The sequence below is a fragment of the Leopardus geoffroyi genome, chromosome B4, assembly GCF_018350155.1.
Source record: "Leopardus geoffroyi isolate Oge1 chromosome B4, O.geoffroyi_Oge1_pat1.0, whole genome shotgun sequence".
Taxonomy (NCBI): domain Eukaryota; kingdom Metazoa; phylum Chordata; class Mammalia; order Carnivora; family Felidae; genus Leopardus; species Leopardus geoffroyi.
In genome coordinates, this window is record NC_059341.1 from 20,803,851 (window position 1) to 20,948,029 (window position 144,179).

General features: G+C 42.8%; 2 protein-coding genes, 1 long non-coding RNA gene and 1 other non-coding gene across 8 annotated transcripts; 2 read left to right on the forward strand and 2 right to left on the reverse strand.

Annotated features, from left to right (window-relative positions):
• The first annotated feature begins 2,681 nt into the window (after nt 1–2,681).
• SPAG6 (sperm associated antigen 6) lies at nt 2,682–68,098 on the forward strand. Of its 5 annotated transcripts, none has more exons than XM_045463259.1 (11): nt 2,683–2,834; nt 2,920–3,015; nt 22,603–22,769; nt 26,361–26,544; nt 44,454–44,659; nt 45,615–45,788; nt 47,123–47,275; nt 50,665–50,856; nt 59,766–59,882; nt 62,348–62,493; nt 67,118–68,098. In XM_045463259.1, exons 1-11 carry the CDS (start codon nt 2,810–2,812, stop codon nt 67,185–67,187), a joined length of 1,530 nt encoding a protein of 509 aa, XP_045319215.1. In that variant the 5' UTR covers nt 2,683–2,809; the 3' UTR covers nt 67,188–68,098. The 5 variants fall into 5 exon arrangements, with proteins under 5 accessions (XP_045319219.1, XP_045319215.1, XP_045319217.1 ...); XM_045463261.1 differs by lacking the exon at nt 2,683–2,834 and adding an exon at nt 18,791–18,824; XM_045463262.1 differs by lacking the exons at nt 2,683–2,834; nt 2,920–3,015 and adding exons at nt 7,382–7,399; nt 18,791–18,824.
• Nucleotides 17,965–18,769, reverse strand: LOC123590282. Its single transcript, XR_006708700.1, has 2 exons — nt 18,657–18,769; nt 17,965–18,472 (listed from the first exon to the last, which is right to left on the reverse strand). It is a non-coding gene; the product is annotated as an uncharacterized LOC123590282 (long non-coding RNA).
• A 21,135-nt stretch (nt 68,099–89,233) lies between the features above and the next one.
• On the forward strand, nt 89,234–91,739 carry LOC123591754 (translation initiation factor IF-2-like). Its single transcript, XM_045466441.1, has 2 exons — nt 89,234–90,566; nt 90,846–91,739. The coding sequence occupies exon 1, from the start codon at nt 89,234–89,236 to the stop codon at nt 90,167–90,169; it is 936 nt and encodes a 311-aa protein (XP_045322397.1). The 3' UTR covers nt 90,170–90,566; nt 90,846–91,739.
• Nucleotides 91,740–117,569: 25,830 nt separating this feature from the next.
• Nucleotides 117,570–117,673, reverse strand: LOC123592261. The gene has a single exon (XR_006709660.1). It is a non-coding gene; the product is annotated as a U6 spliceosomal RNA (small nuclear RNA).
• Between the last annotated feature and the right edge of the window lie 26,506 nt (nt 117,674–144,179).

Genomic DNA, 144,179 nt, shown 5'->3' on the forward strand with positions numbered 1-144,179 from the left:
TAGCAATTGTCTGGCACACATTGATACTTAGTATGTTTGGCTTGATAGAGGAACACACACACTTGATTCACCTCCACAATTTTTTAAATGTGGATGTTAATATCTAATTAGCACATATAAAGCCTTAACTTTTAAAATTCGGCTAGGAGCTGAAGAAAAAAAATATATGTATGCTAAAATTAGCAAAATTTCTTTTAGGCATGGGTGGAATATATTCCCATGATAATGGGATTTTTCTGAATTCCCTAAGCAGATTTTTAGAGAAAAAGAACAGGTATTTAAACTGGCTTTATAATGTTGTCTTTTTAAGTCTAATTTTCATAAGTAAAAAAATTAAATGCAAAAGTGAATTTAAAGTTACACATGACTAGCTTTTTACAAAAGGAGCCACAGGCTTCCAAAAAAATCTTTCATAGAAACACTTTTGCAATTTCTTCAGAGAACATGTTTCATCCTCAATCAAATGTATAGTTTAATAGATCAAGTACAGTGTATATCTGTATTTAAGGTCAGATGGTACTTTAAGAACAGTCATCTTAAATAGCACTTTTTTAGAACCTGAACTATCCTTTTGAACAGTTTTCTTTCTCATTACTTAACTGTTACAGGTGTGTGTGTGATCATGGAGCATTCAATTAGCTTTGAAAAACAGAAGGTGTTTTATTTTGAAGTCAGTAAATTGAAAAGTGGGTCAGAAAATATAGATTGGCTTTCTTGTCAGTAAAAGTAACCTGCTGCCATATTTTATATTTGAATTGCTGATACTTCATTTATATGTATATTATAATCATTCTGTTACATTTCTCCATTTAATTTTAAAGACTGTTTTTCAAAAAAATCTAGAATAAAGAGCAAAGATCCACTTCTTTAATGTGTCCAATTTCAGATATAAACTAGGAATCCTATACTATGTTTTATTAGAAACAATACAATTTAACCCAGAGACACTGTTAATGACAGATATTCAGAACCTATAGTTAAAAATAACTTATGTACCATTTGAACTGAAGCTTTTAAACTTTGTAGCATTCCATAAGTAGACTTGTATACGTAGTATGAGACTTAGACATTTTTTTTCACTATCAAGTTCCTATCTCAACACTTTTAAAGTAGAAATCATACTAAAACAATTACTAAAAATGGCAGCTATGGTAGCTTAGGAGTTTGAATTATTTAAGGACTGAAACCAAATATGGAACCTTTTAGTTTTACGGGGATTTTTTTTTTCATAATGCAACAAGGAACTGAAAACAAAATTACAGTGAAGGTTTTATTTGCCATTTTAATTATTTGCTCAATCTGTTTTCCCCTATGTCTCTAAATGGGAACATGCAAAAACTTTAATTTTAAAGGACCTCTTTCCTTGGAGAAGTGTGGAGATCATTGTGAAACTGATGACTTTGGAGTTAGGTGAAGGGATTGTGAGTATCACTGACTTCTGAGCTTGCGGAGCAAAAGACCTCCACCTGCTCGGGGCAGAGCAGAGACCTGAGTGAACACACTTTTCTCTCTTATTCCTGGTCCTTTCCCTAACTACCTGCGGCTCCACTAAATATCAGGACTGCGTCAGAAAACCCAAGTCAGGGTGAGATCTTAAAGATTATAGAGGACGCACCCCAAATATGAGAACAGCTAAGTCTGCCTACTCCCTTCTATGGATATCAGGAAGTTTCCTGCCTTGTCACTACTCAGCAGCAGCTGTGGCTATCTATTCCATTGCCACCTGGAGAAATTGTAGTTTCTGATGGAGAAACATTTAAAATTGACACCTGTCATTGAAACATTTCCTATACAGTTTTCAGGCAAGCTAGAAACCAGTGACAAGACTAAGTGCTTAATTTTTGTTAAAAGAAACTGGGTAAAAAAAAAAAAATAAAGTTCTACAAGCTAGGGAAGTCTGGTTAAGATAATTAGAATCAAGACTTTCCAGGTGAAGATTCTCTCTCTCTTTCTTTTGGAGATGTCATTTAGGCAACAAAATGAAGGCTAAATTTAAAAGACAAAGACAAACGTTTAAAAGTCACAAAAGTGAGGAAACCGCAAAGTTAGTAGTAACTAGGAGAAAGTCACGGAGGACAGGACATTTATTCTACTGTTCTCCCGTCTACTTTTCTCATTGAATCTCTAGGAGTTGCTCATCACATACTTTTAAAGCAGTATAATTAAAGTTACGAACACGGTTGGTCTCGACCCTCCGGGAATCCTGAAGCCAGAAATGCCAGGTGACATGAAAGCTGGATTAAAGGGGAAAACCATCTGGCTTTAAGGTTGCACTGACAATGTCTGCATCAGATGACACAAGGTCACACGTGAGACGTCTCTTGACCGTCTAAGCCAAGACGACTCCCCTGGCGCAGCTTTCTGGCCTCTCGGGGTTCTCTTGGGGGCTCCCCTCCACCCCCAACCCGGACCCAGTCGGCGCGCCGCGGTCTGGAAGCTTCGCGGCTGGGGGTTCGGTGAGCACGGACGCCCGCACTCCTGGCGGACGCCCGTGGCCCGCAGCACAGCGACATCCACGGTGCACGACTGCCACGGCGACTGGGCGACTGCGGCTCGGCCCCCCGGGGCCCCTGCAGGCGCAGTTCCCCCGGGGCTGGTCGCCGGCGCCCGGGACCGCGGCTGTGACGTCACGCCCGGGCCGGCCGTTGCCGCGAGACGGTCGCGTTCCGGTTCCGGTCGGTTGCCCGGGAGACGCGGGTACACAGAGAGACCCGGCTCCCGTCGGAGGCCGAGGCGTCGCGGCGGTCGCCCCCTCGGCGTCCTCGCAGGCCGGGCGCGGACCGGCCGCGTCGCCGCCGGGCTTGTCGCCATGAGTCAGAGGCAGGTGTTGCAAGGTAGGGCCCGGGGCGCCCCGACGGGGCTGGCGGCGGGGACGGCGGGGACGGCGGCTGCACCGTGTCTCTCCCCCCACCCCCGCAGTGTTCGAGCAGTACCAGAAAGCCCGGACCCAGTTCGTGCAGATGGTGGCGGAGCTGGCGACCAGACCCCAAAACATCGAGACCCTGCAGAACGCGGGTGAGCCCGCACCCTGACCGCGCGTCGCTCCGCGCCCCCGGCCTCGCCCCTGCACCTCGAGGTCCTGGTCCCCGCGGTGCCCCCTGGCCTCCCTCCCCTCACCCCGGATCCCGGGCCCCTCGTCGGCCAGTGTCCCCGGCCGCCTGCCTCAACCCCGGGCTCCCCCGTCGCCCCGCTCCCCTGCCGGCTGAGCTTTGGGAGAGGAGCAGGGTGGGGACGGGAGGGCGGCGTCCCTAAGTTCCAACAGCCCACCGCGCACGCTGTAGGTGGAGGGATTCGTTCTCTTAGTGGGTCTTTCTGGGCGTGAGGCCGAGAGGGCAGAGCCTCCAGACGGGCGCGAGAGGGGCCCGGCGTCCCCCCCTTGCATCTTTCTCACAACCAGGCAAGTGTCAGGCTGAAAGTCAAGGCCGTACGAACTGCCTGGAAGTCATTTTACACGAATGGGAATCCGCCTTAATCAGACCCATTTTAGGCGGGTGCCGTTGCCTGTCACCCTGCCTTTGATCACCTTCGACTTCCTCACACCAAAGGAATTCCAGAGCCGTGGACACATTATTTCTCGTCTTGCATTAGTGACAGAGAGAGGTTTGCTTGAATAATTTCCAAGACATTCCAAGTAGGCAGAGCGTTAGCTTTGAGAGGTCCTTGTGGTGCTGTCATTCCACCCCCGCCCAGCCCGAGCTCAGGGCAACCTCTAGAAAGAGGAAGGGGGGGGGGGGGGAGAGGGAGGTGTGCTTCTTATCAATTAACATAAGCAGATGGAGAAGATAATGGTGGATTAAGGACGATTCCACCAACATCTGAACTCAAACTAAGGTAGCATTTTATCGCTACTGTGTTGTAAGAAGCGTTCAATTTATAGGACGTGATCTTTAAAACTCATTCAAATGAACACGGAATTAAAAGAACTTTAAGAACGCATTGACAAGGCAAGAATGTTTAGACATAACGTTTACTCTGGCTTCTTTGAGGGGAATGACTGTTGTACCTAGACGGCAGTTTCTTCTGTCACTGAGAGGGATTTGGGTGTTTATTCCGTGTATGTTTTTGTAGGGGGAGGGGTTGTATTTGGAATAGAGAAAGTGTATTGGATAATCATGTTTTAAAACTCTTTGGTTTGGGATAATTGTGGATTTACATGCAGTTGTAAGAAATAATAGAGCTCCCCTGTGCCTCAAAAGTGTGTATGGTAGGACAATTGGCACTGACAAAAAATCTATCAATTTTATTCGGTTTTTCCCAGTTTTGCTTGTACTTGTGTGTGTGTGTGTGTGTGTGTGTGTGTGTGTGTGCGTGCGTTTAGTTCTATACTGTTTTATCCCGTGTGCATCCATCCAGATAGAGAACACTTTCTTACTGCCAGGATCACTTTTTTTTGCCCTTTTAGAACCACACCCACGTTCTTCTTGTCCCTAACCCTGGACAACCACTAATCTGTTCTCCTTTTGAAAATGTCAAAGTTGGTAATCTTTTGTTCTGTGTTTGTTTCATGTGGATTGTCTTCTGCGTGTGTGTGTGTGTGTGTGTGTGCGCTTATGAGCAAGAGTATGTACTCCTCAAAGTACCCATAGCAGTGTTGGGCACAGTATTTCATATATAGTGACTAATATAAGTTTATAAGAGCATATTATATTTTTAAATGCACTTAAGTTTTAGTTTCCCCCCCCCCCCAGTCCTACTCAGTTGCTTTTGTGAATGGGCACTTACTTTTTACACATATGTAATTTCTGAACTATGTGTATACTATATTTTAGCTAAACTAAAACATTTTTTGAAAGGGAAAATGACTGGCATTATTTTAAAAATTTGATACTGAAATACAGGGGTATAAATAACACTTAAGATACAGAGCATCACATTTTAGTATAACAGTGGCAGGTTATCTCTTCCTGTATGTGTACAATGTAGACTATGTTATGGAATTTAATCATTAGGCTAAGTGATCATCAAAGTATAAGTGACTTAGATATGACATCTTAAACAGCCACCTATTTCCACTCATGGTCTGGCTCATGCAGGAATGGAATACAAAAGGAATATAACAGTGTTTTGAAGTTGTCTGCAATGTTGACAGAATGCTAAGATTGTTTTTCTTGAGGAAAAATATTTTTAACATATTTCATGTTACGTAGATTCAACTTAAGCACTCCTTTAATAATTTTACATTAAGACAGCTAATGGATATTCCAATATATTTATTCTTTTAATTAAAATAATCACAATCTGTAAGCTTTTGTTATGAGCACTTACTGGTCTATAAACCATTCAAATGGTTTGTTCTTTAAAAAAAAAAATCAACATGGATTTTAAAATACTTTCAAAAGAGCCACAACATATATGCATCACTTACCAAGCTTTTTTTTTTTTTCCAGTCAAGTGACTTCATTTTGGTAGAATAAAATACCAATGCATTTTATTCCTGACTTTCACATACTCTCTGCATACCTGAGAGGGTTTTGTTTTGTTTAGTCTTCTCACTTTTCTCCTTTAATCAACTGCTTTACTAAATACGTATCATGGATCCAAGATAAGGTGAGAAATATTTCCCATATAGACATCACGATAAATCAGTATTAGTTCACTTGTTGAGAATTTTTGAATTCATTCACTGTGGAAGGAACTTTAAAGGTAAAAACTATCAATGGAGTTTTGTTTCATTTAAATCTCTGATCTTTTTCATTACATCTCTGATGTGCTAATAAGAATATTATGTCCCAAGTTAATTACTAAAGCAAACAAAGGGCTGCAAGGTGTCATCTTCAGAGTATTTGGACAAAAAATGATTTTGATTTCTAAACAAAATTGTTGCTAGAAAAAATGGTATACAATATGTCTATAACCTAGAGTTACTTTTTCCTTACTGAGATTTTGTTCCTTCTAAATCAGAAACATAGGTGAAAACATTACAAAGTTTAATGTTTGTTATAAAATCTCTTTATGCACTCGCCAACTCTGTACTTAGAACCAATAATACATCTGTGCAGCTATTTAAAAATGAATTTTGATACTTCTCCCCCCCCCCCTTGAATAAGCAGTAACACATGTAACACATTGTGGATAGTAGAGATAATACACTGTTAATTCTACCAGTTGTTGAATTTCAGCAAATGGAGGTGATTGTTGCAAAATATAAGAAACATGTTTTGTGGCATTTGGGAATATCAGGCCACTCTTAGGTTGCTTAGAAATTCTGTCTTTCATGGTAAGCTAATATAAAAACTCCCAAGAAAATTCTTCTTAACCTGCTTAGCTATATGAACTATTTCTGAAGCAGGTATTTATGTAAGAAAAATTGGGGGTAAAGTTTAAAGTAATACTTTGTAATATTTAACATATAACCTATTGCAAAACAATAAACGTTCCTAATCAGGAGTTATGCACGTTTTCAGTAGAGCAGGAATGGAGAACTGCTTGACACTTTAAATAGGCATCTGCCTGAAGCTAATTTGCAAATTTAGGCAATTTGATGGGTTTAGAATTCAAGGAAATAAGTCTTATGTGTTGACACAAAATGATTTTCAATTTCCTGTGTCTGGGGCCAGGTGAAAATGTTCAGATTAATGGTTTAGCATCTCAATTTGCTGAGAAGGAAAAGCCTGTAGTAAGCATTTGTAATGTGTTTAAAACAGCCTGGTAGGTACAAGTACCATGATTCTCTGTTCCAAAGGATATTGAAACTGAAAAGATAATGAGTAGAGCAACTTCAAAAACAAAAAACAAAAAGAAAAAAACAAAACAAAACAAAACCCCTTAACTAATCATGCTATTTAAATTTCATGAATATAAAAGGAGTCTTAGAAATGTGAATGCATGATAATTAAAGCACTGATCTTTTCTTAAAGGATAGGGATAGTGGTTTTTTGTGTTTTGTTTGTTGGTTTGCTTAAGTGGAAAACATTTCAGGAACTACAAAAATTCTGAACTTGTGTGCACTTACTAATATGTGTTAATAATATGCAATAATATCCTAAAAACAAGATTATTCCAAATTTTATTCTGTGTTCCAAACCCATTTATCTGCTTTGTTATCTAACCACTGATACATAAGTAGAAAATAATATAACTAGGGCTAGGATATCATAGTTTTCTTAGGAAAAACTGGATGATTGATTTAAAAAAAAAAATCCAGGCTATGGATGATCCTATAAGAGTGGGGCTTAGAAATGGCAAGTTTGTGTGGGGAAACTTTATGTGACAAATTAATGTTTTTGAAAAGTTATTTAAATATTTCCTAACTCCTCTTGACATTTCAATGTTTTTTCATGGCTTTTGCTCCTCGGACTAGAACTTTTCCTATACTTCTTTGCCTAATTAATTTCTGCTCATTCTTCCTGGCTCTGTTTAGATGTTGATTCCTCAGGGAAACCTTCCTTGAGCCCTCACAGTAAGTTAAGTCTCTTGATTTATGCTTTCCTTGCTCCTAATATTTCTCTTTAATGATACTCATCACGATACTCATCACGATCGATTTAGTTTCTGTTTTCTCCACAAAATGTAAATTCCACGCCTAGCATAATGCTGAGCGTGGAGCAGAGGTTCAACATATTTAAATAGAATGAAAGAAGGAATAATTATTTTTCTAAGTGTTTTCACATCTCTTTAAAAGTTTGCCGTTATAACAGGTCAGGTAGGTAGAGTATGACTCTTGAGTGTGGATACTTAAGCCCCCAAATGGTCGGATAATTGCCTTCATCACAGACAAAGTCAGTCCTGGCCAAACTGAGACTGGTACATGTTTCTTAGCTGTTGCCTGACATTGCACTCTTTCTGCGTATCTTGTAGGTATTAGTAAGCTATTTCTGGCTGGTTCTAGGAGTTCCTAACCACCGTTAAAACAAGTCATCTGTTTAGGCCTTTGGGTACCAATGGCTGTCTAGTAATGGTGTGTAATTGGCTTTGAGGTCTCCTAGAAGACCATTATGGGAGCTTGACTGGAGGCCAGACGCAGAGGAGTAACTTTAACTGAGAAGTACCTAGAAGTCTGAGGGAGTGGGAGTTGGATTTAGGGCTTATGCTGGACTCAGAATGCTAGAGGACCTTTCGACTTCCTTGGGCTTCTAAGGGAAGCCTTATCAAGCCAGAAGCTCTTTAAAAGCACCCCAGGAAAAGTGAGTAATCCACTGGAGGTTGCAAACCGAGATAGCACTTCGGAGAGCTGTTAGACTGAGTGAGTCCCTGCTGGGATCGGGGAGAGGGAGAGCGCAAAGGAAAGACTTCACCAGAGCCCAAGGTGGTTGGCTGCCTTGGACTGCCTGCTCCCCTGGGCCTTCGGACAACACGGGAGGTAGGGCACTTGAAGAGGCGGGCACTTGGTACTTGTCGGCTGGTCCATGTGAGCATGTATTTAACACTTGCCTTTGTTTTTTTTATTTGGCCATGCTTTGTGTGAAGGACTTTTACTCCACGTTCACTGAGGTCAGATCTTCGGGGTTTCTACTGAGATGAACTGGCTCTAGGAGAAACCCAGGGCCACACCTTGAGAAAAATTTGGTCTTGCATTGTGGTGGGTGGGAACGGCTCCTCTGAACGTGTCAGACTTCCCTAATTTTCAGGTGAAATCTTGGTTTTGCCACATACCCCATTTTCTGTCGTAAGGGTGCCTCATTTTTTTTTTTAATTTTTTTTTCAACGTTTATTTATTTTTGGGACAGAGAGAGACAGAGCATGAACGGGGGAGGGGCAGAGAGAGAGGGAGACACAGAATCGGAAACAGGCTCCAGGCTCTGAGCCATCAGCCCAGAGCCCGACGCGGGGCTCGAACTCACGGACCGCGAGATCGTGACCTGGCTGAAGTCGGACGCTTAACCGACTGCGCCACCCAGGCGCCCCAGGGTGCCTCATTTTTAAAGTTACTACTTATTCAGGTTCTACGTCCAGGTGAATTATGTATGTGTGCATGTGTCTTCAAGGAAATTATCTCTGTCCACTTTTCTGTATATTCTAAGTTCTATCTCTGTGTCATTAGAATCACCATTAATTTATATCCATAGAGTAGCTTACATTGGTTTTCCATAGAAATGTCTTTGTAGAATTATTCTAATAGTATGCCCTTTTTTTTTTTTTTTGAGGGCTTATTTAAAAATGGATACTTAGAGTTCCCCACAGCCTCTTTAAATCTAAATCCCACTGAAGACATTGTCCATTTTGTTGTTAAAGGTTTTTTTTTTTTTTTTTAATGTAAAGATGCACTTTTATATTCAACCAATCTTTATTAACTATTATGCGTCAAGCTAGGCCTACGTATGACATTTCAGGAAAAAAAAAATTGTTCCTGCCTCATTTTACAAAGTAGTTCCAGTTTTGCTTTTGCTGCCAGGAAACTCAGTGACATATTTAGAGTTCAGTTGCAGCAGCTATTCTAGCCTATATTTCTTTTTTTTTTTTAACGTTTATTTATTTTTGAGACAGAGAGAGACAGAGCATGAACAGGGGAGGGGCAGAGAGAGAGGGAGACACAGAATCTGAAACAGGCTCCAGGCTCTGAGCTGTCAGCACAGAGCCCGATGCGGGGCTCGAACTCACGGACCGTGAGATCATGACCTGAGCCGAAGTCAGACGCTTAACCGACCAAGCCACCCAGGCGCCCCTTCTAGCCTATATTTCTGACAAATAGTCCCCATCTCTCTACTACATGCCTCTTAATCGTTCTCTTTGTATCTGTATCTTTTACAGTAAACCATCTCAAAAAATTGTCAAGTAAGTGGAGTATGAATAAAATACAACAGTTTATCTAAAGATAGACTTCTGAGCTGATTACCTTCCAAAGAGCCCTCTCCAAATATTACCCCTGAAACCTCTTGGAACAGACCATTCTTGTATAACCTATTGATTCTCTACTGACCCCATTGATGGACATTCCAATTTTCTGCAGGCAAGTGGGTATCAAAGGTACAAATTTAAAAGAGGAAACACACTGACGAAAGAAGACAAGACTAATCCAGTGTCTGCAGCACTCCAGAAGACTTTCAAATTAGAATAGAATTATATCTATATGGGGTGATGCAAGGCGAGGGAACAGTTTAAATAACCCATCTATTTCAAAAACAAACTATGAACATGGGGCTCCTGGGTGGCTCAGTCGGTTGAGCATCCAACTTGATTTTGGCTTAGGTCATGATGTCACAATTTGTAGGTTTGAGCCCCATCTCAGGCTCTGCTGTAACAGTACAGAATCTGCTTAGGATTCTCTTTCTCCCTCTCTCTCTGCCCCTCCCTTGCTGACATGCACACACTTTCTCTGTCTAAATAAATAAATAAACTTAAAAAAAAAAAAACTATAACATATATATATAATATATATATGTTTATCCATATATTTTAGAATCCATTTTTTCATTTTAAAAATAGTTTCTAAAAATCACCTGAGGTACAATTTACATACCATACAATTCACCCATTTAAGTGTAAAGTTCAGTGGGTTTTGGTACATTGTTAATTTTTAAAAATGTTTTTTATTTAATCTCTATACTCACCATGGGGCTTGAACTCACAACCTTGAGATCAAGAGTTGTTTGCTCTTTTGACTGAGCCAGCCAGGCACTCCGGTACATTGTTAATTTTTAAAAACTTGCCATTTGAACCACACAATTCAGCGACATTAATTACATTCCTAATGTTATGCAGCCATCACCACTATTTACCTCTAAACCTTTTAAAAAGTGACTCCAAACAGAAGCTTATTTTGTTTTTCTTTGAACTAAAATTGGCCTAAAAAGAGAAAGTTGCACATTAAGTTTTGCAGCTTGCTCATTCATCGTTCAACATTTATTGAGTATCCAAGGGCCAGGTGCATGCTTAGATGCTGGCCATGCAAAAATAGAAGGCAGAGATGATACTTTTAAGGAGCTTATTTGCTACAGGAGAGATATATAAATGCTATTTGATAAGCGTCCAATATATAGACATACGGAGCACCTATGAAGGGTATCTAACTCAAGCTTTTGAAATGAAGGGTGCTTTCATGGAAGGCTTCTAGAAGGAGATATTATCCAGCCGAGTTTCCTAGGACAGCCAGATGAAGATGGGAGAGAGGAAAACTGTGCTCAGGTAGAGGGAATGTTATGTGCAAAGGCACAGAGGCAAGAGAAGAGGTGGTACTTGATGGAAAAGACAAATGTTTAGATCTGGCAGGAGCTTCTTGAGATAATATGGCCGGGAGAGGAAAGTCCGTGGCTGCAGAGGAAAACAGGCCTAATTATAAAGGACCTCATCCAAAGTTTGGATTTATCCCGAAATTGGTAGCAAGCCATTGAAGGGCTTTCATTAGAAGAACAAAGGGATCCATTTTGTGTGTGTGTTTTTAAAATTTTTATTTATTTAAAAACATTTTTTTAATGTTTGTTTATTTTTGAGAGACAAAGAGAGCGTGAGTGACGGAGGGGCAGAGAGAGGGAGACACAGAATCTGAAGCAGACTCCAGGCTCTGAGCTGTCAGCACAGAGCCCGAGGCGGGGCTCGAATTCACGGACCGCGAGATCGTGACCTGAGCCGTAGTCGGAAGCTTAACTGACGGAGCCACCAGACACCCCAATTTGGGGTTTTAGAGAGACCATTTTCACAGCTGTGTGGAGAGTAGACTGGAGGGGATTAAAACAGGATCAGGAAGACCATGTGCCCATTTTTGCTTTAGGACTCATGCTGCATGACAGATCTGTAGAATTTGTGACTTCGTAGGAGGGGCAGGGGCAGGTCCGGAGGGAGAGGACTTCAAGGTGACTCACAGTCTTCTGGTTGCCATTCCTTAATGGAGAAAGGATACAAAAAGCAGAAGGAAATGGTGATTTCGGTAATAGTGGTGAAGTTGAAGTGTCAGGGATATCTATGTGTCCATGCCTGTAGTAAGCAATTTGGATATATATGGCTCTGGGACTCAAGAGAGTGATCTTAGCTGAAAATAGAGGTTTGGATACATGGAATTTGCATGTTCATTGGAAAACTATATGGGGCGCCTGGGTGGCTCAGTCGGTTAAACGGCCGACTTCGGCTCAGGTCATGATCTCGCGGTCCGTGAGTTCGAGCCCCGCGTCGGGCTCTGTGCTGACAGCTCAGAGCCTGGAGCCTGTTTCAGATTCTGTGTCTCCCTCTCTCTGACCCTCCCCCGTTCATGCTCTGTCTCTCCCTGTCTCAAAAATAAATAAACGTTAAAAAAAAAAATTAAAAAAAGAAAACTATATTAAAAGCCCATTTGATATTTTTTCATGTAATTATAAACCCGCTAATTCCAATAATTTTATCTCACGTATTATGAATTGAACTTGCCATAACTTTTATGCTCTGTGTACTTACTCAGTTCAGATCTCTCATATAGACAGTGGTGGCCATGACCCAGTTAAGAGTCGAAGAGTTGGCACTGGAAGAATGAATGAAATCTTGGTTTAATACGGTCATCAGGGAAGGGAGCTACAGATGTGTTAATGGTAGAATGAACGCAACAGATTATACCCTTTGGTATGCACATATAGGTCCGTTTTCATTGGCAAATGGTCTGTGATTGATATTGGGGAGGAGAAACAGGAAAGCATAGACACTAGAGCTATAAAATAGTATATGCCTCATAGAATTGTAATAATGACTGATGGGTTAATATATTTTTTTAATTTTTTAAAAACGTACTCATTTTTGAGAGAGAATGAGCAGAGGAGAGGCAGAGAGGAAGACACAGAATCCGAAGCAGGCTCCAGGCCCTGAGCTGTCAGCACAGAGCCCAACGTGGAGCTCAAACTCACAAACCATGAGATCATGGCCTGGGCCGAAGGCGGACGCTTAACCGACTGAGCCCCCCGGGTGCCCCATGGGTTAATATTTGTAAATTTCTTAGGGGAGTCCCTGGTACATGGTAAAGTGTGCTTTGTGCCCTCTTAGAAGAGCTGCTAGCTGCCTGTGGGAGTCAGTGGTCTTGGTCCCAGCTTCTTCTCACCCCTCCCCACTTAATGACATACCGGATGTGGGAGCCCTTCACTCACAAACACCTAAATTAACAGTGACTCACCAAACAAAATTCAGAGGATACTGTAGTTATGAGAGTACGTTAAAAAGAAGAACATAGCTTTTTCTTGAATCACTTATCATTACAGGTGAATTCTGTGCAAAAAGACTATCCATACATTTCACAATTCATTCTGACCCTTTAAATAAATTACAGGACTCTCTGTGTGTTGTAAGGGATATAACATTTAAAATCATAATTGATTTTATAGTTGTAGCCGCAAAGAAGTATTTCACAGAAAACAGGGCAAAGAGATATGATACCGAAATTTATGATTTCTTTTTTAAGTGTTTATTTTTTGAGAGAGGGAGAGTGTAAGCGAGGGAGGGACAGAGAGAAAAGGGGACGGGGGATCCAAAGTGGGCTCTGTGCTGACAGCAGAGAGCCTCATGTGGGACTCAAACCCACAAACTGTGAGATCATGACCTGAGCCAAAGTGTGACGCTTAGCTGACTGAGCCACCCAGGCGCCCCTGAAATTTTATGATTTCTTAATCAAATGAAGGAATAGTAGTCCGTGGTATATAATCACAGAGACTGGGAGAAACCAAATCAAGGCCTGAAAATTCTTAGCTCTAAAAAAAAAAAAAAAAAAAAAAAAAAAAAAAAAAAAAAATCAAGGGAAAAACACTTCAATATTTTCAAGTAAAAAATGACCAGTGAAGGAAAATGAGAACATGTTGTCAAATGCATCAGTGTGATGGAAATTGCTTGAGTAAAAATATAGTCATGTACATGTAATAACTTGCAGAAGTAAAAACATGTAAAATTGCGAACATCAGTAAGTGTAATTAGTCTTACTCTGTGATAGAGTAGGTAGTGCTTAGTGTAGTAAAGTTGTAATAGAGTCAAGATCACAAGCGCTTCAATAAGGGTTAGTTGTATATTCAGACCTGTGCCAGGTAATTTGATAAATAGAAAAGAAGCATAAAACGAACTCTGCGACTCTTAAATATGAAGAACAAACAGAGGGTTGCTGGAGGGGTTGTGGGAGGGGGGATGGGCTAAATAGGTAAGGGACATTAAGGAATCTACTCCTGAAATCATTGTTGCACTGTAAGCTAACTAACTTGGATGTAAAGAAATTAATAAAATAAGAGCTCTTGGTGTATGGCATTTAAAAATCTGATTGTTCAAATCCTAAAAAAGGAAAACAAACTGCTCTAGAGATGTTTATTATTTTATTGGGAAGATAAGACATTTATTCACATAAAACAAATGAGAGAACCATGGAACATGCTACAGCAAGGATGGCTGCTGCGCTTTGCACAACTTTAGAAGTGCCTTTTATATCATGATTTATGTGACTGGCATCCCCTGGATTTGTGCAGTACACAGCCTGCCCAGCCATCCATGTTAGACCTTGGAATTATTCAATGTCTTCATTCTCATTTATTTGCTTCCCTGAGAGTAAGTGGTATAAACAATAAGCTCCCCATGGCTTTCCATTTCACTTAGAATAACATCACAAAATCTTATTTTGATCTACAGCCAAATTTGACCTGGCCCCAATCAAGTTTTCCAGCTTTGTCTCTTGCCAGATCAGCCCTCCCACGCAACGTTTCAGGCCAGTATGAATTTATCATGGCCTCTTCAACAGTCTGAGACAATCATGCATCCTTTGTCCAAGCCAGAAACTTGCAAGTATCACTGACTCCTCCCTCTTCTTCACAATAATCTGTCTGGTTAATATCTCTTTAGATATTAGATATTAGATGATATCTCTTTAGATAGTCACTTTTCTCTCTCCCTTTGCCATTAGTATTCTTCAGGCTGTCTTCACATCTGGCCTAGACTCATACAGTAGCTTCCTAAGTGGTCTTCCTGCCTCCCATCTTGTCTCCTTTCATCCATTCTCCCCAGTGTGATCGGTGATCCTTCGTTACAAAGTACAAAAACACTGACGCTAATGTTCAGATTAAATTCAAAACAGTTAAAATAGTTTATTGGGCTCTTAAGTACTTTTGTCTCTGTTAATCTCTTAGGCCTCTTTTCCCAACCCTTTCTTTGCTCCCTCTTGTACTATAGTCATACTGCATTCCAAGTTTTGTCAACATATCAAACTCTTGGTTCTTTTTTAAATGTTTATTTTTGAGAGACAGCAAGAGCAGGGGAGAGGCACAGAGAGAGGGAGATACAGAATCCAAAGCAGGCTCCAGGTTCTGAGCTGTTAGCTCAGAGTCTGACTTGGGGCTCAAACCCACAAACATTGAGATCATGACCTGAGCTGAAATCGGACGCTTAACCGACTGGGCCACCAAGTGCCCCCTAACTCTCTTGGTCCTGAGCTTCATTTATATAGTTCCTTCTGGGTAGAAAACTCTCCAGTCCTTCCCTTCCCCACTCCCTCCAGTTATTTCAGCAGACAATCTGTGATCTGCCTGAGAGCCTTCAGACCTCCATGTAGATGTCCCTTTCCTTGGGTTGCCTTCCTCAAGGCCAGGGTTAGATGCTCCACTATATTTCTGCAGAGCACCCTCTATTTCTCTTAAAAAAATTTTTTTTAATGTTTATTTATTTTTGAGAGAGAGAGAGAGAGAGACAGAGTGTGAGCAGGAGAGGATCAGAGAGAGAGAGGGAGACACAGAAGCCAAAGCAGGCTCCAGGCTCTGAGCTATCAGCACAGAGCCCTATGCGGGGCTCGAACTCACGAACGGTGAGATCAGACCTGAGCCGAGGTCAGATGCTTAACCGACTGAGCCACCCAGGCTCCTCCTCTATTTCTTTTTTAGTTGCATATATCATAATGTTTTATTTGTTTACTTCTCATGACCCTTGTATCGCTTCCTTGAAGTCAAGGACAATTCTGTTTTCAATACCTTGCATGTTCTTTTTTTTTTTTTTTTTTAATGTTTATTTTTGACAGAGAGAGAAAGAGACAGAGCATGAGTGGGGGAGGAGCAGAGAGAGATGGAGACACAGAATCTGAAATAGGCTCCAGGCTCTGAGCTGTCAGCAGAGAGCCTGATGTGGGGCTTGAACTCACGAATCAGGAGATCATGACCTGAGCCAAAGTTGGAGGCTTAACCGACTGAGCCAGCCAGGCACCTCTCTTAATAGATATTTCTTGAATTAATGGTGACTAATTATTCATTCCATAGTAATTCTAAAACACATAGTAGAAAAGCTCAATCTGTGGGCCCACAGAACTTTAAATATTTCTTCACAATGAAAGGAATTGATTAATTAATGAGTCATATGCATGAATAATAATAACATGTTGATGAAAAACATGGTCAACATAGGGAATTGATTCCTTTTACACTTTTATTTATTAAGCATTTACTGGTGTTTATTCTATCCCAACTAATCTGTCTAGCACTTTAGAATCTTTGACCCATTTTAATTCTCACAACAACTTTATGAAGTTTGTCACCATTTTACATGAGGCAACTGAAACACAGAGATGTTCAGTAACCTTGTTGAGGACTGAGAAATGGCAGAGCCCAGATTTGAACCCAAACAATCTCCCTCTAGATACATACTTTTAACTACCTGGCTCGACATAGGCAGTCATGTAACAAGCAGGGCAAGAGAGTCCTATTTCTAAAGCATGAAGCTTCTTCTCCATTCTTATTGGACCCCAAACAGAATGCCCCAGTCAGATGGAAACATTGACAGTCTAAGGTGAAGCCTTTACTGTGTATTCGTTAATTGCATGTAGAAATCACTTCTAAAACTTAAATGAACTATAGCAGCAGTTTCATAGTAAATGGTCATGTAGCAAGATGTTTTAGATTACTGTTGGAATTTAAATGTTTAAAGCTTTGTAAAATTTATAACGTTTAACATTTTGTGCTTATGGTAATTTTGAGTAAAGTTGGAAAGTAAAGAATATATATGGTAGAAATCATTTCACTTTAAGTCTAAAAAAACAAGGGCATCAAAGGACACCATCAAGAGAGTGAAGAGACAGTTCATAGAATGGGAGAAAATATTTACAAAGCACATATCTGATAAGAGATTAATATTCAGAATCTATAAAGAACTCCGACAATTCAACAATAACAAAATCCACTTAAAAATGGGTAAAAGGCTTACATAGGTTACATTTCTCCAAAGAAGACATACAAGTGGACAATAAGCACATGAAAAGATGCTCAACATCACTATTCATTTGGGAAATACAAATCAAACCACAGCAAGATACCATTTCATGTCCATTAGGATGGTTATTATAAACAACTATTACAAATATCAAGTGTTGGTGAGAATGTGGAAAACTGGAACTCTTTGTTGGTAGGAATATAAAATGGTGCATAGAAAGTTACCACGGAAAACAGTTGATAGTTGATAGTTCCTTACATAGAGTTACCACTTGGTTTAGCAACTGTACTTAGATAGATAGATAGATAGATAGATAGATAGATAATGTGTATATGTACAGAAACACACTATACACACACACACATAAAAGAATTGAGAGCAGAGACTCAAATGGAAACTTGTACATCCACATTCATAGCAGCATTATTCAAATAACCAAAAGGTGGAAGCAACCGAAACGTCTGTCAACAGATGCACAGATAAACGAAATGAGGTCTATACATCCAATGGAATATTATCCAGTCTTAAAAAGGAAAGAAATTCCAAAACATGGTACAACATGGCCGAACCTTGAAAGCATTATGCTATGTGAAAAAAGTCAGACAGGAAAGGACAAATATTGTATGGTTCCACCTATATGAGATACCTAAAATAGGTCAAATAAGACACAGAAAATAGAATAGAGGTTACCAGGAGCCTAGAGGTAGGGGGAAAGGGGAAGTTAGAGAGTGTTTGTTAGGGGATGATAAAAAGTTCTGGAAATGATAGTGATGATGGTTGCACAATTGTACTTAATCAACACTTAATTGTACACCTAAGAATGGTTAAAATGATCAATTTTGTTATGTATATTTTACCACAAGAAAAAAATAAAAATTTTTAAAATTGAAAAGCAGCACAAAGAAGGTGAGAGGTAACTAGGGTAACCAGAAATCTTTACTAGGGCTTAACAACGGACCCAAAGGGCCAGTTTGCAGGTACTTGTTTTAAAGGAACAAAGTTGGGATGTTAAATATCTTTATAAAGCACAGCAGATATGTCTATACATTATATACATTTAATAAGAGAATGGGATTTTTTTTTTTTTTTGTCTGACATTTCCGTCCCGGTTTACATCTGTAATTGGTGTGCAAAGTCAAAGTCATTAGGCCTGTGTTGTGTTAAAAGGAATTAAAAAAAAAAAAAGAGCTGTGATTATTTTGAGTCTAGTTTACCATGTGCTCCCCTAGATTATTAGTTCCTTGAGAGGAGGAGCTGTCTTTGCTCATATGTGTAATCCTAGCACTTGCCGGCGGTAAACCCTGGTCCATGTTTTGAGCCAATGACTGTGGGCAGTCAGCAAAGTTGTCTTTGTTGTTGTTTTCGCATAACTGGATTTGCAGTGTAGGTATTAGAAGCAATGTCTAATTGCTCAGACAGTATGGCCCTGGAACAAGAAAAATAGAAAAGAAACTCAAAGCGATAAAGTTGGGAGGGGAGGGATTGTAAAGATTTATCCTATAAATTTTAGAAACATTTCACACCGTTTAATCAGCTTTTATAGAGGAGACAGAATCGTTTTATAGAGATTAGAGTATAATATGTGAATTATTTTTAATATTAGATAGTACCTGTTGGCTCCTTCAGTAGAGACCTCAGGGAGGTCATTAGCTGTCACTAGAGACCTTGCTTATCAGATATTGCAGCCATTATTCAAACTGCTGTAATTTATGCGTTCTAAATTTTCATGCATTCATTCACCAAGGACCAATCACCATGGATTCCTAATGGAAGGGAAGGTAAGGAAGAATTTCTTTTTATGTTGTATGTGCTGCTTTTCTCCTTTCTCCCTCCCTTATTACCTCCTTCCTTCGTTCCTCTTGCATCACTATCTGTGTTTTTAGGACAGACCTGTAATTAGAATAACGAAGTTTCCATGCTTAACCTGCGTAAGGGATAAAAACATGTCCCTGGGGACTGATGATTACGAAGCACTAAGAGGCAATTCAAGGACTAGAAATTTGGGGCAATATTTTCTCTAACAAAAATGACCTTATTCAAAGATATTTTAAACTTTTATAGGTGTATAGATGTAAAAATTTTCAAAAGTCCCATCGTGCTACTGTCTGAACCAAGGAATATAGGAAAAGAGTGATAGAGCAGAGGCATCCGCATAGAAGCCTAACTTGGATATTAAATACAGGGATAGAAGGAAAGGAATGGTGTGTCAGTTTATTGATTTTATTTTTCCTGGGCCAGCTGTGGTAGAAGGACGGAGGAGAAAATACACAAAGCAAACAATTCTTTTGAATATATGGGCGGCTGAAATACCTGTAGGGGGTAAAATATTTTACTGCTAAAACTACAAACTGAAAATTTCTGAAATGGGGAGACTTATGGTACAGTAGCTAAATACTATAACTAATAATAAGCACAACTAAATTAAATATTATAGGCCCAGATAGATGAATTCATTCTTTAATTTTTCAACATAAAAGTTCAAAGTTCTCTAGATTTAATTCAAAATCTCTAGGATGAATAAGCCAGTATAGATTTTCCAATTATATTTCAAAAGACAATAAGCCACTGCCTTCACATATATATATCCAAGGAGGAGGAAAAAAGGAAATAACCAGAATCATCAGGAAAAAAATAACATGAAACATAATTGTGATTCTTTTAAAACTATTCTAAAGCATACGCACACTTTGTATTTTTTGGCCTTGTTACTGTATTTATTATGAAACCTCAAATATATGTTAACAAATTTAGCTCTTTTTTTTAGAGTATTGCCTTATTTTACTGAAAACCATGCATATTTGTTATTAAAAAATCAAGTTATATTCAACAACTACAACCAACCCAATTTAAAAACGGGCACATGACTTGAATAGACATTTCAACAGAGAACATGTACAATGACCAATATAAGCACATAAAAAGACACTCACCGTCATCAGTGCTAGGGAAATGAAAATCAAAACTGCACTGGGGCACACTTCACACCTGTTAGGATGGCTATTATTTGAAAACAAAAAACAAAACGAGTATAGGTAAGGATGTAGAAAGAGTTGAATCCTTGTACTTTGCTGATGGGAATGTAAAGTGGTGTAGCTTCTGTGGAAAACGGCTTGGGAGTTCCTAGACAGTGGTGGTGATTACACTAAACTGCACACTAAAAATGGTTAAAATGGTAATTTTTATGTCATGTATATTTTACCACAATTAAAAAACTAAAAAAAAAAAAAAAAAGTAGGAAAGCAACTAACTACAAAGAAGAGGTCAGCAAATTGTTTTAAATCCAACTTTCTAGAAAGAACCCATGTTAGCATTTGGTAGTCCTAATACTTTTTCTGCACTTTAAACTTCTTGTTGTGAGATATTTCAGAAATCACCTCTATAGAAAGTATAAATTTTTTAAAATGAATGCTTATGAATTTTTGAGAGACAGAGACCGCATGAGCGGGGGAGGAGCAGAGAGAGAGGGAGGCACGGAATCCGAAGTAGGCTCCAGGCTCTGAGCGGTCAGCACAGAGCCCGCCGCGGGGCTCAAACTCACAACCCGAGAGATCATGACCTGAGCCGAAGTTGGACGCTTAACCGACTGAGCCACCCTGGCTCCCCTCTATACAAAGTATAGCTAGAGTATTAGCAACACCTATGAGCATAGACATGTTGATTTGTTGAACGTGAACTATGACCGAGGCATGAGTAGACGTGCCGTGTGCCTGCAAAGTTAACTAGCCTGAGTAGGACTCAAACTTGCAACTGTGGTCTCATCCAGGATGACCTCACCAAGCCACCCTAGCCAGAAAAGTGATCACGAAATGAAAGTGGAAACTGTGAAAAGTCACGGATCACATCATGACATGTATATGTGATCAGTGCCATTATTCTCTGCTTATGTTATTTGGTAGTACTATTTATCTTAATTTGGTCTAATCCTAAGTGTTATCATGAATGTTTTCCTTTTATTCTATTTCAAGTGTTTCTGGATATATATGACATTATAAAAGAATATGGAGAATATTTGCTTTTCTAGATCACTGTGGTATGTTTTTAAAAGAAAAGATGTAATTAAAATCAAGTTAAATCGCCTGCTGCAAATTAAGTAAAGTTTACAAAGTCAAGGGGCATTTTGTTCCAGTTTGAACTCTGTCATTACCTTTCTCGTAACCTTAGATGAAAACAGCTTTGGGGTGCCTGGGTGGCTCAGTCGGTTGAGCGTCCGACTTTCGGCTCAGGTCAGGATCTCACAGTTCGTGGGTTCGAGCCCCGCATCAGGCTCTGTGCTGACCTCTTGCTCAGAGCCTGGAGCCTGCTTCAGATTCTGTGTTTCCCTCTCTCTCTGCCCCTCCCCTGCTCACGCTTTGTCTCACTCCGTTTCTCAAAAATAAATAAATGTAAAAACAAAAAAAAAAGAAAAAAAAAAAGAAAAAAAAAGAAAACGGCATCATTAAAGCCCAAATAGCAGTTACCTATTTTGGGTATTTTACAGTAAGGCAAAGGTAATATGAAGAGTTGGAATATCCAATCAGATGACCAAAATGCAATTATTTTTTATGTCTCTTTCTTCACCTCCTCAACTTTCAGTGCACATTTATTCAGCAATTATCAATGAAGAAAGCCTGAATTTCTAGTCTTGCTCCACCATTTATTAATTTTGTGATGATTTCTTAACCTTTCTCAGCCTTCATTTCCTCATCTGTAAAATAGACATACTAATAGGGCCAACTTCATAGACTTTTTATGAGAATTCAGTGAATGGAAACAAATCCTTAAAACAATGTGTGCATATAATAAGTGCTGGATAAATACAAGCTAACTTTTACTATTATTGCTGTGATGATGGCATACCTACTGTGTATTCAACCCTAGAGTAAATATTCTGAGAGCTAGTAATACAAAATACTTCCTTATCTCAAAGAATTTGTTTCTTTAGAGTAATATCAGAAATCTGAATTTGCATCCCATCATGAGTGTGAGGCCCCAGCCAAGTGGTCCCCCTAGCTCTCCTGGCTCTGAGATAGATCCTGATAAAATTTCTGAAATACATTCAAGTTTAGTTGAAATCACAGAAAAGACCCAACAGTTGGAATGGGGGGGGGGGGGCGAAGGAAAACTACACAGAGATGAAAGGACCTGAAGTGAGCCCTAAAAGATAGAATTTACAAAGGCTGGGGGACACCTATCCCCCCGCCCCTCCCCACCCCCCTACCACGTGCTAGGTAGGCATCAGACTACACACCCCACAGTCTTTCTCTACATTCCTCATGACAGTCCTACTGGGTCACATAGCAACTATTTGCCAAATCAGGGATTCAAACTCTTAACCTAAGTCCACAGCCTTTCTTGTTTTCATGCTGTGCTGCTGCTTTGATAATTAGAGCTTGTATTACTTTCTGTCTTGGCCAGTTAGAGGCCTGTAAATATCCCATTCGTTTTTAGTGAAAAATTTTTGTGTGTTTTTACTGATTTTTTTTCCCCATAATTTTCTCATCTGCACAAATGCTGAATTGTATATTTGCTTTTTCATTTAAGTTTTGCTGACTTCTGTTCTTTCATAACTTAACTCAGGTGTAATGTCTTTGCTGAGGCCTCTTCTTCTGGATGTGGTCCCAACAATTCAACAGACTGCTGCATTGGCTCTTGGGAGACTGGCTAATTATAATGGTGACCTAGCAGAAGCAGTCGTGAAGGGCGACATTCTTCCACAGCTTGTTTATTCATTGGCAGAACAGAATGTAAGACTTAAAAAAAAAAAGTTATGCGTATTTTTTTTAGATTTAAAAGATCTGCTAGTTTGGGCACGGTTGCAAGCTTGTGGGCATTAGAATTTTAGGACGTTAATATAACCTTCAATTCTTTGAACTGCACATAAATAATACCTTTAGGGTATTTTACTTTGGAAGTGATGGGCAGTTTTTTCTCCCAATTACTGTTAATATAAGAAAACAGATTACACAGTTTTTAAATGAATTGTATATAAGGCAGTATTTCTGTGTATGGGAGTCTTCAATTTGTAGGATCAGTCTTAGAGAGGTGCATGGCCCCCTAGGCAAATGGAAAGTTGTTGGCAGCAATCCTTACATGCAGATGAAATCTAGTTAGTGGACACTGTAAGAGACAGCTTGGAAGCAGGGGGATAGAAGCATACAAAATGAAGGAGGATACGTGTAATGGAAGTTTTGATAAAGCATTTTATAGCAAGTATGCAAGCATGTCGGTCCTTTTCAGGGTCATCTACGAGTGCCACAATGTTTTCCCTCCTATCTTGTTCTGTACTCTGCCACCTGATAATAGTTAAGGATCTTTCTATAGGTAGGGTCTTGGTATGTTCATTCCATTTTGTTAGTTTCTTATAACCTAAGGATATATATTTCTTTTTTTAAAGTTTATTTCTTTATTTTGAGAGACAGAGAGAGAGAGAGGGAGAGAACATGAGCAGGGGAGGGGCAGAGAGAGAGAGAGACAGAGACAGAGAGAGAGAGAGAGAGAGAGAGAGAGAGAGAATCCCAAGCAGGCTCCGTGCTGTCAGTATAGAGCTTGATGCAGGGCTCTGAAATCAACAACTGTGAGATCATGACCTGAGCCAAAAATCCAGAGTCAGATGCTTAATGGACTGAGCCACCCCAGGTGCCCCAGGATATATATTTCTTGACACATTTTTAAGATTCAATTCCTATTCGTATAACCGAAACAAACCATCCAATTTAAAGATGGGCAAAAGACTTGAACAGACATCTATCCAAAGAAGACGTACCGTAGCCAACCAACATGAAAGGATGCTCAGTAACATGAGTCATTGGGAAATGGAAATCAGAACCACGGCAAGATATCACTTTACCTATGAGGATGGCCATAAAAAAAAAAAAAAAAAGGAACAGATCAAGTGTTAGTGAAGATTTGGAGAGATCGGAACCCTCACACATCGCTGATAGGAGTGTAAAATGGTGCAGCTGCTCTAGAAAGCAGTCAGGCAGTCAAGTTAAACCCAATTGCCACATGACCCAGCAATTCTACTCCTAGTTAGATTTCCAAAAAAAAATTGAAAACAGGTGTTCAGACAAAACGTGTACACAAATGTTTATAGCAGCATTATTCACTAGAACAAAAGAATGACTAGATAAACAAAACGTTGTACATCCATATAATGGAATATTATCAGTCATAAAAAGGGATGAGGTATCGATACAGGCTACAACATGGATAAACCTTTGCTCCAAGAGAAGGAAGCCAGACACAAAAGGCTACGTATTGCATGACTCCGTTTATAGGAAATATCCAGAATATGCAAATGCATAGAGACAGAAGCAGATTAGCGGTTGCCAGGGGCTGTGGGGACAGGGGAATGAGGAGTGGCTCCTTAACATGTATGAGATTTCTTGTTGGGCCGAGGAAAATATTCTGGAACTAGATGGTGATGTTTGCACAACACTGTGACTGTGCAAAATGCCACCGAGCTTTACACTTTAAAATGGTTCAGATGGCAAATAATATGTGTGTTTTATCACGATAAAAAAATAAATCCCAATTGTTCACATTTTTGCCTTATTTTTTAGAGACTGGAGACTCATTTCCTGCTTGTCTTATCTCTACAAGGAGTCTCAGAAATTTTGTTATTCCTACAGGTGTTCCTTCTGTCATCAAACACTGTTAGACTTTGTTCTTCCTGGATTCTTGGCTCCTTCTTTTGGGGCAGGGTCTGTGTTTTGGTATCCCACAAAGAAGGTCCTCAGTAGAAGTTTTCTAGATGCGAATGAATGTGCACTAGCTGTAAAGCGACAAAAAAGTGCCAGGGCAGAGGTGAGGAGAAAGTGAGAATGTGAAGCAGTATTCACTTCGCCTACCAGTCCTTTAACTCACTTCTCACAGGGTTTAATCTCTTCTTTATGAGGTACAAAGTCCTCTGGTGTTGCTTTTTTTTTTTTTTTTTTTTTTTTTTTTTTTTTTTTAAGGCAATTCTTTTGGTGAGGAATGGGAGAGAAGAGAGAGGAATTTGGAGAAGCGGAAATTAGGAGAAAGGGGAAATGAGATCAGAAGGTGTGAATTATAGGCACTGTGGTTAGCAGTGACTATCGATGCCCTAATAAATCTATTAATTAAGTATAACGTATTATTTCGTAATCTATAATCTATTTTACAATCAGTCCCTGACATAAAGTTGGACTTTATAACACATTTTAATCTCTCTCTATGTTAACCTTTAAGAAACTAAAGAAAGATGTGCAATCAAAACATCCTTATTAACATAGCATATTTCTTATATCATCAACATAGGCCAATGTTTGAAAGATAATATGTTAAAATATACTTGGTATATTTTCTCTCTCTCCTATCATTTTTATTTTATCTTAATCTTTTAGCCTAAGTAAATAGCAGGCTTTCAAAACAGGTGCTGTAGTCACCTGGTCACTTTCAGTAGTCACCGTAAAGAAATAGAAACTTGGAATCCAAAACAGGGGATTACCTGGGTTCTATTCATAGAAGAAAGAGACCATTAATGTGCCATGCTAACCATGAAACAACAGTGAGTGTTACAGCCAAATACTTCCTATACATTTAAATTTTTTAGCTATACGAAGAAAAACGTTAGCCTTGTGTTTCAGTTTTATCTTATGATTTCTTAATCTGATAAAATTTTATATAGAAAATATTACAAATATGAAGCATTACTTAAAATTCACATAATACCAAGTCATTTGTATTTATCAGAGGAGATAAATCACACATCCTCTTGTTTGGCTAGTTTATTTACCGGGAAAAGTTTTAAAATGTATCACGAGTGTTTCACCTTTATGTTCATCTGATGATTGGTAAGTGCATCCCAGACCACGGTTGTTAGTTCAGGATAACTTGGGACACCAGAAAGATTAGTTGAGGTCATGAAAGGCCTACCACGCTTAGAGACTGAGGGCAAGTAAAGGAAATGAATTTGTCAGCGGACATTTTTGATGCACATGCTAACAATCTAAGAGTTCCCCTGGGTCAAACAACTACTTTTCAGTGTAATGCAGATACAGAAAATCTCATCATTTTAGGCATTTGTAGGAAATACAATGTTTATGTTTTCTTTTGTACAATTTCCAAATGCATGTTGCAGAATAAAACATTTGAAACGAAATTTAAGACTTAACGTTGTTTCAGTTTAGCACTGAACAAAAAGCAATCGGGGAACACCAAAAGAGTGACTTTGCAGGATGTTTTTTATCTGTTGTATTCAAAAGCTGTTGAGCTTTATTTAATGTCATTTTTATGTTGGTTTTCGTCTATTTTAACTTTTGGTTTAATAAGCGCTTCATTCACTCTGAGTTTTGTCTGTTTTATCATCGTAGCGCTTTTACAAGAAAGCAGCCGCCTTTGTGCTCCGAGCAGTGGGGAAGCATTCTCCTCAACTAGCTCAGGCGATCGTGGATTGCGGAGCCCTGGATACACTGGTGATATGTCTGGAAGATTTTGACCCTGGAGTCAAGGAAGCTGCAGCCTGGGCGCTGGGTTATATCGCGAGACATAATGCAGGTAACAGAGCATATTTGAAAACAGGATTACTAACATTTCGATTTTTTTAGGGAAATCGGGTTTTGCAGTTTTCATGATGTTTCCATACATTATGGGAGACAGGTTTTGAATGATGGCCAAGTTGTTCAGATCATAAATTCACGAAAAACCTACCCATTTCAGTCTTTACTTCAGTCAGCTGAAGAGCAGTGTGAGGATGGAAAGAGGGAGCGGGGAATGAGGAGAGTGAGAGATTGACAGATTCTCAAAGACCTTGGTAAATTGGTTCAGTGAAAAAATTTTGGTTTGTCATCCTTCAGGGGATTTTGGATCTTTACTCTCTCTGATGATAGGGGTGCTCCAAACTAGGCGGGGGACACATTGTGTGAATGAGTAATGTTGAAAAGATATGGACATGATAACTTTCTAGAACATATGTGTATTGAGCCCGTATTGGGCAGGAAGGAGGGGAAAGAGAAGTACTTTCTCTCATAAACTGACAGCTTAATGACATCATCAAGAAGGGGCCTGGACCTCTCGTGTGAAGTTTATGCCGACAGACCCGATGGGTGAAGATTATATGGGGAATAAAATTGCCCCCACCACTTTCCAGAAGATGCTAAATAATATGAACAAATAATACAACAAGAAAACACAGTCTGAAACATACGTAAAAATGACCAACTTCTCTAGTAGTCAGAGAACTGCATATTAAAACATCAATGAACATGTCTTTTCCCAGTTATTATTACTTAGGGAGGGGAAAAGAGTAAATCGGAATTACAGCCAAATGGTCAAGAGCACTGTGGCATTAGACAGGATCTGAGTTTGAGTCCAAGATCTACCATTTAGTTTCTGCATGACCTTGGACATGGCTTTTAAATTTTCTGAACCTTAACTTCCTCATCTGCAGAAGAGGGTACCTAAACGTAGGTACTTCAGAGATCTGTTGTGAGCACAACGAGATAATAATATGCAAAACACTTGGGTCAGTACTTGGCACATGGTAAATATTCAATAAATCTAAGATATTAGTATTAATACTGAAGGTTGGAGAGGATATGATGGTTATGCCCATTGGTGGAGATACTACGAATTGTACAAACCTGTGCAAAGCAGTTTGGCAAGATGAATCTAAGCCATGAAAGAGTTTGTGGTTACTCTAAAAAGCCTGCTTTGGGAATTCATCCTAAGGAAAGAATTCCACAGAATGCAAAAGCTATATTCATGTTAATGTTATTGTAGTAGTATTTGTAATATCAAAAAACCTCAAATATTTGGCAGGAATTTAGTGGTTAAATTAGGGTAGTTTCCCTAATGGAATTTCGTTTGGCAAATTAAAAAGGTAATTATGAATCCTACGTGGTAACATGGGAACATGATTGCAATGTAAAAAAAATATAAAATTATGTACTGCAGTTATAATAATATAAAAGTAAGTTTTTATGTGGACATAAGTTACAAAGAAATACATGTTTGTGTTACTAGGGTGATAGGATTCAAGGTACATTTTCTTTGTTTTCCAGGTTTTTCAATGTGTATGCATGCATAAAATAATGGCTATCACTTATTGAGTAATTACTGTGTGCCCGGCTCTGTGCAGTGTCCTCCAGATACGTTATCTTGTTTTGATTACAGCTACCCATAGGGTAGGTGTTACTTCTCCTGTTAGAGGAAGGAAATATGACTTAGAAAGGATACCTGAAGTTATGGTCATTGTGGAACCAGAATTTGAGTGTACATCTGTCTGACTCCAAAGCCCGTATTAACCACTGCCCGTAAACAGCTTCACTAAATATTTCTTAAAAGAGCACCGAAGAAGAAATTCAAAACAGAAACAGGAAGAGGCTCTCCCATGGTGATGTTTAATTTGGTTCTTAAAATGCTGACACTATCAGAGAGAAAAAGGAAAGAAAATTATACAAAAATAAGAAAGAAAAACTATTGTCATGCCTAAAATGATTCTGAATTCGTATGTTAAAATTATTTCCTCCCCATATATGGATTTTGGTTTTCCACATAGATTCTCATTAGGACTATTTTTTAATATATGTTGACTGAAGAAACTAAGGCAGTGTTTTAAATTAGAAGCTGGTTATCATGGGGGAACTATATGAATAGATTTAGGTTCGGGGTTTTGTTTTTTGTTTTATGTTGTGGTTTTTGTTTTGTTTGCTCAGAGGAACTTATGGCAAACGGATTCTAACATGAGTATCTGAAAACGTGAAACAAAGGAGCTTTGAGGGACAGCCAGACAGATAACACTCTCAGGCAGGTGCCTATAGACAACCTTTTCATCTCTCCCTTTTGTTGAGTCTGAGGCTAAATGATTATAGTTCATAAATAGGATCTGTCTTAGGGATTCCATTCCAATTTCTTGCTATAATCTGGCTCCCACATGGCATTCCCACTATAATTTCAGTATTTCACAGTAGTTAGGGGCCTGGGACCCAGAAGCTCCCAGAAGAGATTACTGCATAGATTTCTCAGAAGGAAAGGGAATTGTTACCCAGTAGGCAATAAAATAAGTCATCATTCACATCCTGAATCAGTGAAAATAGATGGTGTACCTCTAAATAACCTGATTTCTTTTTCAATGATCTCCTAAAAATAGAATATGTTAGATTGATGGGAGGGCGTTCATTCAGTGTTTTCTTCTTAGTATCAGCGGTAAAATGTTTTATTAGGCAGTTCAGGAAATAAACACCTTACATGGAGACACAAGAGAAACAAAGTGTACCTTTAAGGGCAATAGAAGGAAAACGCTTTGTGTCTAGGAAACGAAAATAAAGTAAGCACACAATTAGTCAAATAGGCATCATCTGACTTTTTCAAATTGAAAAATACAGTTTCCGGAAGCGACTTCTATATGTAGATTTGGAAGCATCTTACAGACAATTCAAAGGGATCTGGGATGAACAACCTGAAATGGTGTTTTCGTTTTTAATTCTGTATAAATCCTGTCATTAAATTTCTGTGGTTGAATCACCAGTTATTGAATACACCTGCTCCATGTACCTCTCACTTTGAAGATAAGTTATTTCTTTACATTTTTTCCTGCTCTTTAGTAAAAGCTGAGGTAAATTCTTCTCAGATTGGTTCTTCTTCCTTCTTGCTAGTTTCTCCCTCTCTGCAGCATTGTTCTGTTAACACATTTCCCTCATCAGCGTCACCCTCTCGCTGTTTCCAAGGACCAGTCTTGCTTTGGGAGATACAAGGAGTGAGGCACACAGCCTGTGTGGACGGGGAGCGTGAGGGGTGAGGAGGAAAGAACCACGGGTCTCTTGAGGGGCAGGGCGTCTACACGGAAGGGCCCAAAAGGGCACTTGGCCATGCTCCCCGCAGGCCCTCAGGCAGGCCCCGCTTCCCTGCTCCCCGCTGGGGGCCTCTGTCTGGCCTCCTCACTGTTCGGCAGCTTCGTGGAGGAGAGCTTCCCGTGACCTCGTGTCCGGGGTGTGGCAGCAGTGAGGGTGGCACGTGGGACTGAGGTGAGAGCAACAGCCTGGCTGCAAGTGTGAGGAAGGAGGGGCCCTGCAAGCATTTTATAGGAATGGTTTTCCCCATTTGGGCTCAAAAGTAAGTGGTAAGTGTTTATTTTGGGAGCTTGAGATACATAGGCCGTCTCCCGTAAAGTCCCGCCATCACAGAGCAAACTTGGTTCTCAGGCCTGGCCAAGAGGAACAGAGTACATTTGGTTAGGTGTTCTAGAACACTTGAAGGATTCACATCATTCCTAAATTATCTACAGGAGGCAACTGAAGGAGAGAGGTGAAGGATTTATTCTGGCCAGACAGCAATCAATGGTGGAACTGCGTGGCAATTACTCAAAACCTTTCAGAGATTCTTCCTTTTTATTGTGTGAGGACGCGTATGAGAGCCCATCACTCTTCATTGTCAGCTCCTTGTTGTATCTGAAAGTCTTGCCAGATACCTCTGTTTTTAATCCCCCGATGGCTGGTTTCCACGTGTGTGACCCCTCTTTCTCCGATAGACTTGACTGACGTCCATAGGGCTAAATCAGATGACAGATTTCCATGCCAGCTCAGTGGCCGTCAGGGGAGGGGACTGCGGCGGCCAGAGGAGCAGCGCTGACAGGAACTGGCTGGTTTGGGCACCACGGAAACATTTAGTAGATTATCCCCTATTTGCTAAGCAGATGACATGAGGGAGGAATCCAGACCAAGCCGGCCAGCCTGATTCTTTTCCATCTTGTGCAGAATGACGAAATGATAAAGAGAGAAAAGAATTTTAAAAATTGAAAATTTTTGCAAATGCCGCTCATGTCACCCTTCTGTAAATACCCGTAGGCTAAATCCTGTGGAACAGGCTCAGGCAGCAGTAATTTACCTTTGAAAAATCCACGTTAGGGACACATCTCTGAGACAACTACGGACTTGGTACCGTGAGGAGGGGGGGGTGGGGCGAAGGGGACTAAAGCCTGGTAACTAAAAATTATTTTATGTTCACCTGTTGTGTTTCTTAAGTTCCACATATGAGTGGATCATACGCTGTGTCTTTCTCTGACCGACTTATTAAGAAACACAACAGATGATGGGGCGCCTGGGTGGCGCAGTCGGTTAAGCGTCCGACTTCTGCCAGGTCACGATCTCGCGGTCCGTGAGTTCGAGCCCCGCGTCGGGCTCTGGGCTGATGGCTCAGAGCCTGGAGCCTGTTTCCGATTCTGTGTCTCCCTCTCTCTCTGCCCCTCCCCCGTTCATGCTCTGTCTCTCTCTGTCCCAAAAATAAATAAACGTTGGAAAAAAAAAATTAAAAAAAAAAAAAAAAAAAAAAAAAGAAACACAACAGATGAGTATAGAGAAAGGCAGAAAAAATAAGATAAAAACAGAGGGAGGCAAGCGACAAGAGACTCGTAAATACAGAGAACAAACTGAGGGCCGCTGGCGGGGTTGTTGGGTGGAGGGATGGGTAAATGGGTGATGGGCATGAAGGAGGGCACTTGTTGGGTGAGCACTGGGTGTTGTATGTAAGTGACGGGTCACTAAATTCTCCTGAAACCATTATCACACTGTATGTAAACTACGTTGGCTTTAAATTTTTAAAAGGTATTTTAAAAACCCTATAGACAACTGTCTTTACTGGTGCTTGTAGATAATAATGTTGATTTCTGTACTTTTTCTTTTTACAACTTATTTTATCTTGGAGGGGTTGAGGAACATATACGCATGGAGGCAAATGATGTATATGGGATTATATGCATTACACGTTACAACTATTTTGATCCTCACATTGATTTCCACAAATAACTTTTCTATTTATTTAAGTGGTCGTGAAAAAAGATAAAGCAAAAACAAATGTCTTGTGTGTTTTCTTTTGGCACGGAGGCCAAATGTGTTAAAGTAACACTTTAATTATAAGTTTACTCAGTAGTTACCTAATTTGTTAGTCACTTGTAGGGTTAGTGTGTGTGCTAGTAAAAGAAAAAATAGGTGGTGAATTCTCCTGTGTTTTTGTTTATTGTAATTTTTAAAGTTATAAACTCTTGGTTGATAAAACCTTCTGAGATTTTTTGTGCATTTTTTTAAGAATTCAGAATATAGAACAATACCATATAATTCTGTAATCTCAGATTCCTGAGTCACTGAGACCTATAACTTCATATATGAGGCTAGCAAACAATTTCTTTATCACCATCACCATCACTATAATCATCGAAAAGTATCTGAGTCACTTATGCGGAATGTTAGCACGTCTTCCTGACTATACAAAGTAAAGTAAGTCAGCTAATATCTTACCTGTAGGAGCTTATGATAAGATAGAAATATTGATACAGATGAGCGTAAAGGTCATGCAGACAGCTGGGCACGTTGGACAGAAATGTACAATATGGTCTTAAGAGTACAGATAATACACTGGGTGATTCTAAGTTAGACCAAGGAAAAGAATTACGAGTTATGCTTTTTGTACCATTGCAGAAAGGGCAACGTTTATGTCCTTTTAAGAACATTGTTACATCCAGATAAGCACTGGACAGACTTTGGGCATAGAAATAAGAAAAAGGTAACATTGATAGTACAGTTTCAGGAGAGAGGAAAGCCCTCTACCCACCAGAATACTTCCTCTACCTGATTCCACCTAATATTCTTTTAGTCGGAGGCTTTGTTTTCTATCGGTTGCAAATACCTGCACAAGAAATGTCATGAAATTGCGTGCTGAGTGGATAGAGAGAAGGGTATTTGTATCTTACCAGTTTGAACAGGATAACAGAACTTATTTTTTGGGTTTGAACAAAATTGTTTTTCGAACTTGGTTTATTTTCCAATCACTAGTGTATAAAACCTTCTAACACCTTTTAGATATTGAGGGTAAAAACACTCTTTTATTTACACTTGAATCTCTAGAAGTACATTAGTCATAGTGTATTTGATATTTGCAAGTACTGCAATTAAGCATTTCACAAACATCTACAAGAGTTCACTTATTAAAGGCTCAGAGCTTTGTTAGCATAAGAATTGTACTTTGAGGGGCACCTGGGTGGCTCAGTCAGTTAAGTATCCGATCCTTGACCTCAGGGTGGTGAGTTCAAGCCCCACATTCAGCTCTGTGCTGGATGTGAAGCCTACTTAAAAAAAAAAAAAAAAGTTCTACTTTGAATAAGTCATGTTCATTATCTTATCTTACCATAAATTTTAAAATCCATTGTCTACAGGGAAAATAGTTACTGTATAATTACCACGTTGTCTGGCTGATTTTGCACAGTTAACTTTTTAGCCCACTTTGCTCTCATCTGTGCCTTTAGATAAATGAAGCAGCTTGCTCTAAAGATGTAGTAGTGTTAAGTTAATTGCACCAAAGCATTTTGCGCGAGATAGGACCTCTGGCCTTGGAAAGCTATTAACTGCAGTTGTTTAACTATTTGTGTGATAATTCTATTACTGGCCATTTCTCCATATCTCCTTTGATTTGACTTGATTTTTAAGTTTATTTATTTTGAGAGAAAGAGAGAGAGGGAGATTGTGTGTGTGTGTGTGTGTGTGTGTGTGTGTATGTGTGTGAGCAGGGAAGGAGCAGAGAGAGAGGGAGAGAGAGAATCCCAAGCAGGCTCCATGCTGTCAGTGCAAAGCCCAGTGCAGGGCTCAAACTCACGAACCATGAGATCACGGCCTGAGCCAAAGTCAGATGTTTAACTGACTGAGCCACCCAGGCGCCCCATCCTTTGATTTTAAACTACAGTTTTACCAATATGGTAGTGCACTAGTCACAGGCTACTATTGCATACTTGAATTGTGGCTAGGGCATCTGAGGAACTAAATTTTTATCTACTTCTAATTAATATAAATTAAAAAATTGATAACTAGTTCAAGTACTGGGAATATTTTAGGCATGACTGAAACAACTTGGGTATATAAATCTATTTTTTCATCCGTAAACTTTTTGAAATCTAAATACAGATCGAGTGTTTCTTTTTTTTTTTTAATGTTTATTTATTTTTGAGACAGAGAGAGACAGAGCATGAACGGGGGAGGGTCAGAGAGAGGGAGACACAGAATCCGAAACAGGCTCCAGGCTCTGAGCTGTCAGCACAGAGCCCGACGCGGGGCTTGAACTCACAGACTGCGAGATCATGACCTGAGCCGAAGTCGGCTGCTTAACCGACTGAGCCACCCAGGCGCCCCCAGATCGAGTATTTCTGGTGAAAATTTAGTAGTTGAACTGAGATGTATCGTAATTGCAAAATACACACTAGATTTCCAAGACTTGATATGGAAAAAAAAAAAAAAAAAAACAACAATGTGAAATATCTTGTTAAAGTTTTAAAATGCTGACCACATGTTGAAATGATAATGTTTTGGATATATTGCGTTAAATAATGTATTTCTTTAAAATTAATTTCACCTACTTCTTTTTTTGCTTTTTAAATGTGGCTACTAGAAAATTTTAAATTATATGCATGGTCCGCATTCCTGTTGGACAGTGCTGACTTAGAATTAGCGTGCCTCTGCTTTGTGGTTGTTAAAAGGCAATATAGTGGCAATGCTGTGGTCTTAAAAAGTCATCCATAACTTTCATGTGTTTTAATCAGTGTAACTAAACTGTAGTATGCAGTGAGTTAGGAATTTGGAACTAAAAATACCACTTGGGGAGAAGTAAATGATGATTCGACTTTGAGCAGTCACTTACTCGATGTAAGGACTACAATGCACTTTATAAAATGAGTGGCCAGACTGCCAGTCTCCCACATGGTGAGACAGGGTGATGGAGACATATACCTGTAAAATAAACAAGATTGCGGTGCATTCGAGGTTGGCTTGTATTAGGTTGACCTGGATGAAATTGCCTATATTCAATTGGTTCTGACGGAACAAAAACAGCAGTTTCACGTGGTGAAGCCAAAAATATCAAGAACCCGAAAAAATGTCAACACTCTTCCCCCCAGTAATTGCACCCCTGGGCCGCTCTCATAGGTAAATACACACATGAACGCACGTACCTATGCATGCGTGTGTGTTTGTGTATCCTGTGGAATTCTAGATGTACGTGTGACCAGTGGTAGCCAGCCTCCAAGATGCCCCTCAGAGGTCGTGTGTCCTGATATTCACACCCTTGTATAGTTCTCTCCTGCTGGGAGATTGGTCTGTGGGATTGGTCTGTGTGACCACTGGAATATGGTGGAAGTGATGGTAGGTTACTTCTGAGAATAGCTGACCAGCTATAAAAGATTGAGGCTTCTTTCCAGGGTCTCTCTCCCTTTCTGTACCCCATTACTTGTTCGGGGGAAAGCCAGCTGCTGTGACACAAAGACACTTGGACAGCCCGCCTAGGGAAAGGGCCACATGGTGAGGAGCTGAGGTCTCCGACAACCAGCTAGAAGCTGGAGCTTCCCAAAAAACACACTCCGCTGAGTGAGCTCGGAAGCAGATCCTCCCCCAGTTGTGCCCTCAAATGCCTGTGACCCCAGCTGACAGAGTGGCAGCAACTTTCTGAGTAACTTGGAGCCATAACCACTCGGCTAGGCTGCTTCCGGGTTCCTGACCCACAGAGAATGGGGCATAGTGGATGATGTTGTTTGAAGCTGTTGAGTTTGGGTCATTTGTTACACAGCAATAGATAACCAATCAATAACCTTAATGCACAAAGAGGGGTTCACCACACTGTGCTTTGTAATGGCCCAAACCCAAATCAAGCAGAACAAACGTCCCAAAGCAGGGGGATAGTTAAGTAAATTATGGCATGTATTTCCTCAGTGGGATATTATGCAATGATTAAAAGTGCTGGGCTGCATCGATCCTCAGGAATAAAAGTGAGCAGTGGGCACCCACGGGCAGCTTCTAGGAACCACCCAGAGGGAGCCACACCAAGAGCTACGGACCAGGGACCACTTCCACAAAAGCATCTAGGCAACCTTCTAATCACCCAGTATCTCATTTGTGTCCCTCTGCTGCCTCCTCTTTGCGTGTTCTTGGAGAGAGGCCACCAGCACCCCAGCAGCCCTTTGCTCTCTGGCCTCCTCTGTCAGCCCCAGCTCCTTGAAGGCAGGCGTTTACCTAAAACTGGGCTGGAGCAAAGAAAGAACGCCAGGGAAGTCTGGATAACAAGATGCACACTTTCCGTGTCAGTTTTCTCTCGGTGATGCAGGATGCGAAATTGTAGGCAGAGTGAAACTACGACCATGCCTGCAACCGTACATACCTATCCAACGGCTGGGAAACAAATGAATCCATTTCTAGACACAAAAAGTGTATTTTGTAAAATATCTAAGTAATTTAAGATCAGTTTCTTCACGGACAGAGCACTACAAACCCCCTCTGTATGGAGTTTTTGCCTTCTTCCACTCGGCTGAGTCCTAGCTGTGAAGTAGTTATAAGTCAAACACGAAAAATTGCCAAAATGGGGGTTTTAAAAATTGCTTTAAATCTTATGTTACCTATTAACTTCCAAGGCCATACCCGAGTCTGTCTTGTTTCCCAGGTTCTCTTTCTCTTGTCTCCAGTCCTTTTCCTTGCCTTATTTTGAAGCTGCTGGTTATGTTGGAGCCCTGTAAGTGTGCCATCCATCCCAGCTGATTGTAATTTCTTTCTACGGCACCATTAACTCCAGATCAACGGCTTATTTGACTCACTTGACTTTTTAAAGGAGCCAGAATTATTTAACCTTCAAAGCATGTGTATGTATGTTAACCCTTCATCTCTCAAACACTCAACCCATGTGTACAGTTTAGACCAGTGGCTCTGAAGATTGGAAAGAAGTGGTGTGGAAATAATGAGAGTGGGAAAAATATCATCTGTGCGGTGGGGAAGATAAAGAAAAATCATATGTTAGACCTTTTCATAATAACATGCAAATTCCCTCTGCACCTTTTTCTCCCTCCCACCTGCAATGCGAGATGTCCGTCTCTCAGCTCAGAATCATAGTTATCGTGAGCCTTGTTCCCTATGGAGGGATGTCGTCTCTCTCAGATGCGCTGATGAGGAATAAATCCAGCCTCCATGAGGCCCCCCACCCCCAGCCCTCAATGATGCCCACCTCCTCCTCTTCACCTCCTTGCGTTGGCTCCTCCCACATTTTGCCAGTGAGCCACAGCGGAAGTGACGGTCAGATCGTGAAAGGCTGCCATCTTGTCTTGGGTTCTCCCTTTTGGATCATCCGCTCTGGGAGAGGCCTCCTCCTAAGCAGCCTCTGGAAAGGCCCCAGAAATGGGGAGGAACCGATGAAGGCTTCTTCCAACCTTCCCACGAGTGTGCTTCGAGGCAGCTCCTCTAGACCCAATCAAGCCCCGACTAACTGGAGGCCTAGCTGACTTCTTGACTGCAGCCCAGTTATGCCACTCCCTGATTCCCCACCTACAGAAACTAGGCCACAGTAGATGTTTCTCCTTTAAGCAGCTAAGCTGGTGTGATTTGTTACATAGCAGTAGATAACTAAGTAAGCGGTGGATTAGCTGGGCTAGACCAAAACCAGGAGAAATTTATTTTACTTTGGAAGTGACGTTCCTCAAATCATACTGGAATAGAGTCAGTAGATAACCAGCTCTGGCAATCTTCCCGCACCGTATTTGCTTTTACTATAATTTTACCAAATTATGAAAAATTGGGGGTGACTGATTATTACAACATAAGATTAACATAAGTGGCGGCCAAATTTTAAATGTATTTTTAACCTGCTTTATTTCAAAAAAAAAAAAAACGGTTTTGAAGAGATGATGATACATTTTAGAGCCAGACGCAAAAAAACCCTCCTCTCTTTAAATGGATAAACACAGCCCCCTAAGTGCAAAGAAATGATGATCCATGACTTTCTTTTTTTTTTTTTTTTTTTAATGAAACAAAATGGAACTTTTTGTAGGGCTTAGAAACAGTGATTTAAAAGTGGTGTTTGCAAAGTAATTTAAAAAGCAATACAGTTAAAAGAAATTAGTGTTCCTGAGGTGTTTGCCTAATAATTTCTCAATTAGTGTGCTAAATAAATACATTTATTTTTTCCTTCTGGAGTGCCCCTGCCTCTTGAGTCCTTTTTACGACTTCACCTGATAGAACGCTTAATTTTGCTCAAACTCTTCTCTCCTGTATCCGCATTAAGAGCAGAAAATTAGTTAAGTATCATGGCATATATTTAGATTAATTCTTTTTTTGCAGGCCAGTTTTTAGGGTTTCATCAATTGCTTGGAATTCACCTCTGAAATTTTCATTTTGTCTCATTTCCAGCGGGTCTTTTATGACTCCAAGATACGACTTCAAGAATCAAAGGTAGAAACCACATTACCTTTCCACATCCAGGAAGCCCCCCACAGATCGTCTTAGAAGGTGCAAAGTTGAAGCCCAGGGTTGTGAAATGATGGTTGCAGGCTGCAGCTGGCCCACAGACGGATGTGTTTTGTTTGGCCTGCACCAGATTGTCTCACAGAGTGGGGGGGGGGGGGGGGGGGGAAGAAAAGAAAAAGTTGCCAATACTTAAAAACCAGGCGGTTTCACATTAACAATCAGATTTCTGGCCTCTCTCGAAAAATCCCGAGATCTGACAACAGGAGGCCTTTATCCCTACGTGGCAACGCTGGGCGGAGGCTAAGGGATCGCCGCTGCTTGTAGTCAGTGCATAGCCTTTTCCACTTTCCTGCTGCCTCCCCTCGCCGTGTTTTTCTCACCCCTCTGACTTCATTTCTTTTAGTTACCTTCCTGGGCCCTGTGGACACGTGAGTTTACCACCCCAGATCTAAACAAACAACCAGCCGCCGTAATTGAGACGAGTGGAGGGGTTGAGGCCACTGTGAGCACTTCTCCCCGATTTCTCTATTTGACCTGTAACAGCCATGCCTGTTATATACACTGACGGGCGTTCCTGTCCTCTTCTGGCCACAACATAAAGCCATTTCTACTCTTCCGTTCGGCCAGCTCGAGACAGCACTAATTTTACGAATGTTGTCATCCTTGGAAGTCCTCCCTTTATGCTGTGTCCCTTTTTGTTTTAATGTTAAAGTGTACTAAGCTTTTTTTGATTTTTCTAAATGAAAGATTTTCATCCAGGGGCGACTGGGTGGCTCAGTCAGCTAGGCTCCGGCTTCAGCTCAGGTCATGATCTCTCAGTTCACGAGTTCAAGCCCCATGTCGGGCTCTCTGCTGACAGCTCGGAGCCTGGAGCCTGCTTGGGATTCTGTGTCTCCCTCTCTCTCTGCTCCTCCCCCACTTGTGTGCGTGCTCTCTCCCTCCCTCCCTCTCTCTCTCTCTCTCTCTCTCTCTCTCAGAAATAATAAATGAATAATCTTATAAAAAAGATTTTGACCCATTTAAGTTGTAACACTTCACATCTGTCAGTGAGAGAGGACTACAAGTTCAGCCTTTATTTTGTTAGGAAAAAGAAGAAACAAAACCCCAGATCCCGAGAACAGCACGGAATGAAATTCTTAAGAAAAAGCAACTGTGTAAGAAGCAAGGAGTTCTCACCCCCAAATTTCATGTTGTTAATATTTAGAGAATTGTATGCACATCAGCCACATATATACATGTTACTAGAAATGACCACGAGGGGCGCCTGGGTGGCTCAGTTGGTTAAGCATCTGACTCTTGTTTTGGCTCAAGTCGTGATCTCATGGGATCGAGCTCGGCATCGGGCTCTGTGCTGCCAGCGTGGGAAGGCCAGTGTGGGTCACACTTCTGCCTCTCAGTTTTTCCATGATCCTTTTTTTTTTTTTAAAGTTTATTTATCTTTTAAGAGAGAGAACATGTGCAAGTGGGAGAGAGGCAGTGAGAGAAGGAGAGAGAAAGAGGGAGAAGCCCAAGCAGGCTCCACGCTGTCAGAAGGAGCCTGACGCGGGATGTGATTCCACGAACTGTGAGATCACGACCTGAGTCAAAACCAAGTGTTAGACGCTTAACCAACCAAGCCACCCAGGTGTCCCTCTGCATTTTTCTTTGTATAACTGCTTCCAATCTCGCTTGTTATCTAACGGTAATGATTATGGTGAATGTTATTGCCTAGTAGACGATTTACTTTTTAAAAACTAAGTTTTGAAGATTTAGTTAAAATTTTAAATGAGGCTATTCTCAGGCACTAAGATAAATTTCTTCACTCGCTGCTTTTCTTCTGGTCAAACCTTTAATGAGCACCTGAGGCTATATGTATCAATCTTTGATTTTGTAAGTAGGATAATTGATTGAACCAAAGTTCATTTTCAAATTAGACTTAAAAATGAACCCATGAAATTTCTCCTATGGGAAGTGATTTTTAAATGTACCAGAATTCGCTGTGCATTGGTTACAAAGGCTGCTCTTTTCAGGGTAGAAAAGCCCAGGACAAAAGAAAAGGGGAGAAGGAAGTGATGTGGGAGGCATTGCCTGGGACCCCCCCGTGTACATTTTTCCCAGCCACGCCACAGACTTGACTCCTAGCTCCGCACTTGCAGGGGTCTGTTCGTGCATTCGCCCCGGGCTAAGTCTGCTAGGACAGAACAGTGGCTTATTCTGCTTCCCCAAGATCCGGCCAAGTTTCTCTCACTCAGTGAGCACTTCATGAACACCTGATGACCAGAGGAAGAGAGGAAAATACGTACATTTACCGAGGAGGAGAGAGGACGGGATTATGCCAGGATGTTTTTGGCTCTAAGCTACAGAATATCAAGTACAAACGGCCTAACCGATAAGGACATTTTTTAGTTTACGTGGCACACAAGTTCAGAGTCAGGGCAGTTCCGGGGTTGATTATGCAGCCGAACAGTATCATGGAGGACCCAGATGTTCTTCATTTTTGTGCTCAGCCATCCTCAATATTGGTGATTTCTTCCGTTATAGTTGCAAGATGGATGTAGGAGTTCCAGATGTCATTCACACACTTGCCCATGTCCAGCAAAGGGTCGGTGTTTCCTCCTTCTGTGTATCCATTTATGACAGAGAACAACCTTTCACAGATGCTTCTAGTTGACTTCTCCTCATGCCCTGGCTGACAAAGGCTACCGGGTGGACACCAACAGTGACTGGCACAGAAATGCCAGAGACAGCAGGAGTAGGGAAAGGAGAAGGATATGCCATAGGAAAAAGAGTAGTGACAGAGGCAGGATGAAATCGTCTGTAGTATGTGTAATATGGTACCGTGTGCATCCTCTAGGCCTACTGTGTTTTTTTTTGATGTTTGTTTCTTTGAGAGAGACGGAGAGTGAGCATGGGAGGGGCAGAGAGAGAGAATCGCAAGCAGGCTCCTCGCGGCCAACGCAGAGCCTGACGCGGGGCTCGAGCTGACAAACTGAGCCACCCAGGTGCCCCCAGGCCTACTGTGTTCTTACCTGTCTAGGCACTGCCTTATCCCTTGTGTATATGAAGGTAGTAGAATGATAGCATTCGCGAATAACGACGTGTGTCTGATCCCAGTTTGTATAGGACCATATCCATTTGGAGACGTGACGTATTTGAAGTCTCAAGTACAGAATTAGTCGGCTCCATCCATGTTGTGGGAAGCTTGCTACCTTCACAGGAAGTCTTTCTCCAGGGCCATCCCTGGCCTTCCTCACATTTAACATCACTGTTCTGGACAGAATAGAGAACAGCTTGCGGGGCGCCGGGGTGGCTCAGTTGGTTAAGAATCTTTAGCACAGAGCCCGCTTCAGATCCTCTGTCCCTCATCTCTCTTGGCCCCTCCCCAACTCAGGCCCTCTCTCTCTCTCTCTCTCTCTCTCTCTCAGGAAAAAAAAAAAAAAAAAAAAAAAAAACTAAAAAAAGAGAACAGCTTTGGTTGGGATTGGGTAACAAGTCAGAAGAACAGAGTTTGCTTTATTATTAACATTATAGACTTTTATTATTATTATTATTATTAACATTTATTATTAACACGATAGAGTTGAGGAAAAGGAGGGTATGGCACTCTAACAGCAAGTCAAGAAAAGGATAAAATGCATGGGAATTACAAAGATAATAGATTTTTTAAAAAAGAACCTCAGTGTTTATTAACGGTTTACCGCATATCATTACTCTTAGGAAACATTTAAAAAAAAAAAAGTGAACATTCACATAGATGAACTGATCCTTCTGTTGTCGCGAAACAAAACGTGCAGCCCGTTACAGAGCTTCTCAACTTACAACAGGGTTATGTCCTGACAAATCCATTGTGAACCAAAAAGATCCTAAGTCGAAAACGCGTTTTTATTTATTTTTAAATTTTTTTTTCAACATTTATTTATTTTTGAGACAGAGAGAGAGCATGAGCAGGGGAGGGTCAGAGAAAGAGGGAGGCACAGAATCCGAAACAGGCTCCAGGCTCTGAGCTGTCAGCACAGAGCCCGACGTGGGGCTCGAACTCGCGGACCGCGAGATCGTGACCTGAGCCGAAGTCGGCCGCTCAACCGACTGAGCCACCCAGGCGCCCCCGAAAACGCGTTTGACACACCTAACCTACAGCTTAGCCTCGCCGACTTTAAACGTGCTCCGAACACGTACATTCGCCTCCGGTTGGGCAAAATCATCAGACGCAGAGACTACTTTGTAACGGAGTGCTGACCGTCTCCCGTAATTTAGCGAGCACGGCACGGAAGGGGGAACGCAGAAGGGTCGCGTGGGTGCAGCGCGGTTGTGAGTGTATCGGTTGTTCCGCCTGGTGACGGCGCGGCTGCCCCGGGAGCTGAGGCTTCGCCGTCCCTGCCCAGCATCAGCAGACAGCCTAGCGCCTGTGTAGGTTATCGATGACCTGGGAAAAGCTCCGAACTCAGAATTCAAAGCACGGTTTCTGCTGAGCGTATATCGCCTTCACACCATCATCAGGTTGCAAACTCAAGCCAAATCATCCCAAGGCGGGACTGTGTATACATTCCAGGTGCTCTTAAATATGTACACATGAAGTTGACATTACTCCAGCACCTGGATTATGTGGACTGAATCGAATTAAGTAACATGTTACTAATTAACGAAATATGAAAATTCTATACATAAATCACATACGGTATCCCACTTCACGTTTTCTTTCCATTTTCCCTGGGTGCGACAGATAACAGTAATCGCCTATTTCACTTGCTGTCTCCATTGGTCTTCAGATAATTGCAGTAGAATCCCAGAGAAGCTTCTGGGGAATCTGTTGTATTGGGAGGTTGATATTCCAGTCTGTTGCTGTTGTCCTTTTTTTTTTTTTTTTTTTAACCATCTTCCTCTTATCTGCCTCTCGTTCTTGAGATTACATATTAACTTCCCACTGTATTTCATATTTCATGTTAGATTTTTAAAACGGAACCATGTTTGCTAATCAATGTAGTGTTAATTTGAAGAAGTGGGTCATGTGCAGCAGAGTTGATGTGCCTCTGGCACATAATAACCTTCCATTGATACTCATCTCATGAGAGAAGGAATGCATCATTTATATAATATTGGAACTTCTAGGATAATTATAATAATTGAAGGAAAACAAATATTGGACACTGTAACCTGTATTTTCTAACATTATTTCCTTTTAGAAAATGTGATATTACCAATCTTTTGAGAAATTAAACACCGTGTGTTTTTTTTCTTAACGAAAGACTTTAAGTGATATGCTAAATAGGTATCTTAGCTTGGCTATTAAGACATAAATTACCAAGGCACTACAAACCTGGGAAAATGAGAACATAATCTGAAAGGAAGAGATTATAGAAATGGGTATATGTGATTCAGTAAGAGAGGCCATGAATACGACGAGAGGAGAATCCGTAACTATGTATGGTGTTTTATATTTCTCAAAAGACATTTTTTACATATATATTGTATATTATATATTATATGGGTCTGCCTGCTTGTTTCCCTCACTCTATAATTTAAGATGGGTTATTTTTACAGCTGTTTTTCTTGGACACACATGTAAATCAGCATGTATATTCAAAAGGTTTTACTTCTGACATGCAAAATGGTTAAGAGAAATGCTTTCCTTTGTGTAAACATAAACATTTATGTATTAAAGCACGTTCAGTTGTAGATCTCATTTTATACATACAGTGAAAATGCATCTTTTAATTTTGAACAAGTTAAATTCTTTTAAAAAGTACTGTAAGATGAAAGGAATTTAAAAATTGACATTATTGGCACAAGATTCATGTTAATGTTTACTCATGTAAATAGCACAAAATACTGCCTAATTAGTGTGGTTGGTAAATTTTTGGTACTTTAATTTTCTCTGTTATTGTAAACCATGCATAAAATGCTTGCCTATTGAGAAGTGAAGAATTGTCAGAGCTTAAACAGCTGACATCTGCTTACTCTCTTAAAAAAAAAAAAAAAAGAATAACAAGCCATTTCAGCCTAATCTACCTCAAATGTGTTCATGTAAATGGAGGTCCATCTATTGACCTGTATTCTTTTCAGCTCAGGATTGGTCCACATGGTTTATGAAACCGGGAAGGCTGATTTGAAATGCAGATGTCGACACAGTGAAGTACACCCTCCCCTTTTTTCTTTGCTGTATCTGTCAGGGTGAAAAATGGCTTGCACAAGGGTCAGTCACCCATCCTCACTTAATTACTTTTCTTGGACCCACAGAACTGTCACAAGCTGTGGTGGATGCGGGAGCAGTTCCTCTGTTAGTACTCTGTATCCAGGAGCCAGAAATTGCTTTGAAAAGGATTGCTGCTTCGGCCCTCAGTGATATTTCAAAGCATTCTCCCGAGTTAGCACAGACCGTAGTGGACGTGGGGGCCATCGCTCACTTAGCCCAGATGATCCTGAACCCCGATTCCAAATTAAAGGTACTTGAAAATAAAGTTCAAACAAACAAACAGACAAATCAGGCTTCTGATTCCCTAAGAAAATGGAAATGGGAGGAGCTTAATATTATACATTTAAAAATAATTAGGAAGTTATTGAAAACAGATATGGGTATGTTATGTATTTGGTCTTTTAATATGTGGACCTTCTGCTGTAGAGATTAGACGATAGACATATCTGGTTAAAATCCGTGCAGTGTTGTAGACTGCACGTAGCATCAGTATGAACACTATTAAATAAGGAATTAATTACACAATGACTGAATCTCAGGGTGGGCAGGGGCCCAAAGGTTTTCTAGCCCACCACTATTATGTTTAAGTTTCTTATGAAAATTGCCGTGTTTATCTCAGTCATTTTGTTTTTAGTTTCCTTCATTGTATCAAGATTTATTTCTATGTCTTTTTTTTTTTTACAGCTTTCTACGATCTAATTTTCAGTGAATAGTCACTAACTATACTTTCATATTCTAGTAGTTATTTTCTATAAGATTTTAAAATCTTAGTTAATGTTAACTCAGTCATGGAAAGTTCTTTGAAACGGTATCAGCATGATGCCCCAAATAAGATGTTACTTCGGCTTGATCGTTTTTGTCCTACATTACCGCCCGTGCCATAAATTAATAATGTGAGTGTTAATTAAGAAATATTATTCATCCAAAGGTCATATTCTTTGATCATCTGCATGGATAAAGAGACTTAAACAGTCCACAGAAGGATGAAGACATTTAACTTGGAGATTAGGGAATTTAAGAAATGGAGTATTTAGGTATAAGAGAGTAGGAGTTGATTGTCTCAAGACTCCTAAATCTAAGGTTATATTAGAAATGTAGTTGTCTTCTCCCTTTTATCCAGGAATTTGAGTGTAAAGCTGTTCAGATCGGAACTCTGCAACAAGCTCTGTGTCACGTTTTGTTTTATTTTGGGCTTCGCTCCACAGCGTCAGGTCCTTTCGGCTCTGAGTCAGATTGCGAAGCACTCCGTGGACCTGGCAGAAATGGTGGTTGAGGCAGAGATTTTCCCAGTTGTACTCACCTGCCTGAAGGACAAAGATGACTACGTGAAGAAAAATGCTTCTACTTTAATTAGAGAGATTGCAAAACATACACCGGAGGTAAAAAAAAAAAAAAAATATATATATATATATATGTATATATATATAATATAATATATTATATATTATATATATAATATATATTATATTATATATTATAATATATAATATAATATATTATATATATTATATATATATTATATATAATATATTATATTATATATATATATATATATTTTTTTTTTTAGGGTTTTAAGCTACAGGAACACGTAGTTCGTTTTTATGTAGAATATCGGTTTGTTTACAGGGCCCGAGTGCTGTGCCACACGATCTGGTTGGGTGAGGGCTTCTCATCCTCGGCGCTATGGACACTTTGGACGGGGTGATTCTTTGTTGCGGGGGCCTGTCCTGTACCCCATAGGATGGATGTTTAGCGGCCTTCCTGGCCTCTCCCCACTAGATGCCAGTGGTACCCCTACCCCCATCACGACAAAAATGTCTCCAGAGATTGCCAGATGTTTCCCAGGGGACAAAAAAGTGCCCCTAGGTGAGAACCACCGGGTTATGTCAATGGAGTTTGAGCCTAAAATCTCAGTTTTTTTATAATTTCCTGCTTTCCACTTCTAAATTGTGGGGGCCGTGGGCTTTTGACATCCAGGCCATTCTAGGTCAGCTGGGAGTAGTGAGAGACAGTGTGCCTCTGGGTGTGAAGAGACCGCCAGGCCCACAGCCTCGAATCACCCCTCTACTAACTGCTTGAGTTCTCAGATGCTGAAGGAGTAAAGACGAAGCAAGTCCGGGTAGATTCTCACGTTGTATTTTCTCCCGTGTATATTTTGACTCATCAATTTCATTTCACTAAACTTAGTTCAAGTCCTCATTCTTTTTGTCACCTAACATCTTCATCTGGTTGAGATGTTTCAAGATTGAAGACTGGCAATCAGCCAGTAATCATTGCTAGCAAAGGGGGGATAATTAGGCTAGAATATTTCCAGTCTGACATTGTCTTTTGGCATCCGGTGATTAATGTGCTCCAGACTCCCGCATTGTGACTGGGGGTTTCTGTAGTTAGCTAGTTATGAACTAGCCCTAGGCTTAGTGTCTAGGTGAGGAATTTTGACATCCATTAAAATCAGGATGAAAGGTGTGCTATCGTTGCATGAAAAATTGAAACCACCGAGTGGCTCCTCACCATGAGTCTATCTGCACTTTTGAAACTGCGGGATTATTGTACTTGTACGTTTCCTTAATGAATACAATAATCTCACTAAATACTTCAAATTTCACTAGATGTCTTTTAGGTCCTCCCTAAAAAAATTTGGCGAGACTAAAGTCATATTTACAGTTCACCTTACGCTCCACGGTCACGGTGATTGGCTCTCCTTGTCTCCTAGCTTTCCCAGCTGATAGTTAACACAGGAGGAGTGGCTGCCGTGACTGACTGTATCGGGTCCTGCAAAGGAAACATAAGACTGCCTGGCATCATGATGCTCGGCTATGTCGCGGCTCATTCTGAGAACCTGGCGATGGCGGTGATCGTCTCCAAGGTCTGTGCTTGTGTCATTTCCTCTAGTTACTGCAGGGACGTGTTCTAACACTGAGCCACAGACACATGCTCAGAGTATAAAGTATAACTGACCTACCTGAAGAAATGTTTTCGAGGCTCATGAATAAGTGTCCCAAAGCAACGCTTGAAATAAAGTTTACTCTGCAGGAGTTTACAATTTTAGCCAGTGTTTAGTAGCAACCAACTATCAACGCCTCTGAGTATTGGTATTTTGTGCGTTTAAATAGTCAATGTACCGGGCCCCTGGGTGGCTCAGTCGGTTAAGCGTCTGACTCTTGGTTTCGGCTCGGGTCATGATCTCACGGCCTGTGAGTTCGAGCCCCGTGGCAGGCTCTGCGCTGACAGTGTGGAGCCTGCTTGGGATTCCCTTTCTCCCTCTCTCTCTGCCCCTCCCCTGAGCGCTCTTTCTCTCTCAAAAACAAATAAGCTTGAAAAAATATTAAGTGTATTTGGATCTTGAAGGATTGACTACACATTTACAGACACTTAAAGCACACTTTGATTTATGTATAAAACAACTGTTATAAACAACATTCCTGGTGGTCGTCTTTATTATTCTCTGACATCTCCACATTATCCTGTTTCCCGTCACTTGGGTAGGAGATGACAAGACTAGGTCTTCCCTTCTTTACCCGCCTTCTCTCCGTCAGCTTTCGTGAACTAATTTCTCTTCTCAGAGGTAGGCAATTCACAGCACACATCAGATAGTAATGTTTTTGTTTCCTTGCTCTAGGGATTTGGCCCTATCTCAGCTTGGTATTGACCGACCACGGAGTGTCGCCTTGGCACGTAGTAGGTGCTCGAAAAATATTTCTTGAATGAATAAATACCGATCGCCCCAAGAATGCTTCAAAAGCTGTATGCTTACAGTGTCTCTGGCAACCCTCTAGGGTGTGGGTTTCTTATCAGCATAGAAAGCCTGCTGCTGTATGTTAAACAGAAGTGTGGATTTTTTTTTTTTTTATCCCTTGCTAATCCTCAGAATAAAGAGGAACCTCAGATCTTTATTTTCTACCTATTCCTTGATAATTCTTTGCTCCCCTCCCTTTTTATCCTGCGCTTTTCCTTTTGTTCTTCTATTACCAAAGACTGATAGCGACTAGAGCGGTGGTACCGCTTTCTGAAGGGTCACCGTGGGGATATTATTGGGATTTTTGATTTGCAGTTCTCTGCGCAGAGTCAGAAAGCTTACACATAGGAAAGCATGAAAGAAGCCATTACTTTTGCTCCCCGTGTTTCTTCCCCAAGCTAACCAGGAGGCGCTCCCCTCCTTTGGTCTAGGGTCGCCGCTGTCCTCTCCCACCTAGTTTGCCTTTCAGTCAGTGAAGAGCGGGGTGGAGGCAGCCGCAGTTTGAGGCAAACCACCCGGAGCCACGTTATTCTTGCCTTTTCCTCCGCGGTGCAGGGCCTAGTAACAACTCCCATTCAAATAACACTTGGTAATTTTCAAAGCACATTCATAACAACCGAGGCCAGTAAGTCAGAATCTGGGGGGATGGGGAGGAGGTGCCCTCTCTCCCTCTTGCTGCTTCATTCGTGATGTATCCCAGAAGTATGGGGTTTCTGGAAAGGTTCCTCACTCTGCAGACAGATCCGACTGACCTTTTTCGTATTGGCAGATGCACATTTTTAGTTGTAAGAAGGAAGCCAATGAAGAGACATGGCAGGTTTCTTCAGGAAATTGGTCTTACTAATAACCAAATTTGAAGGCAGATGAGGGACGCCTGGGTTGCTCAGTTGGTTAAGCGCCTGGCTCTTGGTTTCAGCTCAGATGGTGATTTGTGAGTTCAAGCCCCGCATCGGACTCTGTGCTGACAGGGCAGAGCCTGCTTGGGATTCTGTCTCTCTCTGCCCCTCTCCTGCTCATACACTCACCCTCTCTCTCTCAAAATACATAAGTGAACTTTATTTATTTATTTATTTATTTATTTATTTATTTATTTTATTAAATTTTTTTTTTCAACGTTTATTTATTTTGGGGACAGAGAGAGACAGAGCATGAACGGGGGAGGGGCAGAGAGAGAGGGAGACACAGAATCAGAAACAGGCTCCAGGCTCTGAGCCATCAGCCCAGAGCCCGACGCGGGGCTCGAACTCACGGACCGCGAGATCGTGACCTGGCTGAAGTCGGACGCTTAACCGACTGCGCCACCCAGGCGCCCCCATAAGTGAACTTTAAAAAAAATAAATAAAAAATACAGGCAGACAAAAAGAAAGTGTACATGATCATTTGGCCTTTGCTATGGTAGCCTGACCATGTGACAAGATTGGCTTTTATGATACTAAATTTAAGGTGATAATTATTCTTTTTTTTATGACTAAATTTTTTTAAGTTTTATTTATTTATTTTGAAAGAGAGAGAGAGAGAGAGAGTGTACATGCACCAGCAGGAGAGGGGCAGAGAGAAGGAGACAGAATCCCAAACAGGATCTGCACTTGTCAGTGTGGAGCCTGATGCGGGGTTTGAACCCATGAACCGTGAGATCGTGACCTGAGCCAAAATCAAGTGTCAGATGCTTAACCGACTGAGCCACCCAGGCGCCCTGAGGTGATAATTATTATAGTCTCAAATGAGTTAGGAAGTTATGCCTGTACAGAATTTGGAATTATAAATTGACTTGGTTATTTGAGTCTTCCTTGGGTATATAAACTATGGTGTCTTTGAGACCCATTAGTTAATTCAGCTTTGCGTATCGAGATAAAAGTGAAGCCTGAGCAAAATATAAGCACATGCTATCTGTATAACAAAAGTAATCATTTCTACTTTGACATTTAATCATGTTAAAACAGAAAAAACTATCGTTTAAAAGTTAGCCAAAATAAGTGAAAATTATTTAGTATTCAGGAAAGTTTTTAGTGAAGGTACTTCATCTAAATGTTACTGAAATGGAATTCTGGCTCGTTCTTGTAATTTTGGATCTATAGTAGTTATTTTGTTGTCAGATCTATTATACTTGGTGAAAGGTGATTTTTTTTTTTTTTAAAGGATTCTAAATTAACTTTTTAAACAAAGGCCAATAAAAGCTTTCAGAACCCTGAGCACTTTTATTTTGTCACAGTGGAGTCTGGTTTTGCCCGTAATATGCTAGCCTGGGACATCTGTTGTTTGGTGAAATGCCTATTTGGGGAGGAAACGCTAGCAGAGATGTTCTTAGTTTAGTTGGATTGTTACAGATAATTAAGGTAAATTAGTTCTAGTCATTTTATCGACTTGAAAAATGACAGCCCCTGTGATGTGCTCATTTATCGAACCGTTGAGGAAAAAAAGGATCAAGGCCAAAATGATGCCTTCTCATGTTTGGGAGACACGGGAGACTCTTTAGTCCCGCTCTGGATTCATACCACTCGCTCTTTTGACGGATGCTGCAGGCTGTGCCCCAGTTGTCGGTCTGCCTGTCCGAAGAGCCAGAAGATCACATTAAGGCTGCGGCTGCCTGGGCCCTAGGACAGATTGGGAGACATACCCCGGAGCACGCGCGGGCCGTTGCCGTCACAAACACCCTGCCCGTTCTGCTTTCGCTGTACATGTCCACAGAGAGTTCAGAGGATCTTCAGACAAAAGTAAGCGCTTCCTTTTTAACAGCTGGATGAAAATTTGCTAGACCTGACCCATTCTTAAAAATAATGTCATTTTAAAGGTGTTAAGTTATCATTAGGGATCATGCTGATCTTATTAGTCAAGAAATACAAACTTGTCAGAAGAACTGAGGTTGAGGTGGCTTTTCTTTGAAAATGAGTTGCCCTTATCTCCAAAAGTCAGTGATACATATATATATGATCTATGTATGTAGATCTATATATGTACGATCTATATATGTGATCTATATATATGATGTATATCATATATCTATATATGATATCTATGTATGATCTATATATGTGATGATCTATATATATGATCTATATCATATATCTATATATGATATCTATATATGTATGATCTATACATATGGTCTATATATGTGTATATATATATATATATATTTTTTTTTTTTTTTAAGTCAGTGATGTATTTTAAAGAAAGTTCTCTATAGGTGCGGTGTGGTTTGTAAAGTGAATGACTGGGTTTTGCATTCTGCATTCACGTTGACTTTTCTTATGGAATCGGAATTGAATAATAGGATTCTGGAGGTGGAATTGGTTAGAACTTTGGTCCGGTTAACATTAAAAAATTGAGTCTAAAAGAATTTAAGGTGCTTTCCAAAGGTATAATACAAGTGGTCAGAGGGTATTCCTGAAGCCATGACCTACCTCTTCTAACTCCACGTCTGCTCGATCTTTTAATTATATGTTTTATGTTTGTTCCTTAAAAGAAAAATGTCCATAGGATTCACTAAGTTAAACATTTATATATCATGCATTAAAAATTTTTTTTAATTTTTTTTTTTTATTTTATTTTTGAGAGAGAGGGAGGGAGACACAGAATCTGAAGCAGGCTCTAGGCTCTGAGCTGTCAGCACAGAGTCTGATGCGGGGCTCCAACCCACAAACTGAGATCATGACCTGAGCCAAAGTTGGACACTTAACCAACTGAGCCACCCAGGTGCCCTAAATCATGTATTTTTAAAAAAGACAAGCTTTCTGAAAAAATACTAGAAAGATTCACAAAGCATGAGTTTAATTAGGATGGGTTGTTTAATAGTTTTAGAATTTCAAAGAAAGAAAAAATGTTTCCCAGGATAGTCCCTATACTTTTCTGAAAGCAGTTTGCAGAATTGACTTGGACTGAGGAAAATGCACAGAAAAGATAATAATTCAAAATAAACTAACGATAGTAAGTTAAATTCCATTTAAATTTTAGTTAAAACAATAAATTAACAAATCGGAAAGCATGTTTGCTGAAGCAACTTTAGATGGTGTAACAAGGCAGGAAATTTACTTGAACTATACAGCTGAGGGGTTCTGAAAGTTACAGAATCACTTGTTGGCTTTATAAACTTATAAAAGTGAATTTATGTTTGTTTGGTTATATTTACACGTTATTTCACTACAGATTCATTGAGGGAAGTTTACTTCTAAGACTAACAGTTTTTCAATTTTTGTAAGACTTTCCAGATCACAGCAAGGATTTAATAGATTTAGGGCTTCCCTTACATTTCTCCAGCGTCGAGTAGATGCTGGCTGGCAGTGCTTGGTAGAGAGGAAGACTGACAATATGCCAAGGCCTTTCCCTGGCTAACAGTTCTGTGATTCTTTGGCTTTCTGGTGAGAAATCACAATCGCCTTTCCAGTTTTGAGTTGTCCAAGTACAGCTGATTTACATATGTATCATTTCAACTTATGTATGTAGTTCTCCTTTTGCCTCCTATTTTTTTAACCCATCACCATGCTTGCCTTTTCTTCCTCCCTCTTTTCTCTCATTCGCACCTCCACTCCCCCCTCCCCCCCACCTCCCTCCTCATTTCTTACCCTTCCCACCCTGACCTCTAGCGGTCCAAAGACTACGGCCTCCCCTAGCAGGGTCTCCACAGGTACAAGCTGTGCCCGATATGTAATAATATAATAAGGGGCGCCTGGGTGGCGCAGTCGGTTAAGCGTCCGACTTCAGCCAGGTCATGATCTCGCGGTCCGTGAGTTCGAGCCCCGCGTCAGGCTCTGGGCTGATGGCTCAGAGCCTGGAGCCTGTTTCTGATTCTGTGTCTCCCTCTCTCTCTGCCCCTCCCCCATTCATGCTCTGTCTCTCTCTGTCCCAAAAAAAATAAATAAACGTTGAAAAAAAATTAAAAAAAATATAATAATAAAATAATATAAATTATTTATTTATAAATTATTATTTATTTTTATTTATTTATATATTATATATTATATAATATATTATATATTAATATATATTTATATTATAATTTATAAATTATAAATTATAATTTATAAAATAATATAATAATATAATAATAATATTTTTCTTTAAGTTTTAGAAATAAAGGCATATGTTAGCTATAGACTGAATAATCAATCGCGGAGTCAAGAGCAATTATAGTTTGAGAAACCCTTATAAATAGTGTCTTAAGTAGCACTGTATACTTTTTATACGCTACTAAGTTTATATAACTTGGTTTTTAATGAATTGTTATCATGTTAGGTTGTATAAATATCACTAGAGTGAAATAAGTTTGAGAACTTCACCTTTTGAAATAAGATTGTTTTTATTGTGTGTAAGTTTAACAAAATTAGTTTTAATCAAACATTCAGGTTTACTAATAGAAGTTAAGGTTCCTTTTGTCTATGTTTGATACACTATTTATTTTCAGGAAATACAGTGGGTATTAAATTAAAAAGTGCGATCTTTATCAATCATTATCCTGTCAGCAATCTTTCCAAGGTTTTTTAAGTCCATCCAAATATTTTCTTATTGTAGGGACTTGGTTATTATTTTTGCTTCCCCAAGGTTTCTTGGATTCTAACCTTGGTTGTTTTAAGGGCTTTACAATGAAAGTCCAAGTCTGTTTGATTTGACATTATCTCAGTAGGGAAAAATGTATCCAAGAGCTTTAGGAACCGTCTAATGGTATTTCTCATTTGTTACTCTGTGGCAGCTTTCACATTAAAGACCACGTTGAAGTTCATTTTGTCCCAAAGGCAGGTCAGCTTCTGTAAGCATTCTCTAATTGGTTCTGATCCAGGAGAACCAATGAGCAGTCCCTTGGAATTGCTCGCATGTTTTCACACAGAGCCTTCTATCTGCCTGCACCTAAGTTATTTCAAATGCCTTATTAAAAGCTGGAAAAAAAAAATCTAACTTTTATCTAACAAGCTCACCTACATACATTTTGAAACTATTCACACAGTTGCCTTTTCATTTGTTTTGATTTAGGGGCATCATACTGAAATGGTCCATCTTAGGTTGGCATCTGAGTAGGTTCATTCGATTACCTTCGTTACGAAAGTATTTCTAACATGACTTAATTATTGTGTTCTTTCCATCACAGTCGTCTCCCTTCGTTTTTTAGCAGCTTTATTGAAATATAGTTCATATGCCACATAATTCACCCACTTAAAGTATACAGTTCAATGGTTTTAGTACATTCACAGATGCAATCGTCCCCACAATCTAATTTTAGAACGTTTTCATTCCCCCCTTAGGAATCGCTCCATACCCTCCCTGCTTAGCTCCAGGCAACCATTAATTTACTTTCTGTCTTTGGAGATTTGCCTCTTCTGGACACTTCATTTCAATGGAATTACACAGGGGCGCCTGGGTGGCTCAGTCGGTTAAGCATCTGACTTTGGCTCAGGTCATGACCTTGCGGTTTGTGAGTTCGAGCCCGGCGTCGGGCTCTGTGCTGACAGCTTAGGGCCTGGATCCTGCTTCGGATTCTGTGTCTTCCCCCTCTCACTGTCCCTCCCATGTTCATGCTCTGTCTCTCTCTGTCTCTCAATAATAAGTCAACGTTAAAAAAATTTTAACGGAATCATACATTGTATGTGGTCTTTGGTGCCTGGCTTCCTGTCACTTAGCGTAACTTTCAAGGTTCATCCATATTGTAGCACATACCAATATTTCGTTCCTTTTCATTGTCAAATAATATTCCATTGCATCACCATACTACATGTTGTTTACCTATTCACCAGTTAATGGACATTTGGGTTGCTTCTACTCTTTTATTATCATGAATAATGCTGCTGTGAACATATTGTACAAGTTTGTGTGTGGATGTATGTTTTCATTTCTCTTGGGTATAAACCTAGGAGTGGCATTTGCGAGGTCATATCATAACTCTTTTTAACACTTTGAGGAACGGCCAAACTGCCTTCCAGTGTGGCTGCACCATTTCCTATATTCCCACCAGCAGTGTATGGGGTTCCAATTTTTCCACATTCTTGTTGAGACTGGTTATTACCTTTGTTTCTTCATTATAGCTCTCCTGGTAGGTGTGAATTGGTATCTCAGTGTGGTTTTGATCTGCATTTCCCTGATGGCTAATGATGCTGAAAAATCTTTTGATGCGCTTATTGGCCATTTGTATATCTTCTTTGGAGAAATGTCTAATCAGACACTTGGCCCATTTTTAATTTGGGCTGTTACCTTTTTATTACTGAGTAGGAGTTCTTTATATATCTCAAATACAAATTCTTATCAGATGTATGATTTACAAGTATTTTCTTCCATTCTATGGGTGGTCATCAGTTTATTGACAGTGTTTTAATGGGGTTCAGTTTGTTTTTTCTGTTGTTGCTCGCCCTTTTGGAGCCCAGTCTAAAAAGACTTTGCCTAACACAAGGTCATGAAGATTTATGGTCCCCCTTCCTTTTAATAACTGTGACTCTTTGGGCTACAGTGCTTTCAGAACAAACTTAATTTTTGAATAGGAAACATTATTCATTTTAGGCAGTTTTCATTAATGATCATCCATTAAGGAGAGCAACAATAATTTTTGTTATTTCTTTTGTTTTCTGTGAAAAACAATTGAAGTCGTATCAAGTATTGACAATTTCATCTTGTTAATTACTATTCTTATGTGTATTGTGAAGAGATTAAAAAATAGTATTGCTAGTCACTTACTGTGGGTTTTACAATAGTTTTTATTAATGTGGACAGAGTCAGCTTTTAGAGATGACAGAAAAATGAATGAATATAGACCTGTACATGGTATGCTATTTTATAGGAAAGCCTGGCTCAAACCCAAGTTGCCCTAAATAGACAGCTCATGACTCCTTCTCTGATATCATCATATATTATGTATATTTAAGGACAAACACTAGCTACCAAATGCTGTGACAATTAGAAAAATCCATAATCTAGTATTATTTCAAAGTAATAAATTACTTGATTTACTGAAATAAAAGAGTTTGTTTACACCATATACATTCTCTATAATTCAGAGTATGAAGTTGTAAGAACTATTTTATTTTGTTCACTGCCATAAATAACCAAACATAAGGCATATTTTCTTTTTTAATCTTTTTAAATTTTTTTTTAAAATTTATTTTTGAAGTGGAGAGAGAGACAGAGTGTGAATGGGGGAGGGGCAGAGAGAGAGGGATACACAGAATCCGAAGCAGGCTCCAGGCTCTGAGCTGTCAGCACAGAGCCCGATGCAGGGCTCGAACTCACGAGCTATGAGATCATGACCTGAGCCGAAGTCGGGCGCTTAACCGACTGAGCCACCCAGGTGCCCCCATTGGGCATATTTTCTAAAGGCTAATCAATTTTAAACCCAACATATGACATGATCTTGTGTGTAGAAAATCCTAAGGAATACACACACACACACACATACACACACACACACACACACACACACACACACACAAATACTAGAACTAGTAAGAGTTCAAGATCACCAGATATAAAATCAGTATATTAAAATATATCATAGGTTCATATGCTGGTAATAAACAATTTAAATATGAGGGGTGCCTAGCTGACTCAGTCGGTGGAGCGGGCTACTGTTGATCTCGGGGTCATGGGTTCAATGTCCACGATGGGTATAGGGATTATAATTAAACTTAAAAATATATGAAATTAAGACAATAGTTTCATTCACAGTAGTATCAAAAAGAATAAAATACTTAGGCATAAATTTAATAAGAGAAGTATAGATTTCTACACTGAAAACTACCAAACGTTGCTGAAAAAAGTTAAAGAAGGTCGGAATAAATGGAGAGAGACCTTCCGTGTTCATGCACTGGAAGATTCGATATTGTTCAGATGGAAATGCTGCCCAAATTGATCTATATATTCAATACAATCTCTGTCATAATCCCAACTGGCTTCCCCTCTCCCCTGAACTTGAGACACTGATCCTAAAATTCATATGGAAATGCAAAGGACCAGACTAGTCAAAACAATCTTGTAAAGAGACTTATACTGCCCAATTTGAAAACTTACTACAAAGCTACAACAATCAAGATAGTATGGTAATCAAGATATATGGTACATATGTCAATGTAACTGAACTCTGAAAATCTAAAATAGACCCTTTTACGGTCAATTGATTTTTCACAAAGGTTCCAAGGCAATTTCATGTGAAAAGGATTAAGTCTTTTCAGCAAATGGCACTGAGGCAATTATTATATCCTCAAACATAAAATATTAATTTGGACCCCTATCTCATACCATATACCAGAATTAACTAAAAATGGATCATAGATCTACATATAAGAGTACAAAACTCTTAGAAGAAACCTCGGTTTAGGCATTAATTTCTTAGAAATGACACCTAAACACAAGTGATAAACAAAAACATTCATCATGTGGTTTTTATCAAAATGGAAAGCTTGTACACTTTCAAAGACACCATTAAGAAAATTAAAAAAAAAAAAAACAAGCCACAGACTTGAAAAAATAATTTGCAAATAATACTTTCAAGAAAATACCTGTATTCAAAATACATAAAGGGCTCTTACAACTCAAAAATAAGAAGACAAATGACCCACTTAAACAATGGGCAAAAGATCTGAATAGACATTTTACCAACAAATGACCAATCAGTATGTGAAACAACGTTCAACCTCATTAGTCACTACAGAAATGCAAGTCAAAACCATAATGAGCTATTAATTCACACCCACAAGAACGGCTACAATTAATAAGACAGTACCAAGTATTGATCATTATTTGGAGAGTCTCGAACCTTCGAACCTTCCATTACTGGTGGAAATGTAAAATGTTGCAGTCATATTGAAAAACAGTCTGGCAATTTCTTAAAATAGTAATGCTATCACATGGATGAACCCCAAAAACATTACACTTAGTGAAACACACCAGACTCCAAAGTTCACAGATTTTATGATTCCACTTACATGAATTGTCCAGAAAAATAAAATTTATAGACAGGAAGTAGGTTAGAAGTTGCCCAGGACTGGTGGGGGAGTCACTACAAATGGAAAGAAGTTCCTTGCTGGGATGATAAAGATGTTCTAAAAATTAGGTTGTGGTGAGAGTTGTACCGCTCTGTAAATTTACTAAAAATCCACCGAATTATGTACTTAAAATGAGTGAATTTACGGTATATGTTATATTTCAATAAGGGTTGTTAAAAAATCTAAAGCCCAGAAATTGACAAGTTAATAAAATATTAATTAATATACTTTCTAGAAGTATGGAGTCATAAATCAAGTATACTTCTTGACAAAGGATAGTAAAGTTCAGTGAATTTCTAGTATCATTAGACTCTTTTCTAGAATTCTCAGTTAATAACTCGATAGTATATCACCATGGTACGGTGGTTGTGATCTGTGTTACACAATTAGTAGACCTTATCACCAGTAGCGGTTAAGTTAAATTTGTCAGCCTGCTAAGGTCACCATGATCCTAAGACGGCTCACAAAGATATAACTAGGTGTGTCGGGGACTGAAAGTTTAGTCCCAACTTACTTATGGAAGACAGTTGGGTTGCGTTTCTTACCTTCCTTGCTTTATTTCCTCTAGTTTATGAAACAACGTTTGAGGACAAACGTATGGAGAGAGAAGTTATGCAGAAATGCTTAGCCCGGGGTTCTGGGAAACCATAAAATTAACAGGGCCTTTACTGATAGCACAAATGTGATGAAAGTTTTTCCTGAGTTTACAATTTTGCCAATTGTAAAATTCATGATGTGAGAATCAGAACGCTCCTTGACATTTCAAAAGCACTGTTAAACATTCAGTAGTAGGATCGCAGAGGACCAGGTTGGCTAAGGCCTGAGAGGGAATGGGTGATCGGAGGAAGGAAGCACAAAACCACATACAAGCAGGTGTGGGATTCCAGGGGGAAACAGCTGTGAGCCAACCTGACTGGGGAGCCTTCCGAAGCGAAGGGGGCAGGCTTTAATACAAGGAAACAGAATCACAACCAGCCGTGGCCTTAGAGCTGGCCTCAGGGATGCGCTACAGTCACATCAGGACCCTTCTTCAGCCACACTTGTGTCACTGTGAAATACAAAGTGCTGGGGACAGGGGGGAAGTACCTGTTCTTGAGCTTGTGGATAATACCCTCCCTGCTGCTGAGGGGACCTCTCCTGTATGGTCGGGTCGATCTTTGTGAATGGGGCAGTTTCACATCTGCAAATGTTCACTGAATTATGCACATAGAACCTTTCTGACTATACCTAGAAGTCATGAAACCTTTTAGAGAACACAGAATGTTTGATAATGACTTTCTACGATGAACTGAGTGTTTTCTACTTGTTGGTTGGGAGGAATAGGACATATTGGTGATCTCATGGCTTAACATATACAAAGTTTTACACGAATAAGATATAATACATATTAATTTAGAGTCTATAGCCTTATGCTTAATTTTACTTTGCTCATAGGTTATTTTAAGAGATCAGTAATACACCGCACATTCTAAAATTTAACATGAAGGCAACCGGCAGGTAGGTGAAACCCACGCCAGATAGAAATTTTTCTGACACCCATCTTAATGAAACACCTGCAGGTTGGACTGGAAATTCACTGTATTTTCAAATTCTAGGAACATGAGCCATGAATTTTGGTCAAGCTTTGATTATTACTTTGGTCTGTATTTTGCTTTGCATTTCAATAGAGTAAGAAAGCCATAAAGAGTATCCTACAAAAATGCACCTATTTACCGGCCCTTGAGCCGTTTCTGTATGATGCGCCCCCCAATATCCTGAAGCACGTGGTTGGACAGTTCAGTAAGGTAAGAGATGCTCTCTTTTCTGAAAGTGGGGGAAGAACATTTCAATGGCTTGTTAATTTCTTTTTCCCCCCGTTGGGTCAATGTCTCCTTCCGAGAGATGGGGGCAGGGCTTTACTCCTTAGTTCTCACTGACTATCGCGACAGGGAAGGCAACACAGGTTAATAACATTCACATAAGTTAAAAAAGATTCACACACAAATAATTCATACTTCCTCCTTCACATTTTCCTCACAGCCTCTACTGTCCTTTTTAGTGTTCTTGAGGAGAAGACAGTACGTCAACATATAAAAACCCCATAATACAGACAGTTTATAGTGATAGGTAATTTAGCAATTATCCGGGTGTCTGTTGGTCTCACTCATCTGGGAACACCGCAAAGATCTTCTAAAGAAAAATAAAAAGGTCTCTGAGCCACGTATGACAAAGTCCGTGCACTCTTCTGGAGATGCTTTCAGAGCGTCATTTAGAGTTTATTGACTCATTTTACAAACGGTTTTAACAAATATAGCCACCATATTTCTTAGATCATGGCAGATTAAAAGTAGTAAGGTAGAAAGGTCAAGCTGCTGGACGTGGGCTTAGCCAGCAGGACTGACTGACTGCTGCTAGCAAAGGCCGAGAAAGAATGATGGTGTTCCCACGGCAATCGATGGCCAGGATGGTAACTCAGGCTGTAAAGAACTGATTAAATGGTGCTCAGGAGATTTCATTTAAGAAAACGGGGTCTCTGGAAGTAGCATCCCAGAGTGGTTATGAGCTCAGGCTCTGGAGCTGGAGGGCCCGGATTTCCCATTTACCAGCTGTAATATCTTTAGCAAACTCTTGACCTCCCTAAACCTTAGTAGGCTTACCCATAAAACGGGGGGTAATAAGAGTTCCTGTTTTATAAGGTCATTGTAAAGATTAAATGAGATGTTATACGTAAAGAGTTTAGCTTAATCTCAGGCACATATTAAACACTCCCCTCCCCCCCGCCACTGAAAACCACATGATTTTTTAAGAAATAAAACACAGAAGCGCTTAAGGTTGACTTTCATAAACTAATGCACATAGATGGGGGCCAAATTCCTCTGAATGGTTATAAAGCTAACGTAAAGGAGGTACTACTCTTCGCATACTAGATTTCTCCAAACAATGACGAACGAAAACTATATATTGTTACAACTTTTAAACTAGGTCCTGTACCTGCTTAGGTCTAGTTTAAGGTATTCATCTGAAAGACAATACTATCTTTTAACAGCCTTCAGTTCTCTCTCTGTCTTCCATGATCTCCAACAGCTTGGCTGACCCTCAAGCACCTGAGTCACTGGACAGCAGAAGGTTTCACATTCCTTGGGATATGGTTGCCTCGGGATATGGTTGTGTGTGTCCAACACTTATGTTCTGCTTCCGCTTCTAAAGAATAAGCCAAATCCCACCCCCCCCCCCCCGCCCTCCGCCCCGAGTACTAGTTAAGAAACTGAGCAGCGATTTTGATCAACTAAAAGGGGAAGGGAGTGGGTTGCTGAGTGGCCCATCTACAGAGTCATCAGCTCTTGAGAAGGAACAGCTGACATTATCTCTGAACGTTTTATTTTATGGTCTAGTCTTGAAGGCGACTGGGTGAGGTATTCTAGTTTTGTTGAACTTGCTAAGAAAATGAAGACTGACCTGAACTGAGTTCAAAATAAAACTGAGTTCAAAATCCACTAAACCAACGGGATTTGTGGACGGTTGTAAGACAAGTACCACATAGCATATACTCTTACAAAAATGTGCCTTTGGGAGTATTTGCTTCAGGCAGAATTTTGTGTTCTTTTCTTTTTTAAGTTTATCTGTTTATTTTTTTTATTTTTTTTTTTAAATTTTTTTTTAACCTTTATTTATTTTTGAGACAGAGAGAGACAGAGCATGAACGGGGGAGGGTCAGAGAGAGAGGGAGACACAGAATCCGAAACAGGCTCCAGGCTCTGAGCCGTCAGCACAGAGCCCGACGCGGGGCTTGAACTCACGAACCGCGAGATCATGACCTGAGCCGAAGTCGGACGCTTAACCGACTGAGCCACCCAGGCGCCCCATCTGTTTATTTTTGAGAGCGAGAGAGGGAGAGAGAGAAAGAGAGAGAGAGAACCCCAAGCAGGTCCTGCGCTGTGGGTGCAGAGCCCCGTGGGGCTTGAACTCACAAACCGTGAGATCATGACCTGGACTGAAGTCAAGAGTCGGATGCTTAACCGACTGAGCCACCCAGGTGCTCCTGTGTCTTCTTAAGCAAACGATACCAGAGCACTAGACTCCTAGGAACTGATACATTTCTAAAAAGACTACATTTTACTTCTAACCGGCAGCAAACTTAGGTTCATTATGTTACAGATATATTGCACATAAATTCTCTTTTACATTTCCTCAGCTATATTCTTTCTTTTCACTAGCAATAATCCCACTTGGAAAAGGAAAGCTGACAATTTTACGTGCTTGACTTTTCAAGGTACTGCCACATGACAGCAAAGCTCGACGACTTTTTGTAACAAGTGGTGGACTGAAAAAGGTTCAAGAGATAAAGGCAGGACCCGGCTCTCTGCTCCAAGAATACATCAACAGTATTAACAGCTGTTACCCGGAGGAGATAGTAAGGTGGGAAAAACGGACTTTGAGAAGTTCAAAATTATAATGTGGGCTTTCTGTTTTGAGGTCTGGATTTTATATCCACCGTGTCAACACGTGGTCTTGGAAATACTACGTAAGACCAACGTGTACCTTTAATTCTACCTTGATCTTTTCCCCCCTTAAATTTAATAATGTTCTGATTGACACACACACATCTCCAAGTCAAACTGGAATGTCATTTGAGACATATCTATACTAACACATGCTTTATTAAAGAGCACCCAAATGCAGAGTCCAAGTTAAATTAACAGTCTTTAATGTGAACTTGATTTAGAAAGGGCCTATGGATTCTGATTTTCATGGTTTCCTGCATATTATTTTTCTGCCTTAGGCTCACATTTATATTAATAGGAGTCTAACAAATAGGAAAGAGATGTTGAGTGGTAAAAGAAAGTTACTGTCTATATTTGAAAAAAAAATCATGTTTGTGATTTGCAGGTGCCTCATAGTAATGTAGCAGTTAGTTCTCTTCAAGATTGTTTTAATAAGATTGATTTGTAGAGCATTAAACCTAAGCCTCAGTCCTTTTAAGTCAAAAGTACTATACCACTAATACCAAAATAAATAAGAGCAAAGTTACCAAGAAAAGATAGAATGATTTAAACAACTGAGTTTTGAAAAATGCCCATAAACATTCAAGAATGTTTATCTGTATTTATCTGTATTTGTCTAATATTTGTCTACATATTTATCTGTATTTGTCTAATCCTACTTTCATTTCTTATTTTCTCTACTTAATATTAGAGAATATAAATTTGCAATGTTTAAACCAATGTTTAATATACTTCCTATTTAATATCAATATGTGATAACATTGTAAAAGCACAAAATAATTTTAAGATTAAAATTTGTCTTCTTTTCATATATATTCTTCCAGTAAGTTCTTTCCAGGGGTACAATTCAGGTACTTTTGTGAGTTTTATGACTGCTTGACTAAAAGAGTTCCAGTAAGTTAGCTTTAAAAATATTACTATTTAAAAAAGTATACCAAAGGAGTAGTATATCATAAATGTATCTCTACTATATATAATATACAAATAAAATAATATACAAAAAGCTAATATAACAAACAAAATATGTGTGTAACCATTAAATGAATGAAATATGAATATCTTTTACCAGGAAAAGAAAATAAAAATAATTTGCATACATTCTTTAAGTTTTGGATAAAGAAGATGTGGTGTACGGTGGTAATATGCAATGGAATATTACTCAGCCATCAAAAAGAATGAAATCTTGCCATTTGCAATGACGTGGATGGAGCTAGAATTTATCATGCTAAGCAAAAACAAATACCATATGATTTCACTCATGTGGAATTTAAGAAACAAAACAGATGAACATATGGGAAGGTGGGGGGAGAGAAGAGAGGGAAACAAACCACAAGAGACTCTTTTTTTTTTTTTAATTACATTTATTTATTTTTGAGAGACAGAGAGAGACAGAGCACAAGCAGGGGAGGGGCAGAGAGAGAAGGGCAGACAGAGTCTGAAGCAGGCTCCAGGCTCCGAGCTGTCAACACAGAGCCCAATGCGGGCTTGAGCTCACAAACTGTGAGATCATGACCTGAGCTGAAGTCAGTCGCTCAACCGACTGAGCCACCCAGGCGCCCCTAACCATAAGAGACTCTTAACGACAGAACAAACTGAGGGTTGATGGAGGGAGGTGGCTGGGAGATGGGCTAGATGGGCGATGGGTACTAAGGAGGGCACTTGTGATGAGCACTGGGTGTTGTACTGAATACATAAACAAAATTATAGAAAGATGAAGTAAAAAAGAAACTAAAGGGCCCAAAATGGAATGACCTATTAGAATTAACCAAAAGTAAGGTACTTTCTTGAATAGCAGTCTTCTTTTTACTCCTTTCCGGAATCACTTTCTAGAGCACTAAGGGCAAATGAAAACTCTGTCATATTAGAATGTAATCTGGTGCTTTGTCAAAATACCACCATAAAATTTTAACCTCCCATTCTATTTAGCTTATAATACCATTGTAAAATTTTAACCTCACATTTAACCTCACAATATAACCTCAAATCTGTGATCTGGGATTCTATTTTATTTTATTTTATTTTATTTTATTTTATTTTATTTTATTTTATTTTTGGGATTCCATTTTAAAAATTAGCCAATTATCGGGGCACCTGGGTGGCTCAGTTGGTTAAGCATCCAACTCTTGATTTCGGCTCGGGACGTGATCTCGTGGTTGTGGGATTCAGCCCCGCATCGGGCTCTGTCCATACTGAGCGTGGAGCCTGCTTGGGTTTTTCTCTCTATCCCCCTCTCTCTGCCCCTCCCCAGCCTGCATTCTCCCTCTCAAACATTTTTAAAAATTGGCTAATTATCATGAAGAATTCTAATTAGCTTCTTCATGTTTGTTATATTTTGTAAAGAATTAGGTTCTGTAGAACTTAAAGGTGTTTTGTAGAAATTTTTGAAACATTGTCTATGAAAATGGACAAATATAAACTCGGAATGGTTTTATTTTTGTAATCGTATAATTCTCAAGAATCATTGGGTGACTATTTTAGAACTAATTATTCCTTACAATACAGATTATCAATGGATATGTTCTTCCAGCTGTTATGAGCCTAAGCATTTGTTTTGTACTGCCGTATTTAAAAATCTCTAATGAAGGTAGTTGGTGGGATGAGAAGGAAGCAGCTCAGGGCTAGATGCTGGAAGGCCTGAGTTCTAATCCTGGCCCATTCCACCGCAGGAAGGTATTTTTGGAACTCCTCTGTCTTCGGGATGTTTGCCTAGACTAGACTATATTATAATCAATATAAAAAATTATGAATGAGCTATTTCATTTTTCATGCTAAGTTTTTGAAATCTGGTGGGTTATTTTATCACTTCCAGTGCATCTCAATTCAGATGCTAAATTTTATTAGATGTACTTAGCTGTATTTAGATTATGTAAAGCTTACAGTTGAAACAGTAGATTCATAAGTTGTTTCAAAGACGCCTAAAAGTTTCACCTAAAATAACCGGAGTATCAGCTTTTACGATTAAATATAAAAATTCAGGTCCTCAGTCATGCTAGCCGTATTTTTGAAAAGTTTCTTTACTTATTTCGAGATACAGTAAGAGAAAGAGCATGCCTGCCCACGAGCAAGCAGGGGAGGGGAGTGGGGGACAGAGACACAGGGAGAGAGACAATCCCAAGCAGGCTCCATGCTCCATGCAGAGTCCAATGTGGGGCCTGTCTCAGAACCATGAGACCTTGACTCATGAGGTCACGACCTGAGCCGAAATCAAGAGTTAGATGCTTAACCGACGGAGCCACCCAGGTGCCCCACACCAGCCATATTTCTAATGCTCAGTAGCCACATGTAGCTAGTGGCTACCATATGAAACAGCACAATTTTTTAAGTTTTGGTTTTCTAAATCTACTTCTTACCATTAACGTAAAAAGTACCTATCTTGTGTCTGACCCGTTTATCAGGCCTAGGAAGGTGAGGCCTGTTTCAAAATTTGTGACTAACTCAGAAACAGTTGTGACTTCCCCAGTGTAAGAGTACTTCAAAGAGACCCACTGTTAAAGGACAATTTTTTTCAAGGCCAGGATGCCTTGAGAGAAGAAACATTTTTGAGGATAATTTTTTATGTATGCATGTGTCTGTTTAATTATGCCTATAAATACACTGCTGAGAAAATACTGTTCTGTCTTGTCCACCTTAACTGGACAAATTGTAGAAGAAATTAGTGTAATATAAATTGTGAGTTTTTAAGTCACGCCTCTGAAGATAGAAGATAACGAGGACAAAGCAAATCTTGAACATCAGATTTTATCTGGAGAGAACACCTTAGGAGGCTTAATTATTTTGAGTGTTTTGGAAAGTTTTGAATTACATTTACTTATTTTTTTTAATCTGGTTATTCTAGAATGCCTGCCAAATTTTATTTGACATACTTTTATGTGCACGTAAATTCTTTCCACAGATACGAAGCATACCATAATGCATTAATCAATATATTTAATACTTTTATAGTATGTATTTTACAAAATGTTCAATTGATAAATATAAAACTTTAGTACTACAGATGCCCCAAATCAATGAAAATGACCAATTTCCTAAGTATGTATGATAGGATATTTGTAAACCATTTATTAAATAGTTCTTTAATGTGAATTATAAACCGAGAAATTTTTGTCCTTATGGGTCACCATATCTGATTAAAACATACAGTGGGAATAATCTGTAAGGCAATCAGAATGCAGACAATGACCAGTAACGACAGACTGTATTGTGTAACTTATGAAAAAACCTATTAGCTGTCCTCACTAAGGCAACATCAATCATTTAACATAATAACAGTCTCTATAAGAAGATGCTATCACTGGATCCAGGTATCTTGCTTTGAAAGTAGTTCTGTGCACTAATAGCCCTTCAGTCTCGTGGGTTGGGGTTTTCTCCCTTCACAGTCCCTCATTTTACGCACAAAGCATTACGGGAACTTAATTATTCAGGGTATAGTTGAGGCTTCACTGATAGAATTAGTTTAGATAAATATCTTACATTGAATCTTTTGTGCCTACTGTGATGAATCCTTTCACAAGTATCTAATAGAAAACTTTCTTTTTCAGGTATTACTCCCCTGGATATTCTGATGCACTTCTACAGAGAGTGGACAGCTATCAACCACTTGCCAATTAAGCAAAGTTCTGTTTTCGTACTCTAAGTCACAACAAGGCATTATGAACGGTAGCTGATGACGTTCTTGCCAAATATTTGAACTGAGCGCATTCTAGATTTATTCAGTGTGAAATACCTTTGGATAATCTTTTCTAAATTTATGTAAAAAAAAATTAGTGGCCTTGAATGAGGAATGACTATTGGTCACTTGCTTAGGACTTGCTCTAAGGGTGAACTGTAGAAAGCCATTAAAGGGTGCCACGGCATTTGTTATTTTTCCATTAACCATCCCCAGCCCCTAAACACACATACCTCCAACTAGATATAGGTGAAAAATGATGCTGAAAACTCTTAGCTATCTTGGCCAGTTCCTCCCAGACACAGGCAAGGAAAGCGGCCTTGCAGATTCCTCAGGAGGACACTGAAGGGAGATGTCAAAAGAGGAAACTGATGACAGAAGTAGAAGGCACTTGAAGAGACTCTGATGCTCTTTACCTAAATGCATTAACCAAACACTTGGAATCTATGGATAACCTGTCAGGTTTTCTTAACAACTTAGGAAGCTCTCCTCCTCTTGATGCCAAATTTTCTAAGCTCTTTTTTCGCCTCACTGAAACAGTTCCTTTACCTGTCATGGGGCCGGAGGAAGTCCATATTAAGCATTATTCCACTGCAGACATGTTTCCCATTTCATTGAAGGGTTTCTGAGTCCAGCCCTGCTCGTGAATAAACAAGGAAGCAGGCAAGTAAAATGAGTCCTTAGTATACCCTGTCCTAGCTTCACTTTCCCCCCAAGTTTTAAAAATCACATTTCCAGGGATTTAAGAAATAGTTTAAAAAGAATACCTCCAGGCTTGGACTTTGCATGCATTTTCACTTAGGGAGCTGAAAGGGGGTGACAGGGGGTTTCAATAAAATTTTAAACAAAAACATTAGAATTGTCCTCTGCATGTTTCCCGCAGTGTTTTTTTTTTATTTTTTATTTTTTATTTTTTTTCAATGTTTATTTATTTTTGGGACAGAGAGAGACAGAGCATGAATGGGGGAGGGGCAGAGAGAGAGGGAGACACAGAATCGGAAACAGGCTCCAGGCTCTGAGCCATCAGCCCAGAGCCCGACGCGGGGCTCGAACTCCCGGACCGCGAGATCGTGACCTGGCTGAAGTCGGACGCTTAACCGACTGCGCCACCCAGGCGCCCCTTCCGCAGTGTTAATTCTGAACTTGGGGAATACGTAAGTAGGCTTAAGAGTCTTGGTTAGTTGGCGTGTGAGTGTGTGTGTCTCTGTCAGTCTGTCTTTTGATCTAAAAGGAGATTCCTTACAGCGATCTACCCTGGAGGCCTGCAGAGGAGGTGAATGATAACCAGACAGCCCTTGGGCCACCGTGTTCCCAACCTGGCCAGCTTTCAGTTTTCCATCTTGGATTCTTTCCCCCGCCCCCCAAAAAGAACCTACCCATTTAATTTTGGTATTTCCTGGATTCATCTGTCATCATTTCCTAACAGGGCATAACTTTGTTGCATCTTTTTTTTTTTTTTTTTTTTTTAATTTTTAAAAATTGTTTATTCCTTTCTGAAAGAGTGCAAGCAGGGGAGGGGCAGAGAGAAGGGGACAGAGAATCCGAAGCGGGCTCTGTGGTGATGGCAGCGAGCCCGACGTGGGGCTTGAACTCACAAACTGCGAGAGCATGACCTGAGCCGAAGCCGGTCGCTTAACTGACTGAGCCCCCCAGGAGCCTTTGCCTTGCATCTTTATAAACTCCATCATACCCACGATGGGCCCATTTCTCTTCACCTTATATCATCCTAGGATTGCTTGCAGTTTGACTTTTTAATACTTTCTGGGGTCTACTTTGTTTCTTTGATTTATTGCGTAAGAAAATAATTTTTATTCTCAGTTGTGTAGGTTTCCTTTCTCTCCTTCATGCCTGACCAGCTTCTCCTGTGAACCTGTGGACCACCTGAGAACATAAAGGTAGTTCTCATCTTTCTTCATTAATACCATTTTTCTTTGATGGCCATGTCGGTAATGACAAAAACCAGCGTGTCTGGGATGAAACCCCCTCAGCAGTAATGGGAACGGTGAATTTCCTATCACGTACTTCCTGCCACTGTGTGTTGATGTCGGTTTTCACTTCATACATCATTTCATACTTATCAAAGAAATAACACAGTTAGTAGTGTTTGGATACGTGCTATAATTTTATCGTACGCAATCTGGAAAATACATGCTGTGAAATGTTTCTTACTGTAAAACACTTAAAATTAAGCTTGCTTTATTTTGAGAGAAGTCTATTATGAGACTTTTTTTTGAGAGAGAGCGCACATGTGCAAGCTGGGGAGGGGCAGACGGAGAGCGAGAGAGAGTCTCAAGCAGCCTCCACCCCCAGCACAGAGCCCAACACAAGGCTCCGTCTCAGGACTGTGAGATCTTGAGCTGATCCAAAAGCAAGAGTCAGAGGCTTAACCCACTGAGCCACCCAGGTGCCCCACGATCATGAGGCTTTTTAAAAACTAAAAAAAAATATTTTCTATTTGTGCTAGAGCAAAAGAATACCTCTCATTGGTGGTATTCTCTTTAATACTTTCGCCCCTGGTTTGAATTTTGTCAATTCCTAGTCTCTGGGCAGAGCAACCCTGTCTCACTGCTCTCTCTCTCTCTGCTGCAGTTTATTTAAAATTCAACTATCATTAGGATATTTCATTTAGCTTACACGACTGGCACTTTAGTCTTAGGACTTCAGGTCAGGAATGGAATGCTTGAATCTTATTATTGGTTGAAATTTATTGTTCATACAGTTTAGTTGTTGTGAAAATAGGTGCATTATCGGTGGTGCTGAAAAGAGATGTCGAAAATCTGGGTTCTAGTCATATCTGTTAAAGAGGAAGGGGTGATAGTCTTGCTCAGCTTACTCATAAGATGCTTATGAATTAACCTGCAATGACGCGTGTAACAATATTGTAAACTGTTCCGTTCTGCGCAAATTGACATGTGACTTAAGGGGAACTTGACAGTCAATAACAGATTACACATTTTGGCTGGCAACTGGGCACACCAGGCCCCATACTTTTAGGTAAGCAGAGTTGACGCCAGATGATTTATGATTCAAAAAAACCTACATTGCCTGCCCTCGTGGAGTTTACTAGTATAAACACATTTGCCCAGATGCAGGAAGTAAAACAGGCATGAGACACAGGCATTTTTCATGTAAAAGCAAATGACAACCTCATATTTACAGGCGGTCGACCTGTGGTTTTTTGGGGTTTTTTTTTTTCAAGTTTTTATTTTAATTCCAGTTGGTTTTGACCTTTTCTTCTAATCTTTTCCTCTCAAAACTACCCCCTGAAAGAAAGGATTAAAGATCTGCTCATTTCTAATCTTGATTTGAGGTCCTGCACAACATAAACCCTGACCTTAAATTCCTCGGGGAGGTCATCTCCACTCCAAGATGTCAAGGTCAAAAACTGACCTTGAAAGAATGAAGGATTTGTCGGTTTTCAAATCACCAACTCTTTAAGTCAGGTGCTGGCGAGCGTTGAGGCCTATGTATACTGTGGCTTATTTTACCACAAAATTCACTGTCTAGAAAATACTGATTTGTGGCTATTCTGTTTCAGAGATTAAAAAGATTAAATGACACTCACTACTATAGCTGTTGTATTTACCAGTTGGTTAAGGGACTCCGGACTTTCAAAATACAATTTGTCTATGCAATTATTTTTCTAGTAATATGAATCCTTTTGTTTTTAAGAAGACTTCGTAGGGGGCACCTGGGTGGCGCAGTCAGTTAAGCGTCCGACTTCAGCCAGGTCACGATCTCGCGGTCTGTGAGTTCGAGCCCCGCGTCGGGCTCTGGGCTGCTGATGGCTCGGAGCCTGGAGCCTGTTTCCGATTCTGTGTCTCCCTCTCTCTCTCTGCCCTCCCCCGTTCATGCTCTGTCTCTCTCTGTCCCAAAAATAAATAAAAAAACGTTGAAAAAAAAAAAAAAAAAGAAGACTTCGTAGGACATACAATTAGACAATATTCCGTGATACTGCTTTAGAGAATGGTAAGTTTTATTGTATATGAGTAAGTAATCTTTTTAAAAAAAATTAGGCAATATAGGAAAGAAAAAAGCAAAAATATCATTCCAAATCTCACATCCCAGAAAATAATTGTCATTAACAAGTGGACATAGTTCCAGATACCTCTCTGAGCCTTTGTACAGATAAAACAAATTTAGAAAAGTGTATTCATACTATCCATGCTTTTTTTTTTTATTTCAGTGGGTGTAGGGAAAAGGTCTCCTGCTAAATTAAGGATCAATATAAAGTATAAGTGGGCTCCTTTTATTAATGATTGACTAGTATTTGCTACAGAGATTTTATCTTTTATATTTTTTGGTTTTCTTAAAAGACCTTGTTTTTCATAACTGATTCTATGAAACATACCATGAAGTTTAATGTACGTCTTTTTCCTCTCTCTTCAAACCTGAAGCTATGAGTTTGTGAATGGTATACAGATTTTAAATTGAATGCTATTTATGGCTTATCACGTTTATAACACTGGGTCAAGAATATTACACTAAAAAGATATCATTTTGCAAGGTGGGTTTGTGTAGATACTTATACATTAAATAAAGCCTGTAATTTTTCCCACGTATCTAGGACTTGTGGTAATGCACTTCTGCTAAAATTTATACTAAAATACAAAATGTATACTGATAAGTATTTGAGAAGTATCACAGTATTTTTGGATATAAACAAGTCCAGTCCTTTGAGAACTACTGTGGTAACCTGTATCAAGCTCTCTGTCGTCTGCAGCAGGTAGTTTAAATCCTACACATGGAATTAAAATTCCAAGAGAATGTCGTGGTTCTCCCACTTTTCCCTTCACTAACTCAAGTATGTCCTTTCTCTTGGACGAAACGTGCCCTGCTGTCTTCCGGCCCCAGGGGCCCCCGGCACTGCCGAAATCACGAAGTAGCGGCAGCGGCCGGCTGGGCATCAGAGCAGCACAGCTCTCTGGCCACGTCTCTTCAAGTCCCTACATCTTAGTGTCCTGAAATGCCATCACGCAGAGCACAGGCTCTGGAATTAGAGACCCACATCAGAATTTCGAAACTGCTACACTCTAACTCAGTGGCCTTCAGTGAGTTACCAATGGTACCCATTTTATAGGATCCCGAGGATTAAACAGGGTGAATGAGCACAGGGCCCGGCGTGTAGTAAGCGGTGACGCCACCACCTATATGGTGTCTTTGTGTAACAGAAAAAGGTGCACGGTCCTCATGATACTTTACTTTCATCTAGCAGAAATTGTTGTAATATTCTGATGTTTAGACCAAGACACTTTACTGCCATCTGCTGGAAAATTCTCTTAATAAATATGCAAATCCATTTCTATGATGTGAACCACATCCCCTTAGATGTGCTGGTGCCCTTGTGTAGTACACAACCTGCACAACTGTGCATATCAGTGCTCAGTAGATCATATTTGCTACTATTCTTTTCACTTTTGTAAATGGGGTTTAGAAGACAAGCCAAGATAAACAATGCTATTGTATGAAGCAATTCATTTCAAAAAAAACCAAGGAGTGAAAGTTTATCTCTATAAATGTAAATCTCTAGTTACAAAGCCTGGAAACATTTGGGCTTACTACTTCCCTCACTTCCCACTTTCCACACAGAAAACTATGTTCTACAGTAAAATACGCAATTTAAGTTAGCAGAGCTACTAATTAAGCCATTATTCTGGCATTTATAAAAACCAAAAGAACAAACAGGGGATATACATATACAAAATCAAGGTATGTTTTGTAATAATCCATATAGCATTAAAAAAATTTTTTTTACATTTATTTATTTTTGAGAGACATAGAGCACAAGCGGGGGAGGGGCAGAGAGAGAAGGAGAGACAGAATCTGAAGCAGGCTCCAGGCTCTGAGCTGTCAGCACAGAGCCTGACGCGGGGCTCGAACTCACAAACCAAGAGATCATGACCTGAGCCAAAGTCAGATGCTCAACTGACTGAACCATCCCGGCGCCCCAACCCATTTTAATCTTGATTTTAAAAATTGGATCCAGAATATTACATCGTTATTGCAATATGGCAGACCTCTGGAAAGCAACCCTGCTGGGGCTCTGTTCCCCTTTCTTCATCCCGGAACCTGGGCTGGGATATGATGGGTGACTCTCTTCTAACCAAATAGCCTTTATTGAAGGGATCGTTGTAGGACCTTTTTGTACACCAAAGGCAAAAACGTGGCTCATTTTCATACCTAGCAGCACAATCATGAAGAAGACCGACTACCGTTGGGTGAGGGAGAGTTTGTTGGTAATGAGAATACTCTCCCAGAATACAGGATTTATCTCCCTGGCAAGGATCCTAAGTGCTAGGACGGCTCTTGGAAGCTCGGAGAAAGCAACATCACATACCAAGTGAAGTAGAAATGTTGCACTGGCCACGGCTGAAGATACCAAATGCCTCGGGGTGGGCGTGTCAGAGGGTGTACCTATACAGGGCTGGAAAATCCACCAGCTGACTCTGTCCTAAGAGAAGCCCAGAGGACACGCCATTTACCATAGTGGTAAGACATGCGTTAAGAGGGTCACAACCCGCGAGAATCTCAGTGGTAATGCTCTTCCATATGCCACGGCTGACTGGTGAAGACTCTGTTATAAAACTGTGCTCCCCAACAGGGATGACGGGATCCCGAAATAACAGAGGCCAGGTGAATACTTAACCGTCCGAAGCAAGGTGTGTGCAATTTTCGCAAGGGGTTGCAAAACTGGAATGGCAACCAGGGATCCCAGCCATAGACAGACATCAGCACGGTTAACAGAACTCAGTGTTTCCAGAGGCAGTCAATAAAAAGTATCAATTTGTAAAATAAAGATAGATAGAAAAAAAACCAAAAAGGATGGTCAGTAGGCTTAGGGCAGCTTGGTCACAGACACTTACCCAGTTTCTCAGATCAGGAACCAACTGACAGAGGACAGGCTGGTCGCTATGAGGATGGAACCTGAAATACCTCACGAAGTCTACTCAGCAGCTATTTCCCCCCGCATTTCAAAATACTGCCCCGGCCCTTTTACTGGGTGACAGAGCACTGCAGCAGGTCGAGGCCCCGGTGCAAGGAGACCTGCCCCATCACTCAGCAGGCCCCGTGGTATTAGAGGGACCCGTGGTGGGAAAGGGTGCACGGTTACTGGTAATCCCAGAAGTGCAGCATAGGCTCCCGGGACTTTGGAGCAAGGACACATCCTCTGTAGCAAAGAACTTTACAGCATTTGAAAAGAAGTTCTTCTAGATGAATGGCCCTGATTGAGACAGACCAAATGACCATGGGACATCAAGTAACTCTGCAAGCAGAGATCATCATGAGCTGGGTTCTGCCAGGCCCAGCAGCAAGAATCCGTCGTAAAGTGGGAGCATAAGATGCAGGGCCACGCATGAGCAGGAGGGCCAGAGGGCACACGTAGGCTTTTCCAGTTGTTGGCCCGCAACTCCGCGTCATCCACCACTACTGCTCCGGCATTCACGGCTACGGGGTCACAACTAGCTCACAACTACGGCTGCATGGGGGTGTCTGTTACGGCCAGCTGACAGAAGAGGAGAAAGGCCAACCTTCATTCCTGGATGAGCTGGCTCAGCATAAGAGTGCAAGCCAAGAAGAGATACCGTCACACTGCACCTCTACTTGGGGTGACCCTGAAAGAGAGCGGTGAGGAGAAATTTCTGGCGAGGCACTTGGTTGTCCGCTTTGAAACAAGAATAGTTCGAGGTAAGAATATACACAGGCTCATAGACAGTGGTAGGTGGGGTGGCCATTCGGTCAGAGGCTTGGAAGGAGAAATATTAGACTATCACGGATAACGTGTGGACCCAGGTTTGAAGAATTCGGTGTCCCGTGTTCGTGCATAGCAAAGTGCCACTATCAGAAAGACATTAAACAACATCCGTGAGTCAGCCATGGCCATCTGCCAGTCTCTCTAATCAGCTGCTGTATTTCTGGCACAACGGATACTTCAGTGGAGCAGTCATCGTGGTGGGGGTGGTGGCTACGAATAGGGCTTTGGCTCACCGGGCTTGGTCCAGCCACGGCTACTAACAAATGTCCAACCTGTCAACTGCAGAAACGAGTGCTGACTCCCCAATACAGCACAATCCCTCAAGGTGACCAACCAACCATTTGGAGGTAAACTGACTATGATGGACCTGTTCTACCCTGGAGGAAGCAGGAATTCATCTTGACTAGGGTTATTATATATTCTGAGTTTTCCTTTCCTCTCCACAGGACCCAGCCAACATCACCAACTGAGAATTAAGAATGTTTGATCTACTGACACAAGATCCCATACAATACTGCCTTGGGCCAAAAAGTACACTTGTCTAGTCCCATACTGCATCACTGTTAAGCCAATGGCATTACAGAATGGTGGAATGGCCTCCTAAAGACAGGGGAGGCACCAGTTTGGAGATGATACATCTTGAAGTTGAGATGCCACCCTAAATCAATAACCATTATGTAGTTCCCAATAGGTGGACTGGGTCCAGAAACTATGGGGAAAAGTAGGTGGCATTCCCAGTGGTACCCTTGGAAAGTTTGTGCTTTCTGTCCCCCAAAATCTTAGGCTCTGTGGGACAAAAGGTCTTGTTCCCAGAGGGGTAATACTTCATCGTGGACACAGAGTCCCACTGTACTTTACAATACAGCTACTGCTCAAAGCACTTCAGTCTCCTTATGCCAAGAAACCAGCAGGAAAGGAATCACTATACTAGCACAGATCATTGGTCGTGATCAGCAGAAGTGGAGCTCTCTCACAGAATGCAGAGAGGGAAGAATGTTTGGCACACAAATGACCCAATGGAGTCTCCCGAGGCTCCTGTGCCCAGTTTTAACAGTAAACAGACAAGAACAGAGGCCATGATCTAAGACGGGCATAGTGACCAGGTCCGAAGCCACTGGGAGATGAGGGTCTGGGTCACCCAGGCAATACGCCTGGACCAGCATGGGCCCTGGCTGAGGCAAATCTAGAACGGGCGGTGGAGAAGGAGATAAAGTATCGATTAGTGGAGGCTTGAGACCCACTGCCGCTGTAGCAACTGTAGTTTCCCCACAAACCTTTTTATAAGCTTCCCCAGCAATTCAGGCCAACCAGAATCCTTGGAGTTGGGTTATAATCCTGGTTATTAGGTGGGTGGACTTGCTCTAAGAAGCAGTTGGTGGCACATGAAAAGATACTCAGCATCACTCATCATCAGGGAAATACAAATCAAAACCACAATGAGATGCCACCTTATGTCTGTCAGAATGAGCAGAAGCAAAAAGACAAAAAAATAACAAATACTGGTGAGGATGTGGAGAAAAGTAACCCTCGCAAACTGTGGTGGGAACATAAACTGGTGCAGCCACTGTGGAAAATGGTACAGAGCATCATCAAAAAATGAAAAATAGAATTACCATGTGATCCAGTAATTCCACTAGGTATTTACCCAAAGAAAATGAGAACACTAATTTGAAAAGATATATGCATCCCATGTTTATAACAACATTATTTACAACAGCCAAGATATGGAATCAGCCCAAGTGTCCATCAGTATATGAATGGGTAAAGATATGGTATTGTGTACGCACACACACACACACACACACACACACACACACTGGAATATTATTTGGTCATGGAAAAGAATGAAGTCTTGGGGCACCTGAGTGGCTCAGTCGGTTAAGCATTTTTGGCTCAAGTCATGATCTCATGGCTCATGAGTTCAAGTCCCACATTCGGCTCTCTGCTGTCAGTGTAGAGCATGCCTGGGGTTCTCTTCCTCCCTCCCTCCCTCTCTGTCTCTCTGTCTCTCTCTGCCTCTTCCCCTGTCTCTTTTGAAATAAACTTTAAAAAAAATTTTTTAAACTTAAAAAGAATGAAGTCTTACCCATTACGACAACATGGATGGACCTAGAGAGTATTATGCTTTTTTTTTTTTTTTTTTTTTTTTTAAAGGTGGGCTCCATGACCAGTGTGGAGCTCAAGGCAGAGTTTGAGCTCACAACCCTGAGATCAAGACCTGGGCTGAGATTAAGAGTTGGATGCTTAACTGACTGATGCTTAACTTACAGGTCCCCCTGTAGAGTATTACGACAAATGAAATAAGTCAGAGAAAGACAAATACCATACAATTTCACTTACATGTGGAATCTAAAAAACAAATGAACAAAGCAACATACAGGAAGCAGAAACAGACCTATAAATGCAGAGAACAAACTGATGGCCTCCAGAAGGGAGAAGGGTGAGGGGATGGGCAAAATGGGTGAAGGGGAGTGGGAGATACAGGCTTCCAGTCATGGCATGAAGAAGTCACAGGGACGAATGGCAGGGCATACGGAATATAGCCAATGGTATTGTAATCGCGGGGTATGGTGACAGGTAGTAACAATGGTATTGTCATCGCAGGGTATGGTGAGCACAGCATAATATATACAGGGATCGAATCACTATGTTGTACACCTGAAACTAATGTAACACTGTGGGTCAACAATAAAAAAGAAAAAAGAAGCAATTGGATCTGAACAGCACAAGGGATGAACTATAACGGACTCTAGTGTTCCACCTATATATTGCTCCCTCTTCAAGGCCAAGGGCCTCCCTTCTCCAGCTGCCGCCATTTTCTGGTCAGACCTTTCATGTCCTTACCACAAAAACGACCGAGTTAAATCCTCAACCCGCAACCAGAATGAGCCTTAATAATTTGCTGAATCTTAAAATTAACACCTTAAGTTGAACCCCCTTCCCCCCGCCAAATTTAAGAACACTCAGGCAACTGGTTTAAACTGGAATCGAACCAAAGCAGAACATCCAATTTTCTCAGGTCTAAACCCAAACCAACGTTTCAGACGCTTGGCACAGACAACCACGGTTAGCCTCTCTTTGGCCTCAACAGCTCCTGCTAATCAGAAGCTTCTACGCAGATGGGGAAGAAAACATCAGTCCTCTATTTCCCAAAGTAATTCCACACCCGCCCGACATCATACCCTCCGAATCCCATCATACAAATACAGGACACATGGCTGTGCTCACCTGTAAAGTCACCTCAGTTCTCATAGGATTTAGCCCAATGGAGGCTCTGAACATGAGCAGTGAAATCTTAACCTCATTTACAATGAAATGGCCTCACTGCTTGGGCAAAATCTTTGGGTTTCTCATCCACCGTTGGGGGTGGGAGTGGGGTGAGGGAAGGAGGGAGTTAACAAAACATTGTTCATGGGGTAAATTATTCTTAGCAGTCTTTAGATGGCTGTTCACACAAGAGATACAGGTCTGGGTTTCAGCACCATCAGGTCAGGCAGGAACCACTCATCTTTTTTTTTTTTTAATTTTTTTTTCCACGTTTTTATTTATTTTTGGGACAGAGAGAGACAGAGTATGAACGGGGGAGGGGCAGAGAGAGAGGGAGACACAGAATCGGAAACAGGCTCCAGGCTCTGAGCCATCAGCCCAGAGCCTGATGCGGGGCTCGAACTCACGGACCATGAGATCGTGACCTGGCTGAAGTCGGACGCTTAACCGACTGCGCCACCCAGGCGCCCCACGGAACCACTCATCTTTGTATCCAGCGTATCACTTAGCACGGCTGCCTGGCACCCAGTAGGAGGTCAATAAATAGTTATTGCAGAGTTCCTTGAGCCATCCTGGATGCTGGCACCAGGGACTTGGGCCAGGACACTTTAAAAGTAGCCTGGCCGAGCAAGAATACACTCCCTTCAAGCTCTGTCCTGTCAGGGCTGCTGGCTGTCACTTCACTCACACTGGGCATCGGAATCTGGCTGTAGTGGCAGCCAGTCACTCAAGTTAGCACTGCCTCAACTAGTTCTTCCTGGGACTTTATGTATTTATTTTTTTTCATCTTTATTTACTTCAAGAGAGAGAGAGAAAGAGAGACAACAAGCAGGGGAGGGACAGAGAGAGAGAATCCCAAGTAGGCTCCGTGCTGCCAATGTGGGGCTTGATCCCGTGAACGATGAGATCATGGCCTGAGCCGAAATCCTGAATCAGATGCTCCACCGACTGAACCACCCAGGTACCCCTCTTCTTAGGACTTTAAAATGATAGCAAAAAGGGCCGGTTTCAAAGGAATGAATAATTTTCAGAGTTTATTAAACTGCCCAAGACTGAAAACATACTGCATGTGTGTGTGTGTGTGCGTGTGTGTGTGTGTGTGTGTGTGTGTGTGTCCGTCCAACTCTCCAGGGAATTTCGGATTTGACAGAGAGACAGTGAGTGGCAGGTGGCAGCTGACTCACTGATGGCAGTGCTTTGCAGGAACCAGTGGACTTCCTGGGCCAACCCTCCCAGAGGAAGGCGTGGTTGTTCCACTCCTCCCTGGATTCCACGAGATCCTAAGTATCCTTCCAGTAAATTTACACTTTTACTTAGGTTCCCTCCAGCTGGTTTCTGTTATTTGCAAACAGAAGAAATGCACGTTAGAGGAAACCAGCGTCTCTAAGTTGGCTGCGTGGAGAATTATGGCGTCGCTGAAGAAAGTGGTGGGAGGTGGGAAGGACAGCTGAGTGGAGAGTTCGGGTGAAGGCTCTAAAAATAATCCCCTTTCTTCAGCTACAGGCAAGGGGGCTGCTGATGGAGCCGTGCAGAAGACTGCAAGAGGCAGTGCCGAGTAAGGGTGGGTTTTAAATACTCATTTTTTTAAAAAAAAGCTTACTTATTTTGAGAGAGAGAGAGCAGGGGAGGGGCAGAGAGGATGGGAGAGCCCGATATGGGGCTCAATCTCATGAACCTAAGACCTTGACCGGAGCTGAAATCAAGAGTCAGATGCTTAACTGACTGAGCCACCCAGGCGCCCCTAAATATTCATTTTAAAAGCTGAATGCCTCCTCTTCCTCTCTTCTCTGCTTGCTCCAACCACTTGTTTTGAGTCTCCCTCCCTCAGCTTCTTTTCTTTCCAAGGTGCTAACTGCCAACAAAAGGGCCGTGGAGTCTTTTGATTCCAGGATATTTCTCTGAAGTATCAGCCATTTTCAGGGAGCCCAAGAAAGGAACTCAAATGGTGACTTAATCCTCGTCCCTTCTCTCCACCTTCCCAAGTATCTCATCATGAAAATGTTAGAAGTCAAATCTTGTCTCTGGCCCAAGCCATCTACTTCGATGAGCTTACTGGATGCCACTGGGAAGGAAGGGCTAGATTGGGAAAGGGAGGTGAGTTGTGAATTTAAGAAACTACACCAAATCTAATGTGGGAGGAGGGAAGGAAGAGGAATCTGGACCATTTATTTGCAGCATGTCTTACTGACAGTTAAATACGGTGGTTTGTTCTGTTTTCTGCCACTCGAGGGTTATTTAATTAAATTCATGACCTAAGATGCTAACCAGCCCCACATCTAAAATAATCGCTTCTCTGTTGGGGAGATGTAAAGCCGGGACTGGTCTTTCCCTGGCCGACAGCTCTCCTTTCTGAGTCTGGATTCTCATCTCCACTCTCCTCCCACGTAATTTGATCTCTGTATTTGATCCCCATTTAGTAGTACACTTCGCTAAACAGATGTCTGAGTAATTAAAATCCCACATGGGCACACTAGCCTGTGAGTTACATCTATTTAATAGTCAGCTCAGAAACTTTTCACCCTCGGCTTTTCTCCCATCCTGGTGTCCTAGGTCACTGGCCTTTCGCAGGCTTCAAATACTAGAGTCCAAACTGGTTGCGTTTGTTTCCTGCATTCACAGAGCCTGTCCTCATTTTCTGACTGAATTTTCCTCGCAGATCCCTGCTCTCTTTCTCCTTCAACTCACCTGGATTTTCTGTACAGTTTTCTACCAGCATTCAAATTCCCATTAGATGAATCAGCCTACATTTCATTCATGCCAGCACCAGCAATAAAAAAAAAAAAAAAAAAAAAATCAGAACAATGTTATTAGAACCATGGATTAAGAGCACCTTTTATTTTTCCCCCCTGAGGCATAGCCAAATATTTCAGCCTGAACAATCCCCCATTTTTTATTTTCAACTATTTGAGATCAAATACTGGAAACCTGTTTGGTTGCTACAGGTCACCGAAAGATTTTGATGGCCAAAAAATTATACAAGAATGTGTGTTTGGAGTAGGAAAGAGAAGTTAGAAGGAATTATCACATGGAATTTACTCACTTTTGAGAGACGATTTAGATGCAGATTTATTTAAGAAAATGTAATGACAATGTTCTTATGATGAATCTTATGATACTGATATAACATTACATTAAATTTTAGGTTAATGCTGTAATTTACAGTAGGTAAAACAATTTCCATTGTAGGTGATGGTGCATATTGCCTTTAAGAATATTGTGAAATGAGTATGTATTTCTCTTTTTTGATACCTATCAATTCAGACTTGAACACAAGCAGATAAATACTTAAAAAAATTTTTTTTTAATGTTTACTTTTTTAAAAGAGAGAGAGACAGAGAGAGGGCACAGAAGGGGCAGAGAGAGAGGGAGACACAGAATCTGAAGCAGGCTCCAGGCTCTGAGCTGTCAGCACAGAGCCCAACGCAGGGCTTGAACTCAAGAACTGTGAGATCATGACCTGAGCCGAAGTCAGATGCTTAACCGACTGAGTCACCCAGGCGCCCCTGCCCCTGCCCCGCCTCCCCGGCAGATAAGTGAGTAGGTGACAGTCATATAGCAAAATAATTCTTTATTTTTCTGCTTTTAAATAGACTTCCAGGGCACTTAACTGGATTATTTTATTAAAGTTTCTCAGAACATGCATGTTTCCTGTCAAGTTCCTTTGTATTCACAACATTGCAGGAAAAAGAAAATAATGTAATCATAAAGCAAGCAACAAGTTCAGAAGTTAACCAATACTATTTTGCTTATATGTAAGGAAATTCTAAAACTATTTGTCTAAACTTTGTGGTCATGATTGTACTTAAAAACTAGGTGAAAATCCTATCGTGCAACGGACGCTTTGTTTGGCGATTTCCACAACTCCTAGCTTGTTACCTGAACTGGCGAAGGCCAGGTACATAAACAGAGACATAAATGAACAACAGGATTCTTAGACAAACGGTGACGTGGAGTAGGGAGCTCGTCTTGCAGGAAGGGTAGACGAGTTCCACATGATGGATGTGATTTCTTTCCCTGTTTATCACCTCGCATCCTTATGAACCCGATGGCTCCGGAGCTAGCTGGGCTCAGGATAACCTCCCCTGGCCTGTCCCCAGCCCCCTTCCCATCCATGCAGATTGTGCTTCCTCTAAAAGTTCAGGCCATTTCTTTCCCTGATCCAAGCCTTCTAAGGCTTGTTTCCCCTGCAATCATTTCTTATCTCATGCCCATCCAAGCTCTGCTGTCAGCTTCTTTAAGATCACTGGAAAAAAACAAAAAAATTACTAATTCCAATAACCCATTTCTGGCTTCCCACGGCCTTAGTGTAAACTGGGGAGAATTTTTCTTGAGCTCACAAAGTTGTGAGGGTCAAATGAGCTCCTGTGGATGAAAGGGCTTTCTACATGGTTACATTGGCCACGGAGCTTGCGCTCCAGCTCCAACTGCCGGGTTCAAATACCATTTTCTAGCTATGAGAACTTTAGCAAGCTACTTAACTTTCCCGCACTCCAGTTTCTTAATGTGAAAACTGGACATCATAAAAGTACCTAAATCCTGGGGTTGTTCGGTGATGGTTACAGGAGACAACTCCTGCATATTACAAGGTCAGAACATGCTTGGAACAGTCCCGGTTTTAAGCCCCAGTAAAGTGTTAGCACAAATGCAGGCATCAGCTAATTCCACACAGCTTTGTCTCTCTCCAGCCCTGGGCCTTCGGGACCTGTCCTCATTTAGGCACTGCGGAAAGCCAGGCTATATCCCTTGGGCATGGTCCGAGACAGCTAAGGATGGGGCAGGACGTAAGAATCCGGAGCACACGTGTAACTGGCAGGCACTTTTAACTTTTGCCCCTTAAGTCCTGTTCACTCGCCTTGGCTTCTCCTCTGATGACGTTATTTTGAATGATTTGTTTATCTTGCTATTTCAGTTGCTGCCTATTTGTACTTAAAGTCACAAAGATAAACCCTTCCTACTCTAGCAAATAGGGACAGTAAAAGTATCTATCAGAGGAGACAGGGATGCTTTTGAAAAAGAAACTGGAGCAAAAAGCATTTGTAATCCAACTGTCATCACATGAAATGACGTGGAAACAAACAAAACATACAAACAACAAAAACCTGGCTTTCTGAAAATGGGATGATTCTTCCAAATAACCTTTCTTCCTCAAAGTGGTTCCATCTGAATCTGTAATACATAGCACATAACTCATAATACAATGATGCTACTGTCGCCTAAGTGTTGGGATTTTCTTCTTTGAAAAGGCTTTTAAGGACCTTTGTGCAAATACTAACTCTGCCGCTTTATGATATTTATGACAAATACCTTTCTACTTCTCAACTTATTTAGTACTTTTATCATTTTTGACATATAGAAGTTCTCAATGCTTAAGCAAATGTATCTATATGATATCTTCATTGTTTTGTGGTTAGCTTTTTCCGTCAAAAAAAAATCACTTAAATATCCACTTAGATTTTTAGTTTATTTACAGCTTCATTTCACATTTGTCTCTTTAATCCATCTAGGATGTATTTGTTTAGTAGGAAGTGACCATCTAATTGATATTTTTTTTCTCCCAAGGAATAGATACATTTATCTAGAAGCATAATAGATTTCTCAATATACTCAAATATTTTTGTTTTTGTGTTTTTTTTCTCTTTTTTGATATAGATCCCTTCTAGTTCTTGTCAATACTATTTATATGTAAATGGGGTCTTTAAAAAAATGTACATATATCCCAACAGGTTATTGCTGGATCACTGGAAAAGTTACTGATTTGTAACTTTTAAAAGTTATTTAAAAAAAAATTTTTATAAACGTTGAAAAAAAAATTTTTAATGCTTATTTTTTGAGAGAGAGACAGCGTGAGTGGGGGAGGAGCAGAGAGAGAGGGAGACATAGAATCCGAAGCAGGCTCCAGGCTCTGAGCTGTCAGCACAGCGCCTGACACAGGGCTTGAACCCATGAACCCCAAGATCATGACCTGAGCCAAAGTCTGATGCTTAACTGACTGAGCCCCCCGAGCGCTCTGGTAATAGTTATTTTTAATAAGAACTTTTCAATCAAGTCTCTTGAGTTTTCTAGGCAAAAGTATCATCTGCAAATAAAAGTAAATTTTCTTCTGCTTTTCAATATTTTACCTATTATTTCTGTCTCATGTCTTATTATAGAACTATTTTAGCATAATTTTAAAGAACAGTATTAATAGCAGGCATCTTCATACCTCTTGTCATATCATTAAGTACTGAAAATTTAAAAGACACATGAAAGTAGACTGAATACTAAAATGAACTCTCATGTGCCCATTACCTAGCTTCAACAATTATCAACATTTTTGCATACACTTTTTTTTTTTTCAACGTTTATTTATTTTTGGGACAGAGAGAGACAGAGCATGAACGGGGGAGGGGCAGAGAGAGAGGGAGACACAGAATCGGAAACAGGCTCCAGGCTCTGAGCCATCAGCCCAGAGCCTGACGCGGGGCTCGAACTCACGGACCGCGAGATCGTGACCTGGCTTAGTGCAATTATAAATTAATCTAGCCTTTCTGGATGCTAATTTGGAGATATCTATCCAAAAATGGGTCCAGCAATTCCACAGCTAAGCATTAATCCTATATCACCAATGGACATAGATTTTTTTTTAATGTTTATTTATTTTTGAGAGAGAGAGAGAGAGAGAGACAGACAGACAGACAGACAGACACAGAGCGCGCGCTGGGAAGAGGCAGAGAGAGGGAGACACAGAATCCAAAGCAGGCTCCAGGCTCTGAGCTGCCAGCACAGAAACCAACATGGGGCTCGACCTCACAAGCCGTGAGATCATGACCTGAGCCCAAGTCGGACGCTTAACCGAATGAGCCACCCAGGCGCCCCAGGTAGAGATATTTAAGAATGCTCACTGTAATTGTATATAATTGTGAAAAACTAGAAAATAGACAAAATGTTCCCCAATAGGTGAATGAAAAATTATGGCATATTCACATGATAATGCCCAGCTTTATGAAAAATTTTGGTAGACCTATATGCTGATGTGGAAAAATATCCAAGGTACTTTATACAATGAAAATAGCAAGTGCAGAACAAGATGTAGAGTATGATTCTGTTTTGTTTTTTTTCAAAGGGGATGGACAGATACTTTTATGTGCCAGGAAACTTTCTGGAAGGATATGTAAGAAACTGTTAATAGAGGTCACCTCGGGGAGGGAGAATGAAGAGTGGGAATGGGAGGTTGAGGAGTTAACTCTACATTTTCCCCTCTTCCTTACAATTTGGATGTCTTACCATTAGCTTTATTATTTTTATAAAACCTTATTAAAGGATATGATGTTGGCTATCGATTTAGTATTTACTAAGACGTTTTTAAAAATTTTGTTGTTGTTTTAATCAGAAGTGTTAAGACTTTTATCATCTATTAAGATAGGATGTTTTTCATCTGTGACCTAAATGTATGATGTTATTTCTATTATTTTCCTATTATTAAAATTCCTCGCATTTCTAGAATAAAAGCTACCTGACCATGTTAAAAATGAACTTCATTGAATTTATTTAACTTTCTTTTTTTTTTCCTAAGATTTTATTTTTTTTAAGTAATCTCTACACCCAACCTGGGGCTTGAGCTCACAAGCCTGAGATCAAGAGTTGCACGCTCTACCAACTGAACCAGCCAGGTAGGTGCCCCTAATTTGCTCATATATTCAAGGAGAATTTGATATTGAATTTCATATGAGTATTTTTTGAGTGTTTTTGTAATATTTGATAGGCTTTACAATAATTATATTTACTTCATAAAATGGGTTAAATTTTTACATCTTTATGCATTTAGAAAGTCCTTCGAAATTTGCAATGATTTGCCTACAGGGCTGAGCCTTTTTTGATTTCTTCTCCAATTCTGATCTACTTATTTTCTTCTATTTCTTGATTCAGTTTGAGTGATTTATGTTTTTCCAGAAAAAAAATGTATTAGCTCATAGCTAACTATACATAGTATTCTCATATAATTAAAAAACAAAACCAAAAATTTTTCCACAGCTATTATATCTCCTTTCTCTTCTTAAAAATTTGTATCTTCTCTTTATTAAATAGATTTGCCAGATATTTCTCTTTCTTCCTATCTTTTTCCTAAGAAATTACTTTTAGAATTGATTCCATAGTTGTTTTTTGTTGTTTTCTAATTCACTGATTTCTCCTTCAATCCTTCCTTAATTCTCCTTTTCTCAAAGTTTAATTTTTTTATAAGTATTACTAAGTTCACTTATTTCTATTCGTTCTTGTTGGATTTCCCCCTGCTAAACAGCGTTACTAAGGTTGGTATAGTTTCAAATGACTTTTGGGTATTTCTAAAAATTAAATCTACTCTTAGAGGAGGAAGTTTTTCTATCACTGATGTGATGATGCCATTTAAAAAAATGTGACTCCGTCCCTTGTGGCAAATTTCTAAAGAATTTTTTAAATGTTTGACTAATGGAAATATAATTGCAGCAAGCTTGTGGCCTATTCTGAAGAGGCCAACACCTCTTTGTACATATAAAACCAGTACATTTGCTTTTGCTAGAACATTATCTATCCTCATAAATTTCAAAAGAATCCAGTGACAGGATTTAAAGAGTAGCTCTCACCATTTGCTTAATGGGATGTCCTCTCACACTGCAATCTGTAACCAAAGATATTTTTAAATGATTTTTCGTTTTGTGAAAATGTGTTTAAACCCCTTCCGCGTCAGCCTGGTTTCTTACTTGCTTGTAATTGAAGTTAGTGTCAAATAAAAATGTAGATTTTTTCAAATGCAAAGGTTAAAAAGTGTTCACATGAAAGGATGACAAAGTGTTCTCTGCAGAAATCAATTCACTATGATGATGTAGATGAAGGCAGAACATTTTTTTAAAACAACTTTTAACACTCTGATAGGCCAGATTATAAGCAATAAAAAGAAGTAATAAAAAATAATGTGCCTAGAGAAACGTAGATTTGCAGGTGTGACCTTTGCCAGCATACGTAGCAGATCATCAGATCCACGTGTTTGTAGATTATGTAACAATATTTAAATGGCCAGGAAAGGAAGAATTTTGTGGTCAAGAAGGTAGAATGTCCTTTTTAAAGGATGAACCTGGCCAGTCCCATCTCAAATAACTGTTGACCAAGTTACAGATGGTTGGCAAGGCAGGTCAGAGGAAACAGAAAGGTCTGACAGAGTTGCAATAAACAGGCCAAAAGCAAGTGGCTGTTATCATTAAAAATGCAAACTTATTGAAGTCTTCAATATTTAAAATAATGCAAAGAAAAGCTGTTTTGAAAGCATTCCTGAAAAAACTGCTTTAAAGGCTTTTACATAAAATTTTAGGAAAGACAGAACGTGGCTTTACGAATAAACCAAAAACATATAACTAGACACACCCCCAGTGAACAATTTTATGATCACGATGGAAAACATGTTTATATATATGCATACATACACATACATATACGTGTGTGTGTGTGTGTATATATATATATATATATATATATATATATATATATATATTTTGCACCTACTTGCATTTTAAGTTTTTTAAGCTTCCAAATGTTTAAAACATATAAGTGACTGTACTTGTACTCTAGGAATTTGCTCTTGAGACATTAAGGAACCACTAAATGAAAAAGCAAACTTTTATCTCTATGGACTTCAAACAGAGGCGTGTATATATAAATTGATGTATTCAGTATTGGTCTTAACTGGTTGCCTTTTAAAGCAATTTAGGGTTAACAGGACAGTAAGCCAGAGCCAAAAATAACCTCAATTTTGTTTGTTACTGTGGCTGTGAAATTTTCAGTAAAGCACAGACCTAAAGCCTAAATGCTGCTGAAGGATTACCTAGAAAGCAGAGCCTGAGGCCAAGTTTAAAGTGCTAAGATTTTATTAGGAGGTACAATCCCAGGGCAGCAAGGGCTGGGGGAAATGCAAAGAAAGCAAATACAAGGCAGCACATCACTGGGCTGAAAACAACTTCACAAGAAAGTACAGGTGACTGCTCAGTCCCAAAGGAGGGCTTCCAGACAAACCATACAAAGCCATCCTATCTTGAGATCGTCTGTCTATGGAAAAATAGGAGTTTACATGCTGCCTATTTCTTGCTTTCTGTCCTTTTTGGTGCAAGTTTGCCTCATGGGGCTCTAATGCCCCCACTCTCCTGGGTACGCCACATGACCTCTGCAGGCTATTGCCTGGGAAGCAAGAGCATGCTGGAACCTCAAGTTTTTTTCACCAGACTCTAGGACTGATGGGAGGAGTCAGAGCTTCCTACTATCAGAACCCGGGCATGAGAGAGGCAGTGCTGCAGCCTGACTCTCAACTAGAGGGCTGCTGTCCCAAGAAGCCACAGAAGCAGAGGCCAGGCCTTTGCATTTGAGCAAGAGGCTAAGGGGGCCGGGGGCGGGGGGGTACTGAGCAAATCTGGGGAGTTGCAGAAACTGGGTCTGGTACCCTATTCCTAGTGGTGGTGTTCACTGATTCTTAGGGGAGGAGGAGTCCCTCAATTCAGAGAGAGCACACATTTTAGGTCTCAGATTTTGTAAGCCAACGTGTCCCTTATTCCTCCACTCTCCCTAGACACTACTTTAACTCTCTTCTCCCCCTTTCTTGAGGTGTAATTCGAATATAATACAATTCACCCATTTGGAGGCTACGGCGCGATAAACGCCAACTACCTGTCTTACACCCACCATTCATTCCTATGATGGGGGATTGTTCCATCACCCCCAAAAGTTCCCATCCGCTCCTTTGTTCCAGGCAACGGCTTTCCGTCACCACAGTTTTGCCTCTTCTAGAATGTCACATACAGAATTATACAGACTGAGGCCGTTCGTGTTTACCTTTCCCCCCACTGCACAAGGTTTTTCAGCTCCATCCATGTTGCTGCATGTATTAACGGTACGTCCCTCTTGCCTCTGGTTTGGAGAACTTCCCATGTGTGCTAAGGGTCGGGTATGTTTACCTGCATTATCTCACCTGGAATGCTCACAACCATCCTGCTTCACCGTGGAGGGGCCCAAGGCTCAGGGAGCCCAGCCGTGGAGTTTGGGGAGGGGCCCCAGGCCGACTCCCGCCAGTCGGTCAGCCCGGCGGCTCCGCACAGCACGCTCCGGAGCCCGACCTGCGGCACCTGCCGTCCAGCTCCAGGGGGCGGATGGGGCCTGGCCTCGCACAGGCTGGGGCCGGACAGCTCGGGACTGAGGCCGCGCGGAGGCTCCCCGAGGTCGGAGCCCCCGGCCCAGCCGCCGGCCTCGGGGGAGCAGCCGGCTGCCGCTGAGCGGCCCGCCGCGGCCACTTCCACGAGCGGAGGCGGGACCGCCGCGGAGTTCCGGGGGCGCGGAGGGGCGGCCGCAGCTACCGCCACGACCGCGTCACCGCGCGGGCCGCCGATCGGGCCTCGTGCCTGGGCGCTTCACCCCGCGCCGCCCCGGCGTTTCCCTCCGCGCGCGGACGGCGCTACTTCCCGCCTCGGCCACCGGGCGCGGGAGCCGGGTCGTCGGCGTGGGCGCGGCGCCAAGCGACGCCGCCGCGCTGCCTCCTCCGCCTCCGAGGGGCGACGGCGAAGCGCGCGGGCCTCCGCTGCCAGAGGTGGCCGCCGCGGCCCAGCCCCCAGAAGGGAACGGATGAGGTCGGCGGGCCGCGGTCGTTTCCCCCTCCGCGGCCGCGTCGCTACGATAGTATCTGGAGACTTCATCTTAGGGACGCAGTGGAAACAAAGGATGGTGTTTTGCCCTGTGGCGTGGAGCGGCCCGCCCGCCGCTATTGTCTGGCTGCCTGATGGGCGCAGCAGCTCTATTTTTCTTACTCCGAACGTGGTTATTCGGGGGCAGCAGAGGGACTTACAAGGAGGCAGCAGGGGGACTTACAAGGAGGCTTTGTCTGCAGTAAAAGAGCTGTTGCGAAACGGCCTCTCCTGAATGGCCGCCCGGCCGCCCTCAGCGGGGACCGCGCAGGGGACCGCTGGCGATTTTTTTTTTCCCCCATATCAATTAAAGAAAGGAAAAATCTGCATTTTCCTCCCCACCTTTTTCATTCGAATTGGAGCCTGAGTGTCGGCCGCAGGAAAGAGCTGCCAGCCGCCTTAACTTACTTGATCTCCTTTAATATTTTATTTTTTAGCTATTCTAATTGTTTTGTTTTGTTTTTTTTTTTTTAATGTAATCGAGTGCTTTTTGAATCCTTAAACGGCCTCTGCTGTCTCAGAAATAATTGAATTGGAAAGCTGTGGAGGTGGGCGATGCTCACACGGACGGACGGACGGATGGTTTGTTTTGTTGAATCCACCCTGGTGCCTCCGACCAGAAACAGCCGCGGGTGAGGGTGTGGAGGAAGGCGGGGCGGGGGGGGGGGGGGGCAGGGCTGTGGGAGGTTAAAGTTTTGGTGGGGGGATCCCATAATCGTGTGATTTTTATGAACATCCACTGCAAATGCCAGGTGGGAGAAGGCGAGAGGCAACTAGACCCAAGAAAGGGGCTTCCGGTCCGCCACCTGCAAGGACAAAAGAGGGAAGGAAGTAAGAGTATTTTTTGATAGCACCAGAAATTTACAACTTCTGCTTATCTCCCATACCCCTCCTTTTCTTTCTCTTCACAGCATTTATAACCACCTGATAATGTGTATTTCACATATTTATTGGGTTCTCTCCCCACCTGATACAAACCTAGGAGAGCTGGGGGTTGCTGTGTCCTGTTGTTCCCTGGAGCCTAGTACAGTACCTGGCAAGGTACCGGAGGCTTTGTAAATATTTACTGACATCGGTGATAAAGAAACAGACGTAACACATTTTTTAAAGACACCGGGAAGAGGAACACGAAACCAAAAGCCGCCCGACACGCAAGGAGCATCCGTGTCTTCAAACCCCCTCTTTCCGTTGTGGAACGACAATTGATAAGGACAGCCAAGAGAGAGTCATACCGCCGTTCCATTTTCCAAAGAAGAACAAGAAAATAAATGAGCTCGCCCTTCCAGGACGCTTTCCCTCCATTCTGGGGATTGGTTGTGCGAGTGAGGGGAGCCTCCCGAAAATCTGTGGGGAACATGGAAGTCCTTTTCTCTTTTTTTTTTTTTTTTTTAATTTTTTTTTTCAACGTTTATTTATTTTTGGGACAGAGAGAGACAGAGCATGAATGGGGGAGGGGCAGAGAGAGAGGGAGACACAGAATCGGAAACAGGCTCCAGGCTCTGAGCCATCAGCCCAGAGCCCGACGCGGGGCTCGAACTCACGGACGCGAGATCGTGACCTGGCTGAAGTCGGACGCTTAACCGACTGCGCCACCCAGGCGCCCCGGAAGTCCTTTTCTTTTCCTGCATAACCCTCGGCACATGCTCACCTGTCTGCTGAGCACGACACGGGGCTTTGGGACATTCAGAACACGAGATACGTGTCAACGTTCCGTAAATATTTTTCTGTTCCGGAGTGTCTAGGTCATGTACAGTACACATGTGGGGAATGTGTTTCACATGAAAATTAAATCCCTTTTTTATACCTGAACATCCTTTCTATACCTGGACTAAATCCTTTTTGTACCTGAACATCCTTTCAAAAAATGGCCCCCCAGGCTGCTGATTCATAACTGGTGGATTCTTTTTGAAGGAAATGAAAATGGAGAGCTTGAGAGTGAAGAGAAGCAGAATAGCCAGTTCCTTTAAGGAAATATACTGTCTCAACCTCCTTTCTTTGGAACTTTGATTAGGAAAGGACCACACCTTGGCTAGGAAAGTTTATAATACCTGTCAGAGTATATGGGACGGGTTGGAAAGTTCTTCATAAAGAGTAAGTTTAGGATCTTCTCATTTCGGTGCCTCAGGCATCAACTAATCATGACATCCTGGTACGCAAGACTGGAAGTATCCTGGGAGATCATTCATGCATTCGTTCAACAAGTATACTACATTTTTTTGAATGTTATGTATCAGGCATTGTTCCAGATGCTGCAGATATAGCAGTGGGGGAAAAAACAGACCAAATTCTCTCCCCTGTTATATGTTGTTCCACTTCCAAGCCCCTTCCATCCTTTCACTACATCTTTTAAAAATCAAGTCCTTTTAAAAACCTAACTTTTGGCCAAAGGAAAAAAAATTCCGTCCCTCAAATTTTCCTTTTATGGCTATCGTTTTTTAATAGTTTAAAAATGACTTTCCTGGGGGCGCCTGGGTGGCGCAGTCGGTTAAGCGTCCGACTTCAGCCAGGTCACGATCTCGCGGTCCGTGAGTTCGAGCCCCGCCTCAGGCTCTGGGCTGATGGCTCAGAGCCTGGAGCCTGTTTCCGATTCTGTGTCTCCCTCTCTCTCTGCCCCTCCCCCATTCATGCTCTGTCTCTCTCTGTCCCAAAAATAAATAAACGTTGAAAAAAAAAATTAAAAAAAAAATGACTTTCCTGGATTCCTTCAATCGGCTATTATACAAGTGAAGATAATTACTATCCAATCAGCTTTCACCCTTCTAGGAGAATGTTTCCTTCACCTAGCCTGCCTGCACCTGACCAGACCAGTCTTATGGTAGCATATAATAAAACATGATATGGAGAATAGCAATATTAAAATTTTAAGAACACAGGCGTTCCTTTCCCAAATTGTGTTTTTTAAGGAGTAAACTGAATGTTAATATAGAGACTCAGAACATGAATGTATAACAAGGTTCTAAGTGCGTAACCGAGTACCAGAAGGAATTTCAAGCCTATATTATCATACTTGTACTAGCTCGGCTTTTTTGCAGCAATCTTCTCTAAATGTTCTTCCTTTCGTTCAGACTAAAATGCTTACTGGCCCAAAGGTTCCCTGAAGACGATGCCTTAACTACTAACTATGGCCTTCCCTACTTCACACTTAAATGTGTTGTAGTTCAAACACGCTTAAACATTCTTCTGAGCTATCCTATATTCCTGTTCATTCTCTTCAGCCTAAACAGAGGAAGCAGAGCTCTCCGTCCTCCCCATCTTTCCTCACCTTCCTCTACCGGTTGCTTAAATCTAGGGGTTGGAACTGTCCCCAACATGCTAGTGACTCTTAACCCTGGTTAGCATGGTAGAATCATCTTGGAGGCTTAAAAAAATACTGGCTTCTCGGGCCTACCCCTGACCAATGAATTAGAATCAGTGGGGGGAGAGTTCCAACACTTGCATTTTTATAAAGCTCTCAGGAAGTGTGAATGAAAGCCAGTGTGAGATACAGTGCAGTGGGCAACTCAAGTATCTAAGGCAGTGATTCTCAAACTGTAACACTTCACAATCACCCGCAAGAGCTTGTTAAAAAAAAAAAAAAACACAGGTTGCTAGGTCCTACACCCTGAGTTTCTGATCCAGTGGATTAGGGGGAAGGCCCAAGAATGAGCCCTTCTAACAAGGTCACAGGTGATACTACTGCTGCTGATACAGCCCCCAAAACAAGGGCGCCATGAAACAAAGAAGAAAAACCAGAAAGATTGAATTTATTTCAAACAAAACTACGAACTTCACTATCATGGTGCAAATCAGAAACTTTGGGGGCTTCTTTCCCTTTATTTTATGGTTTATATGATTTTTTTAAAAATTTTTTTTTCAACGTTTATTTATTTTTGGGACAGAGAGAGACAGAGCATGAACGGGGGAGGGGCAGAGAGAGAGGGAGACACAGAATCGGAAACAGGCTCCAGGCTCTGAGCCATCAGCCCAGAGCCTGAGGCGGGGCTCGAACTCACGGACCGCGAGATCATGACCTGGCTGAAGTCGGACGCTTAACCGACTGCGCCACCCAGGCGCCCCATGGTTTTTGATTTAGAATTGTATTTGGGGAGAGAGATGGGACTCCCCTAATTCTTTCTTTGCTAGGGGTGGCTTCTAAAAGTCTTAAGCCTTATAGATAAGTCCCCCACAAACCAATACATCTCTTCCTGTAAACCTCAGGTTTCACCCTTTCAGGAGAATGTTTCCTTCACCAGATTTTGCCTGACAAGTCACAGTGGCCCACGACAGAACATTATATGACGAATAGCAAAGTAAAACACACACACACACACACGCACACACACGGGCACAGCTCTCGCTTCTCCTGACAAGAAGCCGTAAGGCAGAAAGAGTGTTGATCTTGTCTTCCAGGCGATAGGTAGGTGAATGTATCTTGCATGTTTAATCCTATAACAGAGAATGTGACACTTGGAGGGCATACAAATACCATTGCAGAGGGCCTTGTCAGAGTTATGGAAATGAAAAATCCTTTTGCTTTCAAATAACTTTCCCATCTGTTTTGGCAGTTTATCTTCTCTCTACCAGCCCATGAAATATTTTACATGGAGAAAATCAGGTGCAGGAAGCTTTCAAACTTGCCCCGAACCATACAGCTCATTAGGTATGAAGTGAGTGCTCTCAGCTCCCAAACGCTGCATTCTTTTCTCTAGAACATGCTGTAAATCAAATGCCAGACAGTGGATCCGAAGGGAAGAGGGAAGGAATTTGAGATTTTTTTTTTCTTTAACACCGCAAAAGTGAAATCTAAAACAACACCACCAACAAAACACCCTACAGTTTTCCAGTCCATCGAAGTAACGGGGTTAGGTAGTTAGAATTTAGTGCAGTTTATGATACTTGAGGGAAGAATAACACGAAAAGGGAGCAAGACAGCAACATGGATGGACCTCGAGGGCATTATGCTAAGTGAAATAGGTCACGCAGAGAAAAACAAATATTGTATGCGCTCATATGTGGAATCTAAAAACAAAACAAAACCCCAAAAACCCAAGTTCATAATAGAGAACAAAGTGGTGGTTGCCAGAGGTTGGGGGTGGGGGGCAAGGGATGAAGGGGGTCAAAAGGTACAAACATCCAGCTATAAAATAAGTAAGTCCTGGGGATGTAATGTACATCATAGCAACTATAGTTAATAATACTGTATGGGATATTTGAAACTTGCTAAGAGAGTAAATGTTAGAAGTTTTTATCACACACACACACACACACACACACACACACACAAATCTGTAACTGTGTGTAGTGATGGATGTTAACTAGGCTTATTACGGTGATCATTTTATTTCACAGTATATACCAATATTGAATCATTATGTTCTACACCTGAAACGAATACAACGTTGTATGTCAATTATACCTCAGTTAAAAAAAAAAAAAAGAATAAAAGAAGGTTTCTGGGTGGCTCAGTCAGTTAAGCATCTGACTCTTGATTTTGGCTCAGGTCATGATTTCATGGTTTGTGGGTCCGAGCCCCATGTTGGGTTCTGTGCTGACAGCATGGAGCCTGCTTGGGATTCTCTGTCTCCCTCTCTCTCTGCCCCTTCCCCACACTCTCTCTCCCATGCGCATGTGCTGTCTTTCTCATAAAGAAACAAACATTTTAAAAAAAGAAAAGGGGGTAAGAGAAGTAGAAACGATTAAAGGTAAAATATTTGCATAGCTAGCAAATAGTCCTAGGGTCTGAAAGAAATCTGAGGCACCTTTAAAGAAAACAGGGCAGCAGACTCCATCGTTTGCATTAACTATCACTGTGTTTCAAGCCAGCCCCCAAATGTAGTGGCTTAAACAAAGACCATTTTATTTGCCCATGATTCTGGGGGTTGGGAATTCAGTGAGGACGGCTCTTCCACATGCCTCTCTCTCTCTCTCTCTCCATGGGGTCTCACATAATTCAGTGGCCTCGCTCAAGCATTTTCGCATGGCGGCTGTCTTTCAAGGGTGCGGAAGGGACCACACAGCGTTACTTTCACTGTATTCTATCGGTCAAGGCAAGTCAGAGGGCCAGCATGGATTCAAGCGACTGGGAAGTAGGCTTCACCCTTGATGCGAGAATGGTCCAGGCGCATTGCAAAAAAGGATGTGGTTATGCTGAGTGAAAGAAAACTGACACAAAAGAGTACATTATGCATGATTCTTTTTCTGTGAAACTCTAGAAAAGGCAAACTGATCTAGAGTGACAGAAAGCCATCGCTGGTTGCCTGGGGCTGGAGGGTGGTGACTGACAACAAAAGGGCATGAGGGAACTTTTGGGGATGAGAGAAATGTTTCGTACTTTGTGGTGGTTTACACGTAGGTGTATACATTTGTCAAAATGTGTGCATTTTAGTATAATTATTAGGTAAATTATTGTTTTAAAAGGTCAGGAAATGGGAAATGGAAGAGACTTAGCGATTATCTTGAGAAACAGTCTGCTGTACCTGACAACTGAGATCTGAGATCTGATAGAACCTTTGAAGACCATCGGGTCCATGGCCCAGCAAGGCCCGGAAAGAGGAACTTGCCGAAGGATTCTCTGCTAATTAGTGACAAAACCAGGATTGGAACCCAGACTTCTGACCAGAGTCTTCCTATCGCTTGTCCCACAGCCTCTTAGAAGTTTGGGGTAAAGGATGCCCTGGGCCTCTGTTTCCCTGAGACTCACATGTGAGTATGTCTGGAAATGAGAGCTGGACCATGAGAGCTATCAGCATCCCTTAGCACTCCAGAAGGTTCTAGGGTCCAGTAGTCAGCGTCAAAAGTCAAGAGCAAGAGTTCTGTGCTCTGTTTCTAGTTCTGAGGGACTATAGACAAGTTCCTATGACTATTCCATAAGTCACTGTCTAAAATAAAGGTAGATGAAGCAATATTTATAAATAGAACTGAACACCATAGGGAAAAAAAGAAAAGAGCTATGTCACAGCATCTGTTGTCCGCATAGTATCTTTGGGTTATCTAGGAGGGTATTGGTGGGAAAGGACAAGGACAAGGAGAGCTATGGCACAAAATGAAACATTATTTACTTAGGTTTTTCCTAAATTAACAAACCCCCCTTTCAGGCTGAAGTAAAAATTATTGCTGGCTTTCATAAAGTGCTCCGTAGAGTAAGATAGACTTGAAATAGTAATGCATAGTATTGCCACCTATAGTCATATGCAAAAGTCAAAACATACCTAGAAAATTTGAAAAAGTGAATACAGTCCATTGTCTATCTTTAGTAGACTGTCTTTACCCAGAAAAAAATGACTTTAAACCTTGTCCAAAGTGTCCCAGACATTTATCAGATATGCTTATCCAATAATGCCCTGTATTATTAAGTAATACCCTGCTGATCTCGAGCACTTACACAGAGAACTATGGACTTCCACTGTGGATGGAATCCAGACTTCTCGCTCACATAAAGTCACATTTGCAATTAGTTACCAAAACACACACACACACACACACACACACACACACACACACACACATCACAAGAATGATTCAGCAACAGAAGTTGTTTTCTAGAGAACATCACTCTGATAGATTTCTGAAGCTTGGGTTTTTCTTCATTTTAGTTTGGGGTTGTTATTTCCCCGTTTTTCGAATACGTATATCTTTGTTTTGTAGGTGTTTTATTTTTTCTATTTTTTATTTTAATTCGGGTGTGAATCAGACTCTGCTCTTATATTAACGGAGCTGGGTGATGGAGGGAGCGAGAAGAGATGAGAACAGTGTGCTAAGGGGGCTGAGGAAATGACAAGAGTAAACTTCACCCACCTGACCCTCTTCCCAAAGACTGACTCAGAACACGTGTACAAAATATTATGCCATCACTTCATGCCAAAGGCCCCAGCCACAGGCCAGGCTGGCTGGGCACCACCCAGAGTTTTCTGTGAGTGCTCAGATCCCCTGACCTCTCATCTCTTATCTCCTCTCTGCTGCGCTTGGCATCTTTTCCATACACTGCTCCTTCTCCCCTTGGGCAAGATCAACTCTGTAAAAGCCACAAACTTCTCCAGAGACTGAGGAGGCGGGAACTAGCAGCTGATTTTCCTGAAGCAGAAATAGGGGGAGTGAGTTAAAGATATTTTATCCAGTTCAGGAACACGGCCATCAGTGTTCCTACTTTGGCCAGGTAGATCTTTGAGTTGTACTTATTTTCTTATACAATTTTCTACCTTCACCTGTGCTGATGTGTTAGATTAGAAATTTCCTCCTCTTCCTCTTTTCCTACGTTTTTTACCCGGAAAACTCCTACTCATCTTTCAAAACCTAGTTCAAAAGTCACCTCCTCAAGGAGCCTTCCTGAGTGAGCTACTTGTTACCTCTTTGGGGTTTCTTGAGCAGCTATTTCACACTTTTTGAAAAACATGGAACACATTGATTCAAATTCTGTTTGCATGCATTTCCTCCATTCTCATCTAAATTCCTGAGGCATCTTTGTTTCCATGACAACCAGTGATGATGGACACGTAGTAGGTATTCAGTAACAACTGAATGAATAAAAGGGGATGAAAACCAAAGAAACCACTTAAAAAAAATCATACATATGGATCAAGCTTCCAAGTACCCATTTACAGAAAATCGAGGGCAGAAAAAGATGCCAAATGCATGCCCCCCCCCCGGCCCCCACCTGGATATAATCAGCAAAATTCTGAGAGAGGAAACTCTTTAGGACAAAAAGCCCGGTTTCTTGAAAAATAAATTGCAAGGGGGCGGTGGGGGGGGGGGGAAGAAGGAGATGGAGGAAGACCAATAATTTGTAAGAGACTTAAAAGATCTAGCAGGTCACTTGCAAAGCACGGACTTCGTTTAGATCTTGATTTTTCAAATATTAAATTATGAAAGGTACGAAACTTTGGAAATCTGATCATTGATGGGATATTTGATGACTTTAAGGGCTGATTATTAATTGTTTTAGACGTGATAATGATAGTGTGTTTACTTGCAAGGAGAGTAGACATTCTACTTTAGAGATAAGCACTGAGATGCTTATAGGTGAGGTTATATAATGTCTGGGATTTGCTTCAAAATGCTACAGGACGGAGGAAGTGGATGAGAGTGTGAATGGGCAGGGGTCGCCACGGGGTTGGTGGTGGCTGAGGCTGAGTGATGGACGCAGGAAGAGTCACCCATATACCTCTTTTTATGTATGCTTGAATGTTTTTTTAATTTTTTTTTAACGTTTATTTATTTTTGAGACAGGTAGAGACAGAGCATGATCAGGGGAGGGTGAGAGAGAGAGGGAGACACAGAATCTGAGGCAGGCTCCAGGCTCTGAGCTGTCAGCACAGAGCCCAACACGGGGCTCGAACTCACGGACCGCGAGATCATGACCTGAGCCGAAGTCGGCCGCTTAACTGACTGAGCCACCCAGGCGCCCCTGTATGCTTGAATTTTTATTGCATTGTTTAAAAATAACACAAAATTCTTTAAAACCTTTAATGTTTCACATTCACATCGTATGGTACAATAACTACGTTAATAACAATTAAAACGATGATTCCTCACCTCAATGTGAAAAAGTGGTAAAATTTAATGCGTGCATGTGTGCGCTTTTATTATTTATTTGTGCCAGAATATTGTCCAAAGGAACATCTTTATGTAAATAAAAATAGGGGCGCCTGGGTGGCTTAGTTGGTTAAGTGTCCAACTTCGGCTCAGGTCATGATCTCGCAGTCTGTGAGTTTGGGTCCCGCGTCAGGCTCTGCGCTGACAGCTCAAGAGTCTGGAACTTGCTTCAGATTCTGTGTCTCCCTCTCTCTCTCTCTGTCTCTCCCCTGCTTGTGCTCTCTCTCTCTCTCTCCCTCTCTCTCTCAAAAATAAATACGCATTAAAAACGTTTTTAAGATAAATAAATAAAAATAAGTAAAACCCATTAGAAAAACAGCCTTTGTATTTAGACATTCCCTTTCTTAGCCAATTGTTAGAAACGCGTGTTTTTTCGAAGGGACATGTATACTAGCAACTAGTTGAATCTATCAACTAATAAGCTTAAGTATTTTACTCTTCTTACCAGTTGCAGACAGCTTTTAGGTACAAAGCAAATTTGGGAAAATGGCTTCCAAACACAGTCACCAGCAGGGTTAGCAAGAAGTAGCTTCTGAAGTTTGTTCATTTCCGCAAAGTCCAAAGTTCTAGGAGTTAAACGGTGAGTTTCCAAGGGTGCTTATCGGTGTGGTTAAACAAGGTGTGGTGATACCCACGCAAGCAGTGCTTTTGAAAAACAAAAACCAAAAAACATAAGCTTAATCAGTTTGCACCCTACGGGTTACGTAGGAAGAATATTTTATTATCTGTATCTTCAACTTGGCATGGCCCGAGCTGTTTTTTTCTGATAAATATCTTCTAAAACTTGAAGATTATGCATCAAAACTTGTGTTCTCTTTTTTGTCGGACTTGGCCAAGGTAATCTGAGGATGAGGGGTTATTATCCTGCGCTTCTCCCCCCGCCCCCAACCTGGAACTCTCACCCGGTGATTTATGGACACTGAATCAGTTAGTCCTCAGGACAGAGGGTTGACATTAAGTGTGTACGTTTGATCGATATAGCAATGTTATATGCACAAGTTTAACTTAAATATTTCTCAGTTTAATTAGAACGATTTCTGTTTTAAATGTATCTTGAGATTTTTTTTTTTTTAATGGTTTGCATGAGTGTTGCTGTATAACTGGGGAGTGGGGGTGGAGGGTAAGAACCGACATTTGTTGAAAGTCTACTATGTCGGTGAACGTGTTTTTCAGATGTTCTTTCATTTAATCCTCCCAATTCACGGTCAAGAAGAGTTTTACTGTTTCTATTTTGTAGAGGAGGACATTAAGGCTCAGAGAAGATAAAAAAACAAACGAACCTGTCCAAGGTCACTGAGCTTATAAGCAGTGCAGCAGGGAGATGAGTATTGGTAACCCTGGTTTATATTCTTTTCCCTTGTGACCTGTTTAATTATTTTCTCCTCAAGATTGTGAGCCCCTCAAGAACAGTCTTTCATTAGCCTTTGGGGCCTTCATGGCTTCTTGATCCTAGTGGATGTTTAATAAATATTTGTTAGATAATCTCAACAAGTCATCCAAGTGTCAGAGTCATAGAGTCGTAACCTCCTTAGGCCAGGAGCCGAAAGTGCTTGGCCCACATTTTCCATGCTTACCCTTGGAACTGATTATGTATGCTTATCCAATAACCACTTAAGAAAAATGTTTGCGAACACAGCTGAAGGCTTAAAACTACACAAAGAAGGGGCACCGGGTGGCTTAGTTGGTTAAGTGTCCTACTCTTAATTTTTTTTTTTTTTTCAACGTTTATTTATTTTTGGGACAGAGAGAGACAGAGCATGAACGGGGGAGGGGCAGAGAGAGAGGGAGACACAGAATCGGAAACAGGCTCCAGGCTCTGAGCCATCAGCCCAGAGCCCGACGCGGGGCTCGAACTCCCGGACCGCGAGATCGTGACCTGGCTGAAGTCGGACGCTTAACCGACTGCGCCACCCAGGCGCCCCTAAGTGTCCTACTCTTGATTGTGGCTCAGGCGGTGATCTCACAGTCTGTGAGGTCGAGGCCCAAGTCCAGCTCTGTGCTGAAGGCATGGAGCCTGCTTTGGGATTCTCTTTCTCCCTCTCTCTCTGTCTCTGTCTCTGTCTCTCTCTCTCAAATTAAATAGATAAACTTAAAAAACAACTACACAAGGAGAGTGGGAAAAGGAATGATGCCAAAGAGCAGGGTCAAGCTTGAGAAAAAGTGATTTACATTTGGGAAATGACAAGCCAACCAGAAAGGTTGATGCAGTTTGGGCTTCACTACGCAGTCTTGCTTCAGAACAAGTGGAGACATTAACAAGCCATGGAAGAAAACTCCTAGAATACTGAGAGTAAGTCGCAACACCCGAGCTTCTGGAAGACAGAATTTTCCAAGATAAAAATGCAACCAGACCACTCCTTTGGACTCCCTTCCCCGGACCACTCCTTTTGGGACTCCCTCCCTTCTGCCTGACTTCCTGTGGCCGTAACGGAGTGTTTCCCTGAGGTGGCCTTCTCCACGGTGTCAGAGCAGCCTCATCAGAAACGAGGCACCTGATTCAAACTGCCTTCTGATTTGACACATATGATGGTTAATTTCATGTGTCGACTCAACTGGGCCAGATACGTGGTTAAACATTATTTTGGGTGTGTCTGTGAGGGTGTTTCTAGATGAGATTAGCGCTTGAAACTGTTGACTGAGTAAAGCAAATGGCCTTTCCCAGCATGAGGACCACTCATGCTGGGAAGAAAGGGGAAGAAAGAATTCTCTCTCTGATGGACTCTCTTTGGGCCGGGATGTTGGTTTTCCCCTGCCTTCAGACTTGGAATCAGGCTGGAACTACACCCTTGGCCCTCCCGGGTGCCCAGCTTGCAGGCTGTGGATCTTAGGACTTTTCAACCTACCTAACTGTGTGAGCCAGTCAGTTATGATGAAGCTCCCCTGTCCACCCCATCTCTCCATCTCTGTCTCTGTCTCTGTCTCTGTCTCTGTCTCTGTATATATCCTGTTGGTGAGGATATTATCTACTCTTTACCGTATGCCCAATGTCAGCCAGGGGCGGTACTAAATATTTTACACAACTTAGCTAGTTTCATCCTCAGAGAACCAAATGGAGCAACTGAGGCACAGAGAGCTGTGATTTTGCAGACGGAAGTGTCAGAAATTAGTCTGCTGAACTCCAAATCCCGGGCGTGTTCTCATAGGTTTTTACACCAGGGAAGGATGGCCAGTAAGCAGTATCAGGGAAGTAGATTTGTGTTTAATGAGTTCCTGTGGCAAAAGTCGGGGAGTATTAAGCGTTACCGAAGAGCCGTACCCTAGAAAGGTGTAGAGGAAACCATGAAGGCACAGCCCGGAATGTAGGCCTGGCCCAACACCCCCAAAGAAGCCTTTAAGGAGGAGCTCAGTATTTAGCATTCTAAGTAGAAAGCCAAGAAAGCGAATTCACTTTAAGGCGAGAGTCTGAATTTTCAAAGAAAGGAAACTCGCTTCTAGGGAGGTGGAAAGTGAGTAGGTGAAACCATTGGAAATTTTGCCTCACTGTTTCTAGCACGTGTTCCTCTATACCTAGACGTGTGCCACCTCCCTGTTTCAGTTCCTCCCCGATCCGGTCTGCCGTGCCCAGCGTGGCCGGCCGCCAGAGACATCCTTCCAAGACATCAACGTGACCTACCGTAAACTGCGTGAGGGCGCGTCCTGGGTTCCTGACAAGGCTCTGACATGGGAGCAGCTAGGCAAATATTTGTGAACTGTTCCACGGCTCAGGGTGTGTGACGTCCAGGGGGCATCCTGAGTGAGAACCAGGGCCCTGTTCGTAAGCTTCTCTCTTTCCTGTTGCCTAAGGAGCTCAGCCAGGAACGTGCCGGGCCTGTTGCTGTGATTATGCCCTTCAAGGCCCTTCTCGCTTCTGCTGCAGGCTGACGGACCTGGCCCAGTGTGAGGACAGGCTCAGCTTTTCCCCAAAGCATCATTCATAAAATCCTTCATTTTTTTCTTTTATCAAGACATTCAGCGGGAGAATGGCTAAAATGAGAAAGGTATATGATACCAAGGGTCGGTGAGGATGTGGAACCACTGGAATGATCCTACTCTGCCGGCAGGAGTATAAAGTAGTGAGACCACTTTGGAAAACTGGGAACACCTGCTAGAACTAAACACATATAAGCCCTATACTCCGAGGCTCAGCAATTTGACTCCTGGGCATATTGCCGACGGAAGGGTCTAGACGTGTACTAGAATCCTCCGACCTGCACTAATCGATTAGCCTCAAACTGGAAGCAATCAAAATGTCTACCTACAGCAGAATGGATAAGAAAGTTGTGGCGTCTTCCTGCAAGGGGACACTCGACAGCCACAACAAGAAACTGCGGCTGTGTGTTTGTCACATGTTGGGCAAAAGAGGCCAGGCACAAGAGAATCCATATGGTATGATTCCATTTCCAGAAAAGTAGCTGTTTATATTAAAATAGAAGAACATTGGGGTGCCCGGGTGGCTCAGTCCGCTGAGCGTCTGACCTCTGGTTTTAGCTCAGGTCATGATCTCATGGTTCGTGAGTTCAAGCCCCACATTGGGCTCCACGCTGACAGCACAGAGCCTACTTGGGGTTCTCTCTCTCTTTCTCTCTCTCTCTCTCTCTCTCTCTCCTTCCCCCCCCCCATGCTCTCTCTCTCGCAAATAAACTAAAAAAAAAAAAAAAAGAAGAAGAAGAAGAACATTTTCTAAAGCTGAACTAGTCTATGGTGTTAGAAATCAGGATTGTAGGAGTGCCTGGGTGGTCCAGGCAGTTAAGCGTCTGACTCTTAGTTTTGGCTCAGGTCATGATCTCACAGTTTCATGAGTTAAAGCCCCGTGACGGGCTCTGTGCTGACAGTGGAAAGCTTGCTTGGGATTCTCTGTCTCCCTGTCTCTCTGCCCCTCTCCCACTCCTGCTGTCTCTGTCTTTCTCAAATAAACCTAAAATAATAATAGTAATAATTAATTAATTAAAGAAATCAGGATTATAATTATGTGGGGCCAATATCAGGCATGGTGGGCCCCGGGGTTTTGGTCACCTTCTGCTTCTTGAGAAAGCTGTTCATTACACGGGTTTGTACACTTTGTGAACATTCATCAAGCTGTGCACTTACGATAGGTCTACTCTTCTGTATGTATGTTACAGATGAATACGATTTACCAAAACAATGGGCAACGAGTGACACTTCTCTTTAAAGAAAAGTCTTTACCATCACGAATTCACTCTGACGTTGCTTCTTTGCTAGGGGAAGTGAACTAAATTCTGAAATCTTGTAGCACTTATAATATACAACGATCACGATGTTTTTCTGTTATTAGAAATGATTTGTCTCAAAGATCTTGTACAGAACAGTAGTTTTCGGTTTAGAAAGGAACGTACTTGCTAGCATTTTTGTAAGAAGCATTTAGTGAGAAGCATGTGAGTTTCATCAGCCTGAAACTGCTTTTAGAGTTTTACTTCCTTAGAACGAAACTTATTACCACGCTGCTCGGGAACAGTAAACAGGTCCGTTTCTGATGGCAAATAACTGATAATTTCTAACCTGTCAGTTTGCTAATAAAATGGGAAATCGAAAAATTCCTGGCATCAGAGTGAAATGATAATACACAACTTCTTTTTATTTATTTATTTATTTATTTATTATTTTTTTTTAATACACAACTTCTTAAAACCACAAGTAAACAGATACGCAAACTGTTCCCTGACACTGTAGGTCTTGGGAAGCAAACACTCGTTTTGACATTTCTACCAATGCAAGGTGCATCACAGGTGCTCAAAGGGAGCGGTGACTTTAAGGCAACAGACTCAGCAATGCTCTAAATTCAGACTCTGACCATAGACCGTTGTGTGATTAAAATCAATATGCAAAGTGTGAAGTGAAAATGGCCAAATGCGGCGGTAACTCAAAAACAGAGACAGCACTGAAATCCAGCCCATTTAAATGCTCTTCCTCTCCCACCAAGTTGAACTGGAAATCTGTTTCCAGAAGCTGATTTCTCGCTTCCGTGACTTACATTCCCCTCCTGGGATATGTTGGGTACTAGAGAAACCAACTTCGATTTCAAGATTCCAAGTCAACCTTTCAAAAGGGGTTTCCTTTTAGCTCAGGGTTTCCAGAAGTAGCCACAGCATGTTCCTTCTTGAGGGCCTCAGAAATAGTACCAGTAGGGATAATAACCACCACCACAATCCTAATAACAACTGACATTTACCTGATGTTTCTCATGTCCTAGGAACCTGTTTTGGTCAATTCGGGCTGCTCTCGCAGAACACCATAGACCAGGTGGCTTAAACAGCTAACATTTCTCACGGTTCTGGAGTCTGGGAAGTCCAGACCCAGGTGCTAACAGATCTGGTATCCGGTGAGGTCCCTTCCCGGTGTGCAGATGGCTGACTTCGCCTCGTGTTCTCACGTGATAAAGAGCAGAGAGAGACAACAAGCTCTCTTATGTCTTTTTTTTTTTTTTTCAACGTTTTATTTTATTTTTGGGACAGAGAGAGACAGAGCGTGAATGGGGGAGGGGCAGAGAGAGAGGGAGACACAGAATCGGAAACAGGCTCCAGGCTCCGAGCCATCAGCCCAGAGCCTGACGCGGGGCTCGAACTCACGGACCGCGAGATCGTGACCTGGCTGAAGTCGGACGCTCAACCGACGGCGCCACCCAGGCGCCCCTCTTATGTCTTTTAATAATGGCACTAATCCCATTCATCAGGGCTCACCCTCATGACTTAATTATCTCCCCAGAGCCCCACCTCCAAATACTCTCATATTGGAGGGTAAGATTTCAACATGGGAACTTTGAGGGGATACATTCAGCCATAACACAACTGCTGTAGGTATTTTCCATGTATGGAACTATTTAATCCTGCCAACAACTCAGTCAGGTCACTATTAAACTCTCATCCTCATTGTCTCATTTAATAGGGGAGACAACCGAGGCACAGAGGGGTGAGAAGGTTTGTCTGAGGTCATGTAGCTGGTAGGGGAGGGAGTCAGGATCCTGGCTCTGGGCAGTGAGTCTCAACCTCGATTACACTCTGGATTCACCTGGAGAGCTTTTGAAACTCTGATGCCTGGGTTTCACCTGCACTGTGCCCCACCCCACCCCTAACCCCAATTCCAGGGTCCAGTTTACTGGGTCAGAAATTTTTTTGAATATTCCTTGGGCAATTCTAATGAGCTGCCAGGGTCGGGGGCCTCCGGTCTGGGCCTGGCATCTTAGCATCATACTATGCAAGCCGCGAGCAGTTCCTATCACTTCCTCCATAGTCCCCAGTTGTGCAACAAACTGGTTAAAGGAACAGTCTTGTGAAGAGAATAATGACAACCCATGGGCATCCAGCTAGCCCCAGGGTTTTAGGCAAATGCGTCAGGACTTGGTTTTTTCCTCTGCAAAGCAAAGGGCTCGAATTGGATGATTTCCTGGTTCCTTCCAGTGCTATGAGTCTATGAAATCAATATATTAAACCCTTGATTATCCATGAGTGGATGATCCACAGAAAACGTTTAATCCGAGGACTAGCTTCCTTCAGTCAACCTTCTTATCAGTTGGTGTATGCCCAGGGAAAGCACATCAATTTTATTTTTGGCCTACGCAGAACATAATGAGCAAGGAAAGAATCACGTGTGTTTGCATATGTGTACATGTGAAAACCATTCAAAAGATAAATTAAATGATTTGGAGGGATTATCTGCTGTTTTGGATTATCCACATCACTGCCCCCTCCCATAGCGTTGATAATTGAAAGTTGCCTGTAGTCTGATTGCTGACAGCTGAAGGATCCATGTTGCCAAGGAAGCTATGGCTGTGGGCCAAGGAACGACCTGATTAATTATCCTTTTCTTTGTGTTGCCCCAGCTCTCCACGCTCCTCCCTCCCCAGAGCGGTGTCCAGTTTCAGGTGTATGGAAGAGAACAAGTCCCCTAAATGAACAGTCCCTATGTCCCCAGGCAGAAAGTACATTCGAGCGACTTTTCATACCTCCTCAGGTCCTCCGCTCATGCCCCACTTGTTGGCTATACCGAAGACAGTAATTGAGTCAAGGAGGGTCTAGTCACGCTGGCTTTCCACGAGGAGGGCTTTGGCAAAAATTCTCTTGCTCCTTCAGTCGTCGGATGCGCGCGGAGGTGGCCCAGAACGGCACGTCGGAGGCTCCACGGTAAGAACAAACTAACATGGCCAAGAGGCTAACTAAACCTTACCCCCCAGTGGCTTTACAGCCGGCTGGGCCTAGAGGAGTCATTACCTTCAGGGTTGGCGTTTGGAGGCTCATACAGAGTTCTCACGGCCCTTTCTAAAACCAGTTTTAAACGACTGGCTTTCCTAAAGTGTTAAATGGACGCTGGGCGTTGACTGCAGGGCGCACACGTGGGTGGCGGGGACTGCAGCCCCCCGCCCCGCGCCACCCGAAAGGAGCGGGCAGCACGGGGCGACAGCCTGCTGAGATTTCTGCACAAGCATTTCTCCACGGCCCGGGCTAATGTCAGGGCCGAGGGCTACGTCGTGCGGTGGCAATTTGTGCACTCCAAAAGCTTTCTGTGTCCACGACTCAGTGCTGTCCCCCCGTCGAGAGGCCATGCCCAGGGATTTAGAGCTTGTGCCATCAGGGCCCAGCTCTGCCCTGGTCTACTGGGGCTTCCGGTGCCCGGGCTCCAGGGCTCCAGGGCTGGCCTCTGGGGGGTGTCAGCTTAAGGGTGGGAAACAACTCCAGGAGGAAGAGGATGCACCCACTCACTGCCAGAAACTCTCTCGGCCCACAGGCTTTCCCGTGATGGCCGGACCTCAGGCGTCTGTGGCATCCGAGGCCCGGCTTGGGCTCAGCGGTGGTAATTATTTCGCGGAGACCCGGTCCGATCTGACATACATTTCAAACAAATCTTTTAAGAGAAGGGTCCTGTCCTGGAGGCAGCCGGAGGGGGAGAAATCCCCTCTTAGAACTGGAGCTTTGAAGTGACTTCCGCCAGCTATCTTGCTCTGAGCTTTTCATGAATACAGTTGTAAATTGATTTGGGAGTTTGTCCTCATGGGCTGGAAAACGCGGCTTTCCTGCGTGGGGTGGCTCGATGAAGCCACTACTTTAAAACCGTTGGTTTATATGTCGATTATATCTCAATTTTTAAAAAAAATGGTCACAATGGTAATAAAATAGTCATGACGATAATAAATAAATGAAACCATTGGAGTTTCCCAGAGCGCCCCCCTCCAATGAGATCTTTTCAGACTTGTCCAGAGGCCAATAAATAGAAGATGTTTCTGTTCACAGAAATGGTGAGTTCTTAGAGGCTCGGACAGTGGTTTAGGCATAGATTTGTGCCTAAACCACATAAACAGATTTCTCTGGTATCTAAGCCTTGTGGATACTGGATTTCACTATCTGTACATGCCTGTAGATATAATTTAATAGCTTGTCCTACTACCTTTCTTCCAAAGAACACTTCAGCCTTTAAAAAGCACATTGCTTTTAAAACAATAATATAGCTTTAAAGAGAACTTCAGCCTAGTCTAAAGTTGTTTTGCTGGTCTGTGCATTCCATAGATATACTGGGAGGTGAGGTACCAAACTGATGTTCTCTTTATCTACTCACTAAATTACTTTATGACTTTACCTACCATTCTAAGAATACTTGTTGGAAAATACAGAGACCTATTAAGTCTTCCTAGTCATCTAAGGAATGTAAATTGAAATTAGAAGATAGTGATTTTCCACCCGTCACGTAAATAGGCACATTAGCAAGGAAATTAATAGTGCCCCATATTGCTGGTATGACGTCTAGGAACATATTCTGATACAGAATTACTTAAATTTTTTTTTAATGTTTATTTGAGACAGAGAGAGAGAGACAGAGCACAAGCAGGAGAGGGGCATAGAGAGGGGGGAAACACAGAATCCATGCAGCCTCTAGGCTCTGAGCTGTCAGCCCAGAGCCCGACGCGGGGCTCGAACCCACGAACCGTGAGATCATGACCTGAGCCGAAGCCGGACGTTTAACCACCTGAGCCACCCAGATGCCCTCAGAATCACTTTTAAATAGGATGAAAAGCTTTATGGACAAGTTACTCAGCACTACGCCAATTTATAGTAATAAAAAATGTTGAAAAAATCTAAACATGTAATTACAAGGGAATGGTTGAATGGCCATCTTGCATTTTAAAATGGCTCTAATGGAAAACATTGAGCATGTGTATGAGATGTAGCTAAGTGAGAAAGAGGCTATAACACAGGGTATGGAGACCCAACCACATCTATGGGTTTTTCTGTTTTGTTCTGTTTTGTTTTAAACAAAACAACCTATGTATAAAATGTGTTCCTGGAGATAATCCCCACCCCCATCCTTAGACAAAAGCCTGAAATTTAAGGCAATTCCCAGCTAGGCACAGCCTCCATCCCACCTCCACGGTGGTTTGCTATTGTCAGACCAGCCTGCTCTCCAATACATCCTGCCTCCAGGCCTTTGCATGTTCTGCTCTTTTGGCCAGAAAATGCTTCTCTGTTCTCCACATCAGTGCCCCCCCCCCCCAAAGTCCTCCCTGACAAGTGTTTTCTGCACAATATAGCTAATCAGTGAAGGCCTTGCATTCTGCTATAATTTTCCTTTTTTTTTTTCATGTTCATCTAGGGCAGAAGATGAAATGTCCTAGGAAGCATATGATTATCTTAGCACGTTTACTAAACATGCCCTGAAATGTATTTCATGAGCAAACCAAGGAGTTATGGGTACCCAGATCCCTTGCTGCAGGTTCCAGGGAACCTTGCAATCGGTGCCTCATGATCCGGCCAAAAGTGGAGTAAAGTCGTATTTGAAAACATCTGAACTCTTGCATGACAAGCTAATGTTTGTGACTGAGGGCGTGGTCCCGGCCCCGGTAGTATCAGAGCCAGTGGTCCCGGAAGAGGAAAAACCTGGAAACAACGCAGCTCCCTCATGAGCCTGTACTTGGGATGCTGCCCTGGTCTCCCCAAGTTCTGCCCTGGGCTTGGTGCTCTGTGTTTATCCCCAAACTGGACCCTGGCCCATCTTGGACCCAAGGTTGGTGGTAAGCAAAGCATGGCAAGTGGCTTTCAGGCAGTCAGGATAACATAACAAGAATGAAACTGCTGTTCAAATCTTCCATGATTAGAAACCTACCGGTCAGGGGCACTTGGATGGCTCAGTCAGTTGAGCGTCCGACTTCGGTTCAGGTCATGATCTCATAGTCCGTGAGTTCGAGCCCCGCGTCGGGCTCTGTGCTGACAGCTCGGAGCCTGGAGCCTGTTTCAGATTCTGTGTCTCCCTCTCTCTCTGACCCTCCCCTGTTCATGCTCTGTCTCTCTCTGTCTCAAAAATAAATAAACGTTAAAAAAAAAAAGAAAGAAACCTACTGGTCAGAGGCTGGGTTAGGATGCATGAAAGTGACTACAGAATGTCCCTCGGTATTATTTCTGACAATACAAAATCAATTTGCATTTAATACATTTTAAAATAATCAGCCCACCCATATTAGTTGATATTACTAATGAGAGCCGAAATTGAATCTTAATGTGGTTCCTGAGCATATTCAGCAGAGGTTTATTACCTCTGAAAATGCTTCGTGTAATCACGGTGCTTTATCGTTGAAAATGCCAGGTTTTGTGATACAAATATATTAGATTCATAATTAAAATGGTGTTGTCTGTTAATGCCACCGCAGCATTTTCCCCAAGCAGGCACTTAAAAAAAAAAAAAAAAAAAAAAAAAAAAACTTTCAAGGATGAGCGAGCTCCTTTTTTAGGAGAGATTCTTCCCTCCATATGCTTTATGTATTAAGATGATCGATTCAGAGAACAATAAACTTTAAGAATGAGAGTTAATGAGGCCTCTCGCAAACCGTGAAAAAGTCTCTCCAGGCTCCGCCTCTCTCCTGCGGGTTCAGAGTGGTAGGGATTGGGAAGCCCCATTAAGCCGTGTGGCCAGAGTCATCACAGGAAAAATATAAAGGTATAATGAAAATTCTTTTACAAGTTGGTCACAATAGTTCATTCTGTGCCTGACTGTTTGGTTTAGGGAGGGATGAGGAGTCTAGTCCTACCCCCCCCCCCGCCCCTCCCCCCCCACTGCCCCTCCCCCCCCACTGCCCCTCCCCCCCATACCCACAGGGCCCTGGGGCAGAAGAGGATTTCTACTCATTCGCCATAAGTGGCCAATCACAGGGGTCTGCGGACAGCAAAGAGTGAGGCAGGAGTGGATCTGGGGTGGAAGAGCAATGGAAAAGCGCCGGAATATTCCTCCAGGTGTCTCTTCCCTTTACCTGCTAGGTGGTCAAAAAACTACAAAGGGTTTTAGGGTATGGTTCTCTTGAAAAGCACCAGTGTGTTGCCCTCATGAAGTGAAGCATGGCTGCCTGGGTGCCTCTAGCCTGAAAGGAGCCAGACTTTTGGGTTTCAGGGAAACCAGGCACTGGCCCTTAAAGGCTCATAATATCCTTACAGTCTTGTATGATCTGTTTTGCCTTCTTCGGTGTAATTTTCATGCAAGTGTGTTACTGGTAAAATGGAATTGACTAAGGCAGAGGCGTCCAGCCTTTTACCACCAGGAACTCTTTCTATTGCCTTGCACGATGGAAGAGAGACGTGTCATTTATTGGTTTTCCACTTTTTAAGTTCAGAGCATCTGATCAGCAGTATGGCCCACACTGCTGACGTACTTTTTACCTAATGCCACAGGTCATGACTTTATTTATTTATAAGAGAGAGAGAGAGCAGGGGAGGGGCAGAAAGAGAGGGAGGGGCAGAAAGAGAGGGGGATGCGGGGCTCCAACTCACCAACTGTGAGATCATGACCTGAGCCGGGCGCTTAACCAACTGAGCCACCCAGGCGCCCCATCTGGGTCATGGCAATTTAATCAGACACGGGGACTTTTACAACAGGCCCGCCCATGACTATTGTTAGATTTTATGAAACGTTTAAAATAGTCTAGGGGCGCCTGGCTGGCTCAGTCAGTACAGCATGTGACTCTTGATCTCGGGGTTGTGAGTTCGAGCCCCATGTTGGGTGTAGAGTTTATTTAACATAGTCTAAGCACTCCTTCACTGCCATGAAGACTCTCGAGGCTTGTTGAGCAGAACAAAATCTGGGGAGGAGGAGAGGCGGGAGCAGCTGATGTCCGCGCTGGGGGAGCTGAGGACTCCTCGCGTTTCCTGTGACGGTGACGGAGCAGAAAGATAGGGGCTCTCATGGTGCGGAGCTGCTGAGCGGGTCTGTGTCCAGGAGTGGGAGGAGTTTTCCAACAGGTGGAAAGGGAAACAAGCTAGGTGCGCCCGGGCACGCGAAGGTTAACTACAAGAACAACACTAAGAGATATACTGTTTCAGATCAAAACGAGCACAAGAAACACCCAAGAACAGGATATAACGAAGTGCGCCCTTCAGACCGCAGGTGACAGACATGCGTTTCAAGATGGGAAGGACTCTTTCAACAGGGGAGAGCCACACTATTGAAGAGGTGCCATGTGCCAGACATCGCGTTAGGTTCTTTACGGGGCCGGGTTTTCTTGCAATAGCTTTGTGTGGATCACGCATCCCATTCCCTTGCCTTGTCTCCACGGACTCACGGCCGAATGCCGGTACGAAGGGGACTGTAGGCAACAGTAGCAACCGTGACAACTACAGAAACATTGATGGAAACAGGTAACCCGTTCACTGGGTGCCTGACCAAGATCAAGGACCAGGATTAGCCTTTTACCTGAAATCAGTTCAGTCTTGAGGACACCCCGATTACAGAGGTGCCATTGTGATCATTCCCATTTTGCAGCTGGAAAAACGGAGACTCGGTGACTTGTCTTAGGCCACCAAGCTGGAGAGAAGAGTCTCTGAAACCCAAATCCCAAGTGCGTCTGACTTCAGAGTGCTTGTTTATAATAATTAGACTGGGTAAATAGGAAAGGAAAAAAAAACCAAAGCGCTGCCTTCACTAAAATTTCCGTGGAACACGGAGAGCCAAAAAGGCAGTCCCAGTGGCCGTGGAGGTGGAGGCCTACTTATACTTAACATGGAGCCTCAGCTAGCCCCACGGGGACGGAGGCAGGCTCTGTTTGTCCCACTCCCCGCCGTACACGACAGCCTGCTGTGAGCTGGGGCAGGAGAGAAGGCACATTGCACAACAGACATGGAAACCAAGGAAGACAGCTTCCACTCTCTCTAACCATTCCTTCCTCCCCAAGTGTTGGAAGCGTCTGGGAGGAATCTGGGGATCTGAGGGGAGGGCCAGAGCTCCCGCTGAGTGAGTAACACCGTGTCCCGAGAAATATGAGACGGTGACTGTTGATTGGACACTGTTTTTACTCCCGAGCCGGTGGACCTGGGAATAGGGCTTACCTTTACGGTATATGAATAGTCTGTATGTGTGATGGATGGGCCTTGCATCTTCTACGTAGGTATTTTCCGCGTTGGAGTTTAACTTTCTTTCACGAGGAGATTTGACCTGTTTCTTCGTGTAGGATGTTGCAACGTGGGGCATGAATTTCAATGCCTGTTTTTGACGACGATGGCGAATATGGCTAAGAGATAGGGATCTTCTTCACGAAGCTCTTTAATTCCAGAGGACGCTCTTCTTAACAAATCCTTGGCATGTATTTCTTAGAAATGAGGAAGATGTTCCACAGCTATTTTTAAATCTTTGGGTTAAGTATGTTCACCGTGTGTTGGTTCCTTTGTCTAATACTGACACATCTTAGATTTAGTAGGTTTGAACCCCATCTAGACCATTATCTGTCGTTTGACTGCTTGGCCATCAAGTAGATTGCTTTACGATCTGATCTGATGGTTAATAGACTACCAGACTAACCAGGGACTGCAAGACAAATGGTTCTTAATGGGCGTCATTGTGTCGTGCTCTAGGACTTACCGTGGCTCCCCATTGCCCTTTGAGTCCACTGAGACTTTTGGCCTACGCTTTTATTCCCCTCCCTCATGCAGGCTCCTGGCTACGAGTGCTGCATTTCAGGCCTCAGCCCCTGTCTGCCCAGGGGCCTCGACCCCGTGGGGAGCTCACGAGGCGAAATGTACTTCACTTCTCATAGCCAGCCCGCTGTGGCAACCAAATGAAGACACGCTCAATCACTTTGTAATTAACACACCATTCAGTGGCCTGACGGGCACCACACATTCTGAACACCAAAGACAGGCTTTGGGATTACCGTTTTCAAGGGTGGAAAGGAAAGAAGGAGAAATAAAAAAGCTTTAAATGAGGACTGTTTACATTTGCCAGCATTTCTACCTGTAATAAAAAAGAAAAAAAACAACAACAAACAAAACAGAACAGAAGCAGCCTCGTGAAAAACAGCCTGTTCAAAACCACTGAGCTATATTAAAATACACACCAGCACAGACGTTCTGTCACTTTAAAAATGTTTTGAATCCCTGATGCCAAGCAGGATGCTGGGGGCTTCTGGCAGCCAGCACCAAGTGTTGGGAAAACATAAAACAACAAAAAACAAAAAAACGCCCTCCACGTTGACTCAGCCAAAATAAACATTCCATTACTCCCATAATAAAGACAACTTCTTGATCGAGTGGATGAAATTCCAGGTAGCTAGCTTTCCAGGTCGTACCGTGTAGGCAATTTTTCAGAGACACTTCCCAGCCGTGTGCATAAGAAAGTGTTGAATTCAGTTGGCTGAACGGAGGTTAAAGGAGAAAGACAGCAATGGGAGTTAGGGTACGTACGAGGTGCTATCCGGGAATGTGTTGGACGGTTAAACCCAAGGGCTCGGGTGCAGTGGACTAGTTGCTTCCTGACAATGCCCAGAAGCTTCAAATGAAACTAATTGCTGGAAATGTGAGAGGACTGTGTCCAGGGCACATGCTAAAAAAAAATCTCAGGCTGGTTTGTAGAATGTTTTATTTTTTTAAACATTTATTTTTAATGTTTATTTATTTTTGAGAGAGAGAGAGAGAGAGACGTGCAAGCAGGGGAGGGGCAGACAGAGAGGGAGACAGAAGATCCAAAGCGGGCTCTGCGTGGACAGCAGAGAGCCCAATGTGGGGCTGGAACTCACAAACCGTGAGCTCCTGCCCTGAGCCAAAGTCTGACGCTTAACTGACTGAGCCACCCAGATGCCCCTGTAGGACTTTCTAAAAAGAAGAAAGCAAGGGAAGTGGGAGGGAGGGAGAGAAAGGGAAAGGGAGGGAGGAGGAGAAGAAGGAAGAGGAAAGAAGAAAGGAAAGGAGGAAGGAAAACAGGGAAAAGCAATGACGTTAGTGACTTTGTAACCCACAGCTCCCCAGTTCACAGGTTCCGCTATCACCCATACATTCCTCAGATTTTATCTTGTTTCATTCTTGTCAGAACCTTGGGATTTTAGAGTTTTTATATGTATTTTTTTTTCTTTAGCAAGGAAATGAACACACAGAGATTGAATGACTTTCCCAGGATGACCCGGCAAACAGGTGAAGGAGTGGGGACCACAGCCAATCTTAATGATCAAAGCCGAGAGAGCCTGTTGTGCATTGTGGAATGTGCCCACGTGCCTCTTGCCGGGGTCCCTCTGCTCTCACGTTGCTGTTCAAGTCCCCACATGGGATGTTTAGAGAAGATCTTTCTGAAGGCAGGGGCATGGACTTACTGATGCCCAGACGTCCTTGGCCACATCGTGGCTCACTTGTGATCCTAAAAACGCACAGTGAGCCTCTCTGGAAACAGTCCCCTGTGCAGGAAGTGGGGATTGGGCTCCATTTCTTGTCCTTGAGCAGTTTTCATTCCCAAATGTTGGGAAAGGTCATAAAAGAAAAGAATGGTTGCAGATGGTCTGTCTTCCTGGGGAGATCTCACTGCTTGACAACCAGGGGCCTTCCCCCCGCCGGGGGCTGTGTGGACTACACCGGAAGTCCAGTCACAGAGAGCTCTGAATGTAGGTGACTTCTTCCAGGAGTCTGTACCATAGGCTCCCCATCCCCTAATCTTCTGGGCTCCAAACTCGGTTGGCATCTACACCTCTCAGTCCCTTACGGTAAGCAGGGGATGGAGGCTGGGGGGGAGGCTTTGGGGTTCCCCCCCAAAGGTTCCCCCCCAGAGAGAGGTTTCTCTCTCTGATACTCAGATCACCTCCTGAAGGAAACCTGCTGCCATTTTGGCTCTACAGTTATTTAATGTGGTGAAGAGTTGCCGTAGCAACATGATTTCTGCACCGGGTTGACATAAATTCATGCTTGCCTGATTTGTAAAGAAAAATTGGACATTCGATCTCCACCAGAGAATTTATACATGGGAACAGACACTAGCTATGAATCCCGACCTTATTATTATTTTTTGACTTTTTTGTATGGGTTAGACCATACACAAGAATAAAGACACGTCTAACTAAGCTGCACGTGCCTCTTGCCAGCCTCATCAATGATCAACGTACGGCTAATCACGTTTCATTTTTATACTCCCTCCTCCAGCCCTTACCCACTGTGTTATTTTTACATTAATCCCAGCTATCACATAATTTCATCCACAAATATTTCAGTATGAATCTCTGAAAGCTAAGGACTCCATTTTTAACAAATGATTCTCACATGAATAATAAATAAAATCTAGGCATAAAGGAAGGTTTCAGAATATAAATTCTGCCTTTCTCTCAAACCAAATTATTTAAACTGAATCTGTTCCCTTTCATTAATATCTCTACTTCAGACACTATTTATGTTTTGGCTTCAATTAGAATCGCGCTATGTAGCAGGCAAAATTCCCAGTACTTTACATAAATTATGCCATTTAATGCTCACAACAGCCTTGAATGGTCAATACTAATATTATCCCATTTTACAGATGAGGAAAACGAGGCACAGTGAGGTTAGTAACTTGGCCAACATCAAACTCTTAGAATGTGTAAATGAGCAAACGCATCGTTGTTCGTTCCCAATCAGAGTTAATCTCACCATCGAAATGACTGTGCAGTGAGCTTACAATTTGTACCTTATCAAGCTTGGCTGCACTTTGCATTTCCATACCTACTCTTTTTTTAAATTATTTTATTTTTTAATATGAAATTTATTGTCAAATTGGTTTCCATACAACACCCAGTGCTCATCCCAACAGGTGCCTCCTCCATGCCCATCACCCACTTTCCCCTGCCTCCCACCCCCCATCAACCCTCAGATTGTTCTGTTTTTTAAAAAAATATGGAACGCTTCACGAATTTGCACATCATCCTTGCGCAGGGGCCATGCTAATCTCTGTATCATTCCAATTTTAGTGTAGGTGCTGCCGAAGCTAGCACTAGTCTTTTTTTTATTAAAAAAATTTTTTTAATGCTTTATTTATTTTTAAGACACAGAGAGACAGAGTATGAGTGGGGCTGGGGCAGAGAGAGAGGGAGACACAGAATCTGAAGCAGGATCCAGGCTCTGAGCTGTGAGCACAGAGCCCGACACTGGGCTCGAACTCACGAACTGTGAGATCGTGACCTGAGCCTCAGTCGGCCACTTAACCGACGGAGCCACCCGGGCGTTCCCCATTTCTGTACCTACTCATAAGACTGGACATTAAACCTTACTGAGCAGACACAGATCACTGTGAAGCGTGCTAGGTGATTTAAGACTTCTTCTCAGGACAACTACCGATCTTATTTCCGTAAGTGCATTTTCAAGTGTTCTATATATTCTGTGAAATCCTAAGCACTCTGCTTCAATGGAAACTACTTGAGAGGCAGTGCCGAGAGGTACCCACCATGCTGGATGATGTTGTCCAACCACCTCTGGCTGTGGGCCGGAGGGTAAGTAGCTGTTCTCCAGGTCCTGGTGCTTCCCTAGCCCCATCCAAACCTTGCCACATTGTATTACAATTACCTCCTTATTGGTGTGTTTCCTTAGAGGCTCCTTGAGGCCAGGAGCCAATCGGCCATATGTTGGTTTGGCTGTTGGTTCTTTTTCTGTATCTGAGAACTGACCCTGGCGGACAGTAAATGCTCAGTAAGTTTTTCCAGATCTTATAATTTCCTGAGGAGCAGAGGGAAAGAGAGAGAAAGTCTCAAGCAGCCTCCATGCTCAGCACAAGCCCGACGCCAGACTCGATTCCATGACCCTAAGATCACGACCTGAGCCAAAATCAAGAGTTGGACACTCAACCAAGTAAGCCATCCATCCAGGCACCTGTAATTCTCTGAGTTCTTTTTCGTTTTCTTTCAAATCAGGCAAATAACGATGTGTCCGGCAGTGACGAAAATTCAGAATAAATAAAAGCAGCCCCGCAAATCAGAGAAAATACAGATTTTTAAATCAAGGGGAAAGATGTTGCCTGATTTTCCAGTAGGTCTGCCCACATGGACATTATTCAACGTATAGTTTTCCAGTGCCTTTATAGATCTAGTCTTTGGAGTTTGTTGTGCGGAAAATGAAGGGTCTATTATGTGAAGTTTAATATTCGATATTTCAATATTTGAGATTCTGAAGTTGAAGTCATTACTAATAGTTATTTTAGGTTTGTAAGAGGTAGGCAAATGAGAACAAGGACTGAAAAGGTACAATTAAGGTCAATATTAATCGAATGTTCATGTATTTCCAAGTTATCCCAAAATATGTTCCTCACGTTTAATAATACAGTCAGAAGATCATCCAAATTCTCTGAAACTGCTCTGGTTTTAAATATTTGCCATATTGTTCCCACATGCATTTTCCAGATCAGATGCCAGGATTTGGTTTGGAAAATATAATGTACATAATGAGCTGTTAACGGTATTAGACGTGTGCCTTGGCTTCATACTTGTCCTTCTTAACAAGCTTCTGCTTCTTTCTAAACGTGAGTAGCTCATATGATGTGTGCTAGAATTACACTGAAAATGAATTTTTGAAGAACACAACTGTGTAGTGAGTGTAGTTCAAGCTGTGTCCTGAGAAACGAGAATAATCCTCGGCAAGCACTATGTAAAAAAATCAGAATTCTGGTCACCTGCTCTGCCCTTTTCACTTAATACAAAAACATAGGAAGCAATTTAACACTTAACGTGTATGTCACTCATCAGCTATTTTCTGCATTTTTTGTTAAGGAAGATTCTAGACGTGGTATTCAAAAAAATTTTTTTAATGTTTGTTTATTTTTGAGAGAGAGAGAAAGACAGAGTGTGAGCAGGGGAGGGGCAGAGAGAGGGAGACACAGAATCCGAAGCAGGTTCCAGGCTCTGAGCTGTCAGCCCCTGACACAGGCTCGAACTTAAGAACTGTGAGATCATGACCTGAGCCGAAGTTGGACGCTGAACCGACTGAGCCACCCAGGCGCCCCTGTAGGTGGTATTTTTAATACTGAAAGTGACGTGTGTTGGTGCAAATCATGATTAAAGGATCTGAAATTCCTTTTCAACTGACTTTTTTGCTATCATTAAGAAATTGCTTAATTTGGTGTGGCTCACTTTAACCTGCCCCAAATGGGATAATATATGAGGGTTCCCCACAGGAAAAGATGTTGAATCATCATTGCAGTAAATGCTTAGGAGATACAGACATGTGTCTATGCAGTGATTCAGCATTCAGCAAATATTTATTTGATAAATATTTACGCTTCTGCCTAAAAAATAGCCATGGATGTGATTCCAGGTTCTTGAGCCCTTCCCTTCCTCACCTCATACCCCTTGATTCACTCTGGAATTTTGTTGTTGTTGTTGTTTATTGGAAGAGAGAGAAAGCAAGTGGGGGAGGGGCAGAAAGAGAGGCGGGGAGAGAGAGAGAGTCCCAAGAAGGCTCCGTGCTGTCAATGCAGAGCCTGACGCGGGGTCTGATCTCATGAAGTGTGAGAACATGACCTGAGCCGAAATCAGAAGTCTGGGGCTTAGCCAACTGAGCCACCCAGGCGTCCCGTGGAGTTCTTTCCTTACTCAAGGGAAAACAAAACAAAACAAAACAAAACAAAACAAAACAAAACAAAAAAAAACAAAACAGGCAATTGAAAAATACATATACTGAGTGTACAAAAAATTTTTGGCTGGAGCGCCTGGGTGGCCCCGTTGGTGAAGCGTCCCACTTCAGCTCAGCTCATGAGCTCATCACGGCTTGTGAGTTCGAGCCCCACATCGGGCTCTGTGCCGACAGCTCGGAGCCTGGAGCCTGCTTCGGATTCTGTGTCTCCCTCTCTCTCTGCACCTTTCCTGTTGCACTGTGTCTGTATCTCTCTCAAAAATAAATAAACATTTAAAAGATTTTTTAAAAAGCTTTGGAACTGCAGAAGTCACAGTGACGGCCTCCTGAGCGCGGAGGGGAAGCTTGTCTGCTGCCCGCTCACAGGCCTGTAGGCTGTGTTGATGCCAAAAGCCTTGAGAACAAAATGCAACACCCTCCCCGGATCCCCTGCCTCCCCACGGTGCTCTCCTGAGCTCGCCCCACGCTGGAAAGGCTCTAACAGCTTTCCTACAAGGCACAACCTCCCACTGGCCTTTGGCCCCAGACCCCCTGTCGGCTGGACGAGGAGCAGGGCGGGATGTTGGCCAAAGGTAACTTTCTGCTAGATTAAATGCAACCCCTGTCAGAAACATCGACAATTGTGCTCCGTCTCGCGGTGGAGTTTTAGTCTGCTAGTTTCGGAGCCCTCAGAGAGGCAGCGTTTACACATGCGTTTCACTAATAAACTTGTGATGCTAGAGCAAGTCATTGACGCAGGGCCAGTCTAGTTTTCCAGTCGGCAGTGTTCACCCTTCGGGTCTCTTTGAGAAACATTTGGAGGATGGTTGGAAAAGTCAACTGAACCACAAGCCAGAAAGCACTGCCTTCATCAGAGAGGGGAAAAGGCTTATGTTGCTGCAGCCGTTACAGTTTTCGGGAGAAGCGTAGAGGCAGGTTTCAGTTTTACCTAAAGTTTAACCTAAGAAGCGACACCTAAAACTTTGTGTTTGTTTTTACTGACGAAAACTTACAGGTCCCGGAATAGGTAAGGACCATTCCTTCTGGTATCATTTATGGTAAGTGCAGCCAAGATTCTATGGACAATAGGGAATCCTGGGGTGGCTTGTTGGAAGAAAGAACCTGACTTTGAGAAGTAAAGCAACCCAAGCGCTAACAACTTAGGCTAACAATAGTTGGCTCCAAAGTGGTTAAGTGAGTTATCACTAAGAGCTAAAGGTATCGAGACTATTATGTCGCAGGTACTGTGCTAAGGACATTACATGGCTTACCTGATTGAATCTTCATAACAAGTATGAAAAGTGTCGTGTGGTATCCAATTTAGAGGTTATGACCCGGCCCGAGGCCAGGCAGCTACCAAGAGGGAAAACCTGGCAGGATGCAAATTCCCCGTCACCCCAATGGCCAGGCTCTCGTCTGCCATGCCACATTATGTCTTCGAAGTTACCAATTATTCTCTCCCTCAACACCCACCCCAGTCAGGCCGTTGGAGTCAGTGAGAATGACTTCTTTGTTCACAGGTATTAGAACTTCATATTTTGGTTAGCAGTGTGCCAGGAAGGATAAACAAAGGAATTGGCAGGGGAGATATGTATTTTTTATAATCCATTTTCACAATTCTTAAAACTCCTTGAGAAATTTTATAATAGTTAAACATTAAATTTTTTTTTTTAATATTTACTTTGAGAGACGGAGAGAGACAGAGCATGAGCTGGGGAGGGGCAGAGAGAGGGAGACACAGAATCCCAAGCTCCAGGCTCCGAGCTGTCAGCACAGAGCCTGATGTGGGGCTCAAAGTCGTGAACCGTGAAATCATGACCTGAGCTAAAGCTGGACGCTTAACTGACTGAGCCACACAGACACCCTGTAATAAACAGTTTAAGCTAAATCAGAGAACTACCTATAGTTCTGTACATCCTTTATTTAGGAACGGAATATGTGTTCAGTTTGGTTGTAAAGTGGCTTTCTCCGGAGTGAGTGCTAATTTCCCACTGAAAACCGTAAGTCTATTTTTCACAGGAAATTATCCGGGCCTAAAAGGATTGAGATGATAGGAATGATCATACAGGACACCCTAGAATATCTGTCCCCAAGCCAGGTATCACCTCTCCATCCCATTTTCCTACTGTTGTATCTTCCCTCTTCTTAGGCCATAGGGATTTCACCCCAGAAGATTGGTTGGCTTCTCAAAGTCTGGTTTTTCTTTGGAGTGAACATTTATTGTACCTTCTAGAACTGGGAATCGCATGTGACGGTGGCACCCGTTAGCATGTGTTCTGCTCCACCACTTTGGGTAGATGGCCCCTCATTCGTATGGACACAGGGATGGACTCTGAGTGGCCCTTCCATCGACCCTCACACCTGCAGAACCTTGTGACTCTCTGTAGACTGGGCATCTCTATGGCCATGTGCCCTGAACACCTCAAACCCTTGTATCTGAAATCAAATAAGAGATCTTCCTCCCCAAACCCGCTCTTTCTCCAGAATTCCCTCTTGGTCAATGGCTCCACCATCCATCCAGTCCCCTGAACAGAAACCTGGGATCTTCCTTCACTGTCTTCTCTCCCTTGTTCTTCACATCCAGCTGGTAACCAGGCTTTGCCTCTTCTCCTTATAGAACCAGATCCCTTCTCTCCATCCACAGTCCATTCTCAGCTCAGCTCTCCTCATTCCTCAGCTGGATCAGGGCCCCGGTTTTTCCTCGACGCTCACATCAGGCATCTTCTCTGGGAGACTCCTCTTGCCTATCTGCACCCCTCGGTCAGGGCTAGGTGTCCCCAGGTGTTCACACAACATCTCCTGCATATCTGTCGCGACACTTAATCTGGGAACCCTAACTGTATGTTCAGTTTTGTATCTTGCCCACTGCACCCTAAGCATCTTGAGGGTGGGGACTGGATCTTATTTATGAATCATAGCCAGCGCCCAACAGCGGCTGGCACTTGCTTACTGCTCGCTAATGTCTGTTGAGTAAATGGAGACATTACAGTCGATCCAGTCTTTGGTGTTGCTGGGGGAATCTGGTCAGGATCTGTGTGTGATTACATAGGGGCTTGGATAGGCTGGCCAAGAGTTGCGTTTCCTTTTCGTTTGTAACTCTTTTGTGGTAATGAACAAGAACACGGCAACGTGAACCATTTAGCAGAATGTTAGATCCTAGGTCAGAAATAAGTGCTTCTTAAAACAGGACAAACGGGGCACAAATTTAGGGATTCCGTTTCTAGGTTCCCCGAAGTAACACCTCTGTTTTCCACATTCCTGAAAACCCAGCAGATAATATACTACGTATACATACAGCATATAATATACTTCAGTAGCTGGTCAAAACTCAGCAACAACAAAAACAGTGATATTTATCATTTGCTGAATGTTCCTTATGCGCTTCCCATTCTGACTGGTATGTATATCTCATTTATGTTTTTAATGTTTATTTATTTTGAGAAAGAGAGAGGGGCAGAAAGAGGGGGGGAGAGAGAATCCCAAGCAGGCTCTGTGATGTCAGCATAGAGCCACCTCGGGGCTCGATCTCACGAAGTGTGAGATCATGACCCGAACCGAAATCGAGTCAGATGCGTAACCAGCTGAGCCACTCGGGCACCCCCGTATATCTATCTCACTTAATCTTCCCAACAATTTTATAAAGTTGGCATTATCCTCATTTTACAGTTGAGGGCACAGAGTTAAGTGACCTGCCTAAGGTTACCTGCGAGCCTGTGACGGCACCAGGTATGGACCTGGCTGTCTAATTTCAGAGATCGCATTCGTTCGTCTCCACTGCCTGAAACACTGCAGATGTGACTCAGTCAGGCTGAGCCCTCAGCCAATGAGCGACAGCTGCTGACATGCGATTCATACGCACGTAGCAAAACGCAGATCTTTGTTTCTGACATCCCTGCCAATGGTCACAGCTCACCTAAACTCAGGCAAATAATTTCAAATAGCACACATGCCAAGTTCTTTAACCATTTTGTCTTTTCTCAGCTGTAATTAAAGGTGGACTTCATTAGAAAGGCAGTACCCCTCAAAAATTAATATGCTTATCAGAGTTATCTTTCTAGATTGATATTTGTTCATATTATGTGGTTTGAGTAGGGATTGAGTTTTTTTTTTTTTTTTTTTTTTTACAATGGGCAGAAAATATATTTGATGACACAGACTTTTTTTTTTTTTAAATTTTTTTTTTTCAACGTTTATTTATTTTTTTTTTTTTGGGACAAAGAGAGACAGAGCATGAACGGGGGAGGGGCAGAGAGAGAGGAAGACACAGAATCGGAAACAGGCTCCAGGCTCTGAGCCATCAGCCCAGAGCCCGACGCGGGGCTCGAACTCACGGACCGCGAGATGGTGACCTGGCTGAAGTCGGACGCTTAACCGACGGCGCCACCCAGGCGCCCCGACACAGACTTTTTAAATCTACTTTTGTTGTGATAGAAGAACGATAATCATCTGCTTGTTGTCACCCACACTTTTTGAGCGGTGTTCTACCCTCACTGACTTGGGTTTTACTTGTAGACTAGGGAAGAGAACACGAATTGGGTTGGCACAAAATGGTCTGACCTGAAAAGCTGTGTTAGCCAAAAACTGCTTCTGAGAGGCCGGTCCTGGAATTACGGACAAAAGTGTCCTTGGATGTGATCAGCTTCAACTAAATGTGGTCCGAAGGTCTTTACCCCACTGGACAAGTGTGTGGGTTTCTCAAAAATAGTTGCGCATGAATGGTGAATGGCAAAGAGGAGAACTGTGACTTTAAATTTTACATTTTCTCTCTCCTATCCACGCCTCTGTGTTACCAGCCATAAATACGTGATCCACTGAGCCTGCCAGATAAAACACCACAGAAGCAAGAGGAAATTAGAGTCTATTAATTGAATGCTTTACTCACTGATTTAAAATATATATGTCTGCACCAAGTTCTCGGTTATAGAATCCATGTTCACAATGGTGTTAAGACCTTTGTTTCCTTTTTCCTGTTTGCTAACATCATTTAAAAAGATACGTTTGGGGGTTACATCATGTGTCAAATTCTCAAGTGTGGAACAATTTTTTTTTTTTTTTTTACAATTAGGAGAATCAGTGATCTATGACAAAATTGCTGAGAAACAATTCCCCCAAGAGCTAGGCATGAATGAGTGCATTAATTATTGCTTCGATATTAAGAACTTAAAAACAAAGTGTTTTTAAAATTGCTAAGCCACCCCCAGTGAGCTTCCCAGACTGACTCCTCCCCCCAATTTGTCTGATTTCTTAAGGAGCCTGCCTGCATTGTACTCTCCATAGAGAAGAAAATGTTCTAGAACAGAGAACAATTAGTAGCTTAAGTTGTGTCCAAAAGACTATTGAACTAAATGAGCAACAAACCATTCAAAATAACACTAGGCTGATACCTCTTTAACATCCTTTGGAACTGCAAATTTTAAAATACTAAGGTAGAGTTGAAAGGCTGTGGGAAAATTTTTTTAGCAAATTGTGTATCTATACAGATACATCTGCAATATTTGTGTGACAAGATTTCCAATATAAGATTTGTTCTTTATGCAAAGGTGGGTTGTGTCAGGTGTATACAATTGTTGAAACTCATAAAACTATAATGTGAGGTCTCTGCTTTCACTACAGGTAAGTTATCTCCCAGTTTAAACAAATCTTCAAACTTTCAAGGTCATCAAAAACGAGTCTGAGAAACTGTCACTGCCTAAGGAGACATGAGAACTAAATGTAATGTGGTATCTTGGATGGGATCTGAGAACAGAAAGAGGAAAATTGTTAAAATGAAGAAACTCCAAATGAATGAAGTATGGCGTTTAGTTAATAATAGATATCAGTATTGGTTCATGAGTTGTGACAAATGTCCCACACTGATGTGAGATGTTAAGAGGAGAAACTGGGGGCTGAGTGTGGGAAAACTCTGCCACTTTTCGGCAAGCCTACACCCATTCTAAAATTTAAAAAGCTTATTTTAAAAAATAGAAACAAGCAGGATAAGGGGGTTGGGGAATGGATAATATGGCAGTTACCCAAGACACTACTGGAAGGTCAAGAAAGTGAAAAAGAAAATATCTGTATACAGTATCGATTTGAAGCAGCCAGTGTAAATATGCCCCAAACAGCAAGCGTTTTGTCTACCGGAAATCAGCATCTAATAGATTACCCTTCTATCAGACTGACTTTCCCGTGATAAAACTGAAGATTGTCATCATGACCACACTGTTTTTTCAAACTGGGCGAACGTCAAAAAGAGCTGTACACGGAGCAATGGCAATGGACTGGATACACAGGATTGCTTTTAGTTCTGAGGTCGCCTCTTCCTCATTGTAAATGATCTAGTGCCACGGTTCCGCGCTGCTAAACGCCGCCATCCGTGGGTGAACACACGTTCTTTACGTGGATAAACAGAATCATTTCGTGCCTGCCAGGCGTGCGTGTGTGTATAGAGAGAGATGTGTGAAGAAAACTCGCTTCCGCTGCCAGCTACGTCTCTTGGTTAAAATTCGCCTTTATGCTGTAACCCCAAACCATCATAATCAAATCCCGGCGGGCCCCCTTTTAGCAAACAGGGAGTCCCCCTCGTCATTTATTGGGGTCAGTGCTAACCCGCCCTCGGAGCGGCTCGGACGGGCCGAGCACATCCGCGAAGCGCTGTCTGGTGGCGCCACATCTGGGCCCGGGTGCCAGGGACAGGGTACCCACAGGACCGAGCAGGAGCCTTCCTTGGAGGCGCGCAGCTCCATCGGGAACACGCCTTGCGACTACAAATTCCTCTTTCTTCGGCTAACAGCTCTGGGCCAGAGGCTGGTGGAGAGGCCCCGAGCCCACGTAGACCGAGAGGACGATGAGGAAGACCAGGAGCAGGAAGAGGCTGGCGGCCGCGGCGGCCACAGCGAAGAGCTCCATTCGCAGCGCAGCCTCGGGCCGCGGGGACTCGCCGGCTGCCTCGCGGCGCCGCGTTGCCATGGGAACCGCAGCTGCGCGCCCGCGGAACCGCGGGTTTGTGACCGGAGAATCCCCTGGCTCCGCCGCTGCCCCCACCCTCGGGGCGGAGGGACGCGCCTTCCCTCCCCCCACCCCCGCCCCCGGCCCCGGCCCCAGCACCCCTGCGGGAAAGCAGAAAGCAGCAGCGTGTGCGCCCTGAAGACCCTTGCTAAAGCGTTGCCGCGTGTCTGGGAGCGCGGCCGCCGGCCGGGAGCCGACCGCTCCGAGCCCACGAGCCCCGAGGTCGGGCGCGCAGCCCCGGGTGGAGGCCGCTGCGCCGCCCCGCGCAGCCCCCCTTCCCCGCCGCTCCGGGCCGGGGCGCGATCCCGGGCGCTGAGCGCTCCTCCCGCGGGTCCAGGATTTCGCCGACGCCCCCGCACCCTGCAGGGACCCTCGGACCGAGAAAGTTAGAGGCCCGACGTGCGCGTTTTTGCGGAACTTCCACGGAGCGAGGGCCACATTTAATCCCTCGCCCCTGCCCTACAGGCTCTCAAAGACGAGGGAGGCAGCGTAAAAGAAATCCTGCCCGAGTCCTAATTATTGGAACACTTCCTAACACGCCGTCTGTCCCAGGAACTGGAAACATATTGCAGGAAGGCAATGTTTGGGTAATTAATAAAGAGCAAATAACGGGGCTTCCGAAACGCTCGCCGCCCTGGACCAGGCGGGCGGCCCTGCGAGGTGCTGGACGCCGCTCGGCCGCCCTCAGGACGCACGGACAGAGAGGTTCCCGCAGGACGCGGCCGCATCCCCGCCAGACTTTTCCCCGCTCACGTTATTAGCAGAAACGCAGAAGGCGAGCGACTTCCATTTTACCCACCAAACTTTCTTCTCCCGGGTCACCGGTGAAGCTTCAGGCCCAGAGACACCGGCCTCCGCTCCTCCCGGGCCTGCAAAGTCCGCCTCGAGGGAGCGGAGTCCTGTCGCTCCCAGCGATACATATTAACAAGCTGAGAGGCTCGGCGTAATGATCTCGTTTTAATTGCAACTCAACCAAACATCCAGCCCGCTGCCACTCAGGCCCCCTAGATCGGGATGGCTGGGCCTGCGATGTCAGGAGATTTCCTTGGCTCCCAGTGGTTCTTTGTATCTGCCGCCCAACATGGAAACCATATGCTGAGCCTCTCTGCGAGTTAAAATCGCCCTCTGAGAGATTCGAGCTGACGCCCTTTGGCTTTTTCATCGGTCGCCTGCATCCCGGGCCGCCTCGGGGCTCCTGCGTCTCTCCTTGCCACGAGGGGACCCCGCCTCTCTTCCTATCAGACCTCCTGTTAATAAAGCAATCACCTGAGGAGCTCGGCACAAAGGAGTGGCCCATGGAAGGGGTGGGATTCGCCCTGACTTTGACCCGAAGGCACCTGTGGCTGCTCGGGGTGAGGCCTGCGGGTGGCAGAAGGGTCCCAGAAGGGCGCTGCGGCCCGGCCTAGCCGGTGTCCCTCCATGTCGGGGCCCTCTGCCCCACCGCCCCGCCAACCCGCTCCTGCTCTGAGGGCTCCCTCCCTATGCCCCTGAGCTCCCCACCCCCCTCCCCTTCGCAGTAGACAAGGACGCGGTTACCAGGGAGGGGAGGAGGGCAGCTGCTCTGGGCCTCAGGGCCCTTTCCGGGGGTTGGAGGCTGCGGTGGGGGTCGTGGGCTGCTGCAATTCTCTGCGCTTTCTTGCCCCGCGCCCCAAAAGCCGAGAGCGGGGGGTCGAGGGACGCCTGGGCGCCCAGGCCCGCGCTGCCCTGGCCCATTGCCCGAGGCCTTCTTCGCTGGCTGGCGGGCTCACAGGCGGGCAGACGCTGGGGGTCACTTGGAAGTGGCCGGGGTGCGGGCTCCCGCCTCCTGCTCCGTAGGCTTCAGTGGCACCGGCCCACACTCCCGCCCGCGCCTCCTCTGGGTGTCCCCCAGGCTTAGGGAGCCGAGAGGAGGTCCCCCCTGCTTCCTGCAGGAGGCTTTGCAGAGCTGTGGCACCAGGGACGCGGGAGGTGGCCCAGCTGCGGAGGCCGAGAGCCCTTTAGGGAGGACACGCCGCGGGTGGGCTCCTTGGGAAGGCCCCGCTTTCTGCTTTTCTGCTTTCTGGTCGCTCTCAGTAAGGCAACATCGTAGGCCAAGAGGAGCTGCCCAATTATTTCTTGCCCACTTACTGCTGTTGAAGAATTGTGCCAACGAAAACAGCTGCCCCACGCAGACAGGTGCTGCTGGCTGTCCACTCTCTAGGGATCGTGGTGATCATTTAAAAACATTAATGTCCCTTTACTCGATACATTTCCATTTAAAGTGCATCAGGAGGAAAGTCCACAATGCAAAATAAGGATTTAGGTAGTACACCCACAGCCGTTAAATTAGTACCCATTATATTTCCGTTAGAAGCCCAAGATCCATCGGGAAGGCCCAATGAAAAGAAACTATGTGCTCTGGAGGCCCCAGTGTCAGCTCTTGGACGGTCATGGTCACTGAGTGTCATGAAGGTTAACTGTCCATTGCAATGACAAAAAGCAATCCACCACGGAGTCAGATACTTGGAAAGTAGCTGTGAGAATTGTAGGCAGCTTCTGCAAGCCACTGCGGAGGCAGGACCAGCTCTTGCACACCAAATGGAAGTTTCCTGTAAAATTGGCATAGGCTCCACATTCTGGCAGCAAATGGGTAACTGGGGCCCGGGGTGGAGGTTGGGGGGGGGAGGCACCCATTTCAGGTGTTCATGGCAGGAGGTCAGTGCTCCCACAGCACCCAGGTCAGCAGTGGGGGAAAGCACGCTATGGTCAGTGGCCCAGGAGGAGGCGATGATGAGGCCAGGAGCAGCCAGACAAATGGAGGTGGGAGAAGTGGGCAGCATTCGGACAGGAATGGCTTTTATTTGTTGTTATTCCTGCACCAGCAGGTGTCGAGTGAATGTTAAAAGACCCAGAACTACGCGAAGACAGTGTGGGGTTGGCCTTCTCTAAAGGGGAGTTCAGCCTGAGCTGCCTGGTTTCCAATCAGGCCTAGAGCCTACATGGGGTAATAGGTGTCCTGTTCCAGTGTCCTTTCTGCTGCGGTGGCTGGAGGCAGGCAGTGGTGGGATGTGGGCAAATACAAAGGCCTCCTGTCCCCTTAGAGCAAAGAAGGCATCTGGAAATCTGTCAGTGGGAGGATTTCTCTGATTGTCTTGGAAACTCATCTCTACCAAGAAGGGTTTCACAAGGCTGGGGCAGGCGTTTAGAAATTCGTTCTTTGCTAGTTGACACTGTTGGGATCTCTCCCTCTCTCTCTCTCTTACACCCAGCCCTTTTACACACACACACACACACACACACACACACACACACACACACACACACTGGCAAATCTGCCCTTTTTGTATTTTGTGTGAAACTCTCTCGCCTGATAAAGATCAAAGCCACGTACCAACTTGTTTCTCCGAAACCCCACACACTGCTGTAAGTCCTCCTGGCAGTAAAGGTCTGGAAGCTGTTTTTGGATTCTGCTAGCTCAGCCTCGCTCCTCCCCAGATGATGCAATACTAGAACAGGACCCAGAAAGCTGCTGGGTCTGTCACCAGCCGGCTGAGTCTGGCCTCGAGGTGCCAGACTGGACCAGACAAGAGCTTTGTTGAGTGATCTTCCCTCAACCCCTGGAGCTGTGACAGGAATCACAACATAACACCTTCCGTTTTTGTAAGACTTTAGAGCTGACAAAATTATTGCTGGTTTCTTCCAGCAACTTGTTATCTGCATCCGATAGACGAAGAAACTGAAGCCTGGAGAGGTTAAGTGAAGGCCACAGGGAGAGAATGGGGGGGGTCTGGTGAGCCTTGTCCTCCGGCTCTTTCTTGCTTACACACCTGTCACTTTAAGGTCAGCGGTAGGCACTTTGAGCTCTGATTGGTATTTTACTCCTCCTGGGGCAGGAAGTGGATGCAACGTGTCTCTCTGCAGCAGAGAGGCCAGTGGGGGCCTGACGAGACGTTGGGTGCAGTTCGGACAACAGAGCCAAAGACACAGGTGGGAACCAGGCCCTTCCGCAGGACAAAGCCTTCCCGCTGGGGATGCTACGCAAGTAAGTGGAAACCCCTCTTTGCAAAGACGGGGTCAGGACAAGGGATTTCCCCCTCCAGGCAATGGGTCCCCATGTTTCTCCTCTTCCTTCCCTACCACCCTTGTTTGACCCACTGGACACGGGCCCAGGCAGCCAGCCTTGATTAGCAGTGCAGGCCATGGTCTGGGACAGGTTTTGTCCTCAGAAGCTGCAGGGTGTGAGACATTCATTAGCATGAGACATTCAACAGCCTCAGACCTGTAATGCCTCCTGGGTTTTATGTGGCACAGATACTCGGACACTTCCGTCACTCGTGGTCGTGAAGACCTATCTACGCTATCGCCTCTCACTTGGTTAGGTCTTGAGAAAATGAGCATGAATTGAATGTAGTCTTTCTCTCTCTTTTTTTTTTTTTTTTTTTTTTTTTGCTAAGATTTTTCTATTGGCCACTTTGCGTTGCTCATGTCCCCAGCCTGGAAAATACTGGCTGCGAGGGAGGAAGGTGTATCAGAGGAGAGACGATGGTATCTTTGATGGGTAGGGCTGGGGCTAATACGCGTTTGAGGTTTTAAAGACTTTCGTAAACGACTTATGAAAATTAGTGCTCAGTTGCCTTTCACCAAGGCGGTGAGTCTGGTTGGTAATGATAGCTGACATTTCTGAGCATTTACTATGTACCTGGCACGGTGCTAAGCGCTTAATACGTGCTGATTCATCTTCGAGGCAACACTGTGGGGCAGGCGTTATGACTATATGCATTTTACAGGCGAGGAAACAGAGGGAGGGGCTCCGTAACAGTGCTGGTAAGGAGCAGAGTCAGGATTTCACTAACTTTTGTTCACCTGTGAATGAGCACAAGCCATCAATCAAACAGGGGAGGCTGGTTTCATCAGAGTTGCGGTCACTCATGTCAAGCGGCTTCTTCTGGAACGTAAGTCTTCGCTGTCTTCGCGAGAACGCATTTCCAATTTTTTTTTTTCTCCCCTCCGCTTTCCTTCTCCGTCCAACGCCCCCCACCCCCACCCCTGAGCTGAGATTCCGGTGGTTGAGCCTAGCGGAAGGTGGCACTGTGGTTAAAAATGGAAAGATCTGTTGCTGTAAGTTCTCCTTGTAACGTATGTCGCACACAGCTCCGAATCCAGCTGGGCTGAAGCGTGCAAAGAAAATAGCTGGAAATAGCACTGGACATTTGAGGTGTCTTCGGTCAATGACAGTGGTGCTTTTTACATGGGTTGCATTTATTTACAGTCTACGAAGCATATTCACTCATGGCCTCTCATTTTCGACATTTCCTCCTGGTACTTGGGGCCCTATCTCTAATTGTGGAATGAAAGGCTGTGTTCCTGGTTAAAAAAGATTCCAGGCTAGGCCAGCCTGCCCCGCTTAGTAGAACCGAGTGACTCAATGTGCCCTCTGAAGGAGCAAAGTGTAAACGCTCCACCCTTAGGATCAAAAGGAGGCCGTTTGACCCAGACATTGTGCTACAAGGTTTCCCTTCATTTCAGCCTGTGCTGTTTGCTCAGATTCCGTCTTGTTCTGCCTGCCTTGTCTCCAGCCTGTCCCCCAAATCAGAGTTAGGAAAGCCTGCTCTCTGCGGCCGACCTACACCACGCAGCACAGCGGTTTTCTGCCTCTTCTGCCCCGAACCATTCGTTTTGCTCTTGGGTGACACTCCGACCTGAGACCAAATCCAGGATGTCCGAGTAATTTCTCCAGAAAGGCATGCGCAAAGGACGTGGAAAGGAATTTCGCCCATCTTTGTCTCTCTTTCCTCCTTTTTTCCTCTTTGGCCAGCTAGAAAGTGGGACTGTCACACACAGGCTTCCTCGTGTAAGGGGAAGAATCACGTTAGGTTCACGTGTGCGTCACACCCTTTGTGAACGCTTCTCCTTCGTCACCTCTGTTACGAATTCTTCTAGCTTTCTGAGCTCCTCTTTTTTACAGGGCTGGGACTGGGGTGAGGTCAGTGAGGTGTCTGCCTCGTGCATAAAATTTCGGGGGCAGGTGCCAAAAATCTCAGCAAGGGACGCATTTTGATGTCATATTTTTAAAAATCAAAGTTAACGCCAGAAAACTCATGGCGAATAAATAGTCCACAATTTAAATAAGAGACGGTATGACTGACGTTTCCTTTCGCCTCAAGCTTCAGTATGGCTTTTGTCACGGCACTACGTTCTTATTTATCTTTCTGTTCAACCGGAGGAAATGAGAGCGGCGGCAGAAATAAAGCTAACTGAAATCCAGGTCATGCACCAGAGAAAGTAGATGTGAACAAAGTGAAACCAAAAGTAAAATAATGTGTTCAAAATATGAAAGAGAGAATGAGAGGGGAACGGGGAAATTAATATATAAATAGCTTTTCATCAGTGGCAATGAAAGCTTTTCATGGAGAGCTCTTTGACTCTGATGTCATTACTTATTTTCAGTAATTATTAAAAGCTTTGCTAGAGTTCAAAGTGTTTTTAGACACGCGTTTGTTTCCCTTAGCACTCTACTTTCGTTTTGGCTTTTGTAACAATACCCGGTGTTTTGAGAGTGCTTCTTTATTTTTCAAAGCGTTTTGGTTTTGCATACTTCTGTCTTTTATTCTTCTCACATCGAAAGAGTTAGAGGTATGTTATCCTTTCTCAGAAAAGGAATTGGTGGGATTGCGGAAGAAAAGGAAAAGTTATTCTGAGTGCCAGGCGCTGAACTAAGTGCTTTACGTGTTTTATTTATTTCCCGAATAATTCTGACTTATGGATATGATCAGCTCCTTTTTGCAGATCAAGAAACTGAAATCCAGGAGGATCGGTCAATTAGCTAGTAAAATTCTAAATATTTATTTCCTGAAAAAAATGTGTCAGTGTTCTCGTGCTTTTTACTAGAACTTACAAGCAAAAGGCCGATTAGACTGAAAAGTTATATTCTAGCTCCAAAAAATGTTTTATGCCCCCATGTCTGGTCAAAGCAACTCCAAGATTTTCTTTTTGCCTTTTCTGAATAGTCCATATGTATCTATGCCAGAATGAGTCAACTTTGAAAGAACTCGTTTGATAGAAATGGAGTGCCTCTTAATGTAAAAATATTTTGAATTAAGTAGCTGTGAATGATTGATGAGGAAAGTGACTTAGTCTTTTTTCTTTACTACACAGTGCATTTATTTGGTTTATTAAATACACTGACCACATGTTAAAGTGTGGAATCGTTCTCATGTGGCCTAATTTTAGTACATTATTTAATTTTATCACTAGAAGTATAACAACATTAAAATAATGTTTAACGGACCACAGTCTCCCAACCCTCATACAACTGTTTTTGTTTTCGAATAATGCAGTCACACGAATAGTTTCAGTAAGAGTACGCATGTTATTTTATACTTTACTTAATATGTTATTGTATACACACCTCGTGATTCCAGTAGACTTCATCCTAAGAAAATGGATGTGCAAATCGTTTTACTGATTTACCACCATGTATTAAGCCATGCATCTGCAAGTGAAAAATTAAGTTGTTTCAATGTTATTTTTTGCTCTTTAATTGGTAATGATAATGCAGTCTGCCACTTATTAAGCACTTACTCTGTGCCAGGAACTATGCTAGGCACTTTAAGTATGTAGGATTTCACTTAAGGCTTATCCAGAAGCCCTAGAAGGTGGATTTTTAAGAATGTCATTTTACGGACTGAAAACTGAGGTATGAGTCTGATGGGGGAGGGGGGGGGCAGACACAGGGAGGTGGTCCTGCCCCCAAGTGTTCTCAGTTGCTGTAACATAACGATGAAGGCTACCACGCCCCTACCTTTACTCCTTTATTATTCAACTTCTAGAGAAGAAAAAAGTCTTTATGATTCTTTCTATACCCAGCCGTTTTTGCTTTCTGAGGGAGTTGCAATGGTGGATAATCGTTGTAGCAGTGAAGAAGAGAACCAGACTCTTCCACCTTAGTTAGCAGTGGATGTTGTTACTTTCAAGAGATGTTACTTGGGCAGGTAGGTATAAAAATCATAGCAGGCAAGGAGGTGCTCTAATGTGTATTTCTTTGATTGTAAGTGAGGACATACTTTTTTTGTATGTTTGGGAATTCATCTCTCCTCTTATATGTGAATTGTGGTTAATATTCTCTGCCCATTTATCTATCAGCGTCAAGGTTTCTTTTATGAATTTGAATGATCTCTGTATGTCATACACAAAGACCCTCGTTTTTCATGGCTGACTCAAATATTCTCCTAAGTCTGTGGTTGACCTTGAAATGTTTTGTAGGCTACATTTAAAAAAATAGTTTCACATTTTAGGTGATTTTGCAGGACTGCCAGATGACTTGGTGGTAATTTAATTATACAGTATTATTTATCAAAACTAATTGAAGTTGATCATTTGACATTAATTAGGGGTGAATTTCCTCAACTCTAACAAGTCAAGCTCAAGCTTGGGTAGAATAGGGAACACATTTCTGCCATCTTCAATCGTGGAATTCAGAGCTGCAAATAGAATCATGTAACTAAAGTCAGCTTATGTAGGCTTTATGTTTTTCTTGAAAAATAGTAACTTACACATATTTTAACAGAAACCGGCATAGGCATCTCTATTTTTTTTTTTTTTTATGTTTTTAGCTGTAATAACATTTTAAAGCAAAGAATAGAAGCGATATTTCATCCAGGCCAACATGAATAACCCTAAAAGGTAAATTATGTCGTTAACTCAGACTTAGTCTTTACTTTTCTCTTCCTGTACTTTCCCAAAAGGGAAAAGAAAAATTTTTTGTAATCTTACTAGGTAGTCTGCCAGACAGCCTCTGGGGACTGCACATGACTGTTGTCCCCTAATTATAAAGGTTTTCTGAGGTGGAAATACCGTGTACATTCGAGTTGTTTTTTCCTAATCTCAGGTGTAATCTCTGACTGTATACCTTAAAGTCAGGCATTTTAGCATGCACACACACACACACACACACACACACACACACACACTGAATCCTTTAAAACTCATTCATGGAGGTAACACATGCATTAGGTAGAAGCGGCCTGATTAGAAGGTAGTCAGTCCCTCACTCCTTCCTCTTGCGTGTCGGAGAATATGTGTCTTTGGCCATCTTGAAAGTTTCTTTGCTGCAAATGTGCAGAGAACAAATCTAAGTAGGAAAAGAAGTCAGGAAAATAGAACATTTCCAGAGTAGGGCCTGCTCCTGAGAGGTGCGGGGCAGTCATGGCCCTGTGGACCTGATGGTCGCCGTTAATGTTTGCCCAACTACTCTTCCTTTCCAGAAAAGTGGCTAGAAGCAGAAGCCTCTTGTTTCTCTTGGAGACTATCAACTTTTATCAAGTCTCTGCCACCGCCGATGGGTTATGTAGAACCCATCTAAAGGGTTGAACTTTGCTTGCTGAGGCAAAGTTCAAAAAATACAAGTGAGCTGGAACAAGGTATATTTTACTTCCAATGGACGCTCCAAAATTGGCCACAGCACAATAGACTCAGAAAACAGGCTATCCCTTGAACCATGAAGTTCGTTTGACCCACGTGGTATCCCGAATGCCAAGGAATCAGTCTTGGGATAGGTTTACTGCCGATGTTCGTGTTCTCTTTCTCTCTGTCTCCCTCATACTCTGATACTCCGTGGTATATAATCTATTTATCCCTTGGCCTTCCATCTTCCTTCTTTTTTTTTTTTTTTAATGTTTTATTTGAGAGAGAGATACAGAGTGTGAGTGGGGGAGGATCAGAGAGAGAAGGAGACACAGAATCCGAAGCAGGTTCCAGGCTCTGAGCTGTCAGCACAGAGCCCGACGCGGGGCTCGAACTCACGAACGACGAGATCAGACCTGAGCTGAAGTCAGACGCTCAACTGACTGAGCCACCCAGGCACCCCACCATCTCCCTTCTTTTGACATCTTTACGGATACTTTTCTTCCCAAACTGCACCAATGAGGTGACAGCACGCCCAGGGCTTCAAATGCCTCTTTGAAACTCTCAACATTCACATATGAAAAGCAACTTACAAAGCTCTTTTTTTCAGAAGGAGAGTCAGAAACTGTACCCTCTGCTGGGGGATGCATCATCCTTTGCAAGAAAGCAAATTTATCCTAAACACGTTTATGGTTTGCATTTTTAAAAATTCACCTGCTGTAGCTCCTACTTGGAGGGAGAGAGACTCCCCTTCTTGGAAAGCCCCAGACAGATCCTGCCGGAGGAAAAAGGGCGCCAGCTCCTGATTCTTCGTGTTTGAATTCCGCAGCCACTGTTTGTTCTGGCAAAATAGCCGTTGTGCTTTCTTGAGCGCATTTTTAGCTTTGCACATTTACGGAAGGCCTCACCAGCGGTTCTTGGCAGTGTTCGAGGAAGACCGGAACCAGAGCTACTCGCTCATCTTCTCTGAGGTCAAGTAGAGAAGAGCATTTTCTGTCACAGGTTTTCTTCAGAACAATAAAGCTCGAGAATCACTAGAAGAGAAAATGAATGCCGTATTGATTTAATAGCAGCTTTTAAATGATGTGGCGGGACCCTTGTTTAATTCAGTCAGTCATTCAGCAAACATGTCTTGCATGCCTGTCGCATGCCCGCACTGGAAGAAACATCTTCCTGTCACGAATACTGCTGCTAAACCAGGGGACTCAAACCGTGTCATCACGTGCCATGTTTTCAGCCTATGTAGAGCTCTGTGCTAAGGATTCTACATACGTGATTTTATTTAATCTTCTGAGCAATCTGGCTAGTTATGCTATCGTTACCCACGTTAAAAAAAATTTTTTTTTAACCTTTATTTATTTTTGAAGGAGAGAGAGAGACAGGTTGCGAGCAGGGGAGCAGGTGCATCACCGAGAGAGAGGGAGACACAGAATCGGAAGCAGGCTCCAGGCTCCGAGCTGTCAGCACAGAGCCCGACGCGGGGCTCGAACACACGTGCCGTGAGATCGCGACCTGAGCCGAAGTCGGACGCTCAACCGACTGAGCCACCCAGGGGCCCCGTTGCCCACAGTGTTTAAAGTTTATTTATTTTGAGAGAGCCAGAGCATGAGCAAGCTGGGGAGGGGCAGAGAGAGGGAGAGACACGGGGCCCGATCCCGCAACCGGGAGATCATGACCTGACGCCAAAATCAAGAGTTGGGCACTTAACCAACTGAGCCACCCAGGCGCCCCCTCATTACCCACATTTTAAGTATCAGGAAGCTGAGCCTTACACAGCTGATCACTCTCAAGCTACTAACCGTGGGACTGGGGTTGGCCCCATTTGGCCTAACTCCAAGTTTGGGCCTAGAATCACTTCAGGCCCCTGACAAGTTCTCCTTCCAAAGAATATTAAGAATGGAGTAAAGATAAGGGTTGAAACCGAGGAATTCAGAGAAGTGTCAACTGAAGTCACTTTATGACCTTTACTGTCAGTTGGATTGCGGCCGCTAGTTTATTTTTAGATCACCTTGCACCCTGTTAGTTGCCGGGTTTATTCCCAAGGCCATCACTCCTGAATTTAAAATTGTATGAAATGCACTGTTTTAGGCGGCTCCTCCTCCTCCTCATGGGTCCCTACTGTCTCTGATACCTTGCAGCTCCCCAGGACTTAGGGAAATCTGATACACACCTTCCAAGGTGCCTTCCCCAGTCACTCAGGCCACACCTGCTCTTTCCGGTCTTGGGATTTCCAAGCACAACCACCTACCTACACGTTTCACTGCACGCTGCTCCGGAGCAGGGCAGAGACTCCTACGCTTCTCTTGAGTCCTCTCTGGTGCCTTGCTAATCAATGTTCCCAATAAATATTTGCTAAATGTAGGAACACCACGTACTGCTTTTGAGCAATCACAGAGGTGAAAAGAGCCGGGTAGTTTCATGATGTGTTAAGTCCTCTGAGCATAACAAGACCTTGGCAGGTGGAAACACTCTACCGAAAAATCACTGTCAGTTTGTTAATCCCCCAAAGAGGCCAGCCTGAAAGAAATGAAGTCCGCGGTTCATAAAGAGCAGATAAATGTTTTATATGGAAAATAAATTAGCAAATTCACTGTCAGATTCCTAATGGCAAGGAAGCATGGAAAGTCACAGTTTAACTTCCTTAACAAACCTGTCACTGGCAGCCAGATGACAGAGTCTGTCAAAGAAACCATGTGTCACTTGGGAGACAGATTGCTCTCTGACAAACAGCGTTCATTCCTGGGCCTACCCCCTAAGACTGGAATAATAGTGACATCTCGCAAAAAAATGCATTTGTCATTTGACTGTACAAAAGTTTCCCTTCAGAGTTGAGGGTATTTTGAAGCCATGTAGATTCCCATGTACAAAAAGGAGTGCTTGTCACAGGAGTCTTTTATGGGAAGTAAAATCTATTTGAAAATCTGCTTTGATTACATCATTTCATGAAATTTGGGGTTTTGCTCATGGTGAACACGTTATGAGTCAGATAAGGCAGACCCAACTCATTTCTTTGTCATAAAGACTTCCCAAATGTGGCCTTGGCTGCTCGGTGTATCACCGTTTGATCGGTTAATGGGGAAGTAAGACTTGCCACACTAAAAATAGGCCAAAATATTCCCAGAGGCCGATAGAACAACGAAGAGGTGAGGAAATAGTATGCTTGTGGAACGAAATGCAGAGCGGGATAAAGGCGCTCGCTCACAACCCATCTGTTCAAGAGCAAGCATTTATTAGGCACCCACTGTTTGCCAGGTGCCGTGTTAGATGTTGGAGAAGTAATATAAAGTTGACATGGCTGCGGTTCCCAAGGAGACTGTGGTGGGGGAGGTCCCGAGCTGTCTGGTGAGGAGCCATGATGGACTCAGGTGTCCCCCAGTCCTTGAAGAGTTCTGTGAATTCACTTCTGGAAAATCAACTTGACGGGTTCCTCAATTCATGACATCTTCATGACATCTCACACTTTAAGAATCACATGCAGGGGCGCCTGGGTGGCGCAGTCGGTTGGGCGTCCGACTTCAGCCAGGTCACGATCTCGCGGTCAGTGAGTTCGAGCCCCTGCGTCGGGCTCTGGGCTGACAGCTTGGAGCCCGGAGCCTGCTTCGGATTCTGTGTCTCCCTCTCTCTCTGCCCCTCCCCCACTCACACTCTGTGCGTGTCTCTCTCTTTCCAAAATAAATAAACATTAAAAAAAATTAAAAAAAAAAAAAAAAAACAGAAAGAAAGAAACCTAAAGGGGGTGCCCGGGTGGCTCAGTCGGTTGAACGTCCGACTTCAACTCAGGTCATGATCTCACGGTTTGTGGGTTTGAGCCCCGCATCGGGCTCTGTGCTGACAGCTCGGAGCCTGCTTGGGATCCTCTGTCCTCCCCCCGCCTCCCCCTGCCCCGCTCCTCCCCCACTCTCTCTCTCAAAAATAAATAAAACCAAAAACAAAAAAAAACCCTGAAATCTTACTAATACAAAAGAAAGCATGGCATCTAAAAGGAACATGAGTACTCGAGGCAGGCAGATCTAGGCCCCAGTCCTTGCCTCAGCTGTGTGATGTACGTAATCATCAGCTTGGCACACGGTCATTGGTACTGACATTGTCAATGATTGTGGTCTCGGTAATGGAAGCCCTTAACTCGTAAGAGAAACCGCCCCTGACAGGAAGAGACTCGAACCGCTCCGACCGGTGTACCCGTGAGCTCTCAGACACGCGGCAACACTAGAGTGATTTGCAGGGAAGGATTTAGCGAAGGGATTACAGGATCGCCTGCTACTGCTGCCTCTGAGCCTGGGGCCATCCTGAAGGTCAGCAGGGCTGGCATCTGGGAAGAAAACCCGGATGCCCATGGGAGAGAGTGAGAACAAACTGGAACCCACGGGACAAATCGGAACCTACGTTTCCTCCCGTGAACCCCAACCTTGAGTCACGGCCGACCTTCGCCTGGGGGCTGTGTGCCCCCCTGAGTCCCAGCCCCAGAGAAGCTGAAGCAGGAGACCCCGCGGGAGCTGTGGGTCAGGTGCTGCCCCCCTCGGACGAGGCAGGGGCTGCGGTGGCTCCTGGTGTCCCACTCTGACCTTCAGGGGGGTGTGAGCGCCACTTGGCTTCTGCCTTCCAGACCCAGTGCGGGTTCCTCCCGGCCAGGTCTCGCTTGGAACCACGCTGGGAAGGGAACTGGGGGGAAGAGTTTCAGCTTCGCTCCGTGGACACAGAACAAACTAGCACAGAGGAGACCGGCCATTGCCACAGAACAGGCTGGTCCACGTGTGCCTGGTTTCCTGTCCCGCCTCCCTCCACGCCTCCCCCTCCCCCGCCCCTTCACACTGTGTCACCTCTCTGTAGAGCGCTGACTATGTTCCAGGTGCTATCTTAGGTCCCGGGGACAAAAATTCCGAGACGTGGTGCCCACTCTCGTGACTCTTACAGTCTGTTGGGTGTGAGACATTAAATACCCACACACAGAGATGTAAAATTTCAGCTACGGTTAGAGCCATGACGGAGAGGGTACGTGGTCTCCTTGAGAGTGCACAAAAAGAGGATTTCACCTAATCTAATAAAAACACCTGAAACCCGATTAAATATCACTTCTCTAAAAACCTCCAGATTTCTCTGGAGGCACCGGTGACACTGTTCATTCACACTGATTCTTAAGGTCAGCCTGAGACCAGTAGCATCACTGATACATGACCATCAGAGTGGGCCAGAATGAGAAGAGCTGAAGATTAAATCGAAATCTGGAGAGATTTTTTTTTTTTTTTTTTGAGAGAGCACGTGCGTGCGTGAGAAAGAGAGCGGGGGAGGAGCAGAGAGAGCGGGAGAGAGAGAATCCCAAGTGGGCTCCACGCTGTCAGTTCAGAACCCCATGTGGGGCTCGAACATACAAACTGTGAGATCATGGCCTGAGCCAGACAGGCTCCCCGTGGTCTGGGAAGATTTTTTATCGCCGTCTTCTTAACTGACAGGTTAACTTTGCAGGGAACCCTGTCATGTACTGAGAGAAATGCTGAGTTACAGGCAAGGGGGAAAGGAATAGAAAGCTCCAGCAGCAACACTCACACCGCTTACCCAGTCCTACATCGGACATCCCATTAATCGAATCATTTCTCAACTCCAAGACCTGGTACAATCCAGGCTTCTGTATAAATGTGTCACCTCAGCTGCTAACTGGACCATTCAAATACGCTCCAATGGGGCGCCTGGGTGGCGCAGTCGGTTGGGCGTCTGACTTCAGCCAGGTCACGATCTCACGGTCTGTGAGTTCGAGCCCCGCGTCGGGTTCTGGGCTGATGGCTCAGAGCCTGGAGCCTGTTTCCAATTCTGTGTCTCCCTCTCTCTCTGCCCCTCCCCCGTTCATGCTCTGTCTCTCTCTGTCCCAAAAATAAATAAACGTTGAAAAAAAAAAATTCAAATACGCTCCAATGTTTTGTAAACGATGAACTACTTTTTCCAAGGCAGCATTCAAGTCACGCTATAAAGCTGCTACCTGAAGACAAGAACTTATTTTTCTGGTTCCTTCTCTGTGGCACCTGGCATAGACCCTGAGTGGGGTAGGTGTTCTGTAAGTGTCCTGGTCAGTTTGGGCTGCTGTGACATAATGCCGTAGACTGGGGTGGCTTGTCAAGGACAGAAATTTCTCACGGTTCTGGAGGCTGGCAAGTCCAAGATCAAGGCGTTGGCAGATCAAGTGTCTGGTGAGAACATAGATGCTTCCTGGTTCTTAGACGGCTGTCCTCTCGCTGTGTCCTCACATGGCAGAAGGGATGAAGAATCCCTTGGGGGTCTCTTTTGTAAGGGCACTAATCCCGTTCACAAGGCCTCCACCCTTATGACCTAATCACCACGCAAGGGCCCCGCCTCCTAATACCATCCCATTGGGGTTTAGATTCCATCATACGGATTTTGGGGGAACACAAACATTCAGGCTATAGCAGCAAGCATCAGTGGAATGAATGAATCTAAATAACAGGTTGGATGTCAGGATCTGCCTCCTATGGTAGGTTGCTATCCTGTAGCAAATGTGTCATCTTCTTCCAACAGCAGGAAGTGTATAAAAGGTTTCACCCTTGAGTTTGGGGTTTGCCCAAACCCGGCTCCTCCAGCGGGATCTACCACTGCCCTGACTGCGAATCTGCCTTTGACCCTCAGGTCTGTAGGGACCTTTGGGTTCTCCAGACTTGGGTGGGGGAAGTTTTCCGGTGTTGAGTCACCTCTCGGTCACCACCTCTGACTTGTATGCCTCCAACCCAATGTGTCGCTTTTGTTTGCCTTGACAGTTATTTTCCAGAGACTCCGTTTTCTGTTTCTTGGGTTTTTGTTCTTTCTCCGATCTTACTCCCCCTCCCCACTCCCCACATGACTACAGTTGTTCAGCCTTCAGCACCTGAGGGCCCGTGTGCCAGCTGAGGGCCGGAAGACAAGTTCATATGGGCAAGTTACATGACGACTACAAGGCAGCTACCAGCGTCATGGGTGCTGCTGAATTGTGCCATCATAGACGTCCCAGGAGTGATTTTCTGGAGCTACATTGACCAGATGCAGAGTGAAGGACCTAGTCCTGTTTCTTAAAATTCTTGTGAAATTAGATGCTACCTTCCTTTTTAGTGATACTTTTGTTTTAAAAGAAAAGAACTTTTTTGTTTATGAAAAAGAATCGAAATTACCATAAATAATTTGGAAAATGTAAGATGTACTAAAGAAGACACCGTATCCATGAGATATTTAGATGGCACAAGATGGGAGGTGACTTAAGGTCTGCGTGTCATATGAGCCACAGGGCGTACTTTCTTCCTAATCAAGAGGACTGCCTACTGTGTCTCCTTCAGACAGCCCCAGAGCTGGGCATGAGCCCAGCGGCCCCGCTGCTGACAGACCGTCTTCCTAGAGCACAAACCTTGTCTTGTCACCTGCCCTGCTTAGGCCATTTTCCATGGACTCCTTCCCTGTGCTTTCCAGATAGTCTATCCCCTTTGTATAACACACAAGCTCGTCTTTCTTTTCTTTTTTCTTTTCTTTTCTTTTCTTTTCCTTTTCTTTCTTTTTTCTTTTTCTTTTCTCTTTCCTTTCCTTCCT

Excerpts from the sequence above, each read along its gene's own strand:
- SPAG6 (XM_045463259.1), top strand. The coding sequence starts at position 2,810 with ATGAGTCAGAGGCAGGTGTTGCAAG. Across the intron at positions 3,016-22,602 it reads CGAGACCCTGCAGAACGCGG|GTGTAATGTCTTTGCTGAGG; the intron begins GTGAGCCCGCAC and ends AACTTAACTCAG. Across the intron at positions 59,883-62,347 it reads TGGTTGGACAGTTCAGTAAG|GTACTGCCACATGACAGCAA; the intron begins GTAAGAGATGCT and ends TGACTTTTCAAG.
- LOC123591754 (XM_045466441.1), top strand. The coding sequence starts at position 89,234 with ATGCTCACAACCATCCTGCTTCACCGTGGAGGGGCCCAAGGCTCAGGG.